The 126,058-nt window shown below is 41.5% G+C and overlaps 9 protein-coding genes across 15 annotated transcripts in view; 1 reads left to right on the forward strand and 8 right to left on the reverse strand.

The window, feature by feature from the left end:
* Nucleotides 1-8,751, reverse strand: part of klhl4 (kelch-like family member 4) — a 25,385-nt gene extending 16,634 nt beyond the window's left edge. The window contains exon 1 of the mRNA XM_012840669.3: nt 7,983-8,751. Within this exon, the coding sequence (XP_012696123.2) occupies nt 7,983-8,407 (425 nt within the window). The 5' untranslated portion in view covers nt 8,408-8,751. The remainder of the gene's footprint in view (nt 1-7,982) is intronic.
* A 7,381-nt stretch (nt 8,752-16,132) lies between these two features.
* On the reverse strand, nt 16,133-47,071 carry ahnak (AHNAK nucleoprotein). The gene is given in 7 exon segments (XM_031586941.1): nt 16,133-24,599; nt 24,602-33,272; nt 33,615-33,814; nt 33,994-34,151; nt 34,544-34,607; nt 37,879-37,934; nt 46,787-47,071. Coding segments are annotated over 4 exon segments (16,371 nt in total). The 5' UTR covers nt 34,151; nt 34,544-34,607; nt 37,879-37,934; nt 46,787-47,071; the 3' UTR covers nt 16,133-17,256.
* Nucleotides 47,072-59,104: 12,033 nt separating this feature from the next.
* eef1g (eukaryotic translation elongation factor 1 gamma) lies at nt 59,105-65,812 on the reverse strand. Its single transcript, XM_012841273.3, has 10 exons — nt 65,713-65,812; nt 64,637-64,795; nt 64,482-64,545; nt 64,220-64,362; nt 63,881-64,024; nt 63,660-63,789; nt 62,602-62,809; nt 62,309-62,481; nt 61,990-62,114; nt 59,105-59,426 (listed from the first exon to the last, which is right to left on the reverse strand). The coding sequence occupies exons 1-10, from the start codon at nt 65,722-65,724 to the stop codon at nt 59,268-59,270; spliced, it is 1,317 nt and encodes a 438-aa protein (XP_012696727.2). The 5' UTR covers nt 65,725-65,812; the 3' UTR covers nt 59,105-59,267.
* A 335-nt stretch (nt 65,813-66,147) lies between these two features.
* On the reverse strand, nt 66,148-71,434 carry polr2g (RNA polymerase II subunit G). The gene is made up of 8 exons (XM_012840428.3): nt 71,269-71,434; nt 69,895-70,004; nt 69,628-69,787; nt 69,445-69,495; nt 69,172-69,237; nt 67,221-67,292; nt 67,038-67,071; nt 66,148-66,595 (listed from the first exon to the last, which is right to left on the reverse strand). Exons 1-8 carry the CDS (start codon nt 71,278-71,280, stop codon nt 66,585-66,587), a joined length of 516 nt encoding a protein of 171 aa, XP_012695882.1. The 5' UTR covers nt 71,281-71,434; the 3' UTR covers nt 66,148-66,584.
* Nucleotides 71,435-71,601: 167 nt separating this feature from the next.
* Nucleotides 71,602-78,869, reverse strand: pld7 (phospholipase D family, member 7). Of its 2 annotated transcripts, none has more exons than XM_012841833.3 (11): nt 78,774-78,869; nt 77,196-78,176; nt 76,678-76,850; nt 76,336-76,519; nt 75,933-76,047; nt 75,668-75,795; nt 74,734-74,937; nt 73,651-73,790; nt 72,772-72,937; nt 72,568-72,667; nt 71,602-72,374 (listed from the first exon to the last, which is right to left on the reverse strand). In XM_012841833.3, the coding sequence occupies exons 1-11, from the start codon at nt 78,852-78,854 to the stop codon at nt 72,172-72,174; spliced, it is 2,475 nt and encodes an 824-aa protein (XP_012697287.2). In that variant the 5' UTR covers nt 78,855-78,869; the 3' UTR covers nt 71,602-72,171. The 2 variants fall into 2 exon arrangements, with proteins under 2 accessions (XP_012697287.2, XP_031442880.1); XM_031587020.2 differs by lacking the exon at nt 78,774-78,869 and adding an exon at nt 78,530-78,740.
* Nucleotides 78,870-81,252: 2,383 nt separating this feature from the next.
* On the forward strand, nt 81,253-85,585 carry gpr137 (G protein-coupled receptor 137). 2 transcript variants are annotated; one of them, XM_012840976.3, is made up of 8 exons: nt 81,253-81,406; nt 82,015-82,886; nt 82,989-83,038; nt 83,154-83,385; nt 83,641-83,790; nt 84,198-84,326; nt 84,418-84,533; nt 84,905-85,585. In XM_012840976.3, the coding sequence occupies exons 2-8, from the start codon at nt 82,512-82,514 to the stop codon at nt 85,002-85,004; spliced, it is 1,152 nt and encodes a 383-aa protein (XP_012696430.1). In that variant the 5' UTR covers nt 81,253-81,406; nt 82,015-82,511; the 3' UTR covers nt 85,005-85,585. The 2 variants fall into 2 exon arrangements, with proteins under 2 accessions (XP_012696430.1, XP_031442736.1); XM_031586876.2 differs by having other exon boundaries at nt 81,254-81,751.
* Nucleotides 85,586-85,942: 357 nt separating this feature from the next.
* On the reverse strand, nt 85,943-93,060 carry syvn1 (synovial apoptosis inhibitor 1, synoviolin). Of its 3 annotated transcripts, XM_031586873.2 has the most exons (17): nt 92,933-93,051; nt 92,750-92,844; nt 91,832-91,976; nt 91,412-91,504; nt 91,122-91,274; nt 90,971-91,019; nt 90,560-90,663; nt 90,305-90,431; nt 89,601-89,700; nt 89,323-89,388; nt 89,088-89,204; nt 88,748-88,905; nt 88,210-88,359; nt 87,880-88,014; nt 87,432-87,615; nt 87,163-87,329; nt 85,943-86,602 (listed from the first exon to the last, which is right to left on the reverse strand). In XM_031586873.2, the coding sequence occupies exons 3-17, from the start codon at nt 91,961-91,963 to the stop codon at nt 86,436-86,438; spliced, it is 1,902 nt and encodes a 633-aa protein (XP_031442733.1). In that variant the 5' UTR covers nt 91,964-91,976; nt 92,750-92,844; nt 92,933-93,051; the 3' UTR covers nt 85,943-86,435. The 3 variants fall into 3 exon arrangements, with proteins under 3 accessions (XP_031442733.1, XP_031442734.1, XP_031442732.1); XM_031586874.2 differs by having other exon boundaries at nt 85,943-86,563; nt 92,750-93,060; XM_031586872.2 differs by having other exon boundaries at nt 91,832-91,981; nt 92,750-93,055.
* A 1,056-nt stretch (nt 93,061-94,116) lies between these two features.
* smad5 (SMAD family member 5) lies at nt 94,117-104,422 on the reverse strand. 3 transcript variants are annotated; one of them, XM_012840958.3, is made up of 7 exons: nt 104,244-104,422; nt 99,603-100,586; nt 98,777-99,037; nt 96,836-96,946; nt 95,497-95,721; nt 95,021-95,277; nt 94,117-94,877 (listed from the first exon to the last, which is right to left on the reverse strand). In XM_012840958.3, the coding sequence occupies exons 2-7, from the start codon at nt 100,003-100,005 to the stop codon at nt 94,734-94,736; spliced, it is 1,401 nt and encodes a 466-aa protein (XP_012696412.1). In that variant the 5' UTR covers nt 100,006-100,586; nt 104,244-104,422; the 3' UTR covers nt 94,117-94,733. The 3 variants fall into 3 exon arrangements, with proteins under 3 accessions (XP_012696412.1, XP_012696419.1, XP_031442735.1); XM_012840965.3 differs by having other exon boundaries at nt 95,497-95,718; nt 104,244-104,421; XM_031586875.2 differs by lacking the exon at nt 104,244-104,422 and adding an exon at nt 103,851-104,071.
* Nucleotides 104,423-108,811: 4,389 nt separating this feature from the next.
* On the reverse strand, nt 108,812-120,229 carry tgfbi (transforming growth factor, beta-induced). Its single transcript, XM_012841844.3, has 17 exons — nt 120,049-120,229; nt 119,642-119,740; nt 115,492-115,556; nt 115,176-115,333; nt 114,686-114,850; nt 114,455-114,601; nt 114,066-114,207; nt 113,452-113,664; nt 113,209-113,346; nt 112,972-113,114; nt 112,350-112,486; nt 111,737-111,867; nt 111,328-111,452; nt 110,830-110,932; nt 110,655-110,719; nt 110,390-110,414; nt 108,812-109,484 (listed from the first exon to the last, which is right to left on the reverse strand). Exons 1-17 carry the CDS (start codon nt 120,162-120,164, stop codon nt 109,423-109,425), a joined length of 2,034 nt encoding a protein of 677 aa, XP_012697298.2. The 5' UTR covers nt 120,165-120,229; the 3' UTR covers nt 108,812-109,422.
* Nucleotides 120,230-126,058: the final 5,829 nt, after the last annotated feature.

A 126,058-nucleotide genomic window follows, 5' to 3' on the forward strand; every position in this document is an offset into this window, starting at 1 on the left:
ATTTCAGTCTATAAAAATAGGTCCAGAATGATGTCAAGGTAATTCAATGCCGCGTGGCTATCTAAGGTGTTTTAATAAGAACATAAAACACCTTTTCCCTTTCTAACCAAGGGCACAAATGATCTGCACTAAAGCCATCAGTATTAGCCGAGGGCCTTTGAGCTAGGATATATAGGAGGGGACTAGCTGGTGATGGAGAGAGCCATTGCCTTGTGTTTCTGAGAGCCCATGAAAACTGCTACTGCTACAGTAATGGGGATGAGTTATTGTTTCAACATGCCTTGCAATCTATGTATGAATCCCACTTGTCATAAGGCAACGTAAGCATAAGTTCTGCTCCACCTGATATAATGATAGATGATATAAGGCATTTCTTATCAACTGATTCATTATCCATCATTAAATATTTTAGGTTTTATGTTGAAATTAAAAGGTGGCACCGTGAGCGTTTCTTAAGATTTGTGCGTAAGAAGAGGTTTCAATGGGGCTTCAAAAACAACAGGGTGTGTTATAGGAGGAAATTAACTTTTTTTCCCAGTAATAATTTGTGGAGGAAAGTGCAGAGGCAACACATGCACTCCTTTTCCAATGGAGATTTGATATCAGGAGCTATCACCTGATACTGCACTGCTGAGCCTGAGGATTTTCTTATTCTCTGCTGAATGTGCAGATTTAGCAATTAGTTTGTGGGTTTCATATTTATTTATGGACTGTTTCTGTATAGGGTTGGAGAAGGCACATCTCAGGCTACCTTATAAAGAGGGAGAGACCATTTAGTCTCTGTCCCTGTGGTAAGAACCTCACTGTGAGAATCAGTTTCTGGCTAGTTAAAAAACTAATATGGTCCATGAACAGTGATATTCATGTTCATTAGCATCTTGCTGCATGCGTCTTTGAGCTCTGGGTAGAAACACTATCAGGTGAAGCTGGTGTCTATAAAGGCAAATGCGCTTTACTGGTTTCTTGTGCATTGTGTATTACTTGTTACTTTGTTTAAAGTTTATGTTGTAACTAATTGCACCTTCATGATTGAATATACCAGTTAAGTGGAGCAGGCTTAGAAGCACATTTGAATTTCAGTAGCAATAAATAAGGAATCTCATTAGTAATTTCTGAAAAAAAAATTCAAACTCAGTTTGGTTGTGTTCTGCTTATTGGAAACCCTGTAAACAATTAGCAACCACTGATTCACTCAGAAGGAGGTGTATTGCACACTGAATGGCTGTGATGCAATCCGCGGAGAGTGTTAGCTGATAGAATGCCTGCTTTGGGTACACTTCAGCTGTACTCTTCCACATATCTAACCACCTGCAGACCTACCAGCCCAAGCCTACATGTACCAAGACAGCAGTCTTTGTGGTCTCTCTCTCACCTCCAGTATTGTCAGCCTTTCCCCATCATATACTGCACACTGCATACCTCCCTCTCTACCTCTGCCTGTATAAGAGTAGGTTATAATCAGACCGGAACAATGGGAGTCAAGGTGTCAATGTCAACAGTTTATGAAGATGCCATGAGTCTCCTGCGAAGATGAAGCTTTTACAGCCTATTTGAGTTACTGTTCATTCCTGGGGATGCTGCTATCATAACTCTCCAAGGCAATTTAGTGAGAATTGAGATATCCTTCAAAATAACAGCTGCTGACTCAACTCTCCTGTATTCCCTTTATGAAGGGGTCAGGGACGAAATGTAAAGGACCCCTTACATCAACGTATCAAACCAAGGATAAATTGTGATTTCAAACGTTTTATTTTTTTTTCCCCTTTTTAAACATCACATACTATTATACTACTAATTTGGTTGGTTAAAGTAGTCTACAGACAGAAGAGTGTGATAATTAAGATTACTGATCACAATGAAGGTCGAATTTGTCAAGTACTGTATGTGCACTGAGAGTATGTGAGTATTTTATCTTGCAGCCTCATTCACAAAATAAGACCGAAAGGATTATGCTAATCACTAAATCTGTTGCTGATTCCATGTCACAAAGAATAGCCATTTTTGATCTTAGGTGTGACCATGCAAACAAAATGTGACTGCTAGTAATGCAAAGTCAATATAGACAGAGATAAGCAGGGAAAACCTCTTTTCATGCAAACATGCACAGGCTGAGCTGGTCTGACATTAATATTGATGTAGCATTGGGTGGTGCAAGTTCTGATCAAAGTGTTTTGATTGAGTCGCGATAGGAGAGAGCGAGATTGATGTTTGTTTGTTTGCACAGTGTGCCATATGTTGTAGTCTGGTGGACCCTGTGCCACTGTAGTGAGTAGACCTGCTGTCAGTCTGACAGTCCAGCCAAACAAATGATATCAGACATCACAGATGCTGCTCAGATTTCTGGCCCAACCGCCGGTAAGGGAGCGAGGAAAGAGAGAAATCCCCCTCTGATAGCAGCTTGACTGAGAAAAAAGGCCTGAATTTATTTTTTTAATGGCGTAAGCAGAAACGAAGGTCTACCAATGACACACGTACAGACACACAAATCACTCTCAAGAGGGTACTGCAGTTCCACTATTTAGTTGTGCATGGTTGCAGAGATAGAAGAAATGAAGTAGTCAGTCTAGGAAGAGTAATTATGACAATGAAAAGTGATATCTTCATAGCGGTTGCGGCTTGTCATATTTTCTGTGTTGAGCTATTTGTCTGGCCTCGTATGATCACAGCTGAGATGGTGACAAATTATGCATCACTGGTTTATGATGGGGAATTTAATAGGGAACCTCAGCTGTAAAAGCAAATTGGTGTGAACCTCTCTGCCAGCAACACATCTGTTCAGCAAACAAGGAAAACTCATTTAAATACATTCATCACAAATTCCACATCAAGATATGGAGAACGCATCATTACACCTTGGAAAATAATCGACATTATCCTGGGTGCTCATATTTATATGCCTTATATGTAATATCTAACACGTCTAATGACCAACACTGAAGGTGCCAATTTTGTTAGTGTTTTCTCAGTATTGAGAACATTATTGATAGACTCTTACACAGGTATAAGTTGCTATCACTTTATATAGCTATACGATGTAGGTTTACACAGCAATTCAACCAATATGAAAAAGTAAAACAAAATAAAAACATAACTGTTAATGAAGCTCTAACTTTCAACTATCACTGAACTACACACTACACTAGACTCATATCCAGGCCTGACCACTGTGTTACTGTGTTACTCACTGTCAGAATATCAACAAATATAGCAAATACAAATAAATCGGTGAGGGGTGGGACGGGGTGTTGTAAAATGGTTGTAATAGAACCGGCAGTGAGGAGAAACTACTGTAATTCACAAATATTGTAGCCTTAAACTGCAGTTTCTTACCAGTCTTAGCTGCATATGTATTCAAACTTGGTTGGTTTTATATACTCCCATACAGTGTATCCAGAAGTTAATTTAAAGATAAGGTATATTGTATGTATATACACGTATGTGCAAAGTTGTTGCTGCATGTTGCTGGTCTCAGGTCTCAGTTGAAGGCTTCACTGCTGAAATCATAATGATGATGAATGTAATTATGTGTTAATTTAATGCACACACTAGTTAAACTGGTAGCTTAATGTGCAGTGCTAACGCTGCAGTGAATCCCCACTCAAAATGAAACCACATAACGAGACAAAGAGATTCCTTGGACTTGACTTCTCTCTCAAAGACAGTGGGATCAGCCTCTCTGGAGAGCCCAGCCTGGTCTAGTTCCAGAGGGTTTCAGGAGTGAGGCTTTCATCCCTCAGCTCTGCATTGCGTGCCTTTGTTACTATTTCAAAACAAGAGATAAACAACTTCATAGGGAGGGGATGGGACCCCCAAAAACCAGAACAATAATTAAAATGGAGACCACCATTAGATGTACTGGAAAACATAACATGGGGGAAAGGGGTACCACTATGTGTGTACGATCATGATGAATGAGCTCCTGGTTCATTGATAATTTTATAGTCAGCTTGTTTTGCTTCAAGCTCTAGTCTGAGGACGGTGACGCGATCTGAACATGCTGACATCACTCGTAAGTACAACTCGATGGCTTTTCCTCCAGCCCTAATTTGAATTTGTTTTTAATGAGCCTTTAGAGTGCTCCAGGACACTGTAACCAAATAAGCATTAAGCATTATTAAGAAGCAAAGATGGAAGTGTGTTACCAAATATTTAAACTTCTAATGGCCGAACAACATCTTGGAAGCACAGTATTATATAACACGAATTCTTTCGGCTAGGCCACAATGTGGTGTTTTATCAGTATTTTCATTATGACCAGGTTAGCATTTCAATGAAGAGCAAATGTCTGAAGCCTCAAAATGTTTGTTTGGCTACAACTGATGTATAGATGAATGCGTTTCATAACAATATAATTACAAATGATGTCTAAACTTTGCCAGTTTATTCATCCAGCTAACAAGATTTTAAAAATGATTAATTTCCTGAGGACTTAGCCGCTAGCCCGTTTTATAAAGGTTACCCCTCCCCAGTCACACTCACACTTTCGGTTGCTGCACTCTCTCCCCCTTTCGCTGTCTGCGTAATTCATGGAGGGCATTATAACATTAAAATAAGGTGACACACCAAACTCGCGCAGCACTTTTCATGAGATCCCGAACCCAACATTTGCATCTGATATTGTCTGCTAGGGCACAGAAATATTCTTAACACAGCGCATGATGTTTTTGACCATTACCATGGTGATGGTGTTACTAGGCTGACTCCACATTAATTCTTTGCCTGAAATATTTTATTTATTACGTACCATGATCAAATTTGGCTGCTTTACAGGCTTTTAGACGAGCTGCTGCATTTGGGAAATCAAGCCCGCTTGAGGTGTTTAAAAAGGTGATCACAGTTCACACCTCAGGAGTGGCAAACACACCAATCTGCTACTTTTCTGGAGGCCTTCGCTTTTTAAAAGGAGCAGGGAGCACGGAGCAGGGGAAGAAATATGTGAATAGCTGAGCTCATTTTCACATGATGAAAATAGAATTAATATCAAGAAATTACTAGATTCAGTAGACTTGACATTTCTCATCACATTTCACTTCTATCCTAAATGCTTACAAATCTAGATGTATAGGATTTATGACAACCTCTGCCTCTTAAGATACATTATTATTTCAATGACTAAATATCTATATCTCAAACAGCTTTATCTTAAAATATAACTATATCTCGAAATAGCTATGTATCTTAACAAAACTGAAATCTGAAATCTGCCATGTTTTCTGTAACATTAGGCAACAATCCATGTATTAAAATCAGATTGTACAATTTTGACACATATGCATCATCATTCACTTCACCCCTCACTTCAAGTAACATTCATGTATGAGACAAATGACATGCAGAGCCAACAATACATTTCACCTGAATCCGTTTCATTTTCACATGAGGTCCATAGTAGAGGCTTTGAGAAATACATCACACTGCCTGGACACATACGCTTCCACACGTTTCCACTCAGGAGGCAACCTTTTTGATGCCATTTCTAACTGCAAGGCTGCTTTGCCCGATATCAGACGGTGTTTTTAAAAAGTCACCCACACTAACCAAAATGAATAGAAACATTGCATCACTCAATAATACATTGAATTGTACTGTTATTTAATTTGCTTTTACACATAATCCTGCATAGTTGCATAGTCTCTCTGTAATTTATTCCTTCACAATATGCTGATTTACAACGCAGACTACGGTTCCCCCCATCATGAAAGGACACACATGTGAGAATATCATCTACCTTTCAGAATTGCAGGTCGACATGATCGGTGACATCATGCCACTTCAAACAAGGATTAGAAAAATCCTACACCTTAGGTGAAGGACATATTGCAGTATTGCCAAATATAGTGCTTAGCCCATTAATACTGGCTCATCCCCATTTGCCATTATCCTGGGCCATTGCTTATGGGCGAAGCTGCAGGTCAGTATTTACATGCGGTGTATTGACCTTCCCATCCATTAAATTAGAACGAGAGCTACTCCTTGAGAGGAGGGTCAATAGATACACTGTCTTGATGGACACTGAGATTAACCTTTTCTTTCAACTTAAGTGCAGAACCCTGGTGTAATTGCAATTTAGTTAGTCTGACTTCATGTCTGACACAAATCTGTCCACCCAACTAAGATTGTACTAACGACATACAAAAAGCAGGTAAACCATGAAATGAATAGTTTTGAGACTAGGCCTTATTTTTGCAGATTGAGTAGAATACATTTGAATTTTTATCTTAAGTAGAAAAAAAATTGCAGAGGGAATATAAATTGGCCAGAATAGTCATTTATTGCCTCAATGATTCTCAGTACAACCAAGTCTTCAGTATATCACATAGGCTGCACCACATAACCTCATACGTTTATGTAGTACCTTGAGAACAGTTAAATGTGCTCCTACAAAAATAACATCATCTGCTACAATCATGCACTTCATATGACATTTCATGTGTTCATATTTCTATTGTTCACATTCAGTGTACTTGCAGACTTTCATCTGCATTACATCTGTATGTCATATCCTTAAAGTACTCAAAACTTTCAGTGTCCTAAAAACTAATGGCATCTGAGCTTAATCCAATTAAATCATGCATAGTTGCTGTGACTATTTAAAGACCAATGTGGATACACTGAACTCATCAAACTCTGTTTAGTGAGGCAGGATCTGCGTCATAATCAAAGGAATTTACTATAAACGGATATATGAAACACTATTTTCGTAATGCCTGGCTGTTAAGATGCTTTGCTTGTCAACATCCAGAAGGTGCATGGAAGTCATGAATGGATGTCTTTAGACAGGTCATACATCACGCTCGCTTGAGCAGGGATCTCAGTCTGCATTGGCCCCCCAGGCCGTCTAACCCAAAGCCTATCTGAGGTCGAATGGTGGACGACTGTCTCTTTATCTCACATGACATCGTCGTTTTAGTGGGGGTCAGCCATGGCACTTCCTTTCACAAGACGGCCAGTTCACTTCCTGCCACATTGCGAAATGAAATTACGCTGGACAGAAGTACATTTTTACAGGTTTCTCTCACAGACAAGGCACTTAATGCTCGAATATAAAACAGCCGTGGGAGGCAGGAGTTCATGCTCCCATAAATTTCTATCGATCCTGGTGAACAAATTAAAATCCCTCTTTTCACTTCTGCTCGACAGATAAATAACATTTCTAGCATGGATAATTTATGGTTTTTCCCTTCCCAATTTGATAGCGCCTGCGCCAGTACTCTCTGATGTAATGCTGTTCTTCCTGTAACATTTATAACTCAGTGGATGAATGCGTTAAGATGCACGGGGGGGAGAGAAGGAACCCTGCTGCAGGTTATGAAAATGCAGTCTAATAACTGACAGGAATCACAGCCAGAAATATCGCAACTTCATATTTGAGTTGTCTGAAAAAGAACAGCACAGGGTTGTGACTACTAGAGCTTGCAGTTGTGTCGTCTGCCTAATGAATAATACATGTTCAGGATATGTTAGAGCTCTGTGTTTTTGCCCTGTGCACTATTTCATTGAACGATCCCCAGGTGTGCAATAGTGGAGGCTGCTCCTTTGGTGCTGATTTGAAACCAATAGCCCCGGTAGAGATTCAGTAACTTGCTTTAATAGAGCTCAGTGGGACCAAATATTACATACACAAGACATAAATGACACGCCCCTTCATTAGTGAGTTCATTTTGACAGGCATAAGCTCATTTGTGTCCAGAGTCACCATAACACTGTTCACTGTTCACTGTTCACAGTCACTCTTCCTCCATGCTGGTCCAAACTTGATATACGGCACCATCGTTTAAAAATCTCTTGCGAGAGTATGCATCAGTTTTAAAGAATATTGCCGTTGGAGTAAATTGTTTTAACTGTACGCCGTAAGGACACTCTGAAGAACCTACATTTCTATTTTCATTTCTATGATTACTAGTTTGATTTCCGAAAAGTATTGCTGTATAGGTGCACGGGCACATCAACTTCTGCCTGTTTTGTTGAACAAGAGCTTTTACCTTTCTTTGGCTGCCTCCTCCAGAGGGTCCTCTGGGCTGCTCTTCACCGTCTCCTGGCTGCTGTTGGCATCCTCCTTCCCGCTGTTGGTGGGCGAGCTGGATTTGGGGAGCTCCTCTTCGCTCTGTAGCTGCTGTATTATATTGTGTTGGTTCCATGATTGATGGCTGGGTCTCACGTAGACAGGCGTGGGTCCGGGGGTCGGTGCCAGGATGCTGTGCACCGGACTGTTGGTCTTTCGGAGCCCTCCTCTGTCCCGGGAGTGACTCTTCAGCCTGCCCTGCACAGGTGTCCCCCGGTGGTCGAAGCCGTCCGGCTGGAGAAAGCCTCCATTCCCCGCTGAACTTTGTGAGGAGTGACTGAACCAGCGCCAGCGGAGCCTCAGGATCTGCTTCACGTCAAACTCCTTCTTCCCCGACACAGACATCCTGTTCCTCAACCAGTGTGGAGGCAATAACACATGGAAATCCCAAAGACAGAGAGGCAGAGGCGCCTGTGCCTGAATGTCAGTGTGCGTTCTTGCTCCTCCTCTTGTCTTGGCCGGTTCGTCTCTGTGCAGTCGGTAAAAGGAGAAAGAGTGTGCTGCTTTTGTCTGTGCCAGAGCTTTTTTTTTGTCTCCCTCCCTCCAACTCTCACAGCCAGTCCTGGTGCTCAGTTAATGCACACGCATGATACACTCTCCCCCCTTTCTCCCTCCCTCCTTCCCTTCTCCTCTGTCTCTCTCTTCCTGCGCACCGCACACACACACACACACACATGTACACACACACACGCAGACATCCACACACCCCTCCAAAAAAAAAAAAAAAAAAACGGAAAGGAGAAACCACATGCAAGCCCAACCCAGATTCCACCGCCTCGCGATGTTGAGCCGCTCTTACCAGAGGAGGTGGAGTGCCATGCTGACAGGATGAGGAGGTCAAACCATAAACAAGGAAAACATGTAGCAGAGGAAGGAAGGCAGCCAACAATGCCAGCTAGCTATCTCCTGCTAGCAGCCTCCTCTCTGCACTGCTGTTCACTGTCTTTTCCCCCTCTCTCTCTTTCTCTCTCTTGCTCTCCCCCCCCTCTCTCTCTCTCTCTCTCTCTCTCTCTCTCTCTCTTATGTGCACACACACACACACACACACACACATGTGCACCCACACACTTACACACACTCATGCGCACAGAGGTATCATCCCACATGCTCAGCACAGTCCCCACATCTGACAGGATCCCGGGGGAACCAGGCTCGATCTCTCACTGCAGGAAACCATGCAGAAAAATGATTCTCCTACCATCATCCTCAAGCCTTAGTGACAGCTAACCAATAATACACCTACAAGGAAGACTGATTTTTTTTTCGGCAATGTTTGGGGACCCTAATATTGTTTAGGGATTTCACTGTCATTTAGATGCCATGGCAGTAATGGCTTTATTACGGATAATGAAGGCAGTGAATGTGTGACACTGAAAAAGAAGAAAAGATGTTCCTAGACTGATTTCCCCAAAGATGTCAAATTATACACGTCCACTGGGCTAGAGAAGAGGGCAAGCCATTGCACTGGTATAAACAAAAACACCCAGCGAAAACTTACTGCACTTACTTCCCCCCTTCTCATATACCAGTATTAAATCAGTAGTACACACCCTCTCAATAAACACTGACAAGAGCTTTAAAGCATAAATGACTTCCAGTTTCATTGTTGGTTCTCACCTATAGTCTTGTGTTCAAAAAGGAGTCAAAACTAATAATTATAATAATATTAACGACACGTTTTAGACATAACACAATTTATTTAAAGAATTCTCAACCTTCTCCAGAGAAAGTATTATCAGCCACCACCCATGCTGGAATGGTTATGCTCTGTTGGGAGATACAATGGCATTAATCTGCCCTGCTGAGAGGATGCGATTACAATACTGACTTGTGGCAAAAGTGCCTTAAATGTGCCACAGAGTATCTCATTCGATTCATGGGCTCCTGCTGAATACAGGGGAGTCCTATACAACTGATAGAGTCAATGATTTATTCATATGTTGTGCCTTCAGCTTACGGCTCCATTGTCAGGCCTCACAAATATAATGCAGCTATTCTATAAAATCATCCTGTTTTCTATGTAGCAACACAATGGGGATATTGGATTGGTTATATTGCTCGGCTTGAATAGCCTTGGCTGAGCCTCTTGCACATTAAGATATTTGGTGTGGTTCCCTTGACATACATAAAGCACAGTAACACTCACTAATCAGTCCATTTTTAATGTGAAATTTCAACTGTCAAGCAGCTACGTTTTTATTTATATTATTTAAAAGTCATACGTTCTGCAGTTTACTGCTATTATCAGAGAATAGCACAAAAAACTGCAGAGGTGTTTTCTTGAGAAATTACATTTTATCTGCATTTTATTTCAATTTCATATAAGAATATTACCTGAGATACAGCCGCATTGTTTTCATACTGTAGATATTGACGTTGGTGAGGAATCGGTGTGATTTTTGACAACTCTGTAGCATGATGCATTATTTAAGAAAATCTATGCGAAGAGCAGCGGGGAGTACAGGGCACATGTGTGGGATGGAGAGATCCTTTGTTTTCAGCTGCATGGTAATGAACTTGTGCCTGTGAGAATGATGCTGCCTGGCAGGCTGGCAACTGTGCCTCAATCACTGCTTTATATCCTCCCATTCAAAACTGGCTAAGATTCATTATTTGAGACAAATTTGTTTGCATGCTTGCCTGCCTGTACGAGTGCATGTATGTATGCTTTAGCCTCTGCGTCCTCAATAGCCACTGTGGTCACACATCAACAAAGAACACTGTATGGTTAATGTTATAAAAAAAGGGTTAAATGCACCAAAGAAAAAAACATGATACGCCTTGAGACAACTAAACACAGAAATTGTTTATCAGGGAGACGTGACAGAATCAAAGCAGCAGGCTGATTGCGTAAGAAAGCCAGTCTGATCTTTTGGTGTGCCAAACATAACAGGAGAAGTCGTCCCACAGTCGTACCACAAATCCATCACATACAAATATAAAGGTACATTAGTCAGTGATCGAGCTATCCCCACAAAACCCTTTTAGTCTGGAATATGAACAGCTCTGGTAGGGGCAAAGGTCAAAATTGAGATCATGAACAATTCATGAAGAACCTTCACATTGGTGTGAACGTGTCATTCAATAACTAGTCTGATTATGTTCATGTTCGTAGTACCGCAGCTATCCTCAATTTGGTAAATTACTTTTATTGTATTTAAAACTATTGTATGAACAATTCATGAAAAACCTTCACATTGGTGAGAACGTGTCATTCAATAACTAGTCTGATTATGTTCATGTTCGTAGTACCGCAGCTAACCTCAATTTGGTAAATTACTTTTATTGTATTTAAAACTATTGTTTACATTACGGGGAATTTCTCCTGTCCCGATCTGGCACAGAATCCTACCCCCCCACCCCCCCCAGAACAGATATCAGTCTGCGTTTGATTTATTATAAATGTAAAAACATCCATCAGTGTCAAACCCGGTGTAACAGTGCAGAGTTGCTGTCTCTCTTTTGAGTCAATTATTCTGTGGAAATGCAAATACACTGTCACATTAGAAATATTAATTAAATCCTCACTGTCTCCCATGACAGTGAAAAATTGAAGACACGAATGCAAGGGAACTATCTGGAGAATGTGTCTTCACATTTGAATAGGGTGTGCTTCGCTATATTAATCAAGATTTTACATATAAGAATATTATTGTATTGCCCATCAATTCCTGGTGATATAATTGGGTAAACAAAGATGATTATTCATGACAACGCCATAAAAAAGGCACGACATTTTATAGTTATAGTTAACTCATGTGGACAAGCTTTTCATGGTAACTCACTATGACCATTTCCCTCCATGTCATTCATGGCCACCAAATAGCCAACTGAGGACCGTCTGTGGCAGAGGTCTATTGCTGATAGCCTACATGCATTTGAAAGATGTATTTGAGACACGATATATCATGTTGTAATTTATGCACTGCTGGTCTAAAGTTTGGAATCACCCAGAATGTTTACATATACCTTTATATCTCACAAATATTGGAAAATATAGTCAAGACATTGCTAAAGTTAGAAATAGTAAATTAAAAATTTGATTGATAATGAGCTTTCATCAAAGAATCTTCCACTTTTACAAACTTTGCAGCACTACAGCTTGACTGCTTCTTCACTAAATACAGTAGGTCTTGCATGATGTGGAGCAATGATTTGGGTCTCTGTCTTGGAGGATACAACTGTCTCCAGTCAAGTGCTGTCCATAAGGTATGGCATGGCAATAGAGTTATGGAAAAATTGTAAAATGGTTACATTCCTGCACTTCTTTTTCCTTTCTAGGTCGTTTTTCTAATTCTTATGTAAAGTAGTATTTATTGTTACACCATGTTCTTTATTGCTCTTAGCTTGACTGTTCTCTCCATTGTACGTCGCTTTGGACAAAGGCGTCTGCTAAATGACTAAATGTAAATGTAAATGTAAATGTAAAATAGAGTTATAGTTGTCTGTGTAAAAGATTCCTTTTAGTCTGTGCAAATGACACTCAATGTCAGCACAAATGCCCCCCCCAGACCACCACACTTCCTCTGCTGTACTAGAGAGATAGTGTCAAACACTGCTGCGCCATCTTGTCATTTGTTCTGTGCCAAATGAAGTTTCTACGCTGTTTCTACATCTTCCACCCTGTATCTGTTTCCTTTCGCCCATTTAGTCTTTTCCTTTGGCTCAGATATGGATATGGCTTTTTCATTGGCCAATCTCAGATATGGCTTCTCTCTGAAACTCTGCCTTGAAGGCCAGCATTCCAGAGCCTCTTCACTGCTGGTGTTTTATGGGTACTGTTTAATAATCTGACAGCTGAGGACCTGTAAGGCAACATTTCTCAAACTAGAGATTCTGATGCTCTTATCCACTAGTACAGTTGTGCACCGGGGCCTTCCGCATCTTCTTGTATTCTGGTTAAAGCTGGTGTGCACTGTTCTGTGATGCGTGGTGCACACCTTTGTAGGATACCTTCAGTTTCTTGTCAGTTTCTTGCATGGAATAGCCTTAATCAGAACAATAACAGACTGATGCATTTCTGAGTTCTGATGGTGCAGATCTGATGCTCCAGATTCTCAAGTAGCCCAAAGACGACTAGTTTTGTTGCTTCTCTAAACAGCACAACAGTCTTTAGCCACACAAACCTAATTGCAAGAGAGTTTTCTAATGATTTATTATCCTTCCTTTTAAACATAATAATTTTGGATTAGCTAACATAATGTGCCATTGAAACACAGGAGTGATGGTCGCTTAAAATGGGCCTTTTTAGGCCTATGTCGATAGCCCATTCAACACCCACAATTTTCAGCTGTAAACGTCATTAACATTAACAATGTCGACATTTCTGATCAATTTTTGGCGATTTAAATAAAGAAGTGTGATTTTCTTTCAAAACATGGAAATTGCTCAGTGTTTCCAAGTTTAGCTATCTGTATCAGATGTTTTCAGAAGTCAACAACCAAACAAAAACATAAACGAAACAAAAATGAGTCCAACCTCCACACACTCAACAACCTCCATGTGCCACCATGTGAAACATGATTGGTTGCAGGCACTGACATTTTGGGGGCCAAGTGTTCAATCTAAAAGAGGGCATCCCACTCCCCGACAGTTATCTATAAAAACAACATTTCCGACAGTGACTCGTTTTTGCCGTTATTTAACATGCTATGACTGGGAGAAATTGTTGAATATTCAAAATCATTGAAATCAGATTGTTGCTTGTTAATTGAAATGAAATGAAATGATTGTCTTTTATTGTCGGTGATTTATAGTGTTCTATACGTATTGCATTGATTGATTGCCAGAAAAGGGTGTGACCATGTAACATGTGCATTTTTGAAAATGAATGTATTCAGTAACTTTTGCTTACAGGAGTCGAGCGCACCATCTGCTTAAACCCCTATGAGAAAAGACATGTCAATGCCCACGTTTGCTAAACACATTACAATCCAACACAACCAAGCCGTGACGATCTCTTTACTTTGTTGTGTATTTTGGTGATTATTTGACTTGGTCTGAACCCTCGACATCATTGACATAAACATGTCACATGTGTGCCATATCCTGACATGACAACGACAGAAAATTGTTGTTTTCTTAGCCCTCATAATAGTATAATAGGAATAATAGTCTGATAGACACTAATAAGTGGTCGTATCATCAAACCTTGTAGATCTCATGACAATGATTACCTGTTATATTACTGTAGTTAATGTGCCATGAAATCTCATGACAGAATGGCATGTAAGGATGTGGTTGTGTTGACATGGCAGAGGGCTTAAGTCATGTTCCTTTAGTGCATGTCTGTTGAGTCTGTGCTCTCCGCCAGCTATTCAAATGTTTAGCTAATTAAGTTTGTTCTTTGTTCAAGTTCATACAACATTAATAAGCCATTGGTCTGGAAGTCATAGCCATTATTTTCAACTGATCAATTAAAACATACACATGGAAAAACTGTAGACTGAATTACATGGTATATTGGTACATACAAACACATTAGAAAATAATATGTCAAAACGATCGAATGCTTTAACTGGTTGATAAATTGTAATTAAAACCAATGCATAAGTGATTTACACTAAGTTTACACCAATGCATAAGTGATTTACACTAAGTTTACATATTTGAGCCATGCTTTCACCATGCACAACAAAATATGTATTAAGCTTACCTTTAAAATGCACTTGTAAACTATTCCCAAGCTCTGGCAAACCAAGTTTATTCCTTCTAACTGTGTATTTTAGGTCCAGCTTAATAGACAATTATGTGTAAAGACAACCAAACAAACAGTCAGTACTAGAGAGAAATGAACAGTGGCACTTCACTCTGGTTGGACCTCACATCTCTCTTCTACTGACAAATATTTGCATACAAAAGAAAAAAATACATTTTCCTTTTGGAAAGGAAATTCCTGACAAGTTCCTTCCTTGGCTCTAAGCTGAACAATCATTTTGAAACGAGCAGGAAGTGGGATCATATCCTGTGTTCCTGGTGTTCCTCTTTCTGAGCAGTTTAATAGAAAGCCTGCAAAAGCTTAGCTTCCCTGTCATTATTTGATTACTGAGCAAACATTTCATTTTATATGTTACATATATAATTATATATAGGCCAACATAATGTATAGTATTTACATATATATAACTGACACTACTGTTGAAAATGGTTGATAAGTTTTTTTTTTTTTTCAATTAAAATGTTCAAGTGTACTTAACTAACTAATACAAGTATTGGGCATAGTATGTGAAACTTTGTGTGTCCACATCATAATAATGTATTTTAAGTAACTTTGCTGTGTGGTCAGTCCAGTCGCCACACAGGGGAGCTCCAGCGTTGTCATTCTACTTCCTGTGATTGAGCTACAGTATGTGCATTTAGAAAGCTAAGCCACTATTGTTAGAAAAAAGGATCCATTGTCCTAATGAATTTTAGTTCAATTATTTGCAGTAATCCCTGGCATGAAGATTAGTGTCAATGAAGTCAAAAGATGAAATAAGTTAAGAACTGTGGTTGTTTGGGATGTGATTATACAATCTTTAGGGCATGATGTCACTATAGATTATTTGAAACATTCCAAACAAATCCAGCATGTTTATGCTGAGATAGCGAGTTAATAAATGAGGCCGTTTAAAAAAAAAAATGTGAAAGTAAAATGTTATCTAGACTTTCATACTTCTCTTTTTTTCCAAAATGTTCTCCATACAGATGAACTACATGCCCGAACACATGATATTATATTAAGACTATGGAGAAGTGTTATTTATGTCATTGTGTTCTTGTTTTACACGTCTGATTCTTGAGTACATTTCAGTGTGGTGTTTAATGGAAATGCCGCTTGTCATGTCATGTCTAGCTATATTAATGATAGGTCTGAACAATTCCTAGTACTCAAATGTCTTGTTTGGACTTTACGTATATGTTGTACAATATTCTTAATGAATTATACATTTAATTAGTATAAGTTCAATTCAGTTAATTATTATAGCCAATGATAATGATGGCCAATGACAGATAGATGACATACAGTACAGTACAGTGTGGGTAGAGTGCAAATTAAAACAGTAAAGACATTAATGACAGTAATCCCCGTAGGTACTTGAACAGTTTATTTGGTTTGTTTTTTAACAGGAAAAAAACATAGAAAAATACAATTTAGGATCTGCAGCTGAGAATCAACAACATTTTATTAGTGATTAAAGTGAAACAGTCACCCTTAGTTTTTCCACCAAACATTACCATGTGTGAGAGAGAGAGTGAGAGAGAGAGAGAGAATCATCTCAACTTAAGGCCATGTGTGATGGGAAACGGATAAACTATTGTGTTCACTTTCAAAAGCAGTAGCTTTGTTTATAGAAAAACACCATTTTACTCATTTAGGATATCTTGAACAAATTTGACTAAATATAAATAATTTGGATAATGTCAATATGTAACCCATGTGAAACTGTAATGGGAATATTATACCTTCGGTTTTGTAGATTGTAATTCCAATTTAGTCAGTCTCTAATCCATGTTTAAGATTAGGATGAAACAGCAACAGTTTATTTACAGTTTGTACAAAGGTTAGACATTTGTTAAAATCTCATTTTTTTCTTGCAAATAGATTGCCTTTCAAATCATTTTAGTGAGTAACTGTGAAAACAGGACTGATTATATTTGACGCTGCAAAACAAAACAATTGTGTATTTTCAAATATAAAGATCGCTATTGCTCTAAGTGTATATGCAAACAGACATTCTTATCATTAATACAGTGATTGCAATATGTTGTGAGATACTCCCAGTATTTGTGTGTCTTAAAACATTACAGGTAAAAAAAATTAATCTAAGCAAAATTCATCAAAACAAAATGCAAATATGCTTCTTTGGATTATCAAAGGCACTGATTGATTTGTGTGAGATGGTGTAGTCTCAATAAAATTTAACTATGTACAAAAGAAAAAAATAATTACAATACAGTTTTTCTTATTTACAGTGTAATAGCAAAAATATGGTATGTACCCCAAAAGGATACTAAATTGTTGGTCTGGGATAAAGAGAGCGCATGAATAGAACTCACATACATTGATTATTAATAATGTGACTGTGCAGTGAGGAGTCAAAGTGAATGGCGTGATTATGCTGTCTATTTCATTTCAAATGCTTGAAGATTAGTTATGCGTGGAAAAGTAAGCATATGTGTAGTACATCAGGGCTTTGTTGTATCACCACTTCTTATTTCTTAGGTGACACAGCAAGCTCCAATCTTGGAAAATGAAACCCACTCTTTGAGCCACTATCACTACTGGATGAGGAAGACATTCTTGACTTTTTAGCTGAAAGTGCCACATCACTACCTCCTTCTAACTTTCCTTCCCCCTGCTCTCCTAGTGACACCTCATACGAACCCTTGGATTTAGATCCAAAACCACCAAAGGTGCCAAATTTCAACTTTCCCTTTTTCCCTTTGACCTTAGCCCCACCAATATCCAGAGATATATCGCCACTGCCTGCCTCTAGGTGACCTGAAGCAGAGGAGGGAGAGGCAAGCTCCCCTTCATCACTAAAAGAGGAGGAGCGATGTCGTGATTTTTTTAATAGATCAAGAGATGCAGATTTGCTCTTGGGTGAAACACCTACTGCCACTTTGCCACTTTGTAACTCTCCAGAACTCAAGCTAAGGTCTTTGGACACTTTGACACCCCCTCCCCTTTTTGAAAGTTCAACATCTGGACTGTTTAATGTAAGGTCAGCAGCACTTCCACCCTTAGTCTTTGACTTTCCAAAGAATCTTGGCATCTTGACCTTTACTTTCCCACCTGATTTCAGTTCTGAGCCATGTAGATCAGCCCCTAAATGACCACTCCCATGTGGAGCTGCCATTTCAACCTGTCCTGCACCTTCACTAGTCCCAACATCCACTCCCCATTCAGGCCCTTCCAATCTGGGTAATGCAACACCAAACTTTGGAACTTTTATCTTTGGAAATGCAACATGACCCTCTGGATACTCCATCTCACCAGATACACCACTGTCTGGTCCCACTATGCCCATACCTGCTCCACCTTTTACATCATATTTGATGCCCTTACCCTCTCCAAACCCTCCCTTCATTTCTGAACCCTTTAGACTAATATCTGAGGCAGACATTTCTGGTGCTTTAACATTAAAACCAGACACTTGGAATCCTTTTCCTTTCAAAGATGCTTCAGGGCTATCAATGCTGATATCTAGTCCATGTTTTCCTTTCATTTCAGGGGTATTCAAGCTGACATTCATATCTGATGTTTCTAGACTGGAGCTACTGACATCAATATCACCTTTTTTGAGCTTTGGCCCTGAAATGTGAAATCTGGGCATTTTAATTTTTGATTTCTTTTTTACATCAGGACTGTCCATATTGAGCCCAGGTTGTTCCATATGCACTTCTGTTTTGAGGCTTCCTGATGGTAAATCAATGTCAGAAGATTTCAAGGCTCCAGAGGCATCCCCTTTCACCTTGGGAGACTTAATGTCAAGTTCAACATCTGGAAAATGCAGTTTTCCAAACAATGGCTTCTTTACTTTAGGTCCTTTGATGTGCAGGTCAGGTGATTCAGTTTCTAATTCAATATCATGTGTTTTGAGACTGAAGTCAGTATCACTACTCTTCCCCTTTCCTTTCACTTTAGGTAATTTGAATTTTCCCTTCTTTCCTTTCAGACCAATGTCTACATCGGGAGCGGCAGCACTGGCATCAACATCAGGAAGATCTAATTTGGGGCTTTTTCCACCCATATGGAATTTGGGTTTCTTGATTTTTGGCACTTTGATATTTGCCTCAGGTCCCTCTACATTCACCTCAGGGCCTGCAATGTCAATATTAGGATCAGGAAGGTAAGTCTTTGTTGAAATGTCAACTTCTGGCCCTTGTACTTTTGGCGATTTTATCCCAAAAGTGGGGCCCTTGTATCTTGGAAACTTAACCTCTGGCTTTTCAAACTCTGGACCTTCTATGTGTCCTTTTCCTTTTGGCCCTTTAAGGTTAATGTCAACATCAGGCATTGAGATTTTTGGTGCAGAAATGGATGGCATTTTAAATGTGGGGCCTTTAAATCTACCCTCAGAGCCTTCAATGTCAAGATGGGGACCTGTTATATCAACATCAGCAGCTTTAATGTCTACTGCAGCTGTGGGAAGGTTAACATCTATATCAGATCCATCTACTTTAGGGCCCTTGAATCCAAATGAAGGCATTTTCATCTTTGGCATCTTAAATCCTCCCTCAGATCCCTCAATGTCAAAATCTGGGCCTTCAATGTCAACCTTTGGAGCTTTGAAGTCACCTTTGACATTTGGCACAGATACATCCACATCTCCCTTCACTTTGGGTCCTTTCAGATTGAAGTCAACATCAGGCATTGAGACCTTAGGGCCAGAAATGGATGGCATTTTGAATTTTGGCCCCTTGATCTTTCCGTCTGGACCCTCAACTTCAAAATCTGGACTTTCAATGTCAACTTTCGGTCCTTTGAGATCAATATCAGCTTTTGGCATTTTCACATCAATGTCAGGTCCTTCCATTTTGGGACCCTTGAATCCAAATGAAGGCATTTTCATCTTTGGCATCTTAAATCCTCCTTCAGGTCCCTCAATGTCAACATCTGGGCCCTCAATGTTGACTTTTGGTGTCTTGAGATCACCCTCAAACTTTGGAACAGAGATGTCCATATCACCCTTTAGTTTCGGTCCTCTTAAGTTGAAGTCAACATCAGGCATTGAGAGAGATGGACCTGATATTGTTGGCATTTTGAATTTAGGCCCCTTGATCTTTCCTTCTGGGCCTTCAATATCAATCTCTGGTGCTTTTATATCAATGTCTGCTTTAGGGAGAGTTACATCAACATCAGGTCCCTCCACTTTGGGCCCCTTGAACCCAAATGACGGCATTTTCATCTTTGGCATCTTAAATCCTCCTTCAGGTCCCTCAATATCAAGATCTGGGCCTTCAATGTCAATCCTTGGAGCTTTGATTTCACCCTCCATTTTTGGTAGTGACATATCCACATCTCCCTTCATTTTAGGTCCTTTCAGGTTGAAGTCTACATTTGGCATGGATATCTTTGGCCCAGAAATGGATGGCATTTTGAATTTAGGCCCCTTGATCTTTCCGTCTGGACCCTCAATGTCAAGATCTGGACATTCAACATCAACTTTCGGTCCTTTAAGATCAAAATCAGCTTTTGGCATTTTCACATCAATGTCAGGTCCTTCCATTTTGGGACCCTTGAACCCAAATGAAGGCATTTTCATCTTTGGCATCTTAAATCCTCCTTCAGGTCCCTCAATGTCAACATCTGGGCCCTCAATGTTGACTTTTGGTGTCTTGAGATCACCCTCAAACTTTGGAGCAGAGATGTCCATATCACCCTTTAGTTTCGGTCCTCTTAAGTTGAAGTCAACATCAGGCATTGAGAGAGATGGACCTGATATTGTTGGCATTTTGAATTTTGGTCCCTTGATCTTTCCTTCTGGGCCCTCAATATCAATCTCTGGTGCTTTTATATCAATGTCCGCTTTAGGGAGAGTTACATCAACATCAGGTCCCTCCACCTTGGGCCCCTTGAACCCAAATGACGGCATTTTCATCTTTGGCATCTTAAATCCTCCTTCAGGTCCCTCAATATCAAGATCTGGGCCTTCAATGTCAATCCTTGGAGCTTTGATTTCACCCTCCATTTTTGGTAGTGACATATCCACATCTCCCTTCATTTTAGGTCCTTTCAGGTTGAAGTCTACATTTGGCATGGATATCTTTGGCCCAGAAATGGATGGCATTTTGAATTTAGGCCCCTTGATCTTTCCGTCTGGACCCTCAATGTCAAGATCTGGACATTCAACATCAACTTTCGGTCCTTTAAGATCAAAATCAGCTTTTGGCATTTTCACATCAATGTCAGGTCCTTCCATTTTGGGACCCTTGAACCCAAATGAAGGCATTTTCATCTTTGGCATCTTAAATCCTCCTTCAGGTCCCTCAATATCAAGATCTGGGCCTTCAATGTCGACTTTTGGTGTCTTGATATCACCCTCAACCTTTGGAACAGAGATGTCCATATCACCCTTTAGTTTCGGTCCTCTTAAGTTGAAGTCAACATCAGGCATTGAGAGAGATGGACCTGATATTGTTGGCATTTTGAATTTAGGCCCCTTGATCTTTCCTTCTGGGCCTTCAATATCAATCTCTGGTGCTTTTATATCAATGTCCGCTTTTGGGAGAGTTACATCAACATCAGGTCCCTCCACTTTGGGCCCCTTGAATCCAAATGAAGGCATTTTGAACTTTGGCATCTTAAATCCTCCTTCAGGTCCCTCAATATCAAGATCTGGGCCTTCAATGTCAATCTTTGGAGCTTTCATGTTACCTTCAAGTTTTGGAACTGAAACATCCAAATCACCCTTTAATTTCGGTCCTTTCAGGTTGAAGTCAACATCAGGCATTGAGATCTTTGGACCTGATATCGTTGGCATTTTGAATTTAGGGCCCTTGATCTTTCCCTCTGGACCCTCAATATCAAGGTCTGGACTTTCAAAGTCAACTTCTGGTGCTTTCAGATCAATATCAGCTTTTGGCATTTTCACATCAATGTCAGGTCCCTCCACTTTGGGCCCCTTGAACCCAAATGACGGCATTTTCATCTTTGGCATCTTAAATCCTCCTTCAGGTCCCTCAATATCAAGATCTGGGCCTTCAATGTCAACCTTTGGAGCTTTGATTTCACCCTCCATTTTTGGTAGTGACATATCCACATCTCCCTTCATTTTAGGTCCTTTCAGGTTGAAGTCTACATTTGGCATGGATATCTTTGGCCCAGAAATGGATGGCATTTTGAATTTAGGCCCCTTGATCTTTCCGTCTGGACCCTCAATGTCAAGATCTGGACATTCAACATCAACTTTCGGTCCTTTAAGATCAAAATCAGCTTTTGGCATTTTCACATCAATGTCAGGTCCTTCCATTTTGGGACCCTTGAACCCAAATGAAGGCATTTTCATCTTTGGCATCTTAAATCCTCCTTCAGGTCCCTCAATATCAACATCTGGGCCCTCAATGTTGACTTTTGGTGTCTTGAGATCACCCTCAAACTTTGGAGCAGAGATGTCCATATCACCCTTTAGTTTCGGTCCTCTTAAGTTGAAGTCAACATCAGGCATTGAGAGAGATGGACCTGATATTGTTGGCATTTTGAATTTTGGTCCCTTGATCTTTCCTTCTGGGCCTTCAATATCAATCTCTGGTGCTTTTATATCAATGTCCGCTTTAGGGAGAGTTACATCAACATCAGGTCCCTCCACTTTGGGCCCCTTGAACCCAAATGACGGCATTTTGAACTTTGGCATCTTAAATCCTCCTTCAGGTCCCTCAATATCAACATCTGGGCCTTCAAGGTCAAGCCTTGGAGTTTTCATGTCACCTTCAAGTTTTGGAACTGAAACATCCAAATCACCCTTTAATTTCGGTCCTTTCAGGTTGAAGTCAACATCAGGCATTGAGATCTTTGGACCTGATATCGTTGGCATTTTGAATTTATGCCCCTTGATCTTTCCGTCTGGACCCTCAATTTCAAGATCTGGACTGTCAAAGTCAACTTCTGGTGCTTTAAAATCAATATCAGCTTTCGGCATTTTCACATCAATGTCAGGTCCTTCCATTTTGGGACCCTTGAACCCAAATGAAGGCATTTTCATCTTTGGCATCTTAAATCCTCCTTCAGGTCCCTCAATATCAATATCTGGGCCTTCAATGTCAATCTTTGGAGCTTTCATGTTACCTTCAAGTTTTGGAACTGAAACATCCAAATCACCCTTTAATTTCGGTCCTTTCAGGTTGAAGTCAACATCAGGCATTGAGATCTTTGGACCTGATATCGTTGGCATTTTGAATTTAGGGCCCTTGATCTTTCCCTCTGGACCCTCAATATCAAGGTCTGGACTTTCAAAGTCAACTTCTGGTGCTTTCAGATCAAAATCAGCTTTTGGCATTTTCACATCAATGTCAGGTCCTTCCATTTTGGGACCCTTGAATCCAAATGAAGGCATTTTCATCTTTGGCATCTTAAATCCTCCTTCAGGTCCCTCAATGTCAACATCTGGGCCCTCAATGTTGACTTTTGGTGTCTTGAGATCACCCTCAAACTTTGGAGCAGAGATGTCCATATCACCCTTTAGTTTCGGTCCTCTTAAGTTGAAGTCAACATCAGGCATTGAGAGAGATGGACCTGATATTGTTGGCATTTTGAATTTATGCCCCTTGATCTTTCCTTCTGGGCCCTCAATATCAATCTCTGGTGCTTTTATATCAATGTCCGCTTTAGGGAGAGTTACATCAACATCAGGTCCCTCCACTTTGGGCCCCTTGAATCCAAATGACGGCATTTTGATCTTTGGCATCTTAAATCCTCCTTCAGGCCCTTCAATATCAAGATCTGGGCCTTCAATGTCAACCTTTGGAGCTTTGATTTCACCTTGGACTTTTGGTAGTGACATATCCACATCTCCCTTCATTTTTGGTCCTTTTAAGTTGAAGTCTACAGATCCAACATCGATATCTGCTTTGGGAAAATTGATACTGGCATCTGGGCCCTCAACCTTAGGTGACTTGAAACCAAATTTGGGCATTTTAAACCTCGGCATCCTAAATCCTCCCTCTGGACTTCTAGCTTCCACATCAGGTGTACCAACGTCCAATTTTGCTCCCTTCATGTCGCCTTCAACTGTGAAATCTGAATGACCTTTGATTTTAGGACTCTTTATATTCAGGTCAACATCTGGTAATGACATCTTTGGACCAGACAAGGATGGCATTTTAAACTTTGATCCTTTTACTTTCACACCTGGTGCCGTGACATCAACTTCTGGTGCATGGAGACTGCCCTTTGGACCTTTGATATCAATCTCAGCCTTTGGAGTCTTGAAATCAATATCAGGACCTTCGATCTTTGGCCCTTTAAATCCAAACTTAGGCATTTTGAATTTCCCCTTTTTCACTCCGCTCTCAGGTCCACTGATTTCAACATCTGGTGCTTCAATGTCAAGTTTTGGTCCTTTGATGTCAGCTTCAAACTTTGGAGTTGATACATCAACATCACCCTTTATCTTGGGACTTTTAAGGTTAAAGTCAACATCAGGAAAAGAGATCTTGGGACCAGACATTGATGGCATTTTCATTTTGGGCATTTTAAATCCACCATCAGGACCGGCAATGTCAACTTCGGGGCCTTCAATATCAATCTTTGGTGCTTTGATATCACCTTCAACTTTTGGTAATGATACATCCATATCTCCCTTGAGTTTAGGTCCTTTCAGATTGAAGTCGACATCCGGCATTGAGATCTTTGGCCCAGAAATGGATGGCATTTTGAATTTAGGGCCCTTGATCTTTCCGTCTGGACCATCAATGTCAAGATCTGGACATTCAACATCAACTTTCGGTCCTTTAAGATCAAAATCAGCTTTTGGCATTTTCACATCAATGTCAGGTCCTTCCAATTTGGGACCCTTGAATCCAAATGAAGGCATTTTCATCTTTGGCATTTTAAATCCTCCTCAGGTCCCTCAATATCAAGATCTGGGCCTTCAAGGTCAAGCTTTGGAGCTTTGATGTCACCCTCCATTTTTGGTAGTGACATATCCACATCTCCCTTCATCTTAGGTCCTTTCAGGTTGAAGTCAACATCAGGCATTGATATCTTTGGCCCAGAAATGGATGGCATTTTGAATTTAGGGCCCTTGATCTTTCCGTCTGGACCCTCAATGTCAAGATCTGGACATTCAACATCAACTTTCGGTCCTTTGAGATCAAAATCAGCTTTTGGCATTTTCACATCAATGTCAGGTCCTTCCATTTTGGGACCCTTGAATCCAAATGAAGGCATTTTCATCTTTGGCATCTTAAATCCTCCTTCAGGTCCCTCAATATCAAGATCTGGGCCTTCAAGGTCAAGCTTTGGAGCTTTGATGTCACCCTCCATTTTTGGTAGTGACATATCCACATCTCCCTTCATTTTAGGTCCTTTCAGGTTGAAGTCAACATCAGGCATTGAGATCTTAGGGCCAGAAATGGATGGCATTTTGAATTTAGAGCCCTTGATCTTTCCCTCTGGACCCTCAATGTCAAGATCTGGACATTCAATGTCAACTTTTGGTGCTTTAAGATCAAAATCAGCTTTTGGCATTTTCACATCAATGTCAGGTCCTTCCATTTTGGGACCCTTGAATCCAAATGAAGGCATTTTCATCTTTGGCATTTTAAATCCTCCTTCAGGTCCCTCAAAATCAACCTCTGGGCCTTCAATGTCAACCTTTGGTGCTTTGATATCACCTTCGAATTTTGGTAGTGACATATCCACACCTCCCTTCATTTTAGGTCCTTTCAGGTTGAAGTCAACATCAGGCATTGATATCTTTGGCCCAGAAATGGATGGCATTTTGAATTTAGGGCCCTTGATCTTTCCGTCCGGACCCTCAATGTCAAGATCTGGACATTCAACATCAACTTTCGGTCCTTTAAGATCCAAATCAGCTTTTGGCATTTTCACATCAATGTCAGGTCCTTCCATTTTGGGACCCTTGAATCCAAATGAAGGCATTTTCATCTTTGGCATTTTAAATCCTCCACCAGGTCCCTCAATTTCAACATCTGGGCCTTCAATGTCGACTTTTGGTGTCTTGATATCACCCTCAACCTTTGGAACAGAGATATCCATATCACCCTTTAGTTTCGGTCCTTTTAAGTTGAAGTCAACATCAGGCATTGAGAGAGATGGACCTGATATTGTTGGCATTTTGAATTTTGGTCCCTTGATCTTTCCTTCTGGGCCCTCAATATCAATCTCTGGTGCTTTTATATCAATGTCCGCTTTAGGGAGAGTTACATCAACATCAGGTCCCTCCACCTTGGGCCCCTTGAATCCAAATGACGGCATTTTGAACTTTGGCATCTTAAATCCACCTTCTGGGCCTTCAATATCGACCTCCGGGCCTTCAATGTCTATCTTCGGTGCTTTGATATCACCTTCAACTTTTGGTAGTGACATATCCACATCTCCCTTCATTTTAGGTCCTTTCAGGTTGAAGTCAACATCAGGCATTGATATCTTTGGTCCAGAAATGGATGGCATTTTGAATTTAGGGCCCTTGATCTTTCCCTCTGGACCCTCGATTTCAAGATCTGGACATTCAACATCAACTTTCGGTCCTTTGAGATCAATATCAGCTTTTGGCATTTTCACATCAATGTCAGGTCCTTCCATTTTGGGACCCTTGAATCCAAATGAAGGCATTTTCATCTTTGGCATCTTAAATCCTCCACCAGGCCCCTCAATTTCAACATCTGGGCCTTCAATGTCGACTTTTGGTGTCTTGATATCACCCTCAAACTTTGGAACAGAGACATCCACATCACCCTTTAGTTTTGGTCCTTTTAAGTTGAAGTCAACATCAGGCATTGAGACAGATGGACCTGATATTGTTGGCATTTTGAATTTATGCCCCTTGATCTTTCCCTCTGGGCCCTCAATATCAATCTCTGGTGCTTTTATATCAATGTCAGCTTTAGGGAGAGTTACATCAACATCAGGTCCCTCCACTTTCGGCCCCTTGAATCCAAATGAAGGCATTTTGAACTTTGGCATCTTAAATCCACCTTCTGGGCCTTCAATATCGACCTCCGGCCCTTCAATGTCTATCTTCGGTGCTTTGATATCACCTTCAACTTTTGGTAGTGACATATCCACATCTCCCTTCATTTTAGGTCCTTTCAGGTTGAAGTCAACATCAGGCATTGATATCTTTGGCCCAGAAATGGATGGCATTTTGAATTTAGAGCCCTTGATCTTTCCTTCTGGACCCTCAATTTCAAGATCTGGACATTCAACATCAACCTTCGGTCCTTTAAGATCAAAGTCAGCTTTCGGCATTTTCACATCAACTTCAGGGCCCTCCAGTTTGGGTCCCTTGAATCCAAATGAAGGCATTTTCATCTTTGGCATCTTGAATCCACCTTCTGGGCCTTCAATATCAATATCTGGGCCTTCAATGTCTACCTTCGGTGCTTTGATATCACCTTCGACTTTTGGTAGTGACACATCCACATCTCCCTTCATTTTAGGTCCTTTCAGGTTGAAGTCAACATCAGGCATTGATATCTTTGGCCCAGAAATGGATGGCATTTTGAATTTAGAGCCCTTGATCTTTCCTTCTGGACCCTCAATTTCAAGAGCTGGACATTCAACATCAACCTTCGGTCCTTTAAGATCAAAGTCAGCTTTCGGCATTTTCACATCAACTTCAGGGCCCTCCAGTTTGGGTCCCTTGAATCCAAATGAAGGCATTTTCATCTTTGGCATCTTGAATCCACCTTCTGGGCCTTCAATATCAATATCTGGGCCTTCAATGTCTACCTTCGGTGCTTTGATATCACCTTCAACTTTTGGTAGTGACACATCCACATCTCCCTTCATTTTAGGTCCTTTCAGGTTGAAGTCAACATCAGGCATTGATATCTTTGGCCCAGAAATGGATGGCATTTTGAATTTAGAGCCCTTGATCTTTCCTTCTGGACCCTCGATTTCAAGATTTGGACATTCAACATCAACTTTCGGTCCTTTAAGATCAAAATCAGCTTTTGGCATTTTCACGTCAACTTCAGGGCCCTCCAGTTTGGGTCCCTTGAATCCAAATGAAGGCATTTTGATTTTAGGCATCTTGAATCCACCTTCTGGGCCTTCAATATCAACTTCTGGGCCTTCAATGTCTACCTTTGGTGCTTTGATATCACATTCGACTTTTGGTAGTGACACATCCACATCTCCCTTCATTTTAGGTCCTTTCAGGTTGAAGTCAACATCAGGCATTGAGATCTTAGGGCCAGAAATGGATGGCATTTTGAATTTAGAGCCCTTGATCTTTCCCTCTGGACACTCAATGTCAAGATCTGGACATTCAACGTCAACTTTCGGTGCTTTAAGATCAAAATCAGCTTTTGGCATTTTTACATCAATGTCAGGTCCTTCCATTTTGGGACCCTTGAACCCAAATGAAGGCATTTTGATTTTAGGCATCTTGAATCCACCATCTGGACCTTCAAAATCAACCTCTGGGCCTTCAATATCTACCTTCGGTGCTTTGATATCACCTTCGACTTTTGGTAGTGACATATCCACACCTCCCTTCATTTTAGGTCCTTTCAGGTTGAAGTCAACATCAGGCATTGATATCTTTGGCCCAGACATGGATGGCATTTTAAATTTAGGGCCCTTGATCTTTCCTTCTGGACCCTCGATTTCAAGATCTGGACATTCAACATCAACTTTCGGTGCTTTAAGATCAAAATCAGCTTTTGGCATTTTCACGTCAACATCAGGGCCCTCCAGTTTGGGACTCTTGAATCCAAATGAAGGCATTTTGATTTTAGGCATCTTGAATCCACCATCTGGGCCTTCAATATCAACCTCTGGGCCTTCAATGTCTACCTTTGGTGCTTTGATATCACCTTCGACTTTTGGTAGTGACACATCCACACCTCCCTTCATTTTAGGTCCTTTCAGGTTGAAGTCAACATCAGGCATTGAGATCTTAGGGCCAGAAATGGATGGCATTTTGAATTTAGAGCCCTTGATCTTTCCCTCTGGACCCTCAATGTCAAGATCTGGACATTCAACATCTACCTTCGGTCCTTTAAGATCAAAGTCAGCTTTTGGCATTTTCACATCAACTTCAGGGCCCTCCAGTTTGGGTCCCTTGAATCCAAATGAAGGCATTTTCATCTTTGGCATCTTGAATCCACCTTCTGGACCTTCAATATCAAACTCTGGGCCTTCAATGTCTACCTTCGGTGCTTTGATATCACCTTCGACTTTTGGTAGTGACACATCCACATCTCCCTTCATTTTAGGTCCTTTCAGGTTGAAGTCAACATCAGGCATTGATATCTTTGGCCCAGAAATTGATGGCATTTTGAATTTAGAGCCCTTGATCTTTCCCTCTGGACACTCAATGTCAAGATCTGGACATTCAACGTCAACTTTCGGTGCTTTAAGATCAAAATCAGCTTTTGGCATTTTTACATCAATGTCAGGTCCTTCCATTTTGGGACCCTTGAACCCAAATGAAGGCATTTTCATCTTTGGCATCTTGAATCCACCTTCAGGTCCCTCAATATCAAACTCTGGGCCTTCAATGTCTACCTTCGGTGCTTTGATATCACCTTCGACTTTTGGTAGTGACACATCCACATCTCCCTTCATTTTAGGTCCTTTCAGGTTGAAGTCAACATCAGGCATTGATATCTTTGGCCCAGAAATGGATGGCATTTTGAATTTAGAGCCCTTGATCTTTCCTTCTGGACCCTCGATTTCAAGATCTGGACATTCAACATCAACCTTCGGTCCTTTAAGATCAAAGTCAGCTTTCGGCATTTTCACATCAACTTCAGGGCCCTCCAGTTTGGGTCCCTTGAATCCAAATGAAGGCATTTTCATCTTTGGCATCTTGAATCCACCTTCTGGGCCTTCAATATCAAACTCTGGGCCTTCAATGTCTACCTTCGGTGCTTTGATATCACCTTCGACTTTTGGTAGTGACACATCCACATCTCCCTTCATTTTAGGGCCTTTCAGGTTGAAGTCAACATCAGGCATTGAGATCTTAGGGCCAGAAATGGATGGCATTTTGAATTTAGAGCCCTTGATCTTTCCCTCTGGACACTCAATGTCAAGATCTGGACATTCAACGTCAACTTTCGGTGCTTTAAGATCAAAATCAGCTTTTGGCATTTTTACATCAATGTCAGGTCCTTCCATTTTGGGACCCTTGAACCCAAATGAAGGCATTTTGATTTTAGGCATCTTGAATCCACCATCTGGGCCTTCAAAATCAACCTCTGGGCCTTCAATGTCTACCTTCGGTGCTTTGATATCACCTTCGACTTTTGGTAGTGACATATCCACACCTCCCTTCATTTTAGGTCCTTTCAGGTTGAAGTCAACATCAGGCATTGAGATCTTTGGGCCAGACATGGATGGCATTTTAAATTTAGGGCCCTTGATCTTTCCTTCTGGACCCTCGATTTCAAGATCTGGACATTCAACATCTATTCCTGGTGCTTTCACATCAATGTCAGCTTTCGGAAGTACCAAATCGACTTCAGGACCCTCCACTTTGGGACCTTTCATTCCAAATGAAGGCATTTTGATCTTTGGCATCTTAAATCCTCCTTCAGGTCCCTCAATATCAAGATCTGGGCCTTGAATGTCAATCTTTGGAGCTTTGATATCACCTTCAACTTTTGGAACTGAAACATCCATATCACCCTTCACTTTCGGTCCTTTTAAGTTGAGGTCAACATCAGGCATTGATATCTTTGGCCCAGAAATGGATGGCATTTTGAATTTAGGGCCCTTGATCTTTCCCTCTGGACCCTCAATTTCAAGATCTGGACATTCAACATCAACTTTCGGTGCTTTAAGGTCAAAATCAGCTCTTGGCATTTTCACGTCAACTTCAGGGCCCTCCAGTTTGGGTCCCTTGAATCCAAACGAAGGCATTTTCATCTTTGGCATCTTGAATCCACCTTCTGAGCCTTCAATATCAAACTCTGGGCCTTCAATGTCTACCTTCGGTGCTTTGATATCACCTTCGACTTTTGGTAGTGACACATCCACATCTCCCTTCATTTTAGGTCCTTTCAGGTTGAAGTCAACATCAGGCATTGAGATCTTTGGTCCAGAAATGGATGGCATTTTGAATTTAGACCCTTTGATCTTTCCTTCTGGACCCTCCACCTCAAGATCTGGGGTTTTAATGTCAATTTCCGGTGCCTTCACATCAATGTCTGCTTTCATCAGTTTAACATCCACTTCAGGGCCCTCCAGTTTGTGCCCCTTCAATCCAAATGAAGGCATTTTCATTTTTGGCATCTTGAATCCACCTTCTGAGCCTTCAAAATCAACCGCTGGGCCTTTGATATCACCTTCAACTTTTGGTAGTGACACGTCCACATCTCCCTTTACTTTTGGTCCTTTCATGTTTAAGTCAATATCAGGCATTGAGATCTTTGGTCCGGAAATTGATGGCATTTTGAATTTAGACCCTTTTATCTTTCCTCCTGGACCCTCAATATTAAGATCTGGACTTTTTATGTCAATGGCCGGCCCCTTAACATCAATGCCAGCTTTTGGTATGTTAACATTTACCCCAGGTTCCTCCACATGAGGTCCCTTGATGCCAAATGAAGGCATCTTGATTTTGGGCATCTTGAATCCACCCTCAGGCCCTTCAATGTTAACTTCAGGGCCCTCAATGTCGACCTTTGGGGTTTTGATATCACCTTCAACTTTTGGTAGTGACACATCCACATCTCCCTTCAATTTAGGTCCTTTCAGATTAAAGTCGACGTCAGGCATAGAGATTTTAGGGCCAGAAACAGAAGGCATTTTAAATGCAGGCCCTTTGATTCTTCCCTCTGGACCTCTGACTTCAACATCTGGGGTTGTAATGTCAATTTTTGGTGCTTTCACATCAATGTTAGCTTCTGGGCCCTCCACATTCGTGCCCTTGATACCAAATGAAGGTATTTTGACTTTGGGCATTTTGAATCCATATTCAGGGCCTTCGACATTTACCTCAGGTCTTTCCATCTCTATCTGTGGGGATGCCATGTCCCCTTTGAGTTTTGGAAGTGAAACATCAACATCTCCTTTGAGTTTGGGTCCCTTGAGGTTGATATTTACATCTGGAACTCCAGTCTTTGGTCCAGAAACTGTGGGCATGTTAAATTTGGGCCCTTTGATCTTTCCAGCAGGACCCTTAATATCTACTTCACCCTCTATCTTAGGGACTGATATATCAACATCTCCCTTCACTTTAGGCCCTGTTAAGTTTACATTAACATCAGGTCGGCCACCAGTAACATCAGGCTTTTGAATGTGTACTCCCTCTTTTCCATCCTCTAGGTTTGAGCTTTTGAGACCAAATGATGGCATTTTAAATTTTGGTAACTTAAATCCCATTTCTGACCCATCAATGTCAACACCAGAACCTTCAACATTAAGCTTCGGCCCTTTTATGTCTCCCGTAACATTTGGAACTGATGTGTCTAAATCACCTGTGACTTTTGGTCCTTTCAAATGTACATCAAACCTAGGCATAGAGACATCCTTTGGTTTCATGTCAAATGAGGGCATCTTAACTGAATCCTCTGAACTCTGCATCGTAACTGCTGGACCAGTAATGTCTGTGCTAGGCACTGTGATTCCACTTTTAATGCCTGAAATAGACACATTGGAATTACCCTTCACCTTTGGCCCTGTGAAACTGATGTCAGTAGCATGAGCCTGTAAGCTGGGACCTGAAACTTCTGATGTTTTGATTGTGCCATCTTTTCCTGCTGCTACAGAGATATCAGCACTTGTACCAGAGATCCTGGCACCAGGAGCATTCACGTTGATATTAATCCCTTGGCCTGCTCCCCTCAGCTGCTGGTCACTGATATTAATCCCTTGGCCTGCTCCCCTCAACTGCTGGTCGCTGATTGTAACATCAGGACCATTACTTCCTTTGCCATTGTCTACTTTCTCCAAACCAACACCTATTCTACCTGAGAAACCTTGACTGCTTCTACCAGGTCCACTGATACTAAACTTATCAGTAACTGTAACATTACTGCTAGGAAACTGAATGCTGCTATGTTGATGTTGCATCCCCCCAAATTCAGTCTGCACCTTGTCCCCTGAAAGTCCAGTGGCGGGCATTTTAAATCTGAGCTCTTTTTCACTCTGCTCGATATCTCTCGTAACAGTTCCTGTTTTCACATGTCCCAAACTCCAGTGTTTTTCAGAAGAACCACTGACATGTGGACCTGTGATAGATACATCACCTACATCAAAGACAGCCTCCTCTGTACCCCCTCTGTTTATCATGCTGCCGTGAGACAGTTTAAGTTGTGGAGAACCCTCTCCTGACTGTTCATGCCGTGGGACCTGAGTCTTGAATTCTGGACTACCTATTTCATACGGTTGCAGTCCAGGGCCCTCTGGCATGTCCAACGTGTAGGTCGTAATTCGTCGGGTGATGGTGGTAATTGTGCTTCCATCACTGCTTGTGCTGCTGTGACGTTCTGTACGCACGTCAACACCCTCAGCAAGGTCCTCTGATTTCAGTCTGGGTTTTATCTTCTTGCTGTAGATTCGTTTGTAATCCTCATCATCTCCACTCTGGTATTTAAAAAAAATTATAATAATATGTAAATGCAGAGCAGTAAATAGTATTTACAATCATATAACATATTAAATTGAAACATGCATATGTTTTGGAATATCACTGTTCACCAAATGTAGTCTTTACAATTTTAAGCACAAAGTGGACAACAGTCGCTGACACATTTAGTTTAGGTCAGGCAGCAGATCCTACTACATGCATTGCTTGTACTGTCATGAATTTTGGATTGGCCCATATCAAAATGATCAACCATCAAAATTATATTAATATATGCTGTTGCTAGTGCATAAATGGGGTTTAGCTTCAGAACTAATTTGTCCAAACTGTGGTATCCTTACAAGGATAATGTCAGGACTCGATCCTCCAAATCTTGTCTTGCCTTCCCATGACAGTGTGCCCATGGGAGAGCGGCAGGGGGACTTGTCTTTGTTCTGTAGTTTGAGCCCAACTTTATGTCGATTTAGTGTCTTCAGTAAGTCTTCTGTTTCTTCTGAGCTCATATTGTCGAAGTAGATGGTTGCTCCCACAATCTGGTCACCTAAACAGAAAGGCAAATATAAATATAAAGAGGAAAAACAACAATTATATGGTCACATGCAGCAATCAAACAAATTTTACTTGAGATCATACATGACTTTTCTCTCCTTTGTACGTCGCTTTGGATAAAAGTGTCTGCTAAATGACTCAAATGGAAATGGAAATGGAAATGACTCGTACCTTTGTGAACTCGCCCTGTGTGTGCAGCAGGGGACTCATCCTTCACCTCTTTCACAAAGATCTCTCCCTCACCCGATTTTTCAATTGTCAACCCACTTTTATTAGCACCCATCCACTGTGGGAAGAGCACCTCCCTGGTGTCCTCCTCTTCAGCCATCCTGCCCGAGAATGGAAACAGTTTAGAAACAAATCTAAATAATGAAAACCTACAATACAATCAACTCTTCCTTTTCATTGAGGTCTCATTTCTACATGTCATACAAGAAGACAAGATATGCTCAAAAGTCACATTACAAATGGGTTTTGTAAAACTGGTTTTGAGCATTTACTTGTGAGCATTTCTTGAGAAAAATATTCTGGCCCCTTAGTGACATCTGGTGGTGATTGTGCAGGAATGAATTGAAGCGTGGTGGTTCCTCTTTATTTTATGTACTTCACATAAACATGCTTTAAGGGCTTAATGTTATTATAAAATATGAAAATAGTAATATTTCCATAATATGACAATAACAATATACACAACCGAGAAAGGATTAAGATATAACTATACCCTCTTTGTCTTCTGTTCTTCTGTAGTCCCCAGGTGTAAAGTGTGACAGCCTTGTGTCTCTTCCCTGAAGCAGAAATGAAATTGTAAATACCATAAAAATCATTTAACTTCAGAGAAAATGTCATTACCCTTTTCACTTGTATGAAATATTCTCACTTGTATGATATGTGTTATCGTAATTCTGCATATACCCGCCCCCCTTATATATCAATCCCCATCAATTTGTTCTGGAGTGAACATTTATATTCCAATTACAGAACACTGATGAAAATTATTTAGAGTTGTTTAAATGAACATGTAGCATGCTATCTTTGCTTCATGTTGCAGGAGAGGAAACACATTGTATATATTACAGGACTAGCTGTAAATGCATTTCCATTTCTTGCCAAATGTACCAAAAATGCATCTGTTGCCAATGTTACAGATAATCTGAGAGTGCTAAAATAATATTTCAAACAATACGTGCCTAAACTTGCAATCGCAGGTAATGTTAACCCTGGCAGAGATGTCAAAGCCTTGAATATTATTTTAAATATTTGGCACGGTGTGGGACTGTTACCCAGACTTTATAACAAATAAACAACAGTTATTTCAATTTACAACCACACCTAAAAAAAAAACATCTTGCCATTGTACAAGCCTGAATCCATCCACATGCAATATAAGCAATGCTATTAGTGACGCTATAATGATTAAATTGAATTAAAACCATAGGGTTTCAAAAGCAAGTTTTTTATAATTGTCAGATTACATGTTTGAAAAGTAAATAAAACTAAACTCATCTGTATTTAAGGAAAGACTGTCTGGGTTAAACTAACTCAACAGGATATGACTCACAAATGTGAAATGTCTATTTGTTTTCTTTACAAGCCAACAACATGGGGTGATTCACATGGAGTGATTCAGACGTTCAAGCATTCTCCCAATTGCACTGCTGGCATTATACCGCTATGAACTATGAACGCTTGGGTGGTAAACTTCAAATTCCCTCAAATTCACTCTTTTAACCAATCAGATGCTCAGAAAAAGCTCATCTGACATCCAGTCTGCACATGTGCTGCATTCATTTACTTTTTAAACTAGAAAAACTCTGGCCAAAGTTTATGACAAATTAATTAAAGTATAATAAATACATGATTTAAATCTTCCAGGGACCAAATGCTATTCTTTACCATTGAAATGGATTCTCTTCTATACCCTGTTTTTGTCGGAGTTTGTAACACAGGAAGTATGCCCAGTTGCAGTTTTCCAGGGCCCTGATCTGACGGAGCGTTGATCACAGCCAAACACCACGAAAGAAGACACACTATTTACAACGAGATCAAACAGCGCCCACTGATTGTCATACAAGTTTGAAAATTCCAATCAGGTCCAGTCATCCTGTCCTTCTATGAGTTCTCCCCCACCCTCCAAGCACAAACACAAGGACAGAACGTGTCCTTCTATCAGTTCTGCCCCACCTCCAAGCACAAACACAAGCACAGAACGCGTCCTCTCCGTCTGCCTCCTAAGCCACATACCAGAGACTTCATCAATATCTCTCATGTATTCATTCAGTATTTCTAGTCTGGCCCCAACACTCAGATTTCCCATCGCATTTGGGGAGTCACATTGGCTCAACATTTTTGCCATTTTGTCCTCCCTTTCTGGAGCTCCATCAGCTGTGAATGAGTCCCAGGTAGGCTCAAGCTGTGCACTCACACTCTGAAACAAGTCTCATTATTATTTTTGGCAGGAAGAGATATTTACTGAAGCACTGCGAGGGGAAAAAGCAACAGTTATGTGTTCTCAAGGAAAGGGGCACGTTGTTCCCCCGTCTCCACGGCATGTTCTACAGCCTGAATGTGGAGCCACACCCTTTCCTCCTATCTCCAACCCCCCACTCCTAGACTCCTAGAACACAACCTCAAGCACAGCATGCATACTTTCCTACTCCCTTCTCCCTCTGCCTTCTTAGCCACCCATCCACCGCTCTCAAACTTTATGATCTTGAGAACTATTTGGGCAGTCCGCATTCTCACAGCTTTGACAAATTCTTGGCAGCAAGTGCAGGGAGGAGCCCCTGAGAGCCAGTGGGAGGGTGGAAGAGGAAAAAAAGCGTGGAGAGAGAAGGGGAAGAGCTGCAGAGCTGATAACGGTGCCCTCATGACCAAAGGCCGTCCCACACATCTGTCAGAGGACAGGAGGGGGAAGCCAGCGGGGGCGGGGGGGTATGGGGCGCAGTTGAGGGGGTAGGGAGAAAAGAAAACACAACGTCATGGCCCTGGTCTTCAGGGAAAGCACCGAACCAACTACAAGTCTCAAACTACAAGTCTAATCATGCACTTGTGTGTTTTCTGTGTAGTAATCATCTACTTCATATATGATGATGAGGATGTTGATGATGATGAAGATGATTTATTTAACTATTTGTTTTTCAACTCTGTGTGTTAACAGGGTTGCTCCATGGGTAGTATTTATTTTCAGGATCTGACGCCTCCCTAAAATCATATGATCAACATTAGTACGGGCGTAGACACCCAATAATACCTTTTATGGTCACATGTTCATAAAATAAGCTGATTCTTAACACGGTGAGAGCAAATGTTGGCACAATGTGCTCTTTCATCAGGCAGGGAAGACATGTAAAATAACGTCTGAATATGGCAATAGACCAAAAATGGAAATATATACAGTATATCATTTTTCCTGATTGAAAACATGGCATAGGAACCTTAATATGCGTCACACCATGAATGTGTGTCACCACCAGCAAACTGCAGGGATTCCCTCTGGATCTAAATCAAACACCAGTTCTGTTTTCTTGTTTTCTTGTTTAAGGCCTTAAAAGAATTTTCATTTGCTACAGCTATTGTTTAATGTTCGTGTAATAGTGGCGTTGGCTTCTTCTAAGCATCTGCCGCAGCTGTTTTTGGTCTGCTCCGAGACACAGCCAGAACAGCCTGCTCATAGCGGAGGGAAGAAGGGGTTCCTGAACAGGTGGTCAAGCAACAGCAAATGTGCACGGGACAGACATGTTGGTCAAGGAGTCAAATTACTCAAAGCAGGCCATTCAGAGCTCACAAGCTAAGTGACCTTCGGGAGTCAAACATAGACCTTAATAACAATCATTCCAAAAGTGCTCTAGAATTTGGCCCAAGAGGACCTCTGGCTCAACCAGATCCCTGGTGAATGGCCACTGGCAGTTGTATGTTGACATACTGATATAATATTACCATTTATCAAATGCCGCTTAGAGAATTTCATGATTATGGTCGTATGGATTCGTTTTCAACATATCCACATAACTTTAATGAAACTAATCTATCAAATGAAGTTTTCAAGGATAAACATACCTTATGATTACTCAAGCACCAGCAAAGGCTCACAGTGTTCTCTCTTCCTTTATCCTCTGAAATTGAAGAAGGACATGATTAGAAGGACATAATGTTTTCACTCGACAACACATGATTAGAAGGACATAATGTTTTCACTCGATAACAGATGATTAGAAGGACATAATGTTTCCACTCGATAAAGCAGCAGTTTAAGACACAACCCAAAAGCGACATATAATAGTGTATAAAACAGTTGTAACTGTAGCTTAGCAGACTAACGGGGAGAAACAGGGAGTTTTGGATGCATTCACAAAACACTGTTTTATAACCGCTGTATCTGCTATAGTAATAACTCCTCTACTTTCAAAGCACAGCCACACCCTTACAGGTCTCTACTTTCATCAGTTTGCCCTCAAGGTCTATAATAACGACAAAGAAAGGGAGGATTCTTTTGCGCTGTGACAAGCCTTAAGTGTGCTGTTGAGAACGTATATTTTAACATTCTTTCACAAGAGTCTATAACAACAGACCTCAAAACTAAATCAAATGTGTTCTTTAATCAATCGTTTTGTAACTTAAAAGGTGTGTGTGTTTCTATGTGTGTGTGTATCTGTGTGTGTTTGTATGTGTTTGTGTGTGTGTGTGTGTGTGTATGTGTGTGTTTGTATGTGTTTGTGTATGTGCGCGCGTGTGTCGCTAGTGGGAAGATAACATATTTTAATGATTAAAAGGTGTGAGGCCACACCACAAAGATTAGAGTTCCAATCATGGTGACACACCCACAAAATACAATAAATGTATCCTTAATGCCACTTAAGCCAGGCTATATTCCCATGAAAAGCCAATCATCTCTGCTCTGCAGAAATAGTCTGAAAGGCTGACCATGAGGGATAACCTGTGGGATCATCTACACCCTTTTGTGAACCTCAATTACTTCTACAAAACCAGAATTTCCCATTAGAATATAGCCAAATGTCTATTCAAAACAGGCAGCTTGTGTGTAGTCATGTCCCTGCCGGGCCAGAGACACGGCAGTTAAAATGAGAGGCTCTATTTGTTCGTTGCATGACTTCCACACATATCATTTAGATACAAAAGTAAATATGTTTGATAGGTAATATGTATAAGTTAATATGTTTGATAGGTAATATGTATAAGTTAATATGTTTGATAGGTAATATGTGTATGTGAATATGTTTGATAGGTAATATGTATAAGTTAATATGTTTGATAGGTAATATGTGTATGTGAATATGTTTGATAGGTAATATGTATAAGTTCATATGTTTGATAGGTAATATGTGTATGTAAATATGTAAAGTATTGGTTTTGGTGTTGATCGTAAACATACTATGAAAACGTGGTTGAGCAACCATCTGTGGTATTAGGAAGGAAATTTAAGCCAAGTGTGAAACGCAAACATGTGAGACATGTGCCTGCAGATTCCATGGCCTCCATTCCGCACGAGCCAGTCTATAGCAGGAACAAAGTTAGGCCCGTCCTCATAGACAAGATACTAAACCGGGGTCAATTAAGTTTCCCCTCAGGCTAAACAAAACACTCATGTGCAAATACCTCTATGACATATTTATGCTGTATCTTGCAGGAAAACAACACAGTGTTGTTTATCATCCATTTATGAAGATTGAACTTTTAAAACATTAAGTACTTTGATAAGGAATCAATGAACAGAACAAGAATGGCTGTTTGCTCAGTCATGCAAGCCAATATTTCATGAGGCGTAGCTTCTAAAGGAGTATCAATAAAGGCTCAACAACGTAGCAACTCTGGAATAACTCCAAAAAATGTCAGAATATCTGCAATGGACTAGCCAGTAGAGTGAATATATTCACTATTATATCATATGTGTATCACTGAGTTTTCATTAGGGTGTTTCTTTCTCCTTCCGGTCAGTTTCTTCAACAGTCTTTACACATTCTCACAGATATCTGTTAACAATGATGGGCCTGTTTAATGCTGTTGCTTAGCAGTAAACGTATCCACGGGATGTGGGAGTTCCACACACTTGCCCAAGGGACTACAAAGCAATGTGGGCTGACAAGCAATGATGCAATCGCATTAACAAATACAGGCTCGAAGGATTACCACGATCAAAGCCTCAGTTCAATATCTTTTCAGACCTGTTCTTTGGTACCGCCCTCAGACTCTGATTTGCTAAATACGATACCTTTTCTTACAACTTTGTTATATTTTGAGGTAGGCTGAATGTCAGAGACACAGAGACATGACAAATGAACGTGCTATGAGACATTGCAAAAGATCATCTGTCAACATGGGAATTTGTGAAAACAAACGTTCCCTGTCTTGACATGAGACCAATGAGAAACACCTCTAGCATAAACCCAGGCAAGAATGTGCCGGTGAAAAACTTCTATCTGGTGACTGTCATGATCTGTCCTTTCTAGACATTACACAATAAAGAGTCATGCTTATGAGTTACACCTTTCTGTTGCGAAAGAACTGAGGAATATCTTTCAGTTAGAACTATAAAGGTTGTCGTCTACATGGAAAGACTCAAATGTTCCACTAAGCTCAGACGCCAGCTGCCAGCTGTTTAGAAATCAAATAGCTCTAAAATGATTACTTACCTATGAGGTAGAATGTTTTGTATCACAGCTGCATTATGAGATACTACATAAAAACATAAAAACATTGTAAAACGATTGTTTGTTTTTTGTTTTGAAACACCTGAACACTCCCCCGTTCTTCTTTGTCATGATGCTGGTGGTGGTCTGTCACCCCGAGCTGTTACTGAAATAGACGGGGCGATAAAGGCCAAGCTGGCCGTGGTTGTCACTGTGTTTGCACAGAGCAACAGAGCTTCAAGCAGCTGTGTACACCGAAAGATACAACTTCCATTATTCACCATTGTATTCGCATCAGACGGCCAAAGCTGACGATACAAAAGAAATGATGGGAAATTTGTGCAAATAAACATTTCTGTATTTACTACATATTACTTAATTTCTTAATGACTTTAGGATTGGTTGGAACATAAGTAATACTTTGAAAACAAACGTTCAGAACCTTAAATCTTTGTCATAACAAACAGCATTTCAAAAGACACAACAAAAACATTTTAGAACATCTCCCTGCTACTTGAAAACCTAAATTAAAATCGTATGCCGGCGTAAAATAAATGTTCAAATTGAATACTTTTGACACCTTTTCTGCAACTTTCCTCAACGGGACACACCCTTTCGTAGAGCAAGAGAACTGCAATGGGACGCACCATCTCAGAACTAGCATAGAGAGCAGGAGGCCCCACCCTGGCTTCCAGGCAGACACATTCCTTGATAGAGCCGTCAGGCCAGCTGGAAGTGAGCCCAGCCTCTCCCACAGTCTCTAACTCCACAGATATGTCCTCTGCTCCACTCTGAGTCTCACACTCCACTGCTCACGCTCACTACCAAAGCAGGGAGCTCGAAAAAGAATATCATGAAAACTATGTGTTTGTGCAAACGACAAAAATAAAAGATCTAACGCGGCGCAGAGTCCACTGATTGATTCTACAAGAGCCCGAAGAGCCTTGATCAAAGAATCTGACTGTATGCCTGACCTACGTAGAGATACAAAGTTGTTGACTGCCTTTAATTAGTAACGCGATCAGTGAGGGGATCCAAAGGGATGTGGAACAGGCATGAGGTTCCTCACTCGGGGCGTGAAAGGATTCTGAAATGAATTGTATTGGAGCCGTGCCACTTGTCAATCTAGACCTCTTTGGGTTCACTGCTGCCACACCCCTGTTCGAGGCAATAAGAAACAGTGAGAAAAGGAGAAACGGTTGCTTACATGTCTTACTGCTTTATAACTACAAAGCACTCGAGGGCAGAGGATTAGGACACGATATTAACAACACAGAACAACACGGAAATGTCATACTGTAATTAATGACCTACTGAAATATGGCTTCATTATAATCCTCTAACACTAAAGCTAGTTGTTATAATATGTCTTTCTTTACGCTATTTGTTAGAACTTATCAAGACAAAATCATCTATTCATGATCCACTGACAACGGCGTTCTGTCTAAAATCCCCCTGAGAAACAGATGTGCATACTTCTGGTTTAGGAGGCAAATTGAATTGTGAATTGCTCCGACCAAACTCATGCCTAAACTGCACAAACACTCTGAGGTGGCTAAACGCAATGAAAATCAAACTCAGACAACAGAAGACACCAGACTAAAAGGGGCTTGCAGAAGCAGCATGACAGAGGAGAAAGTCAGTCAATATAACATGCTGCCAGACCTGAAACTGCACAGCCTAAAAACCAGAGGTATGGTTAAAGGAAAGGATTTCGCTGTAGGGCTATAATTATCGAGCAAAGGAAAGGGAGGGAGCGTCAGTTTGTGTCTGGTACGGAGAGGATATGTAGACTGCCCGTGAGCATATAGACATAAAGCAAACTCTTCCTCCGAGATAGACTGATCCTTGCAGGACAGCCGACTGACTGATAGCAGCATACACATGTAAGTGATTCTCACACACTTCAGGCACACTCCAGTAGACTCCGTTACAGCCCAATAACTTGGCAACCTGAAGTGACAGCAGTGAGGTCTATAATCTGTTTACAATTACTGACTAACGGGCCATAATTAAATGGCTGTTTTTAAAATGTCTGTCATAAAAGGTTCTTTCTGCTACCCTGGTTCAAGTCCATGGCATCAACTCACCCTAGCAATTCTAGGTGATAACAAGTACATGTTAAATAAGAAATTTAGTAACTCAATGGGTCATTACATAAAGATGCAGAGATGAAGTTGAAGGTACATTTTTACCCAGAGTAATATGAGTGTAACCCTCCAAATTATGGCAAATAAAAAAAACAGCCAAGTGATTGTGATCACAAGGCTGCATTCCTTGTTTCAAATTCTTTATTCAATTCTTGCTAGCAATTCAAGAGAATGGGTGAGGCTGTGCGGAGCATCAAAATAGCATAACGCTTAAGGGATCTTCAGAACAACAACGTTCTGTGGCGACAAAGTAGCAGAGTGAGGTGGCATGGGGGCGATTTGCATGAATTACAAACACACCACGGCATCTGTGTGAAGCTGGCCCAACGGAGCTTACAATGAATGTTCAACTCAAGTGTGACTTATCGTTCGGGTCAAAGCAACCCCACTTTAATCCATGTCTGTGCTTTCCACAATCAAGTCATTTTCGTTTATCTTAAAGGACAAGATGATCTGTTCTACAATTCAAAAATAATTGTAATCCCGTTTCCAATTTGTTTTTATGTTTGCCTAATCACCTCTGTGAGAGATCGTGCAGTTAACTACATCATTTCCAAAGAGGATAGACCAAACTCATGGTCATTTAACTACGTCATTTCCAAAGAGAAAAGACCAGACTCATGGTCATGGTCATGCCTGTTCACAGTACTGTTGGCACACTGTATACTCTACAGTGGCTGTCAATTAGAAGTATCTGTTGAGCAGAATTATTCCAAACGAGAGGAGTTCAGCGCCACACTGTGACAGAAATTCTCATTGGAAACTCCAAGAACAAATCAGGCACACAGATGGGAAACACGCCTGCTGATATTTGATCCTGCCCATTCTTTTTCAGTCCTATCTGCTGAATTATTTGATATGATTGGCAACTCTCTAAGATGATCTATTCTTTTTTTTTTTGCAGAGATATAACTGCCTTGGTTGTTGCCTTCAACACGGTTCTACACTATTTAACACCCCAGGTCAGAATGTTCCGAGAGCTCTGTGCCTTGTGTACCACTCACACCTTAGGAAGAAGTGAGTCGCTTCCATTTTGAGCTCTGGGTGTAAACAACGTTAAATCTGTCTTTGCGTCTGACTGAACAGCATCATAAGACTCTATCTCACATGCACCAAGATGGACCAACCCTGTCACACGCCTCACGTCACGCCCCATGCCCCATGGTCTAAATCCCTGGGGCGCTATCAACAAAGTTGTCATGACAAAAACTAGTTGTCCTCACATTCACCTGGCACAGGGAACCTAACCAAACTGATCCAGTCTGATCCACAATAAAAAAAGGTTTAAACAAAACTCTATGTAAATCTATGTGGGTTAAATCACTTTTAACCCTATTTTAATGCATTTCGGTGGACTCCCGAACGGATTTTGCATATTCTGTGGTGGAGAGGCAATATTCGCGGTGGAGAGCGGAAAATTGGGTAAGATGGATGTTCTGTTGGGGTATGAGTCACTGGGATGCTGGCAGAGGCGTAACCAATTGCTCATACTGATTCTGTCCCCTGCACTCAGTCTTTCTCAACCACTGGGCACATTAATACCGTCTCCTAGGCATAGACAAACTGGAACAACTCCAGATAGTGCAACAAAAATGGTGGTTGTGAAATGTGGGTGGATCAAATCAACGCCAAAACGGTGCAGTTTTGGTGACTCAAGGCAAATCTATCCCCACTTTTCCAGCTGCTTCCTGTGGTCATGTCTCAAAGTGATCATAGGTTATGTACAGAGGATATCTCCACAAGTCTTTTGAGAGCACATTTTATTTATGATGAATACATAAATATGCCATGTCACACAGCACATCACCACAGGGCAGATTACAGCAGCGGCGCTTAAGACAATTACAACATTACCACAAACATTCAGAAACAAACAAAAGAAGATTAAAAACCCAAACGTGGCACTCAGTTGCTAGAAAGCATTCCCTCATATTTTTCCATGACTTAGTTTGGAAAGCGACCTCTGAAAAAGCCTGCAAGGAAATGACAGAGGAAGTGTGCGAGAGATTGTTCTCTTTCCGTTTCACACTGCCATAGCACACACTCAATGAGTGCTCCATTCCTAGCGCTCGTATCGAGGGCAGTCAAGAAAAGGCAAGGTTCCTGTCCAGGGCCCTAACAGTCATCCCTGGAAAAGGTGCCCTATACCCTATTAGGACTTGACGGAAAATTACTGTTCTAACATTAAATGCATAAAATCAAACAGTCCGCCTCTGTGAGCCTGGCAGTGGGTTCTGTTAAACCGATAACATAATTAAACAAGCCAGGGACACACTGATAATTATTATAATATTCCCAGGGTATGCTGTCTAGATTTAAAAACAAAAAGCAGAAAAAACTTAGAGAGACACTCTTAATCTTTGATATTTTATAAGACCTTTATGTATGTATCACAAACAGATGTCCATGGCACAGCCAATGCCAGCAAACGGATTTTGACACTGACAGTGAGTGCCACGAGGGCAAAACTGCAACCCTGCAAACATGTCGGGCTTTACTTGATGAGAGTGGCTGACTAGTCGACTGCTTTGCCTGCAACTCCACAGAAGAAAGTCCAGGGTGTGGCAGCAGCAGGGGGATGGGCTTCCAAATTTGTAGTTTCCTTGCAACCATCCCATGGATGGACTCTTTCTCTCTCTCTCTCTCTCTCTCTCTCCCTCTCTCCATGCAACCATCCCATGGATGGATTTCTCTCTCTCTCTCTCTCCCTCTCTCCATGCAACAGTTATCCATAAACATACAAATGAGAGAAACTGCTCAAATGTCTAACTTTAAACCTCTCAGTCAATCTGCATTGTACGTGAAACTGGCTGCTACATTTCTATCACAACTTAGAGAAATAAAACTTCATGCTGAAGTCACTCATAGAAAGGAGGTCTGATGTATATAAAACACTTCATTCTTCTAACTCCGCAAAACGTCTTCCTCTCCTCTAGCGCTTCAAACCTGGTTTCAATTAGTTAGTCTTTCCAAACCACTACATTCCATTACCCACTACCCCCACCCTTCCACCCCCCCACCTCCGTTCTCCACACCCTGGCTGGGATCCCAGGTTAAGAAAATCGAAGCAAATTTGAGTGAATCCCTAAACTCCTCCCCTTAGAAAAAGTTTTAACTTTTAGCTCAGTGAGTACTTGTAACCCTTCATGTAAATTAATCTGTCAAAAATACCAGTGAGATCTGACAAATGTACTCAAAATATCAGGACTTTTTCACGTATTCTACACAAAGAGACTGTGCATAACTGCTGACGTCCAAAATGTTGGTTTCTAATTCTACATATGGTAGGGCAGGGTGATATTCCCCAATTTGAGGGCGGGGGAAGAAACGCAAAGCGCTGAAAAAAAAATCCACACCCTAAAAGCTCCATGCGTAACCAACAGAAAAGCTTTGTAGCCTAAAGCAAATCAATCTAAATATCAGTTTTAAACTCTCGTATGCTGAGCTATTGCAACTGAGGTGGAACATTTTTGGAAAAACATTTATTTCAATTTACAACGTCGACTGAGTAGACTACGCACTTAGTGAGTCAGTCAAGGCGAGTAAATATCCACGTCGCAAAGCTGAACTTGTATGCACTGTCTGCTGGAATGTGCCTGTGCGCGACTTTTCTTTTGACCTATGTTTTGTTTATAAGCTTTTGTTCGCCAATGTGTAGTAAAAGGGTTTCATTGTCTCTTTAGGATTTTCTTCTCTAAACATTTGGTTTTGATATGAGTATGGACGTTTACTTGGCATTTATGACCAAAAACATAGTTACCGTTACCTCGCTTCGCAAGTACTCTACTTAGTTTATATCACAACAAAAACGCCCATGTCTCTTATCAACACATTAAACAATTTACGACACTGAGGAGCCATCATAACCACTAGTTCTATTTGTTGGGAGTTTGTCTTTGAGTGACGATACACACCCACTTTTCCACATGTTCAGCCATACAACTTCATGCGCCACCTTGAAAAAAGGATGCTTTTATTGTGTTTACGCATCCCTACAGATCCCTACAGTCAAGAAATTAATACTAATTCTTAGACTATTAGACGTTGTCCCACAAGTGACAATGCGTTTGTAAAGTTCAATTCAATCCAAATGGATGGTCAAAATAGAAGCGCATGTCAAGAAGCGTTAGAAATGTGCTACAATGAATACATTTTAAAACTTCAGCTTACCTTGAAACAGTTTCTGCAGCCAGACCTTTTAACACCATTGCCTGAGCATCACTGACACTTCACACGTCTTCACCACAGCCCGAAAAGTTAGTTCTTGTTTGAATGTCGTTGTCTAAAAGTTTGTTGTCTTTAGTTCTCTCTCTCTCTCTTTGTACAAGGCACAGACGCCTCTTTATACTTTTGTGTTTTGTAACTCTCTCCCTCTCACGTTTGAACTGCTGTTCTTCAGGGCTATGTGGCTGTTACTCCGGGCTATGGAGAATGGTTGGGTGTAGGGCAGGGCAGGGCTCTTCAGTCAGGTGGGAGGGATCAGCGGTGTAAGGAGTGGTCGTGTGTCATCTGTGCTCAGCCCACACAGAGCTAGTCCCCTACTGCTTGTATTTGCTCCGTTACCATGGCAAAAATATAGTATATTTAAGATAAGTTACCTGTCTATAGATTTTCATATTTTATTTACTAAATGAAGTATGCTATATACAGCTATTATTAAGCTGTAACTCTTGATAATCACTGTGTGACAACAATACCTTTAACAGCTATACAACAGTTCTAAGGATTTCTGACGATTCCTTTCAGTAGTACAGACTCCAGTGTCAAGATTCAAACAGATGTTGCACGTTACAGGCAGCATGCATTTGCAGCTGTTGATGACCATGAATGCTTGTCTTGTACTTCAAACATTAATGAGGCTGCTGGGCACAGCTTCTGTAACATGAAACACGGATGCAGCCAGTTCAGCTTGTATCTGCATCTGTAAAAACCAACCATGTTACAGTAAACATAATGCTGCACTATTGGACATAACTAGAAAAAAGTTTTCAAAATCTCTAAAATGTATTCTGTTCCAAATGACCTCGGAACAGCTTTCACAGAACTGTAAAATGTTTCTAGTTGCATACAGGGCTTGCCCCTCCCACACTAATTGTGAAAGAGTTCCTTGCCACTCTTTCTGAATTTCTCCCAGGCCGATGGCCTACCTGTTCTTGGTTGAGTCACTTTCTTATTACACTCTTGGGACCAGGCCTCTGAAGCACACAATGTACCTTAACAAGCTCTAACGTGTTTTAAAATGATTCTAAAACACCATCATCTCTTTTTTAGAATATGGAATGTTATGCTTTGTCCTCAATTGCTGATAAAAAAGAGATGATGGAAGCATCGTTATGCATATAGAAGCTTTGATAGTATTGAGGAGGATGTATATTCAAGTGTGTGTGTGTGTGTGTGTGAGTGTGTGTGTGTGTGTGTGTGTGTGTGTGTGTGTGTGTGTGTGTGTGTGTGTGTGTGTGTGTGTGTGTGTGTGTGTGTGTGTGTGTGTGTGTGTGTGTGTGTGTGTGTGTGTGTAAAAGAGAATGATGTGGTGTGGGAGGGTGTGCGTAGGTGTATGCGCACCTAATCTGCCCTTGAAGAATCTCACAAATCCATGGTACACCCAAATTCAATGAAGCGCACAGTAATCAGAAAACAGTAGATGGATTCAGCAAACACAGAGGGAGTCATAACATTCTGCATGTTTGTAGAGAAGAACAGGGAGTGGCAAACTGCTAAGAGTAAAGAGAGATCTGATTCTAGTTAAAGACAAAAACATGGAGAATAGCAGATGGCCAAGTTCCTTCTTAGACGTTCAACAAACTAAAACAGGCATTGCTTCATAAACCGAAAAAAATAAAACAATGAGAAAAAGATTACTCTCAGGGAACTGCTGAGTGCATAGCTGAATTCTCTTCTGCCAAGCAGTCAGTGGGAGTTTGTATTTCCCCCCACACCAATAAAACCTCTTCTGTGTAAAAACAAGACTGAAAATGTCAAAGAACAAAAGAAAAAAGATCTTTATTTTTTTCCCAAACGCAGAGGACTTCTGGAGGCTCACTGGGAAAACGACCACTGGACCTCCACTGAAAACACACGAATCCAACATGCATTGGAGCATTTTTGAGAGATTAGACTCTTCAAACTGCATTTTTTTCCTGAACTGTCATAAGCACATACAATCTGTAGAAAAGGCTGTCATCAAGTTTAGCAAAGTTGTGAAATGTACCACATGGCATGTCTTAATAATTCAATACTAGGATATGTGGGAACGGGTGTGTTTCCTGATGTACTTGACATAGGTGTGTCTGTCTGTGTGAACCAGTGCAAATAACATGGGTGCGTATGGTGTCTCACCGTGACTCATAACCTCTGACTACAATGCACGCACAGCAACTCGTGTCGAGGAATGAGAGAGAGAGGGAATAGGGGGAAAAAAACGAGGAGAGGCCAAAGGCTTGACTGGCTGGGGTGTGTCCTGTGCCTCAGCCACCACGGATAAGGGGAGCCGCTTTATTTGTTCTTAAAACAAAGCTCTCGGATGGAGCGAAGAAACCGGGACTGAAACGTCACCGAAATGAAGAAATATCATGGTTGCTGGGTCTTTTTAGTTTGTTTTGTTTATAAAAAAAAAGCAGGGGGCTGACATTTTTTCATGCGAGAACACATACTTACAGACCACAGATTCTTTCCATTTAAAAGAACTGAGACTGAAAATGAGTAGTGTTTTTTTTTTTTCACTGTACTCAGATGACAGACACCAGTCGATTCCCCTCAGATTCAACAATAAAGTCTGTGTTCTTCTATGGGAGGGGCCTGCTCCTGAGGCTGCTATCAGAGATGGCTAGATAAATCATAGGGTAGTGTCTGTTCTTGCCACACCCTGCCTCTCTCCTGTGCAATTCCGTGCACACAACCCAAACACTGGTGTCAGCATAAGCAGTCAAATAGGGCCAGGTTACTGGGATGTTTTCCACAAAGATCGAGATGTTGTGAAGTAGGGAGAATTCCTTTGATTCTTTTCTGAGACGCTGGACATATAAAAACTGAGATCTGAGCTCTTCTCAAGGCCGTGTGGCTCATTAACTCGGCATTCCGAGTGAAACAGAAGAAATGCAGTCATACTTTTTTCTGTTTGCAATTAATACAAAGTCTGTCCAAACAATCTTTCATTTCTCCGAGGACATCTCAAGTCTAGTAGTTCTGCAAACCTTCCACTTCCCCAACCAATGACACATTCCAAATCGGCCCTGATAGGGACAATTGACATTTAACTAGTTACCATCTACCATCTAAAGCAAGTAATTTGGCCCAGCAAATGACATATAACAAAATCCCATATTAGCTGGTAAAAGTTAAGCAATTTCTTGGTGGTCCAGAGTAAATGTAAGTAAGGTTGAGCAGCTTGAATTAGAAGAGCAACAAGATCAGGAATCATATCTGTTACCTGCTATGAGATAAGAACTACATGTTCATAGAAGACATAAGTCGCATTGAATGATGGCATTCAGATTCATTCTTCTACGGCTCTGTCTTACCTGCCAGAACAAGCAGTCGTCTGAGCTGAGGTCACCACCACTGCACCGACATTCTTGGATGGTTTACGTTGACTACACAGATACTCACTGGTATGTGCTTATGATGACTTGTACACGTATACATTCAGTGGTATGTGCTCATGTTTGCCTTCTTGACTGTACAGTTATACAAACAGACATCCATATGTTCATAAATACATATAGCATCTGGCATACTGTATTCAGACTCAACACAATCTTACTGGATTACAACTGGTGCCTTAATCATTTTTTCCAGTTGTTATTTTTACATATTTTTGCAAAATAATTACAAAAGGGCCTATAATTGTTCATTTTACATTACAATTTACATCTTTCAGAGAAAGTCAAAACACTGAAATCAGCTCTCTGCATAGGTATTCAAGTAGGTACATAATTCAGTGATTTCAGTAGTTTTACTGCAGAAAACCACAGAGTTACGTGCCGTGTATTACTGTAGTACTTTAAACCCTTTAGTAAGTAGCCTCTGTCAGTGAGCAAAAACACTGGTTTAGCATCAATGATCAGAGATTTTAAGATAAAATACATCTACTTGTGAAGTCCCTCAGCCTGACATCTGACCATTCCAAACTGCCAACCCAGACTGATGGGAACTGCAACGGCAATGTGAGATTATGTGTATCACTGAACCAGTTTCTTGACACTCCAGAAAAGTGCTCTGTTTAACAGGATAGCATAAAGAGGGCTGATGGGTAAAAACAAAACAAAAAATCCAAAGGGATCTCAACTTGCCTTAAAGGTAGAGTCTGAGATTAACATACATTTTTTTCTCACGGTCCTCTAGCTGTCCATTCGGTGTGTGCTCAAAGAACACTCAGTTTGTGCACAGTCCTGGCTCTGTAAATGGGAAACAAACATAGAGACTCGGACCGAGCCATAATCAATTCCAGCTAATCAATACCTCTATCTCCAGTGGAAGCATTATGCTAAGTTGTGGCTCTTAGCATTGGCATCATAGGCAACTTCCTGGGGCGCCAACAGTCATGGGGTAATAGGCACATGCCCTGCCCAACTGTTCTAAACAGATGATCCAATTCAACATGGTCCCCAGGCTATCATCAAGTGCCTTCAGAAGTATCCTGAGATGCCCCAAAGTCTTCACACAATCGCCATTTTAATTCTAAGAATGCATAGTGTGATCTCACAGAAAAGTTTAGAAAAGAGGGCATTAGCAGACCCGTAAAAAAACAGCACAAATCTTTGAAAACAAAACATAATTGTCTTATGTACAACTTATATATATGTAAAATAGTCAATCTCAGGTAACTTAATTTTGAAGTGAAATGTCAAAAGAAGAGAAATAGTAAAGCTTTATCTGGCATCTGGTAACATCTGTGATTTTGAAATATTTTTTCTTCTTCTCAAGTAGGGTAATCCGTCTTGGTATGCGACTAAGATAACGAAAGGTTATCCACAAATGAATCACTACCTTTCTCTACAAGTATCTTTGGTATGTACTTTCTACCTGGACATGCGCAAGCATTAGCTGAGGGGTACATACACATATGGCTCCTGCTGCCCCTACAGAACCATAGCTTGGGAGAACAATAGGGTATTTGAGTCGACTTACAAATTATAGTTTACATTATCCAGGTACATCACAGTATGCACCATTCAAAGTAAAATAACCTTTGTCCATGTGGAAGAAATTTACAGAAATGTTTCCCCTTCATAGTTTTTAGTTTTTTTGTCCTTAATCCATTTTGAAATGACTAAGATGTTCAAACATCTCAGAGTAATGCCATACATCTCAGTATAATGACACAATTATGCTGACCTTGGCCCTTGTTGCCATGGTTACAGCTCATATCAGCATGGTTGTTGTGGGGATCCCCACACACACACACACTCTTGTGATTCAGAGGCTATCCTCTTTCTGTAAAGACACCAGAAAAAAAAGAAAGAAAGAAAAAAGGGAATAAGAGGCAGATTGGATTGTGGTTTCCCCCTGCAGCCTGTGAGTCACGAACACGAGGGCGGGACTGAAAAGGACTATTCCGGGATGGCTGCCATAGCAACATAATAAGCAAGGGGGCAGGTTATTGCAAGAATGTTTCCATAGCAATGCCATGTGTGTGTATATAAATACGGGCTGCCAAAAGTCTACTCCAGGAGTAGTGACGAGTAGTAGTTGTTGTTTATGCGTCGTAGCCTTGGCTTAGACAGCAGGGTAACTTAGCAAGCGCTGTTTACTGAAAGGGAACTCCCAAGTACCCTCTAGGCAAACCTTAACTACTCTTCTGCTTTAATGAAATTTGTCTCCCTCGGCTAACTTTCTCGTCTCCAATTGGCAAGAGACAATCCATGGTTTTCTCCCGAGGTAACTGAGTTAGAGAAGCGCTTTCTTGCCACGGCAATATAAAGCATATAATGCCCCAGTTAAACTCTTTCCCACCCTCAGTATGCTTGTAATAGTGGTTCTAGTTATCTAAAGCTTTCATTTGAAAAGATAAACATGCAGACATGGATTGCTTGGTTGGAGCTCAGTTTATGTAAATGATCCTGTGATTTCAGTGCGCTGCAACAGAGGATATTTGTTCAGCAGCTTTGATGTTTTCGCACAGACAGCTACCTTCCTGTGAGCAATACATTCCTGTCATAGTTTTAAAGTGTTTCAACAGTCCAGCCCTTTATTGGCCGGATTCAAACCTCATGCTCTGCAAAAGTTGATACTTAGCTGGCAATACATCATCAGAGGTAGTGTAAAACTTTGGCTTGAAACACTCTCATGTGTGACATGCAGTTATACGTTTTTTATTTAATTTCACATTAGTGTCCTAAACAGTGGTTTTACATAAAAATTAAAATAACTAATTTCGACATCACAGAAACATGTCTTCATACACAGTGGGTTCCTTTTGTGCATTTTGTGTGTACTTCTATTCTCCTAACACATGTAGGTTTGTGCGATAAATAGTGATTAAGACATATACGCTAAGTCTGCTTGCAGTAGACTGAATCGACTAAATAGGTTGTTACTGTGGACATAATCTGGCCATGCGACAGCATATTACACAAAATCTGAAATTCTATGACTGTTGTCCTGTAGTGGTTTGATAATGAGTCTCTGGAATTTGTGTTATTTTGGTGGACAGTGTTTTGTCTGTCTTCACTGAAGACAACAGGATTCTCTCTGTGATGTTGCAGGCATATAAACACTTGCACTGTTTGCGTACATGACGGACTGACAGACGGAGAGAAAGATAGAGAGACAGAGAGACAGTGAGAGAGAGAGAGAGATAGATAGATAGATAGATAGATAGATAGATAGATAGTGTGCCAGTAACCACACTGGATATGATATTTGAACAAGTAGGCAGAGCATGAAGGAGTTATAGCGCAGCATGCCATGCAGGAAATAACAAACTATGTTTGAACAAACAAACAAACTAGACCATTCATGCAAGTGATACGGCCCTTTAAAAATGATACAACTTGGCAGGAGTATCATGTCTCCTTTGATGCTATCTTTACCTAAGGGAATTCAGCAGATATCTGGTACTAAATATATGGTCTTCCAGCCCAAACGATATCAAATCCTTCTCTAATTCTGCCTTGCCATAAACGTCATGCTCCTGCTCTCAAACCATACCCCATGATGCGCTCTAGGCCAATATTCATCTTGTTTATGTAGTGGTGCTTCATATTTGTTTTTCACGTAAGTTTGATCAGATTAAGAATTTCAATTGAGATGAATGCAACACTTCAGATGGTTGACATCCCAGAGCATTGTAGTAGTACTTCTGAAGAGACCATCAGTTCCAGCACTCCACCTCCCCCTGGGTAACATGAGACTGCACAACTATGTATGGGGCCTCATGTCCAAAAGAGCAGGGGCTTTCTGTTTTCCCTCTTCCTCCTGCTCCCTTTTTCTCTCTCGCCATCTTACCGAAAGTCTCTGTTCCTCACTTATACGCAAAGCCCTCGGACACATCCTTGTTTTCCACGGCAACAAAAGGAAGTGACATATTTCATTTTTGGCTTCTTTTGCCTTCAGGCGGTTTAGACGAGCATTGAAGTCATCTGTGACGGACAGCACCATCCACATTCTCCCCTTCGGCACCCTGACCTCCAACCACCTCACTGGAATGCAAAAATGCCTCCCTGCATTACAACATGCGGAGAATGCAGGCGTCCAAAAGGTGGCTGGCACAGCTCAATAGCACAGCTCAGTAGCACAGCTCAGTAGCACAGCTCAATAGCACCATAGGACCATAACAAAACACACTGATTTACTAACTACAAAGGAAAGTCTTGCACTCAAACACCAGAAATATGAAAACTCACTGAATAGCAACTTCATAGCAGTACAATTCATGTATGAAAATGTGAAACATCAAGGACACAGTTTCCTTAAGGGAGCAAATATTTTCCTCAACCAAAAGTTTTTATTTTTTTCCTGCCAGTAGAGTCCAGAGGAAAATCCCAGTATCAGCACAACGTAGCACAAAACCCACTGCCCACAATGATACACTGTGTCCCTCTTAACTTATTGCAGTTTTGTAGAATCAATAACACCGTCATAAACATACTCTGGCATGAGCGAACTACAATCTAACACTAAAATAACGAACACAAGGAGTGTTGCCAATCAAATCATTAAAAGGTCTTTCTGTAAAGGGTAAAGGGTATTTCTTTAAACAACAGACAGAACTGGACTGATTGTGTAGTAATACTTAAAAAACCACCTAGAGTATATTGGTGTTCTATCACACCACTCTCTGGCCCAGCAGCAGCACCCTCACGCTTTCCAGATGTGAGGAGCTGATGCATAGCACATGCATACCATGCCCTGAGCTTACACATGGGACAAGACTGAACGTCTCCCAGAAATACAGAGCCTTTTCTGTCTGCGTTGCTTTGTCCTTCACAGCAATGGCATACCAAGCCCCTGTAAAACATCGCTCAGAGACATGGAGAGGGAGCGGGAGCGCGAGGAAGAGACCAGGGCGGGGAGAACAGTCAGAGGCCAAGAAAGCTCTGAAGAGAAGAGAAGGTTGGCAGGACTGGAACTGAATGTTGCTGTTGGCATTACACAGTGTATTGTTCTTGTAGCTGGTTTGAGTTTTTTACGTGTTTAACCCTAGCATCTCTGACACAACTGCAGAGGAAGCGTGATTTGGCTACTACTTGAGATTGGGTGGGTTCTTTGGCGTCCGTGCCAGAGCCCATACTACTCGCTTCCCTGTCAGTTTCCTCTTTCCAACATGGTTTTTTTCCACCCACCCTATCCCAAGATGCTCTCTTAACAACAGTTGGCAAACTAACATATTTCAGTAACTTGAAGTTCCTGCAAATTATACTTTTTATAGTTCAGCAAGCTGTACGTACTTCCAGATAAGGAACTTAAAATGTGCCTACCAGAGTTATAAAACCTAATAAATAAGCAATACCTAACCTTTCTATTTTTGCTCTGAACAAATTCCTTTCATTCCAATGTGGAACAGTTTTGGTGCCTCTGAATTTACTATAAGTAAAATAAGTGTACTTTGAAGAGATTAAAAACATCTCAAAATAACTTGCACATAACTTTGCTTATCCTCATTCTGAGGTATTTCCTCCAACCACAACTTGGGCCATTTTAAGTGGCCCTGCCAATGGTCCCTCTCTCAAGGCAGCAACAAAATGGTTGACTGATATGCTTTCTGCAGAGCTCTGCGTAGGCTAAACGGCTTTGCAGTCACAGTGCTAACCAACTTCCAACTTGTTATTCACTCACACCATGGAAAAGCAGATAGTCAGGGCCGGAGTCAAAGCACCCACCTTTGCAAGAATGTTTGATGGCTGACAGAGCAACAGGCCCCTCCCTTCACTTAGGGTTACATAATAGAATTACTCAAGGGGAACTTTCTTTTTTTTTTTAAACAAAGGCCAGAAAGTTGTTTAATTGTCAGTAACGGCAAGAAAATATGTGAAACTCATGTTTATATCAATGAGCAATTGTTTGCACAAAGAAAGCATCCTTTTCTAATAAGTCACATGCCATGCAAGGACATATGATGACTTTGTGGTGATTGACTCGTCTGTTAGGATGATGGGTTTGACAAGGAATGTTTGTATTTTGCTAACAAATAATGTAATATAACGTAATAAAGGTTTAAGTTCAAACTATTCATAAACTAAGCGTTCTAAAGCCACGCTATCAGTTTAATTACCTCCATTCATACCTTCTTATCAGTATATCACTTTAATTCATACTTGCTTATTAGTTTACGACCTCAATTCATACCGTATCCTCCACCCACCATTCCTAACAAGCCTGAGTTTGGTTATCTGGAGGAAACGATCAGGGAATGTTTTCTGAGGATTCTCCAGCTTCTCTTGAAACTTTCTAGAGATTGGTACCACATTTGATCCTTGACTCTCCGTAGTAATGATCTTTAAAATATTTCCAGGAAAAGGTGTACAGTATATTCAAGAGTTATCACTCCACATTACTGTCGTGCATTTGATAGTTCTCTCATGGCATCATGACTGAAACAAGAACTCCTGACCATGTTTTTGGCAAATGCTGCAAAGGTTGAAAATAAGTCAGTGAGGATGAAACTGAAAAAAAAGTAGTGTCTGAAGATATATGCAAATATCTAAGACTATACTCCTTGCCAGCCCTGAATTGATGTGTTCTCTTTAAGTTATTCAAGGTCACAGAGGGTCATGCCAAACTGGAGCACATCCATCTACATGTATGTGTGTGCTTGAGGATAAGCAGCTAACTAAATTTAATTGAATAGGTGTCCTTTGATAACCTCCCATACTTAACATTTATGTCTGGAGTGAACACAAACTGCAGATTTAACGCTGATCTACATTTTTAATAAGCTTAAAAAAAAAAAAAAGTACGAGAAAGTTATTTTCAAGCTCTACAACTCTGCTTGGGCAAACCAGGAGGTTGTTGGTGGAGTTTAGCAGACGCACTCTTCCAGATGGTGTTGACAAATGACAGAAGCACTGAAGACAAAGTGGACCCTCAGGACAGAAGTCTCACAAAGCACTTATCTAGGGACAGGAATTTAGAGCAGTAGAGTGGAGATAAGGGGGCGTGCCCAGTCACCTTTCCACTCACCAAAGACCAGTGTAGTGCTTGCAATAGTAGAATCTCTTGAATGACATGGATACATTGACAAATACATGGATCAAACCAAAAATGTGGTGACTAGCCAAACCCTCCATATTGGGGCATGCCGATACTAAAAGGTAAGACAAGACCAGAAAATGAGTAGGTTTAACATGAATTGTGGTAGATGACTTGCCTGGGAATCGGTGCATAGTTTCATGAGAAGCAAACCAGTCTCTTGCTTTGCAAAGAACTGGGTCTCCATTTTACCCTCAAGCTCAAGACTCCACCCTTTTCATTTTAGGGTCAACACACCACCTAGTGGAGGATATGGAGCACTGCATAAGACACTTCAGCATTAAAAAGGTCGTTTCTTTACAGCTAGCTTAATCAAATTCAAGCGAAATAATAAATATATATCTTGCTTTGAAAAGCACACTTATTCACTACTACTCATACAAAATCTAACATGCATGAGGATTTTATCACTACAACTTTAAGAAACTTACTTCAGGGATGGTCTTCACAACTGTTACTTTCTTCTCTCCACTAAAGTGGTACACAGTCATCACATCGTCATATATTAAACCACCAGGATTGTTGCATCTGGCACTGATGTGAACTCAGAAGTTGAGATTTAACAACCACTCAAAAACAGATCAACAAGGAATACGAGCCCAAGGCCATTTTCAGAACAATAGGAGGTGAGGGAAGTACCAACTCATGTAGTCAAAAGATCAACACTTCCTTCGGTTAACCCAAGACTTTTTTTTTTTTTTTCCAGGCAAGTAGAGCAATTTTAGTTGGTCCCAGTTCATATCAACATTCAATTGGGTAATGCCAACAGGTTCAAGAGTTGGAACAGGGCTGCTTTAGGAGTGAATGGCACCAAAGAGAACATTGCTCTAGACCAGTGGTTCTCAAATGTTTTGTCCAGGGACCCCATAAAATCCATTTGCCAAGTCTCGTGACCCCCCACACATTTTGACAGGATATTATAGGTCTAAATTCAGTTTCATCTTGAATGATGAGACTGCTTGCTGAGACAATATTAGTTTTCATTATCCACCCTGATGTAGAAAACACCATTTCTGATAGACTATACAGCATGTCAAAGCCTAATATGTTGATGCACAGGGCAGCAAGATCATTTCGCGACCCCGAAAAACGTTTGGCGACCCCACTTGGGGTCCCGACCCCTAGTTTGAGAACCACTGCTCTAGACCACACTCATGGCCCCAACAGTATCTTCATAATGTAAAAATGACAACACGCCAGTTAACCCCCTCCCTTTCTCTTTCGATGCCACCGACAAGGACCTCAAATCCCCCAAATGTCAGACATCGTAGAGTAGATCGACAGACCATGTGGCGTTGCACACTACCCAATGGCATATCTGACAAAGTATCATTGCTATATGCGCGCAACATGAAATCAAACTGCATCTGGAACTAAGCAAGAGCCTCTTGCACAAGCGCTCTAATCGAACAAACTCAGGCAAGCTGTGTGCCGAGCGGAAAACATGGTGTCATTCTAGAACCTCTCCCAACAACCCCATATGGAGAACACTCATCACTAATTAACACTGCAAGCATACATCCACAGAAAACAAAAATGATTATGTAAAGTTGAGGGAGGGAAGAGGCTTTATTCCAATTTGCTACATTTTCAAATAGACCACCATCTCTATTGTAAGCAGCAGTGTTGCAGGCCACAGGGAATTACTGAAATTGCACAAGTAATCACTGAACATGACATTTTAACCTAACACAGGAAAAGGCACCAAACAAACGATAGAAAATAAATGAAAAAAAAAAAAAATGTCCCCCATACCTGAACACTTTATGGTCAGCAACAAAAAAACAAATCCAAATGGGATTAGGAAAAACATTTTATTTTTTTATTTTTTCTCCACCTTAACTCAAAATTCCACACAGAGCATACAACACACTCCCAATTTCCATTAGCTTGAAGTTCCTTAGCTGTTCAATGTGGTTGCATGACCATGCATGTTGCCTGATGGTGCACGTAGAGGGAGTCTTCACTTGAAGATTTTGCCCTGGCTGATGGGCATTCCAACATGCTTGAAATCACCCTCCCATGCAAAGTACTCCTTGACCATGGTTTTGCATTCCTCGCTGTCCACCTCCAGCTTGCGCCAAGCATAGGACTCGTAATCAATCTGCCAATCGTCAGACAACTGTTGAAGAAAGAAAAGAAAGGAATGATTACTCATGTCAAATGACAATACGTAGCTAAGACGACCAACCACCAACACAAAGCAAAGAACGCATTTTTATATAAAAACCTACTACACCTTGAGCACATACTACTAAGTCACCTGTATCTTACCTGAATATGAGCAAGCATGCTTCTCCTTGTGATTGAGACACACCTATTTGCTTTGTTCAAGTATGCCACTGTGCTCGAACAGCCATTCATTCATCAGCCTGTTTACCATTGAGTCTCACAGGACTCTGGATGGTGTTCAATGGCGGCTCCATGTTGGTGATTGGCAAATAAACATGAAACAGGGTCTGCAGAGGCCAGGTGAACTACTGCCCTTAAGTAACTTAAGGTCCACAACACTTTCACCGAACCAGAACGCTGCCCCTCAACACATGGGTCATCCACCTCCCGTTCACAGGTCTACCGCCCACTTGAAGCTAGCGCAGATGTGACCCGATTTGTATTTTCCCTTCCAAGACCCAAGATGCAAGACCCGCTCGGTCCAAACCCTCTGTAGGCCATAGAAGCCAGGCGCTAGGAGCAGTAAATTATGAGGTTCGTCTGCAGGAACTTGATTTGATCAAGCCTATGACTAGTGCAGCATCATCGAATGGCAGGCACTCCGCAGTGCATGACATAGTGGATACTAGTTAGGCTACACTATTTTCTAGGCTATTTTTCTTCTAGATATGATGGAAGGGTTGCAACCATCAGTTACAGTTTAGCCTATGTACCCTAATGTCTACCTTTGACAAACAGACTAGGGATTTTTAGTTCAGTTTAGAGTTTGGTAGGCTTTTGTACAAATCATTTCAACCTAGTCTCCTTCTCATGGGCTCCAGTCTACAAACACAAACACCACCCCATGACAACTAGTCAGCCAGTGCTTAGTCACCAATTTGGAATTATTCAACATTGCGGGGATATGAGATCACTACATCAAATTTATGGTTTTTTCCAATTGTCTGATCTCACAAAGAGATACAAATGGTTGTTTATCCCAAGTTTTTACTCTGCTGGGAGAGAGAAGAAAAAGGAAGGAAAGAAGAGAAGAAAAAACCTCAAACTAAATGTTCTGCACTGCAAATGATAGTTGACAGGAGACCAACATCTGCCTTCTGAAGTCGTAAACAACCCATCTGGCATTGAGTCTGAATACAGATCCAGCGAAGAGAATATATCAATCCACACAGCGGAAGGTTTGTGTCTCGCCAATCTGCTGCATGACCTCATAAAACACACCTCCACTGTACATCTCAACTGCGCTCAAGACAAACACCAACTGCTTCCACATCACACTTCAAACTAGGTACAACAGTGGCAAGGATCAAGATTTTGTCAATGAAAAGCTTTTACTAAGTGCACCTAATCGTAACATTTTACTATAAACATGGAAAACAAATGCAGATCTGTGTAGGCATATTGAGAGGGAGGGAAAACAACAACTTGTTCAATTTTGCTTGTTGAACAGCAGCCATTTGATTTACCCTCGTATGCTACAACTAAAAAGCAAACTGAATCAACTCTCCAGTTCAACAATAGCCCCTTATTCAGCCTCTTGTCTGCCAAAGGCCACCGGAGCTGAAGGCCAACAAATACTGGGCTTGTGTGTACAAATCACGTCTCAAGGAACAGCCTTGGCTTTTCGGCCTTTTTTTAAACCACTGGCCAAGTGAGTGATCAATGTGATCCACAAATGCATATTTGCCATGTGGGCTGCACAGGAACTGAACAGGTACACAACAGTGACTAATTCCTAGAAGTACTGGAGAGCGACAGCAGCTCACCTCTTGTATGGCAAAAATGCACCGGCTTCATGTCTTTTCAAAGAGCATCGAGTGCTTGGCCAAAACAGATCTTCCTCCAACCAAACCCAAAGCTACGCTAAGCTACGCGTCTCCTAACTTGCCCCTGGAAATCTCATGTGTATCATAGTAGGCCAGAACTAAATCTCAGAATTCTTTTTTCCTATTTTCCTAGCAACCACTGGTAATTGTGAAACGTCACATGGAAATGCAATCATAATGCTTATTCTCCATACTCAGGATAAACTAGTGTCAGATTAGATGATCAACACAAAGATCAAACAGAACTCAAAGCGGTATAAAACATTTACATTAAGAATGAATTACAGAACACCACTGACTAGTCACTCACCAGTGACTCGCACAACACTGAAAGGTGCTATATGCAAGTATTACATTTAAGATTTGAAAATGAACTAGAAATATGGTGAGCCTGGATATACTCCAATCCTAAGTCAAGTGTAGACCGTTTCGACATGAATAGCATTCATTTGATACAAGTTGTGCTTCTCACCACGTCATTGTATATACCTAAATAGTTTTCAGTCCAGACATCTAAGCTACATCAGCGCAATGGTGCAATTTACATAACTTATCAAATTTGAAATCATGCAGTTTTGACCCTCTGATGCTGAACACACAATTAATAGCATGTGATGTGGAGGACTGTATACAGGTAAAACCAACCATGACGGTATGATAATGGAGCAAACTGAACAGGATACTTACAGGGAATGCCAAGTCCTGGCCTCTGAAGACCCAGATCCCAGAGATGGTGCTGTTGTTATTTGTGCCGAAGAGGATCATACTCGCAAAGGCGGTTTTGCGGAGCCTGTCGAGGCGCTGGAACATTCCTGAAAGGAGAAGCCCCAAAGTTCACTCTGATGCCTCCAGGTCACACAATGGCAATCAGCAAGAAAACTAAACAGTACTTCTATGCTACCTGACAATATGCACTGCATTTGGTATGAACCCGCTACATTGAGTCGCACTTAATGCAGTCTTATATATTCCCTTCATTTAGCTCATGATCCGAGGAAAAAATTACCTGAGATGAGATTGCAGCTCATGAATGTCTGGGTCAGCTCTTTAGGGAAGCGATACTCCCCATACCAGATAGAATAGCCCTCGCGGTCGAAGTGCTCCCAGAAATGGGGTAGTGCCACAGTCAGGGTGTCCTCGTTGGAGTACTTCCTCTTGAACTCATCCATGACAAAGGGGCTACATAGACGAAAGACCAGAGCATTTATTCAACATGGCATCAACATAATTGATCGGCGACATATTTGTGAGTCCCCTCCAGCTCAGTTGGGAAATCCCTAGCCATTCATCAATACGTACCTCTTGGGAAGATGTGCGTAGGGGTCCTTGGTTTTGGGCTCGGCGGCAAGAGCCACTTCACACTCATCCATCTCCTCCGCGGCAGGGGCGGCAGCTTTCTTCTCTTCCTTCTTCTTGTCCTCCTTCTTTTCCTTCTTGCCTTCCTTGCCCCCCTTCTTCTCCTTTGGGGGCGTGTCCTTTTTGGGCTGCACATCTGTGAACTTCTTGGCTGAGAAAGCAGTAGCATATAGTAGCAACAATAAATAAGGATTTCAATACAACATCAGGCATGCATGAACCCAACATAAATACACCAAGCAGGCCATTACTAGTCCTAAAGCCATACAAATGTGTTCCCATGATGCATCGCCTGTTGCACTCCCCACTCCGTTGACCATAGAGACTGTGCTTACTAGGATTGAGAGAGCATATGCACAGTCATGGATAGCAGCACCTCCAACAAAGGTCTAAGAATAGCAAGAATGCTAGTCCTACAAAGCACAACGTGTCTTTACAAACACAAATCATGGTGATGTAATGTGCAAACCCTGGCCACTGAAAAGAAAGCAACAACCTTAACTTCACAAACCAAACAAAACGGCATTATATAAAGCATGCCTCCTCACAAGCACTCCCTCTAGTGACGACTGAACTCAGTCTTGGGCATCATCTAATGCTCAGCACAGGCCACCTATGCTGCTGACCTGACACTCTTCACTCTTCACAAATAGCTTTCCTAAAACAGTATAGCCCAGTAATATGGAGGCACTCAAGCCTAAAGGCCAGGCCATACCAATATCTTTAACACACAGGTTGAACTTCTCAAAATGAAAGCACGCGCACATCACAAGGTGTTAAAATACGGCTGCACAGAGCGACAGTGCCATTCTGCTTTTCACTTTGAGACTAACCCACCTTACTAATTAAAAGACCAGCGTCTTCAAAAAACCTTAGCAGCTCTCCCGGAGTACACATGCACTAGACATACGCATGTCAGTGTCAACAAATAATACCTATAACTACCTACATAATGTTAAGTTCTGAGAGGCTGGACTGTTCGATAGAGACATTCCACTTACCATCAAACTGGGCCATCTTCTCACAGAGCTTCACTTCGCCAAGAACAGTCTTGAACTGTGGCTGGTTAATACAGGTGACAAACCAACGGTTCACATTGGGGTAGGCCTGACGGAAAGCAGGTTCCAGAACCTAAAAAAACAACAAAGGGACATTTTATTGAACCCATTTAGTTTGAGATCCTAACCGCAGCAGATATGCAACTACACTGGCAAATCCTCACCTGTTTGTAGGCCCAGAGCAGAGAGCAGGCTACTGTGATGTCAGCCAGGCTTACTCTCTCGCCAACCAGGAAGGTACGGGTGTTTAAGTGCTGGTTCAGGTAGGCAAGGGCTCGCTTCATCTCCTCTTTTGCCTGCTCTGTGGCCTAAAAAGAAAAATACAATTATAAGCAAGCCATCTTAAACCCACTGGAGCTATACACAACTGGGAGAAACCAACACCTGCTCTACATTCACTTAAAGACTAAAACTCACATACTGTGTTCAATGGGCAATGAAACAGAAGACATGGAGGTTTGTGTGAATAAACAGTTTAGGGCATACACAGCAAGGATTCTGACCTGTTTGTTGAACTGCATGATGCCAAGGGTGGGGAAGACCCATGCGCTGGCTGATGGGACGATGTCAGCGTCAGCAAAGCTCACCCACTGCAGCACCTGGGCGCTGGCCTGCGGGCTGGTGCCACGAAGAGCATCACTGCACACTGAAGGGGGGAGGGGGAAATAAAAATTAAAAAAAAATAAATCAAATTTTAGCATAAATGTAGCTTAAGGTTAGCCAGGTCATCAGAACCCAACCTTCTCTGACAATGTGAGAACTTACAATAGTATGCAATGGCATTGCTCTCTGTCAGACAGAACCCATCATCCCCCTGGTAAGCTGGAACCTGGAGGGAGTCATAAAGGGAATCATGTTAGCATTCAGTCTAGATTGGCCACAGCTACCCAAGACATCCATTAGAAAGTTTGACCACTGACCTTGCCCGTGGGAAAGTTGCTGAGAAAAGCAGGGGTGCGGTTTGTCTGCCCAAAGCTGAAGGCAGGGGGGGTGCTGGCTACCTTCAGCTTAGCACCGCTGTACTGGGCTGCAATCTGAGCCTTGAAGGCCCGCCAGTTCTCTGGGTATGTGTACAGAGTCTGCAAAGGGATGGGAAAATACATGTTGTAAGAGACAGTTTGCTTAAGGAAAAATAACTTGACTGTTGGCTGAAATATTTAACAGGTTACTCTGACATTTAAAAATGGTCATCTCTTGCGACAATGATGCAGCAAGTTCTACCTTGAGGTTAGGTCCTCATTCATTGCGTTAACAAATACTCAACTTTGACTAGTCAAACGATAAAAAAGGTAAAATGCCTACTGCAGTCACCCAATACGTTGTCAACTCTTGAAAATCAGAAGTTATCTAATGACTACTTTTAAATGTCCAGCTCCGTCCGGTCCACGTAATGACAGCTACTTTCCGGTAACGTTTAATAACATTTAGGTTATGTGAACAAAGTTCAAATAAAAGTTGGTGAACAACCGAGAAGAACCTAACGTTATCTAGCCATAAGTAGGCTCAACTTTATTGGCATATATATCCATTTTCCGTCTCCGTTCGGGTTGTCAATTCACGAGTGGTTCTCAGAAGTAACCAGCTGGCGTTTGCCTATATGGGAAACAGCTAATTCATTAGCTTCTGATAGCGTAATGTCTTTGCTACGCGGAAAAAGTGGTTCGAAGTACCACAAACCCCAATTCATATTCATGGTTTGACGACAAGCAAGCACATGAACTTGACAGAAGGCATTTATACATAGAGCCAAGTCGCCGAAATGTAAAACGTGGCATAACAGCATACCCAGATGTGATAGCCTTCATATTATAGCTAAAGACTGCTAACTAATCAGACCCAGGTTGCAAAAATGGACACTTTTACGTTTTCTACTAAACCTAGCGACATCGGTTTGAAGCTGTATTTTAACACAGGAGAGTCGATGGATACGATGTCCACTAGATTGTCTCTAAAGAGTTGAACAATCATTGAAAGAGTCCCCTTCCATCTTACTTACCCCCGCCGCCATCTTCAGGATGAGAGAAAGGAGGATCTGAGGCGCGCATGCCTGACGTATAGACGGAGACTCGTCGCAGAAATAAAACGTGTCACAGTGCGCTTGACGAATGTGTTCACAATTACATTTGATTAAGTTTGTAACAAAAGTGCTCTATGTACGTTGAATTCGTGTTGAATGCAAATCCAAACATTTTGAAGGGCGGTCTCTCAGTTCGACAAATGGTAGTCTTTCAATGGAAATATCTGGGGAGGTTACACTGTGCAACCTACATTTTATACGGTTTATACCTATACGATTATACGGTCACTCAGCATTTTCACAATGTCTTTTAATATTAAAGTTTGTTTAAATTCATAGTCCGAGTCCCTAATTTATTTTAGCCAACAATGACTCCCTGTATTCACACAATAAAGCAGAAACTGAGTGAAGTAATTATTACAAGGAATATTTATTCAAAATATGATACAGTCATCACCTTGCTCATATTGATGTGAAACATACATTTTCATATTGAAAGGACACTGGCACACTATCAAATATCAGTAAAGAAACACACAGTATTTCGTGTCTTCATGCTGGACCTCAGCACAGAGCAGGTTGCAGGATTTTTTAAAACAGAGGCAAAAAAGAGCTATGATGCTAGCCAATCCCATACGTTTTCTTAGTTCATAAAACGTCAAAAGCATCCCGCCATCCCTGCTTACAGACCAGCACAAGAACTTTAACTTGTGTGAGGTATTGTTATCAATATATAAAAAATAAAAATAAAACATAAAAACAAACTTAAGTTATATCAGGACCAAAAACACTATTGCGTACTCCAAGCTGTGCGATGTCATTGAGATACTGTCCAGCTTCAGGAAGAATAATCAGCTCAGTCCTACAAAGACAAAACAATTAAATCAACATAATGATTTAGATGTATACTTCATCTATAACTATATATTATAAACACATCTTTCATAGCAACTATTGAAATGCAGTTTTGTCACACCAGAGATCTGGTTTAGGAGATGACAGAGTGTGGGAGTCAGTGCAAATTCAGACCACGTCTGGAATTCTCTTCACATTTTAGGTGGCTATCAGAATGCTGTGTACATTTTACATTTATCTACTCCGTACATATTTCTAAATTTGTGTTGTCCTTGTTACTTGCATAGTAACGTAAGTCTCCAAATCCTGTGACACTGATCTCATTGTATTGTTTATATTTATCACATATTAGTCTGAATATATGAATACAATAAGTCCGAATATATAGGAAAATATGAAATCGAGGTACCAGTCTAAGTGTGCAACACATTTATGTGACAGCAGCTTACCTAGATAATCATCCATAAGAGATCCTATGGCAAACTGGAAAAGACACAAAACAATGCAAATAAGAACACCACCCAATATCACAAATGGTGTTGATAAAAAAATATTTCTGCATGAAGCAAAATAAATAAATGTACATTATTCATATGGACAAAACAACATGAAAAGCTTAATTTGGTCCTTACAATGTCATTCTTGTCCACTCGAGTTCCTACAATCTTCAACCGGATTTCATCATCCTGCTGGATAACCACATCCTTGAAAGAAAGTGAAGAAGTTTAGTGATGGCTTTTTTTTTTTTTTAGTTATATGAATATGTACAACTGAACAACTGGCTGGAGACAGGCACTGCATGTTGAACCTGGGATCCATAAAGACCCTCCTTCACAGTACAACATGCTCTGTGCTAAACTCAACAACATGACAACCACAGAACCTGAGCAGCAGGATACAACAACAAAGCTGCCTTAGCAAGCATTTCACTAGGGTGTTTAGATAGATAGATAGATACTTTATTAATCCCGAGGGAAATTTAGGTCATCCAGTAGCTTATACACATATACACCTCACCGACATACATAAATCACATATACATACACATAGGGAGAACATATTCACACAGAGGGTTTCCAGATACAGGAGTGCAGTGTCGTACAGAGTGCAATGATTTTGACAGTGTCACACAAGCATCAACAATTCATCAGTGTTTTGTTGAATTAGGCCCACAACACCTCTTGGGTTTTTGCCATCCCAGAACCAACCCCCTCCATACTCATGATGGGTTAGAACACATGCCATTCCCAGAGACAAAAACCAGAAGCATCTCAAGATACACCTCAACAAGATTTCACGCAACTCAGTTTTAGTTCACAACCTCAAATAGTCTGCAAGCACCTCAGCCACAACCACTGGCTCGCTTTTTTAAGCAGCCAGCAGCCTTGCTACCACACTGAAGAAGACCTTTCCTTCCACATTATGAAGACTGATAGGTAGGAACTGGCCTATGTTCACAGCGTTAAAACACCACCTGCCTGACACCACATCCTCATCCACCTGGGTGGCCAATCGTCCATTGGTGAACCCATTTCTCCAATTGGAGGAATGTCTGCCGGTAACACAAGTTCCACATGCCTCTGATTGTCCGTATGTAGCTGTTGAGGACACTCCTCTAGGTCCTTTCTGTCAACTCTCAAACTTCCCGTTTTCTCTTGAGTGAATAAAGACTTCACAAATGTAAATTAATCCTTGTAGAATGCAATCCTAGCTTATTATTACCTCTTCCTTCTTGATCTGAGGAGTGCTGCCCTCCTTAATGTAACCAGTCTACTCTTTACCTCTGCCTGCAGTACACCAATATCTTCTCTCTGTTCATCATCTGCTCATCACTGCTTCTTCAGCTGCCTCCTATCTCAAATAAGCCTTCCTATTTCTGCCGTCTTCACTTGGCCTGAGCATGCTTTTCCTTCAAAGCTTCCTGACAAACTCCATATCTTTCCATGCCATATGTAAAGATGACCTCACCCATATGCATCCTTCCTCACCCATATGATTCAATTTAACCCTTCCAAAATTCCTTTTAAATCAACATTAATGCGCTTCCATAGCGTGACTTCAGAGGCCTCTGACCATCTAACCTTTGGTTTCTGCACACTACATGTGTCCTTCTTAGTCTGCTTGGTTTGTCTTTGCTGTTCACCAGCTGCATGATGCCCACCAGCTGCATGATGCCCACCAGCTGCACGATGCCCACCATTCTGTGCAAGTGTGCTGGGCCCTCCTTCCGCAATAGCAGGGGCACACTGATATCCTGTGGTCTTTGGTGCTCAACCCACCACTGGACTTCAACTGACTGACTTGAACTATTTCTTAACAAGTAGTGCTCAATGAAGGTCCTTTGTATTCCTTCAGCCAGACATTTCTTCCTTCCCTGGTGGATCCTCAAGCTTTTCAGTGAAGTTTCCTTCCTCCATTCCTTTCCCCTTATTTCCCTGAACTGACCGTACCCGTGTTCATCCCCTTCGTCATAGTCAAAGCCATGCCAGTCATATTCCACCCTTGCTTTCACTGATTTTAGGGGTATTCTTTTGGTTCGTTCCTCACATAAAAACAAATAACGTGATATAAAGGATAACTTACTTCTTCAGCTGACTTGTAGCTGGGTGGATTGGAGGATGGGTCAAATTCCATCTCTGATGGAATGGACTGGTAAAACATAGAAACATACATTTACTGACAAATGTTTATAGTGGCTTTTATTCTACTTCATTTTCAAAAGGTTCGTGATAGGATAATGCGTGTGTGCACATTTGACAGTATTCTTTCACAATATTCACTCACTATACTGCTTTAGTTATAAAAGATGATTTTTTTTTTATAAAGATATTTCCAGGAAACGTAGACAACACTTACATGCCGAGAGATAAAACAGGACATTGGCCCAATTTCTGTGAATAGCCCGACCTGACATAAAAAAAAAAGAACAAGGCTTCACTAATACTGGTGAATGACAGTGGCACATAATTATATATCAAAGTGTTGAAGAATGTTTTGTAACACATCAATGAATTATCCTTTAACAAGAATTGTACATACTTTGTTAACCTGAGTGACAACAGCATCCACCACCTCTCCCTTGAAGGGACGGAAGACAATGGCTTTGTACTTAACTGGATACAGTACAAAGCCCCTGCCAGGCTGAATGACACCTGCACCAATATTGTCAATTGTGGTCACAGCAATGACAAATCCATACCTTTGGGAAAAAGCACAAAATCAACACATGAGATCTGACAATTAACAGCATTTGCCTCAACAAAACTGATGTGGTCAGTTGACATGGTAGTGTCTTCTCATACTCACTTTCCTGTACATGTCCCCTCCACCTCAGTGAAAAGCTTCTGTTTCACCGTATTCAAAAGATTAGGGCCAAAGTAGCGAGGGTGCAACAGAATTTCATGCTCTAAAGAGATCTGTGAAAAGATATATGACCTTTGGTAAATATAACAAAGTATAGTGTAATATTAGCAAGTGAAACTGTAAAACATCCACTCCTGAAATCAACACCAGTTTCAAGATGTGAACCTATCCTTAAGAACAGTTGCCTATAGGCTGAAACCATCATATGCTTAAATCATTCTTGTGGGCATATCGGCACATAGTCATGTATGGAGTTCTACAGGGGGCGTGTGAAACAACAACCAAAAAGGATGAAGAAGGGTGCAATGAGGACAACACTTATGACTAGAAATGAACATCACTTCAGTTGTTCATTACTAAAACATCAAGCTTTGGCATGTATGGACAGGACTGTGCTGTGCTCTTAATACCTGGTGTTGGCAAAGTTAGATGTAAGGTTGCACAATTTCCCCAAAGTCCCCACTCAATAACTTCTTAAAGATGCAGTCCGCGATTCTGACTAAAGGTTGTTGATATTTGAGCTCAACAGTTAATCTACGTGTAGCACTTCTGCACCGTACTATATATGCACACCTGACATACATCACACTTCATAAACAATTGTTTTTAAGTACTAAAGTCATATTGCGATAGCCCCACCTTATTAATGATAATACCGCTCTATTATTGTATATGACTGTACACTGACGTTTAATATTCACATCCATGGAAATCAAAGGATGGGTTTCACAACATATCATTACTGATTTTATTCATTTAAAGGACAAGATGCTGGCCCTGCCAAAACAGGTTGAAAAGTTTCGTACAGTAATCAGCAGAACATAGTTCAGGGACGACTAGGTTTACTTCTAAGGAGGAAACCACATAATTAATAAACGAACGAGAATTATAAAGTCCTTCCCATGGCTCATTACATTTACAATCCTTAGTGGCAGCTAGCTAAGTTACGTGGTTAGTAACAAAGCTATGATAGCTAGATACTTAGGATATGTTAATTAGCTAACCTAGCATACAACAGTTCCACAGCTACACTTGCCATGCTAACTTGGAGCTAAAGTGCATCTTTTCAGGGGACCTCACATTGCGTATTTACAAATAACAGCATATTTAAGTAGTACAATACCGTAGCTGTTAGTACATTTAAATCACAATGTGCATATACATTTGTATCATTGAGCGCACAATTTAAAGAAACGTCACGTGGCTAGCTAAACAGATAACTCAACGCTAACTTGTATAGCTCCAAGTAAAAATGCTTCATGCTAACGCCATCAAACTGTAGCTGGGTGTTATAATTATGAAGGATCTATCACTTACGTGGTAAAACATGATGCTCAGCTCACAATTTGGAAATTTAAATCAGCTAGCCACACAGGGCCGAATAATATGGGTTGTGCTGTTACTGTGACAAATTAATTCAAGAACGGACGGTGTACATAAATATTCAAGCTAAACTCCGCCCATGAAAACCCACATAAACCGAGTATGACGGAACAATGGAACGGAACCGAGACGCGCGCTCCACTCCCACTGTATTTTCAAAACAAAAGTCTTCACCATACAGATTTTGGTCAGCAGACAGAAATCTTTGTTTTTACTTAAGTTTGATGATGTGTTCTTGCAGTATACAAAGGCAACGTAAAGTTTAAGTTAAAAATAAAGCAAACATTTACTGAAAACCATTTCAATCACAAATTTAAGTTTCAATCACAGGCCAGTTCAAGTACTTTGTCCATTTTTGGATGGGGACGTGACATGTGTTCATATTTACTCCACAGTATTATTTTGACAAGTTTACATAAACAAAATATCATGTCAAAATATGTATCTACACAAAGGGCGATTGACAACATTATATACAAATTCTGGCATTTACCAGAGCCAATCATAAATTGTTTGCATGTGCTCAAAGAATTAGATATTTTATTATCTTTCTAAAAGAAAAGAAATTATTCTGAGTGGTAAACAAATGCAAAAAAGGACAAGAACACACACACACAAAAAAAACATGCATCATAAGAAAGCAAAACAAGCAAATACATACAATCCAGGTAGAACAAACTAGCATCTTCAGGTCAGCGGCAGAAATGCTTGGGTATGTATCTCTGGGTATTGAACTGGTTAAATTAAAGGCTTGCATGATACAATCAATATTAAAGGAAGTGAATTTACCCAAAACATTTTGTAAACTTATGAATGGACAACTTCCATCATTCCTTTCTATGCCTTATGTCTTCCACACTGTTCAACATGTTCAGGTGAAAGATTGCCAGCAAAGGTGGACTTCCAGTCTCTCTCAAAAATCCCCTGCAGCTCACTTTGTACGGTCTTCTGTTCCTGACTGGCCTCAGAGCCGGTCTGATTAACCACCAGGCCAACACCTGCTGTCTGGGTAAAATAGCCCTCTGACCAATTAGAAGTTCCTGTGGAGGCAAAGAATTTTATACTTACTGAAACATTATAACTCGTCTTCTGTCTTTTCATTAACAACATCCTCGTGGATGATGGACTAAGATTATACATTGAATTTTCATTCAGCTACAATGCAGTGTGGCAACCATGTCAAATGGACCAAGACACAATCATTTCTTTTCCATTTTATCTTTTACTTCATACCTATGTAGACAACACGATCTGTCACCATGTATTTAGCGTGGTTGACTCGAGCAAAGGGGATCTCCTGTTGTGCGGTTGTAGATGGCACTTGAAAAACTCTCTGTTGACACAAACAATCAGACAATCATAAAATATCAACAGATGCTAAATACGGTAGTGGTATTACAGAACCAAAATGGCACAAAGACACAACATGACACTTACCACCGCGATTCTACACTGCAGAGGAGGTTGACGTAGGACACTCAGAGACTCCAGGAAGATGAACATGGATCGGGGAGAGTGGTTCCAACAACTAACCAAAATATTCACCTCCACTCCTCTAGCGCACGCTGCTTCTCGTATGGCTGTGTCTATTGGAGGCCAGAACCTGAATATTTACAGTAGGGCATATCAAATATAAATAATCACTTCTATATTGAAATAAAACAAAACAAACTAAATGCAGCATTGAATTAAACAAAAGATCCAGAGGAAGTATAATAAACACTAAACGAGATTGATAGATATTGTCAGAGATTTGGGTGAAAGTTTCTAGGTTACAAACATAACAGCAACAGGAATAGGCACAAGCAAAAACTTGGCTAAACAGGAACAATAAGCAGGTCCTTGTCCTGACTGATTGGTTGTGTTCCTGGCCTGATTACAGAGTGTTACACATTGAAATGGCTGACATTGCCTTTAACTAGCCTAGCAGGGCCAGAAGTGATTCTGGCAAGTCACATGTCTGGGGACAGCCCGTTGAAACGCTCCATTTCTTCGAACTATAGACCATCAATCAATTTTTTTTTTTTTTAATCGAATTTACAAATGCACCTTTAAAGGCGCATTCCACGATTCTGGCAAGTCTGTTGATATTTGAAGCACCTTTTAAAATAAAAAACATACAGATGACAACCAGGTCAACTTTCTACCCCACTTTCACAAATGCACTAAAGATGCCGATCGGTCCCACCCTCTAACAGAAAAAACTCCCCCAGTGGCTGCCCCCAAATAAATACTGAGATACACGTGAATTGCAATATACAGTATGTCTAGCACTATGAGACTATGGTTTCACACTCATAAAACACTGAATATTACCTCACTGGATCGGAGTACTGTGATAGTGGAAGATAGTCCATTACAGATATGTAGACAAATTTCCTGGCATCAGCAATCACAGAAAGAATGGTTGTGAGATCATCAGAGCGACCTTGAGCTGACAATGGAGCAGGGGCACTCTGGGGAAAAAAGCAACCAGGAAATAAGTTATACAAAAAAAAATGGCTTTTAGGGCTGAGCACAAGATTATGGGTTCTTATCGATAACATAATAACAGCTGTGAAGATCTGATAGGGCACTTTGCTCACACATATCACAAAATCAAAGGTATGATACAATTTCACAATAACACACACCATCTCATGTTCTACAACTTATACAATTTTGCCATTCAACTTACGTACAAACATACATACAATGTTAAGGAGGAGAGGAAGTAACCCAAAATTGTTAGTTTCAATCATACTCCTTCTGAGAGTGTATGATCAATGGAAAGACAATGGTGGGGTACATGGATAGATATGAATGTTGATAGAAAGATAGAAAGTGTCATTTTATTAGGGTTGGGCATCAAATACACATTTATGAAAGATTCAGATCCATTTTGCCAGAACCAACAGTGTCAACACACGTTCGCATTATCCCACTATCGAATCCTAAATGTATTCTTTTTTAAATGTATTTTTCATTCCTGTGGAGTTAGTGCATTGACACAATGATTTGCTGTGTGAGTATGAATCAGGGCAGACTACTCAGAATGGCAGGAAGAGAGGCTTTACTTATCAAATGTAGAAAAATCTGCTTGCATTCTCAACTGGTAGGCTTTACCAAGAGGAAAAAGATTACTGATGCAAACTGATGCTGATGCAAAGCAGAATCAATACGCTGCATTGCATGGTGAATGGTCCATGAAATGTCAGCATTGGTTTAATCAAGGAATCAACAAGAACACTTGAAGATTTACAAAACCAATTTGAGGGGTTGTTTAGGGACTTTGTATGAAATATCAGTAGCTGGCAAAACAGTATTCATGACAAACCAAAAATATGGTCAAGCATTCTAAATGAAATCTGCAGCCCACATAGACATAATGATATGAAAACGCGACACAAAGTAACTCACAGACAGATATATACGTGCAGGGACACCGTTGACATTAACAACAAGGGGATGATTGGCACTGAACAAGGCAGAGAACCGTCCAGGCCAGTGTGGTGGAAGAGAACCCTTTTTCCGATCACCTATATCCCAGTAGATCCCGAATATCCGTGCCGCATCCTGTGCCAAACAGCTGCAGTTCTCCACCAACACTCCCACTTCCTTCACCTGAACACAACACAAAGGCACGGCCATAACTCAGGCCATGAGTAATCAGGGAAACACTGAAACAATACACACAGGACACACCAACACGGGTTAGTGCTCACCATGACATTGAAAAATATGACATAATATTACATATATATTACTCATATATATTACAATATTACTCATCATGTGCGTTAACAGCATTAGATATGCCAAATGTAGGACACATTTATACTAAAGAGTTTATCATGTAGCATTATAGATGTTTACCATGTAGCATTATAGATGTTTACCATGTAGCATTATAGATGTTTATCATGTATCATTATAGATGTTTAGCTGTAGCATTATAGATGTTTATCATGTATCATTATAGATGTTTACCATGTAGCATTATAGATGTTTAGCATGTAGCATTATAGATGTTTATCATGTATCATTATAGATGTTTACCATGTAGCATTATAGATGTTTAGCATGTAGCATTATAGATGTTTAGCTGTAGCATTATAGATGTTTAGCTGTAGCATTATAGATGTTTAGCTGTAGCATTATAGATGTTTAGCTGTAGCATTATAGATGTTTAGCTGTAGCATTATAGATGTTTAGCATGTATCATTATAGATGTTTAGCATGTATCATTATAGATGTTTAGCATGTAGCATTATAGATGTTTATCATGTAGCATTATAGATGTTTAGCTGAGTGCAGGGATGTTATGTAAGGTAGGCATCCATGCTGCAAATACCTGGGTGAGAGCCCGCCAGTCCATATTTGCACTTCCAATGTAGAGATGCTTCTTGTCCACTACCCACAGCTTAGTGTGGATGATGCCTCCCGTCACAGACTGGAGGTCAACAGGTCGCACTTCTGCACCTATAAGGTTAAGAACAATCACAGTGGCCCAATTTAATCCCTTGAAAATCTCAGTTGCATCATTGCTTCATTCCTTATGTGAAGTTGAGGGGGGTGAAGGGGGCTGAAAGCAGGGCTTATACACTGGTTATTCCCACCTGCAGAGGATAGCTCCTCCGTGTCCATCGGATATGACTGTGGACTGTTCACAGCCAAGCGGAGTTTCACTCCTTTCGGCTCCAGTTGCATCAGCTTTGCGAACACCTGTCTCCCCTACAACATGACAGACACATCAGGAGACAGGCGCAGGATCAAAAAGTCTTTGAAGTTTTCCTTCTCATACTGTGCTAAAGGCCAAGCATGCCATACGAACGAGTGCTTTCATTTACGATCAGAGAAAAGGTTCTGTTAGTCAGAAGTTCTTGCTTTAGTAACAGGCCGCTCATGGTACCTCTAATACCAAACACATGAAATAGATCACTCAGAAATTGTAGCATGATTAGACCAGTTTGAGGTGACTTAAAGGTATCTTCATTAAAAGGTTTCTTCACCAACTCTTACCTCATTAGCACTGGGCTCTGTAAGACCCATGCCATTATCTCTAAGGGTGAGGTAGAAAGCTGCAATATCGACAGATTTGTTTGCCTTGTCCAGTACATCCTTCCATGTTTGTGAGATGCTTGGTAAAAGTGGTGATCCAGGTGGATATATTAACCCTTCAGGAATACTCTCAACCAAGCTGAAGCTAAGGCATTAGGGAACACAGCATAGTTTTATTGTGATTAGTAAATAAGAATTACTCACCACACATAATTAAAGATCAAAGTAGAGAAAACTGTATTTTTTTCAACACAGGAGACACTGAAAAGGATATTTAGTCAAACAGTGTGGAAGCGTTCTTACCGGCAATCTGTAGAGCAGTACTCTTGAGGCATCCAGAACCCCTCTAGCCAGTGTAATTCCAGTTGAGCCAGTAAGTGCGACGTAGATTTAGGAATGCCGTAGAGCCAAATATGCTGACCAAGGCCACCCAAGAGCAGGAGAGTGGTTGGGAGCAGACAGAGGAGAGCAAAGCTCTACAGGAACAAGGGATGACAATTCACAGCCGTTAAACTTGTCCATGAAAACAGTCACTGTGATTAATTACTTAATACATAATACTTTTGTGGAGACCGAAAACTTGAGGTACCCACAGTGCTATGCAATAACGGTTTTAAGCCTGGTTTCATCTATACATATGTCTATAATATACATATTGCGGTGCATTAAGTCTGCCTTATGTTTATTGGTCTATTATGATAATCTGAGCTCAAACTTGAGAGTGTTGGAGACAACAGTCCAGCATATTTGACTGTTTTACAGGGTAAAAATCACTCGTGAGCATCAAAGATCACACAGTCATGTACACAGTGTGTATTTACCTTTGCTGATGACGAGGAACTTTGAGTGCTTTGATATGAAGATAGATTTGATTCATCCACTTCTTCCCTGTCCTCATGTGGAGACTGCAACAGTTTCTTTGAAACTGCTTTAGAATCTTTTGACATTTTTGTATTTGTATCTAACCCACTTTTGGCATCTTCTTGTGAAGAATGTTCCACCAGTGGTTCTTCAGTCTTCACTAACTCTGAGGAAACAAACTTCAGTTTCTCCCCCTCCGTGGTACATTTCTCTTCCATATTCAAGTTCTCGTGATCTACCTTCCCTTGTATGGGACATTCAGTCTGGTTCAGAGACAACTGTTCTTCAGGGCATTCTTCCTCACCAAAGGATTCATTTTCCTCTTTCAAAGTAAAGTGATTCTCTTCATCAGAGATGCTGTACGTCCCTTGTGTTTCATTTTGATCTTCAAAATCTACATCTGACAACTCCAGCGTATCTTCAGATGTGGCATCTTGATCTGAGCATGGAGGTTTAGAGGTGGACTGTGGAACAGAATCAGGTTGGTCTGTAGACCCTGGATCAGACCTGAGTGAGGGTCGTTGGAGCTGCTCTGAAACTCCTTGTTCAGGAGAGTCTTCACTGCTAGTAGAAAGTCCAGGGACATGTGGAGAGCTGGTTACAGGGTCAGCATGATCACCAAAAGCATAAGCATCAGAGATCATTTCTGGGAGGCGGACAGAGGGAAGAGGGAGAGCCGTTTCTCTGCCACTAAGGGATTTGGTTTTAGACATATCTCCTCCATGACTTACTTTGTCTTTAGACTGGTTGGGCAAACTTGACGCCTCCTGTCGTATTTGACTTGAACTAAGAGATTCTAGACTATGACCAGGCTTTTTACGAGCTACTGAGCTGTGAAAAGTTGGAATCCGAGAAGCATGCTGTTTGACTGCTTTGCGTGCCTCTTCATCCTCCTCAGAGGTAGCTTGCATGCTTTCAGGCTTCGTTGTTTTCTCTGATTCCTGTAAGTGAGGTGAAAAGTGGATATGGTCAACCACGGTAAACCAAACTTCACGAATTCACATTGACAGTTGTATTGTAGTTAGGCCCTTCAAACAATAGGCATCCTAGTTCGCTCTGCTAGCTGGCTAAAGCCCCTTGATTGATACACAAAACAATGCATAGCAAAACACGTAATCGCATCCGTGAGAATATGAGGTTAAAAAGAATAACCTTTGTGGCCACCGGGTATATCAAAAGTCGCGGAATATAGTTGGCCGACAAGCTACTAAGTTACGACGTTAATGACAAAACTTGTATCTACAGCAAGCTAGCTGGCGAGTTAATTTGGTCATGAAAAGTCAAGCAAACTTACCATCTTTAATATTTCAAGGTACGATTGCCTTTCAGTTGCTGACGTTAGTTTTAAGTAACTAAAAACTTATACAACAATTTAGGAAATAAAGAAACACTCGCGCCAAAACATAACATTAGCTAGCTAAATGTGACTGACTAACGTTAACATCATCACTGCTACGTGGCCATGAAAATACTGTAACGTTACAGGAAAAAGTGAGGCGGAAAAGCTCGCCTACTTCACCCAAATTTAAAATACCCACCTCTGGCAAAGCCCACAAGGTTCTGATTCGAGCCGATCGTCTCAAGGATATTTCTGGGCCAAAATAACTTTTCCGCCCCATACTTAATAATTGAAGGTTAACGCTGGCTTCATGAAAATTAAAATTAAAATATTAACAGAAATCTAATACCAGCGATACTTAGTTGTAAAGTGTAAAATCAGCAATCAAAATTAGCCATCATGTTTTTTTTTCCAAATGGTAGCAAAATTGAAACGCATTAACGCAGGTGAGGGTGTAATGTCATCTTTGAATGTGAACATTGTCAACGCAAATAGTGGTTTAAATTGAAATAGCCGCGGTTTCCCCTTGACGTTGTCGTCAGGAGTCATCAATGCTCACTGCCCCATCTAGTGGATTATAGGTAAAATAACATTTTTGGTTAATGAAATGAATGAATATTACAAAGTTATAGGCGTGCTGTCACATTAAGGAATAAAATAGAAGGCAAGCCTACACATACATTTTTTTTTTTTTTTTTGCCAAAGTTGGTTTAAAACTGTCTGTCATCTGTAAAGACTAAATGCTCACCTTGTATGGATCTGAGCAAATCATGTTGTTCCTTGTGCATTAAAGTTATAATTCCCTGAAATGGCTTCCCCATGTTTCCTAGAAAATTGGGGTTAGGACTTTTTTTTCTGTGCCCTAGCCCACTAGAATAGCAAGAAAGACCAATACATACAAATAATAATAATACATCAATAATTCTTAGAGGTAAGGGTATATTTGTTGCACTGTACCCTTCATTTTAAACAAACACGATAACCTGGCGAAAAGTATCCTACTTTCCCATTTATTTTTATTTTTATGTGGTCAAATATTTAAGTTTGTTTTGTTTGTATGTTAAATTCAGTAAATTATATCTGAATTGACTGTAAATTGTCACTACAACTACAGTACATGTCAGCTGGGCATCATTACACATTCCAGTTCATATACACTATATATTTGTGTCTATTGAGCATGCAACCATAAGACAGTTTAACACTGTCACCTGTATTAAGGGCCCTATTTTAGCTTAAAGAATGTGCTCAGACTGAATTAATATTTAGCGTTGTTTTAGGGTGTACAGATTCAGTATTCCATATCAGCTCAAAGCATCTGTCCAACAAATATAGACGTGAATAGACACCCATCTTATGTTGTTAAAAACTGCCTGTTACCCATCTCTGCAAGATTGGCACATACATGTACCCTAATGCAATATGGCAGATTAATGACACGGGTAGATATGTTCACCTGGCCCAATAGGACCCCCAGCACTCTCTGGCTTGGGCTCTGACTCTCAAGGACCACGAGTGGCCCCTGACTCTTCTTGGACTTCCTGTTTCTGAAAATCTGGTATGTTCTGGTTTCTATCCAGGTGGATATTCAGCCACTTACTCCAAAGCATGGTTGCCAGCACTCAAGCATTTAGAGAGAGGTTATCCAAGACCACCCTGACCAGATCCTTTATGCCAGATGGAGAACTGAAGGGCACACGCTGAAATATGGGTCTAGCCCTTTTGGGTAGATTATACTGTATTGGACTGCTCACAATATATCAGTGATAATAGCTGAACATTATTACAAAAGTGGTATGCAGATCAACATTTAAATTATGTGCTATGCTTTGTTTTGTACATTTTAGAATCTGTACGGATTTTACGTGATATAAAGTGTCACTCAGCTATGCAGTTGCCACCTCTTGTGCAGCTATGCAAAAGAACAAGTTTGGGCAACTTCTTTGAGCGTGTCCTGTTGCTTTATTTAATGCCACATCTGTGGCACACTGAATAGTTGTGAAGTGCTCCATACACTACAAGAACAAATACAATTGAATGCGGGAACAAGCCGATACAGACCATCAACAACCAGTCTGGTATTAATCGGAGCTATCCACATAGCCAAGTAAAAAATAAATGTAATCTCAATGTTCATATACTGCTGAAATCAGTGAAAGAAGTTGTAGGGCGTGGTATGTTGAAATGCATCTAAGCTGATGCTTTTCTTGATGTCTCATTCTTCATTTGAACATCGCACAGCTGCAGTATTCAGTGAAGTATGGATCCATCTTACCCCTTTCCCACCAGAAGCATGGTGTAGGAGACGGATGTGCACCAAGCGTGTGTCTATAACAAATTCATCATGTTATAATTTTGTGTGTTTTAGCCTTTCAACAGGACAAAGTCAGTTAAGCCATGAAATTAATGCTTTTATTTTATATATAGCGCCATATATGAATCTAACATGCAACATACGCATGTCCAGTAATGGAAATGACACAACGGAAAACAGAAGAAAAGTTCATATAAATAGCCTACTGTAAATCAAAGATTTGGGTAAAGTGCATCAAATAACAGCTCCACAGTGTGCTTATCATTCACTGTTTTGAGCTATAGACTACAGCACATTGGTGGCAGAAATATACGGGGAATTTAGTCAGTCACACCTTAACCAGACTCACGTTTCAGACTTCAATTGTTTTCAAACAGCAATACACGTGAGTGACTTCCTACACCGCTGGTGGCAGTAGTCAGCTTATAGTGGAATCCTTCTGCCTTTAAAAAGATATGAAAGAGAACTTTGGATAATACACAATGGAAATCCTTAGAATTATAAGCACACGCAGGGAGGTAAGAGTATAGTTCTGACTGCCGTTTTTAACTGTAGTAATAAAGGGTTAGATGGGCAGGTGAATTAGGCTTCCTTCCTACTTTTAGTTTCTAAATGACAAAAGCTAGCTGGCTAATGTTACGTGCTAACCAGTAACATAGGCGATGTAATAACGTTGATTTCTTAGAATAGTTAACGTTATGTTCTCACTGACTAATTTTAACCAAGTTTGACAGACAAAACGAGGCAACGTTATTCTAGTGCTTTGCTTAGGGGAAGACATTGTAGCCGTCACAAAACAACAACGACGCAACGTAGTTAGCTTGCTAGCCTAACTACTTTAGGAGGTGAAGATATTGAAACAGGTTTGTGATGACACCTCGGTGTAATACTGTCAGTCCCGTAATTATCTCAGTATACTGATACATTTAGCTATCGATTGTGCACTGTGAGCTTCTAGAGTATTTTTATTAATCCAACTGTACATTACTTACATAATCACAGAACAGGAAGTAACTACCCAGTTATCCTAGTTCGCGTACGAGGTACAATATGTAACCAGCTACTGCATGGTCATAATGGATAATGTGAGACTTTCCCTTTTCTTTCTTTCTTTCTTTCTTTGAAGGACATGGATTTCTTCAGATTTCTTGAGTTTGTCCCTGGATTATGAGCAGTTTCGCGGACAAGGGAATGACAGAATAATAGCTGATTTGAGTGGGCATTTTTGTGTCGAACTATGGGAAATTATAGACCTATATCACTGTTTTTACATTATTTGTTTACACATTAAGTTTTGAAGGAAAACATTTTATTAGGATGCAAGAAAATCAATAATTGTACGGTTTTCACCAGTGGTGTTCAGTCACTATTTTCCTAAGACAAAAACTGACTTACTTTGTCTACACTCAGTGTGCAGTGGCTTTGTGGAGCTAGATTATTTTCACATTTGGTGCTAGAATTGAAGAGGGTCCTCCAATATTTATCAAGGACACTTAATTCAGTAAAGCTGTGATCTATTTCTTGGAATAGGCTTGTAAACACTGTGCAAGGGGTGGTAAACGGTATCAACTTAACTTCTACCTCAGACTCTTATCCATCAAAATAAACCAACAACCGAGCAAAATGGATAACCAGCTTTCAACTACTGTTTCCCCTAACTCTTCGTTCAACCCTTTTCCTATTGAACCTGCTGTGGCCCCATCTGTGCAGTTGGGGTTTACCACCCTATACACTTGCCTATATGGCAGTCTCTTCATAATAGTGTATATCCAGCTGTGGCTCCTTTTGCGATACGGCCATAAGCGCTGGAGTTACCAGAGCATTTTCCTGTTTTTATGCCTTTTCTGGGCAGCCCTGCGCACCACGCTTTTTTCCTTTTACTTTTGCAATGCTGTGGCAGCCAACCACCTGCCCGCCCCAGTCTACTGGCTCCTGTACTGCTGCCCAGTGTGCTTGCAGTTTTTCACCCTGAGTCTCATCAACCTGTACTTCACTCAGGTAAGTCTGATCTGTAATCATTGTTAGACAAAAGTGGCCTTGTTTCTTATTGAGGTCAGTATTTTTGGAGTGAAATTAACACAAGTTCGCTGTATTGCTCAGGTTGTGCTGAAAGTGAGGGGGAAGTACAGCTATGAACCAAGCAAAGGACAGTAAGTTCCCTCGCTTCCAAAGTGGAGTGAAAAAAACAAGAGCAATTCCTTTGGAATGAACTAGTAAAGTGTAGAGTCCTTGTCGAATTGAAACATGCCCTGTTTGCCCATGCAGGTATGTGTCCCGCTGCGCCTATGCCGCCATGAGTGCAGTCTTCCTCTGTGTGAATGTGGTGTGTGCCGCCCTCGGAGAGCCGGGGGAAAGTAGCGACAAAACCTGGAGGCTGGTGCTTGTGCGGGTTCTGGTCAATGACCTGCTCTTCATCGTGGAGGCGATCTGCCTGGCCACCTCTCTGCTTCTCCTGACACGCTTTTCTCCGTCCACCAGCCTCTACCTGCACAGTAAGGTAATGCAAGACTTCAGCCAAGCTAATCATTGCTCAGAATGACCTCAATGCAAATGAAGGCTGTTAACAAGTGTTATTTTTAGAAACTGGGCTGAACTCTGTGTTCTCTTTCATGACCGCCGATGTTTTCTCTTATTTGTTGTTGTTATGGTTTTGTTTGTCATTTATGGGGTATTTTATATTGTTATGGATCTGGACATAGCTTTATATTGTTGGTGTTTTCTGAATGTGTTTTGTTGCTTTTTACTTCCCCAGGGTACATCAGTATGCCAGACTGCAGTGCAGGGAGCAGGGGTGATTCTGCTGTTCCTCAGCAGGGCGTGTTACAATCTGGCAGTGCTCATGCTGTCCAAAGATCATAAGGTGGAAGCCTTTGATTTTGATTGGTACAACGTCTCAGACCAGGTACATGCTCACACAGCTAGAGAGTGCTGAAATAACCCACTGCTCACACAGCTAGAGAGTGCTGAAATAACCCACTGCTCACACAGCTACAGAGTGCTGAAATAACCCACTGCTCACACAGCTACAGAGTGCTGAAATAACCCACTGCTCACACAGCTAGAGAGTGCTGAAATAACCCACTGCTCACACAGCTACAGAGTGCTGACATAACCCACTGCTCACACAGCTACAGAGTGCTGAAATAACTGAAGCTTTTTTTAGCCTAGATGTATGTAGGCAAACACTCATTGTTTGCATGTAGTGTGTTTTTTTCTCAGCTGTGTGATATTGCAGTCTTGAGTGCATGTTTGGTCCTTTGTTTTGTTCTTTGTGATCATGTCTGTTTTTATTGTCTGAATATATTTAAGGCTGACCTACACAGCGAGCTTGGAGATAGGGGGTACCTCGTGTTCGGGGCAATTCTCTTCATCTGGGAGCTGCTCCCGACCAGTTTGCTCATTCTTATATTCAGAGTCCGCCAGCCTCCACAAGAAGTGGTAAGTATACTTGGAGCTTCTCACCGCCTTATATTTTTAATGTTTCCCTCTGGTATCAGATCTCAGTTTTGACAAAAGGGTGGTTTTGCAGAATTATACTCCAGCAGTCAACAGTCAAGGCCCGCGTTCCTACTTCTTCGATGACCCTCAGAGGATGGACGACGACGAAGGTGTCCCGTGGGGCTTCAACACACACCACCATAGCAGGTAGTCACCACTGTCCCCCTGCTGGAAGAAATGAATCTTGTGTATGAAGCGTTATTAGCCTACTTGTCCTCAACAGCCATTTGTCATTGTTTTGAATATTTAAGCACATTTATGCAAATAGTACCACTGAGGCAATAATCCAACCAAATCATAACTTGTCTTGCAAATGTTCCATAAAGAGGATGATGGTTTTGGTACATAGTAAACTAAATGCCAGTGAGAAAATAAGATTGTAAATCCTAAATTAGAGGTAAACATACTTACAGTACTGTCCTGTAGATAATGATTTTACAGTGTTGGACTTTGGTCATCTTTGTACACAGGCCTATGAAACTAAATTGCATAATTTTCTCTTCTGATCTCCTGTTTAGCTGGTTTGGCTCCTCCAGTGAGACGGCGCCCCTTCTCTTTGCCAGTGCTAATGACCAGACCAGCCAGCATCACTCTCTCTACTCCACTCCACAGAACTGACCGACTTGGGGCAATACTTGGGCATTTCCAAGACCTCGGTCAGGCGGAGTATTTGCACTCTTCAGGCACTTCGCAGACTACTTGCACCTTCACATTCCAACCAGACCACTATCCTGTCAAAGACTATCAGGGACACCTGTGATTTCTCTTGATGAGTTGAAGTCATCTGGCGTTCCAAAGGCTCAATGGTCTATATAAAAGCTGTAGTGAACAATAGTAGACAGTTTTACCCTTTCTCTCAAGTTTCAGCCAGTCTTAGTTCTTGTGGATAAAAGGGTACTAGAGTCATTCCTCAGTCATGATTTTTCAATGTATAACTAAAGTGGTATGCATTTTTAATACTTCAACCTGTTAAGATTGTTCTCTAAATTATTTTCCTATGACCCAGACCCCTTAGAAGATATATTTTATTAGATATCCTTTGATTTTGGAGAGGGGCGGGGGGAGGAGTTCAGAAAAAGGGAACAAGGATTGATCGCAGGGCTTGAGATTGCTGTGTATTAATGTATTAATGTGTTGCTCATTTTAAAAGGGAATTTGAATGGAAGATGGTATTAATTTATAAAATTCCATTAAACCAATGTCTTGTATTTATTTGTCCAGTTCTTAATACTATGTGTAGTGTATAGTACAAGTATGTGTGGAGGATTCACTGGTTTTATCATTGAACTTCCTTTAACACACCATAATATGTACATATACAGAAGGCACAGATTTTTGATTACCAATACAGAAAATCAGTTTTTTTTTTTTTTCAATTATTGAGGTCAAGCAATGTTTAATTTGAATTATTTACTCTTCAGTATGTACAGATGCTCTTTCTAATACTCTTTATACAGTATGTACAATTTAAATTAGTCCCCACAAGTTATGTCTCTTTCATTCTCGCCATACAGAAAATGTAACTCCCCTAGAGTGGGCAGGGAATACACTGAAGATATAAACAAAAACCCTAAGGCCAAATTTAAGGACACAATGGCTGCAGTTAAAACCAACTCCTCCCAATGTGCTGTAACATATACTAAACAAGAGAACGATATTCAAAATTTTGGAAAAAACATACAGCATACGAAAAAAAAAACCCTACCCAAGCTTGATCATTTCAACAGTAAAAGCAAAATGGTGGCCAACGTTGGCCGCCTGGTAATGGGTCACCCTCAGTTGGCCCTGAGAGTCCTCAGTTCATGTTTCATTCACACACGAGACACAACTTTCCGGAGGCAGAAGGGAGTGCCAGACATATATGCAACGCTGCGTCCCCCACGTGCGCAATGCTGAAGAATGGTAAGGGCGGGTCTGATGATGATATGACAACCTGGCCACGTAACTTATCCCCAAACACACAGCATGTGAAGAGGGAGAAATAACGAGATAAATTCAGGTAACTGAAGTCTTTGTTTGAAGTGATCGTCCAGCATGGTTGGGTGTGCATCAGTGGTCAAGAGGTGGAGTGGTCTCCAGCTTGCGTAGGCGTCTCCGCCGGAGCTCTGCAGCGTTGGGCTCCCCATCGGCATCCTCCGCCTCTCCTTCCATCAGCTTCTCTTCCTCTGTGGTGGAGTCTGGTTGAGAGAAACCCGTTGCCCCCAAAACCGGTTCAGCTGTTTGAATGGCAAGAGAGGAGGGATTTGTTTGTTTTAAAAGATTTCAAAAATGTGTCATTATTCTTTCTAAGTGAGTTACGTGTGGGGCACCCTTGAATTACCCATCTGATAATTGTCCATTGACTTTAATGTAGCATGATTAAACAGGTGATGCAGGAATCTACAATGCTACGAGTCAGTAAGTAAGCTGACTTACATAAACTATACATTTTTAAAAGGTCTACGTAAGTCGGTTTGGAGAATAGCATCTGCTAAATACCAGACATTTTTAAACACCCCAAAGGGGTGTCCTTGTTAGCCTATCTAGTGAAGACATTACTGGTAATACAGAGACCTTGTTACAGAAAAGCGTTAAAGTTCAACCTGTAAAAGCTTTTGGAAACTTAAGTGTTTTGTGTCAACTCTAAACCAAAGGTCTTTTCATACGGGGTACTTTGTAGGATACACCATGTGATTTAATTAGTAAACTTATTTTTGTTGTTTTCCCTCAAGCTGACTGTCGTTCAGAATGAGGCACTCCTGACTATGATCACATAATTTGCTAATCTATTACTCACGGCTTTGAGCAGGGGTCTCCTGGCTGGAGGCCTCCTCGGTGCTGTTGGTGTTCGGGGAGGTAGACGGCCCAGGGGCCTCTCCAACAGGGGCCTCTCCAACAGGGGCCTCTGCAGCAGGGGCCTCTGCAGCAGGGGCCTCTCCAGCGCTGGCTTCAGTCCGAGGGGGGCTGAGCGAGCAAACAACAAAACACAAGCCATCCACATGTAGCCTTCATAAAATGTGTCATATGACCTTTGACCTCTGAGTGGTGGGAAAGCCCCAAGCCTACCTGAGAGTGGCCACGGTGGTGAGGTACTGGTGGATGTTGAGCATTGCGGCGTCCAGGAGCGTGTGGATGTTGTGGAGGCACTGCAGTCGGGCCTCCAGGCCCCGTCGGCCCTCCTGCTCCAGCTCCCGCAGCTCCGTGTCAGACATGCTGGACAGGGAGGCCGGCGGCGGAGGCATCGAGGACACTAGCAGGGGGAGTTCATGCATTACAACTCAATAATGGGATTGGGAAATATGACAGCCAAAACATCTCTACTAAGCCAGGATTGGCTCCTTTATTCTGCGGGTGGTGGCGGTGGCCACATACGAATAGTGGCAAGCACAACTTTTAAACTCAAATCAATCCTTCCCAAATCAAAGGAGTGAATGTAAATATATATATACACACACACATTGGTGTCTGGCACTCAGAGTATTTGCCACAGACGTGCATTTCTCCAAAAACTCACTGAAGGGAGGCGGTGGTGGCATTGGCAGCCATGGTGCGGAGGGGAACGGAGGAGGGGGGAAGTTGAAGGGGAAACCCGCCATGGCACCTCCAGGGACGGGAGCCTCTGCATTGGGTTGGGCTGATGTGCCGCTCCCTGAAGAGAACACCAGAACATTCAAAATGGAGACAAATTCATTGACATTCATATGGTTCACTGAGCTTTTTAAACAAAGTCAAGGAACTATGTTTGTATTGCACCATTATAGTAAGTTGAAATGACACGTAAATTGTCTACTCTTGTAAACCAGCTGCACAGAATGATGCCTGAATGCAAACCGGATCTTCTCACCTTGAGCCTGAGCCTGAGTGGAACCAGAGCCGGTCTGGGGGGCATCCGCAGCAGCTTGGGCGCCAGGCGCAGCGGCAGGAGGGGCAGCCCCAGGAAACGGCCCCCAGAAGGGGAAGAGCCCGGGGGGGAAGTGAGGCATCATCCCAGGGGCTACCGTAACAGAAAGAGATGAGCAGATGAGCAGGGCATGAGATTACATAAACCCACATAACCCCTAACAAGGCATAGAACCGTGTGTGACGACGTGTTTAAAGTCTGCTTTGGTCCTCATCAGCCAGTAAATCTACTCACAGCCAATGTGACTTGAGTAATAAGTAAATCTCAAGCCCACTCTGAGCAGTGAGTGTGTACTCATATCTGGGCTGGTCAACCCCACTCTGAGCAGTGAGTATGTACTCATATCTGGGCTGGTGAACCCCACTCTGAGCAGTGAGTATGTACTCATATCTGGGCTGGTGAACCCCACTCTGAGCAGTGAGTGTGTACTCATATTTGGGCTGAGCAGTGAGTGTGTACTCATATCTGGGCTGGTGCTCACCGTTGCCGGGCACAGGGACCTGTGCGTTGGCGGGTGGCGCTGGGGCTGGAGCCTGAGCAGGGGGCGGGGCTGGCATCTGATTGGGCTGAGAGGCTCTCAAGACGTCCATGCGACACGTAGGACAGGTCTGCTGTCTCTGGAACCAGGAGCGCAGGCAGCTGCACAGGCCCAGGAGAACACACACATTAGCTCCAACTCGCTACTATCAGTAGGGAACCACTTTAATGAGCACACGGGTCAAAGGGCACATGGAGTCTAATTAGATGAAGACATCCTACCCGGTACATCAGTTTAAGACACAGAACATTTTCCAGAAGCAAAATGGCTTTCTCTGGGTCACCTGGAGTGGAAGATGTGGTTGCAGGGCAGTTTTTTGGCTCCGGTCACCATCTCCTCTCGACAGATGATGCAAACATTGTCGGAGGCCTGGAGGTCTTCAGGTGTGGCATCAGGATAGCTGGTGAAGTGTCATAAATAAAACCACATATCAATACAGCCCTTATGAATCTCCATACAACATCAAAATGTGTCAAAGCTGACGTTAAGCTCAAACACTAGTTCCTCCTGGTACTCACAGTGTGTTCATATTGCGGATGGCTCGCCGGGACATAATAGCATCAGTCACAGCTTTCTTGAATTGCCTGACAGAGAAAAGGTTAACTGTTTAATTCAAAACTCATATCCCATGCATGCTAATATGAGAACCATCAGAAATACCACCAACATAAACCATGTCTTCGGGAAAGGGTAATCAGTAGTAGAACATGATTTGGATACGGGAATTGGCCCAATGAACAACTAATGACACAGAACAAAGATATCAGTTACGGACAAAGCCAAACAGGTTTCCTACCTCATAGCAAGATACATGGGGCGGATGGCGAACAGAGGGAAGGTATGCACTTTGATCATGATGGTCATGAAGGCCATATACAGCAGCACCTTAATGAAACCTAAGGGGGTAAAGTGTGTATGAATAATTGTTGAGTTTTCTAAAAAAAAAAAAAAGGAGAGCACTTGAGCACTTTGGCTGGCTGTGAGATAGGGCTGAGCGATTAATTGCATTTGCGATTTAATCGCGATATGATAGAACGCGATTTTCTAACCGCAACGTTCGCGATTAAAAACGTGGTCTAAAAAAAAATAATAATAATAATTTTTTTTTTTTTTTTTTTTTTAAGATGGTACATTTTGCACAGTGTTTAAAAAGTGCATGCCTTGTGTTTATTCTTACAATGACTTTGTTTAAATTACTTAAATGCACAGTAGCAAAGCCACCGATTTGTTGTTCTTGATTCTGTAATGAGCAGTTAAATAAGAATGTAAAATGTGGGAAATAATATTTTACACTAAATGTATCTAATATTGTGTTGGTCATATTTAAATCATACATTACGATTTGTTGGGATTTTTTTTTTAAATCGCATATTAAAATCGCAATCGCAATATTTGGAGAAAAAATCGCAATTAGATTATTTTCCCAAATCGTTCAGCCCTACTGTGAGAGCACTTGAGCACTTTGGCTGGCTGTGAGAGTGAAGAGAAACAGTCTCCTACCTGTGAAGAGTTCAGTGTATAACATATACACCGCCTTGTTATCCCATGGATTCTCACTCTGGAGGTCAATCGTATGAAGCATATACTTGATAAAGGTCGTGAGAACCATAGTCATCAGAATTGCATACTGTACAGAGAAAAACAGTAGATTATCAGAACAATATGATGATAATATTTGTATTAATCATAACATTAATTTGCACACATGAGAATTCTTCCATTTAGTCTATGTATATTTACATTCTATATACATACCTCAAATCCAAACACCAGTTGAACCGAGGCCCCCCTTGTGATAATGCTATGACAAGCATGGTTTACAAAAAGGAAGTCCAATATTGCCAGCAACACCATGAGAGCTGCACCACGAGAGCACACACACAGGACAAAAAAAGATACAATTAAGTACGAAGAAAACAATAAGTGAGATAAACAGTGAGTTTGACTGAACATGTAGTCATTAACAGCTCTTGTTCAAACAACAGGTGCACTGAATATTTGCATGGGGTTGCACAGGGAGATGCTGACTAGATGAGAAGTTTCACTTTAAAGAGGAAGTTTGATGGCTACAGTCATGACTGTGCCTAAATGATACTCACCAGTTTCACAATGGAGAGATAGAAAATGATTCTTAAAAAAAAAAATACTTTTTAACTAAATACTCACACAGCACCCTAAAGTGGAAGATCCAAGAGATGTTTGGACTCCTCTCCATCTGGAATACGAGTTTAAATACAGCAGGTTACTCACATTTTCTAATTAAAATGGAGGGTAGAAATGTCCTATTAACTTTTCCTATTAATTTGCAGTCACTCACAAAGTCAACCCTGTCCTCTGCCAACCAATGAAAGCACTTGAGGAACAGCAACAATGTGAAGAGGGCCACAAAACGAGGGGAGAAATCATCCCGGAAAACAGTGAAGGCTAGGCACGTCTCAGTCACAGCGTACCACGAGCGCTCGATCAGGTGCTGAAGGTGGAAGAAGAAAAGAGGCAAGTGAAGTGAACATGCTACAGTTCAGAATGACCAAAAAAGTGGTGATGGTGGTGGTGATAGGTAAAAAATGAAATGGAAAGACCAATTCCACATAAGAGCACATCATTTACCTCCATTTCGGCAGCCCGCAGCTGTCCAAAGAAGACTTTACGCATAAATTTCCCCAACAGAAACACCAATACAAAAGCTTGGATATACAAAACCTGGTAGACATAGAACATGAAAAGGTCAAACAAAATGTTAAAACTGTGCGTCCTCTTAGCAATAACTGACAAGAGTATTCTGCATATCTTTGCTTATGAGTGATTCTGTCAATAGTGACATGACAAACTCAGCATAGACATCACAATCAAAGCTTTTATCTAGCTGAAGAATGCAACCATGACCTTTTTTTGCCAAGCATTATCAGCACTTAAAGGAAAGTCCTGAACATTGCTGCTCAAAGTCTGTTTTTTAATGGGTTACATACTATACCTTGAAACTCACAGCTTTTTCGTATTTAAAAAAAGGAAAACTTAAGAGTTACTCACAGCCATGCTGGGGCTGCTCTTAGTGAGGTACACCACTGTGGGGTAGAATTGGTTTTTAAGAAGATAGGCATGGGCAACCACCGCTCCCGTCAACACCAGACTGGTGGCTGTAACCAGGGTTGCTCGCACCATCTTGTGCCAGGTGCTGCACTGGGGAGGAAGTTTTGAATGGAACAAGTGGTTCTGAGTTTTCATTTGACCATTAACAAAATGCATAAATTAGACAACAATAACATAAAGGAATAACATGACAAAGTATAGTTGGTGTGCTTTAGTAAGATTTTTTATATACTTTAAGTAATTTCAAATGTTGCGTTAAGAACAGAAAGTAGGCCTGTGTTTAGTCCTGCAGCTGTCACCTTTCCAGGTCGGAAACAGCTGCTACTATGTAGTTTAACATAGAATAGTTTTAAGAGGACAATTGTTTATATTTACGATGTTCAAAGATAACTGTGACTTACTCTCTGGCACTTTTTTAACGACGTTTAAGTTACAAGGCGTTTGGCAATTTGTCGACCCTGATTCCTAGCTAAGGTTAGCAAACTGACACTACAAAGACAATAGCATCGCGTTGCCCATACAAGGAGAGAGCAGATATGTCCTATGCTATATTAAATTTACATTAGTCAATTATATCAATACTCACATAATAATGTAATAAGACAACATTAGTCATCTAACTGTAGATGTGACGGCTAAAGGAACTATGCTAACGTTAATCTAAGATGTATTCCATCGGCTTCACCTGAAACAAATGACGGAGTAAACAAATACATATCAATGTCCTCTTGTATGGCCACCGTTTTCTTTCAACTAATTCTGCAGGAATGCTCAGTGTTTTAAAAAGAAGGAATGTGATTAGCCAAAGCTAACCTAGCTGGGTAGCTAGTTAGCCATTGCTTTTGGAAACGGACTTACCGACTCCGCTAATGCAGAATCTCCCAGAAACAAAACCTCTTCTTCACACAGTAAGAGTGCGATAGGACGAAACAGCCAGAGGCTGTTTTGAGTTCCTTTGAAAAAAAAAATGATAAAGTGCAGTTTAAGCGATCTCCAAATCCAATGCAACTTTCTATTGTGATTTATTTAAACCATATCCACCTTTCGGCTACGTGTTTATCTTTCGCTTGTTCTACAGAGGTGCCACCTCATTTCCGGGATAATCCAAGCAGACAATCATAAGGGGTGACGTTTAGTGTCAAACTGTCCTCTGACCAACGTATTCGTTCTTACAAGACCCTTGCCTAAACTATTGTTAACCGTAAATACATGGCTATACGAATAGTTTAGTACTTGTATATCCTGAAAATACATATAACATCACCAGAACTACTCCAACTAACACAGGACCACCCTTTCAGAATGCATCCTTCCTTGGTGCCACCCAGGAACGTCAAATGTATCCCTGATCGATAACCTCACGGAAGTGTCTATTAATCTTACCGTTATCAATCAGGTGAAATACACTGAATCAATCTGCGTATTGTTCCTTTAATACGTCTAATTTTCGCATGATATAAAATCACCATGCCTAGATATCGGACACCACCACATATAACAACAGGTCTAGGGATTGTATATCCTTAAATTAAGACGAAATCATAATAAACACAAAATAATAGCCCAAACTATAAAAGCCTAACTTTGGGGGGCGGTGTTGCCCAACCACAGACCTCACAATTTTTACTGTAGACCATCCCTGCCTTTGTGCACTTACGCGGACCAATAGCATTTAAAATCCGGATATTCATCCAATCACATTTTAGCACGGTGAACTCCAGTGTCCAGAGACAATCCACGACTGCAGCATTGCTCAAAATCCAATGAGCTCAAACCAACTGGTTTGAAGTGCACATATTAACACGGTAGGCATGTCCCACATCATACTTTCACTGCTTATAATCATTAATACATTGTACCTACATATTTTAAAGCTAACCGGTTAACGGTGTTTAAAACGCACACGTCAGTGTTAAATCGTGGACACTCCAACATTTAAACAAAATGTACCATCTTTGTCTAAAATCTTAATTAACCCTCGATCATTCCGATGGACGACGGGGATCCCAACTTGGCTTCAATTTCGGATGAAAATGTGAGGTCGTCTTCATAAGAGCCAAGAGGGTAAAATCAGTGACTGTTAAAAAAAAAGTCACTGGTTGAATCAGAATGAAGGCACTAATGGTAAACAGGATAATATTCTAAGCTTGTTGATATTGAAGACATTTGTTAAAGGAAGTAGTTCAAAATAACAGATGAACCAAAAACAGAACTTATCCACATCATTCAATTGATCGGATAGAGACTTTATTTAAAAGCAGTAACTTTGAGTCTTTGTCTCATTGCATCAGGGACTATACAAAGGAAACATCTGTAGTGAATTCTGAGTCTAATGGTAAACACATAATGGCAGCTATGCCTTATTGTAAATATGTGGAATTAGACAGCATACCACCTAAACATTGTTCACAGAATTAGAAAGCTGAAGGTTTGTCTGACTGTTTTAAGGTGTAGTAGGGATACATCAAAGTAATTCATGAAAGTATTTTCCATCTACTTGGTAACCTACTCATCGTGAAGAGAAGAAAAAAATAAAATTCACACATACAACCATCATTTGAAAACATTATGAAAAAACAAACATTTCAAGAAGGCAAACTGAGCAGTAGTATGTCCATTTTAGTGCCACTGCTTTGAATTCTCCTCTGCCAGATGTGCTTGTAGTCTTAGTTCATTCTCATAATTGCGACTGCTTCAAGGGCGAGCCCATGCTGTAGGTAGTGTAAACAGTTCAGCCTTTAAGACCTCCTCTTCTCAAAAGTAAAAATGTTGAATTTAAAAAAAGTAAAAAACAAAACAAAAAAAAAACGGAAAGATCCTCCCAGCCAATGTAAGGCCATTATTAGGAAACAGACGAGATGGGGTTCAGAGGAGAGCCCATTTGCGTCAGTACTTTATCCAGCCACTGGAGGGGGCCGTGGAGATGCACTTCTATCCAGCAGGGGGTGCTGGTCACATCCTGTCGATGGTACTCTGCACCCCAGCCCTGAAAACATGGAAAAGAGAATGGCTTAAGCAAATCACAGCCACTGAAATGTCACATTTTTAATGCACCCATCAGGATTACAAGCTTTATTAAAAAGACAACATCCTGGGTCACAGACAATTAGCAGAGGGCTTCTGGCATACCTTCACAAAGCTCATCCGGATAGTGCACATCTTGGTGAGCTCGTAGACAGCCTCGAAGCCGTGGTTGACAGACTGGGCCAGCAGCTGGGCAAACTCCTGGTTGTTAAAGATCTTGAGGCTGCAGCCGCTGGGGATCTTGCAGACGGTGGTGGGGTGGAAGCCGTGGTGGTAGTTGCAGTTTCGACTCTGGACAAAGATGCTGGTGTCACTTAGGCACTCGGCATAGACCTCTCCCCCAACATAATACAGATGCACGCCTGCACCAAAAGGGCAAACAGAGGGCAAGTGAAATTATTATCAGGTTAAACAAGCTCACCCAAATGCTGTCACACATTGTGAAGATGTTAGTGTAGAGACAAGTCATGTTTGGCAAGAACAACACTATGACTCGCTGTGTGCACTCCCTTTCAACCCCTACTGACACCAGAAGCATGACGGAGGCGTTTGACAGAAATGCACTGGACCCCAGCGCGTACCTTTGCCAATGTGCCGGCGGGTGTTCTCGATGGTTGAGTTGCGGTTGACGTTGGAGAGCAGGCCCAGGCAGAAACGGTTCTTGTTGTTGGAGGGGTCGGTGAAGCCGTCCACAAGCACGCTGGTGGAGGAGGCGTGGTAAGCCTCTCCCACGCGGTTGTTCAGCTCATAGTACACGATGGAGCACCAGTGGATTGGCTCCTCATACTCCACCGGCTGCACGTCTACTGCGAAGGAGAGACAAAACCAGCCGGAGGGATTATAAAAGTAGCCCAGATCATGAAAATGTGGGCAATTTGACTTTAAATGCTCTTGTAAGGGCAAATGTTACACCCAGGATGCTGCGCTCGTCTAGTGAGCGTCGTTTAGCACTGTGCAAGTTTGGCAATCCAGACTATTCTCATTTGTAGTTCCACGTTGGTGGAACAAACTGCCTAGCACTACCAGAGCAGGGGCGTCCCTCTCTACCTTTAAGAAGCTCTTAAAGACCCAACTCTTCAGAGAGCACCTCCCTTCCTAACTTGCACTTCGACTAGTACTTAACTTGCACTTAGAGCAGTTACATTCCTGCACTTCTCTTTTTCTATTTCTTATGTAAAGTAGTATTTATTGTTACATTAGGTCTCTATTGCTCGTAGCTCGACTGTTCTCTCCCTTGTACGTCGCTTTGGACAAAAGCGTCTGCTAAATTACTTAATGTAAATGTAAATACTGTTCCCTTCTGGTTACAAAAATTCAACGTAGTAATATTGCAACTTGTGATTGCAGACCATGTTACCTTGTCCAAGAAATACTATTGCTATTACTGTGGTATTAGCATGTCTGTTTTTACGAGTAACAAATGGCCACCAGGAGATTTACAATCACAAACCGGACAGAAGTGCATCCTCTGATGGCCATTCAGTCCAGAATTGTGGGAGATTTATGATTTCTGAAGCACATTGCTCAGCTGTCTCCAATTAAAGAAAATGATCCTCTTAAATAGTGTAGCAATCTAATTTCACGTGGGGCAAGAGGCATTTGTGCTGTCACTCGAGCACACTTCCCTTGTCCAATGCATTACAGATGTTTGAATAGCTTTGGCTGCCTATGTTCCAAACAGCACAGCCCTAAACATGGCTGGCCCCCTCCCCACACCAAAAAAAGAAAAACACTGGCAAAAAAAATGGCCCACTTTACCCGTCTCCATTGCTTTAATGACAAAATCACTTTGGTGCACAAGTATGTTAACTGCCAACATAACCCAAGCAATGAAAAAAAGAAATTTCTCTGTAGTAAGCAGTTCAAGTTTACAATGCTGGCTGAGGGGACAAGTCACAGGGTTGATGCAAGGAAGCTTACCTCCTCGGGGCATATTTGCGGGTACCATGTTTGTCCCTGTCTCCATGGACTGAGAGCCATCCTGTCCCATCTGCTCATCGGGGGGCATGTAGGCAGGGGGTGGTGTGTCAGCTGTAGAGAGGGGAGAGCCATAAATAACAGCAGTTCAAGACAGAGACAGAGGAAGGAGAACATCAGAGAGAGAGAGAGAGAGAGAGAGAGAGAGAGAGAGACAGAGTGCAGCTGCTCAAAGCAAATGGTTAAAGATCTATTCCCCTGAGTGAGGGTTTCCGATGGATCTTTACCGGAAGCTGCACCCCGCAGCTTATGGAAACCTTTTAGTGTCCGCTTACACTAATCTGTGACACCAAACACCCATCTCGGGATGCTCCTTCAGAAGTTCCAAAATAGCCCATCCCACTACTGATAGATCCACAATGAAGAAAAATAGGACACTCATGTTTTCCATTTAGATTTTTCCCTCGCTGCAGAGCCAACGATGGACAACTTAAGAAAGAGCATTTATGCCGTCCGCAAGTGGGAGATTTGTAGGTAATGGTATTACAGAGCAGGTAATATCATTACAAGAAGAGAAATGGCCTTCTGTGGGCTCTGCAATGATGCAATTTGTTAATAATTGCCACCACTGTAATCACATCTAATGCAAGGGAATCCTTTTTCCATTTTGAGGCTCACTGGGGTAAAACGCCATAGGCTTCAATTAGAGGAACCTCCCCTATTATCCAAAACAAATGGCAAACCCCATGTCCAAACCCCTGATCCTTAAAGGCAAGATAACTAGTGAGAGGAGAGAAGCCATGGTATGCTCTGCACAGGTAAGCCTGTATTCTCTTTCCCATTCTGCTGATTCATGACCACCTCAGATGAATAGGGGTGGAGCTGTGGGAGGAGGGGGGGGGGGGGGGGGGGCACTGTGATGGTGGTTGCCTCATGTGGTTGCAGAAGCAGAATTGATACAATGATCAAACGCTGCTCTAGTCTCTCCCCAGAGCGCTATCAAACATTAGCTTCCCTTATGCCTGACTGCACTCCGGGCCAGCGGGTGCGTGCATCAGCAAATCTGCGAGATACAGAATGGGCCGAACGGCCCGGTGCCCAGCACTGGGCACACATCAGTGGGATATTCCGCTCACGGGACACACTCCGGGCTTTGCTGTGCTGCTTAGCTGGCATTTCAATTGTCCCTGCAAAAGGGGGGCTGATTTGCACTGTCCCATCATCATAACTTATCACGGTATTATGGCCAACCCCCCCCCACCCACCCACCCCAAACACACACAGACACACCCACCCCAGATCCTGATTAGCTGTAACATTTTAGTTTCGGATTAGTTCCACAATCTCCTGCTATGGGATCTCCATGCAACCCCTCCACATAAGCCACATAAAAGGCATCCCAGACAACTAACCTTTAAAGTAACAGAATAAATTGAAAGGCATAAAAGAGTCATTCATGTTGTTTTGCACTTTTCCAACACAACAGTCATTATAGCCTCAACCAACATTTACCAGGTCACGACTTGGACAACACAGAATAAAGTTGACTGTGTGTGTGTGTGTGTGTGTGTGTGTGTGTGTGTGTGTGTGTGTGTGTGTGTGTAACTAGACATGTAGTGAATATGTGCACACCTGTGAGAGATTTTGGTTTCATATGATTGTGCCGTTTTACCAACAAAACTAGCCGAACTCTCCAAACACTAAACAACATCTTCCATCAGTATATAACATACATAAAATCACCATTATCTGGCTGTGTAAAGTAGCAACATGTATGTATATATTCCACACAAAAACGACTTTGTCCTAATTGTACAAGTACTATATTGTGTGCAAACCGCTATAGTCATGTAAGATGGCACTCCAATTAGAGAACACGGAAATACTAACGTTGCCATCTGATGCCACGCGTGTGACTACAGTGAGAGGTCTAGCCTTTAGTACCTGGCAGCTGGAAGGGGCTGGAGGGCCCTGAGCTGGCGGGAGAGTTGGGGTAGGTGCCACTGCTGGTGGGCGAGGGCGGGTAGGGCGAGTTGGGCGAGATGGGCAGGGAGCTGCCACTGCTGTGCTGCTGCTGGAAGGACTCTGGGAAGGTGGCGTTGAGTGGCATGTGTGGCTCATGGTGGCTCAGGTTGCGGAACTGGACCAGCAAACTGTGCTGCGGGTTGAACTCGCTGTGTCGGGGTACCAGCACAGGGGGAAGCACTGGAGAGAGGAAAAATAAAAGGGGGGGGGGGGGGGGGGGGGGGGGGTGTTAATAAATAGAGTTAGTACAACACAGATGATGTTAACGCTACTACAGGCCAGGCTCAGAGGTAGCAGAATGTCATCATATGCTGACTAACAGAAAAGAGTTTCTGGTGTGCTGGCATCAGTAGGGATCAGCACTGCTGTGTATTGTGCGGCATGTGATATTTGCCCTTGAGTTAGTCATCAAGGGCCTCTCAATCACACAGCAGTCAGGAGACAGAGAGGAAAGGTTACACAATGGCGAGAAACTGGAACTCAATACAGCCATCCGTTTCCAACTCTATGACAGGTTATCTATACTGAGCTCAATGACTGTCTAGAATAACATGCTTCTCTTTCTACTCAGGAAAATGACACTCTCAAGCGTTTCCACGGCCCTGGCAAACAATATGCCTTTGACATATTTACTAGAAGATGAGTCAGCGTTTCCTGACTCATCCTCCCTCGTCTGACTCATGAAGACACCTGCACTGATTTCCTGTCTCTACATGCGCACCACGCCAGCTGACCATGACCTTACCTGGGCTCTCCACGCGTTTGTAGTGGTACGGGTTGATGCAGACCTCCTTCTGTTTGGAGCCAAAAGGGTACTCGCACACCTCCAGGGGCTTGAGCTCGTGGTGCGACTGCAGGTCCGGCCAGCGCCACACGCGGCAGTAGATGACGTGGGGCAGGCCCTTGCGATGCGACACTTGGAGCCGGCCGTCCAGCGAGCGCGGGATCGTCACGCACTTGCTGGGCTGGCCGGGGCAGCTGAGCGCCTTCTCCAGGTCCTCCATGGCGCCCTTCTTCTTCTTGAGCTTCTTCACCAGGGCGTCCACCGCCTTCTCGGCCCACTTCTCCTCCTCGTCGCCCTGCTTCCAGCCCAGGAGCCGCTTGACGGCGGGGCTGGTGAAGGAGAACAGGCTGGACATGGTGGTCATAGCGCTCTGCGGAAGGTCTCAGGCAGGGGAGATGAGACGATCCACGCGACGGAACAAAACAAAAAAACAAAAAAAAACTGTGGGGGGGGGGGGGGGGAGCACTTCGGGAGTCCTTGAGAAGCTGAGGTCAACTGAATGGGATGTGTGGTGATGAAACAGTAAAGCAGAGGAGAGAGAGAGAGAGAGAGAGAGACAGACAGACACAGACAGCAACTTGGAGGGTATGAGACAGTTTGTGTGTGTGTGTGTGTGTGTGTGTGTTATGAGGGGGTGGGGAAGTGGAGAGGGCCTTAGCCTTGCACGACCAAGGACAGGAAATGGAGGCAGGACGCAGCTGCCGGCACTCAGGAAAGCCTGCAGTGAAGGGGAGGAGGAGAGGGGTGGAGCCAGGTCACAGCAGACACATTGGGAAATGGTGCAAAGGGGCAGTTTGGGAGTCGGAGGGGAAAGGACAGACAGCTCTGTGGTCCAAAAGAGGCTCTTCCAAAAGTGACAGGCGATCTTGCATACATGGGTTGGCTAATAGTCCATGCCAAAAGCAGAGCAGCAGCCAGCGCCCAGGCACATCTGAAGAGGAGCACCTGTGAAGAGAGGAAGAGACCTTAGCTCATCATGAGAGAACAAACACAAAATATGACTGAGGACCATTGGTTTGAGCTAATGGGTTGCATATTGCCTTCATTCAATTGCTTTCATTAAGAGAACAAATGGCTTAACAGAATATTACAGACTCTGAGTTACATATTCTCATCGTTGGATAACAGCTGTTTGTGTGGCAAACAACTCCCAGATTGATTTTCATGGCCACTGTTCCAGTTACTCTGCCTCAAGATGCCTCTGTAGACAGATGTAGCGTATCCTCTCCAAACGCTCTGGTCCACATCTGGGCAGCGCTGTGGCCAATGGAAAGCACCGTGTTTGCTATGTGTGGTGTCCTTCAACAGTGGGTCATTGTGCGACATCATCTGTGAGCAGTGGACCCACGCAGCCCCACCCTGGAGTGCACACACACACACACACACACACACACACACACACACAGGGTGGAGCAGCCAGCCAGCACAGCTAGTGAAAGCACTGCGAGTGCTACCAAGACAAAAAGGATGTCAGGCCACTGGGAGTTACTTCCTCCAGTCCCATCTCCCTCTACCTCACTTGCTTTGCTTCCTAAGCCCGCCTGCTCCACCCCACCCACAGGCTGCCAATAATCCACCTCCCACCCCATGTTCTGCAGAACAGCATCTACAGCTTGTGAAAAAAAAGTTCATTTGTAGTGGTAAAATACTATCTCGCTTAGAATTTAAAAAGTAACAAGGGAGTTGCAAAGCATATTTTGTTCTTTTCTGTTTGAGAATGTGTCACTAGCAGCTGACAACCCCAGGGCATCAGTTGCAGTCCTCCAAAAAGAACCGTTTGGATTCAGCTCAAGCACGGCTGGCGGGGTAGGAGGGGTTGCCCCACGCTTCATCTCGGTGCACTGGGATAATGAATGTAGGTCACCCCTTCCTGCCCCAGCCTCTCACCCTGTGAAGACAGAGCGCCCGTTATCACCCCTTCCTGCCCCAGCCTCTCACCCTGTGAAGACAGAGCGCCCGTTATCCAGACCGAGCATGGCCACTGGCACTCAGACCACCGTGGCAGAAGCAGGAGCAAGCATTGAGGGTGCACCAAGATCTGCTCACTGACACTGAACTGGTACAAGCAACACTGTTGCTAGTTCCATCACAATGTTTGCTATTTGGGCAAAATAAGACATGCACAGTGATGCACACCACAGCCAAACATTTGGATCAAAACAATGTGCTCATCATTCAGTCAAGAATGAATATGCAAAGAGCAAGTCCCGAAGAATCCACCTCTGAGAAGAATCAGCATCCATGCAGCCACACTGTGCCTTTAGAAGTGGCTAAGGGAATCAAAAGCACTCACAGTCAAGGGGAGGGAGTGTCTTGTTGCTGTGTGTGCCATGGTTTGCACTCAGGGTTCTCATAGCAGTCATACAAGGACACTCCTCCACCGTCACTTCTATTGATTTCCCACACTGCTTCAGAGAGGGGGCGTTATCTTGCCTCCCACATGCTGAAAATCCTGTTTCATCTTATGCACTCATGCTTCAAACATTTGGACCACGGTAAGTGTGGATGGGCAATATTACAGAATATCTCATTCCCAATACACACCTTAACCCTCAATTAATCGAGCAAAGTGTGTGTTTGTGTGTGGGGGGAGGGGGCGGACAAGTTAATTCAGGCATGGGCTTGCTTTTGTGCCCCCTGATAAATCCAGGAGCCAAACCCTGGGAGACGGGGTTCAGACTGTCTAATTGCTCCCTGTATAATTACTCGTGACACTATATACACCCACTCTGTCCCTGGTGTCTGACATCATCCACACAAATTGGAGGGGCTCCATTGTTTAAGACTGGTAACAACACCACCACACTCTCACACTCTTCAGGCCGAATTTGGAGGGAAATGGGTACAGCCTTCTCCTGTGCTCTCCAAAAATATAGAAATGGTCTGTTTTGATGACAGGATTTCATAATAACGAGTTTAACGTTCACCCAAAAGACATTGTTATGACAGGTGACGCCACGATTGAAAAAGAAAAATGCTTTCAAGTATTACCCAGTCTTATATACCAATTATATCCTCAAGGTCCTCAACTCAACAATAGCTTACATGATCTGCAACTACTAGACACCTTGTATGCAGTAATTACAAAATGAGCAGAAGTAAGTACCAGGATTCAACATTGAGGGGTGGAAGGTGTTGTGTGATATCGTTGCATTTAACAAGTTAACACCGTGCTGCATACCTAGCTGGCTAATGATTCGAAAGTAATATAGATACCTTCGCACCAGTCTGGTTTCCGTGTTTACAAGGACACCTCACTGAAACCTGAACTAAACACTAAGTGGCCGAAATAAGGGTCACATGTGTTCCAAGACAACCACAGACAATAGGTAAACCTGTCAAATAGGACATCATGTATGAACTAACCGAATTCTTTCCATTTTTTACTTTCATACGCAGCACGCACATCCAATTAACGTGACATACACTAGCCAAGGTAACGGTCAACATGAGGGAGCACTTACTGTTTAGGTTATTGTAAACTGATGTTAAACACAGCCTCAAATATTTGCCATGAATTGAAAACGTTCCAGTAACGTTAGCAAATGAATCACAATGTACAATTGCTATTTTGACGTTAAGGTTACGTTCTCTACAGTTAGCCAAGAGCTCGATATTACAAGGGTGGGATTGAAGGACAGATGGTAAACTGACAATAAATACACTTTCAGTCATCGATAGTTAACGTAACATTATCTATCCAATGAAAATTGAAATCTGCCGAGGTGATATTGTATCGTTTGATCTTCACGTTACAGCTTTGAAATACACTCAGCTAACGTTATAAGTTGCCATGATGACAAAAGTTACGTGCAGTCAGACAACATGGCAGAAGTTTACAAACTTAATCAGTATCTGCTTATTCTAATACAGGGGTTACCTTTTTTAACCCGACTTATCATTGGCAAGTTACTTTTGTTCTCAACATTGGAGTAAACTTTAACTTCACCCAGCGTGAGTTAGAACAAGTTAACTAGCATTAATGATGGCTAGCTAGCTGAAATGTTGAGCCACAAATAAAGAGTGCATTCTACAAAGGACACAATGTTGGCCTGAAAATACATCCAAATCAACCAAAAGTCGTTCAATTCGTTGCTTACTGAACCATATTCTAATGTAAGGATGAAAATAAGTTTGCACAGACTTTTATGTTGAAGAAAAAAGACGCTAGCCAATAGGCTAACACACCATCACAATGCAATAACTTACTCTAATCAGCAACGTTAGCTAAGGTAACGTTAGCTTGCTAGACGATAGACCACACGAACGCAACATTTCTGTTTGGAGTTATAAGTTCGTTGGTGTGTATGAATTTACTTCCAAGTCACGTTCCTCCTTCCTGGAAGCTGGTCAGCAAAACTGACCGTTAACTGAGGGTTAGCTAACGTTACATTCATTTCAAGTAGCTAGTTAGGTAGCCACTTCATTTCTCCTTTCCCCCACCCCCACTAGAATAGAAAAAAAAAACAGAAAACTTTTTTTCCAATCAGTTCAACACCCCACCCCCTGTGGAAAACACCCTACTCAACTGATTAAAATAAAGTTGTTATATCCCAACGAAACAGGTTAATATCCTGGATCTCATATATTTACATCGCATACCTTTGAGAAAATGAAGACGCTTCCTTATTCCTTTCCTCTTGCGAACACACTCCGACATGAACCTGATTTTTTTTTCCTTTTTTCAGCCTGTCTTTACCCGACTCCCTCGTCTCCCATGTCCTGGCGTCAAAAAGACTGGAGGCGGAGTACAACTCCCTATATTCATCCGCCAAGTTAACAACTTACTGCGTCCCTGCCTCCGCTGAAGTGTGTCTATCAAATTATGCCGTTATCGCATGTCGTCTGTTTTGATCATATACGAGCGGTAACGTTCAGTTAGTCCTCCTAGAAAATTTGAAACCTACCTGAATCTTATCTTAAAACAAGAAGTAGGCTACTGCAGAATTGTAAGATTACTGGACTAATGACTAATGCTTTCCCACAATTTTTCCAGTTTAAGTCTTTATTCACTTTGCAAACGTAACAAAGATTAGTTGTGCTTCTTAACCCTCTGAATGATGCAGGCTATTTTCACTTTTGCCTCTTTGATCGAATTAATCACTTTGAGCGTATGAAGCGTCCACCTTATTTGACCAATTAACAGATTGCAACTATGATATTGGTATCAGTCTGCTTATGGCTAATGCTTTGGAAATATTTTTTTAAAGCAAAGCCAACATCTGTCTCTTCCAGTCTGAATATCTGTTGATGGATTGTTCGCGTCTACATTTGTTTAATGCATGTTAAATACATGTGTAATGATTTGCTACTACGTTATCTGTAGGTTAGGAAAAGCTATTGTATAGGGCTTTGTTGTCTGTGTCAAGCTTTCACTAACTGATACGTCTTACGATAACATACGTCCATAGTTGTACCCATAAAACACATGCGGTCATTGACCTGAAATACTGAGCCAAGTTCATAGACGTGAGGGGGGGAAGTCAAGTATAGCAATAGTCTGCTTTGGGCCTAAAACAGTGCATATTAGTAACCTGCGGAAGGACACATTCAAAAACTACTGTTCTTTCAGTTTCTTACAGCAGTGCTACGGCATGGTGACGTCACTAAACGTGGCTCCTCTCTGTCTGGCGTTTAAAACTCTTCAGGAGTGGCTGACCAATAGAAAGTCGGTAAAGCCGATGTTGCTAGCTCTATACCGGCATGAATAAAAATGTCTCCTCTTACCAGTGCCACTCAAATCACATGCTCGTCGTCTTGAATTAGTTTAGGCCAGGCAAACCTGACGTGGTCCATCTTTTAGGAAGTCACCGAATTCAAGATCTCTCTGACTCGGTAACAATATACTCAGACACACACGACCACTGACCATCTCCTTTCTTAGTAATAAGCTAGCCTTTAACTTTTTCAAAATTACGTGTCTGACATGAACATTTTCAAACTTTTATCATTGGAGTGTGCACAATCCACCACTTTTACCTGCAACTGGTGGCTGTGGAGAGTGACTAATAGTGTACAAAGTAATTACGCCTATTCATATGAAGCCAATGAACTAATGCATCATGTTTAACTTATGCAATGAACGTCTGTGGCCGCCAGTTGGCAGCCTTCACCAAGTAGTCTCATTGAGATGAGACTGATGGCCAAAGACAGTCCCTCCAGGATTTCGCCTTTTTTGTGATTTTATGTGATCAAAATGACAGATTTTGTGGCGGTGATTTTTGTTTCTCTTTTAACCCAATTTAAACTCCACATAGCTTACTAGAAAACAAATTCATTACATAAAAATCACAGACATCAGACAGATAGTTAAATGTGTATTTTTTTGTTTTTGTGTGTTTTTATGTATTTCCTGCAATGGAGACATAAGAACACTCATTTTAGACGAGTCATCTGAATTTCAAATAATTTCACACTATGAAAGAACTTTCACACTATTCTTATATGGTAATTTCATCCATACTAGAATGTTATTGAAACTGAGTTGAAATAAAATGTCATGCCTTAGTTTGAACCTTTGTTCTTGTCAATATCCAGTAATCATGAGTAATCCTGTACTACTTCTATGTTCTCAAATTACCCTTCAATAGGCCAATGTGTATGAATTTAGGAACAGGCTTTTATTTTGAAAATGCCTTCTTCGTGCACGTCAGAGGCTGAATAAGCATTTGGGCGCAATGTTAGAACATTTGCAATTTCACAACTGAATACAAGACAGAATGTGTAACTAGTTAATTTAACTTTGAATAAGATAACAGTTGCATATCCAGCCATGTCGTGAACGTCAAGTGAATGTTTAAGCTAACTAACTCCCATCACACACCTGACACCAAACAACTGGAATATAGGCTAAGCAGTGGCAGTGGTTGAGACAGACTATGCATAACCTTATCCCATCATCAGGTGGTCAGGAGAAGCGGATATAAATAGCAAATTAACAGTTTAAATAGTTGATTTTGCATTGAATTTGCCAATCGCGGAATTGCTAAAAAAAAAAGGGACTGCACTGGACGTAGAGTAAATTGTGTCCAAAATGCATCAGTAGATCTGCAAGTGCAAGGTTCTGATGTTTAACTTAAGAAAAGGGAAAGGATATGACATCACACTATGGTTTACAACTTTTCTGTTTAGACTGAGAGAAATATTCATCCAATGCCAAAGAGCCTTTCAGGGTCCAGACATGCACTTTTCGAAAGGATATGTGTCATTACCTGGTTTGAATCTTGGAAAATTGTGACGCACCTTTTTAACTCACCCAACAGGAGGGCCTAGGCCTATCCACTGCTCTCATTGAGAGCTTGAGATGCATGGATGGTATAATGGTATCTTTTTACTTACGCTGTCATTCTTTTCCTGCAGTGTTTCATTCAGCCAATTTCTCGCAAAAACGTTCATAGGCTACTATTTATCGTGTACCAGTAAACATGATTGGTGTTATTTCACCACATAAGATGATTGTTTATGATTGATCAATTGTTTGTTGCAAACATGAAAACACGCACGCTTCTGCTCATGACCATGGCAAACAGATGTGCCACAAGTCATTCCTGCTATAAGAAGTCTTCTGTTTGGCCTCAAAACATCTGCTTCTGTCCTTTTCCAGAAAAGGGATGTGCTCCCTCAATTTTTCTTACATAACGTGTCAAACCTAGCATAACCTGAGGCTGTTCCTCAAGTTCCCCAGTCAATGAAAAAACAGACCAGCCCAGTCCGTCAGCCAGCCTGACTGTGAAATAAATTAGATTAAGACAGAGGAAACCCCCTCTCACACGGAGACCTCCGTTCCATCAAGTTTTAATTGCACAGAAAACCACACGGGACATGTGTGTTAACACTTAAAACTTTCCAGAATATTTTTTAGCAATGACTTCAGTGATAAAAAAAAGTTTAATATATCAGCCTTGAATTGTGTGTTTGTACTCATGATTCATGTCCTTTTGTGGCGGTTGCTGCTGTGACAGGTCATGCAGTGGCCTTTTTGAAAGACTACTGGAAAAGTAGGGGGATGTGACAGACGCACAGGGCAGCAGCATATAATAGTGTGGTGTTAATATCGCCACATATGTTCAGTATTAGTGGTTCCTTCACTTACTTAGTCAGAGATTTTGAAAGGGTCTTGCACAGGTAGAGTATGCAGTGGTGATTAATGCAGAAACAATGAGAGCACTGACTAGTAAATGTTTTTCCCGGCACATGATTTTCATGAGATTGGAATGGGTCATCATCCCATATCCACTAAAGGACTGCAAAAGATTCTGAACAGTTTCTTTTTTTTATACCGTTAGAAGTCTGATCATCTTGTATTTTAAAATGCAATCAACAGAAATGTCATCTCAATCCCCAGTGGCATCCCACAGTGTAATCCCTAAATTCTGACTTCATCGCAAAAGGTTACCTTCCAGAATGGAACAAAGGACTTCAACTCAACTCTGCCTTCTACTCTACCTAAAGGGCCGTGAGTTTACAGTGAGTGCATTTTCTTCATTCACTCCATTAAGTGGAATTCCAAGCCGTGGTACTGAGGTTTTCCATGCCCCCATTGAAAGCTGTGACCTTTGGTGTATGCATACTTTATCTGGCAATATTTAGACTTGTTAAACTGTCTTTGGCAGGGGCTCAGTAGCCCCCTCAGTCACCGCTGGAAGGACTGGCTGTTGCCCCCCCCCCCCCCCCACCCCCCACCCAGCCTGGCTGCGTCTGGCATTAAGTGTGTCACAGCAGTGGAATGTTTGATTCACTCTTCCGGAACACTCCTCCACCTTGCCAACTGGGAATGGCTGACTATGTACATATATTTCCCTGTTCTGCTATGTTGACTGGCAAAGCACCCCACAGACGTACCCTGGTCCTTCGGATATGTCCTTCCTATGAAAGAGGTTCCCACCATCAACTGCTTAGAGGAGTAATGCTCAATTGAAAAGACTCTCTTGAGTGCCTCACAGTATATCTAGAGGATTAAAATGATGGGGTGTTGTGGAAAAGAAGGAAGACAAGCATAACTAAGTAAGTGAGGGTGTTCACACTTCACACAAGTTCCAGCAATAATCTTTCTGTACAAAGGGCACACAAAGTTCAGAAGAAGAAAGAGAACCCTACAAAACACTAATAGATACTAAACCTTGGCAAACTATCAATTAAGAAGCTTGGAAAAACGACACAGTAACTCTGGATAAAAAATGAAATGTTTTATTCAAAAATGTGCAGACATTGTTGCTTGATTTACTGCCACAGTAATGTACAAATGCTTTGTGTGTGATTTATGACTTTAAACTGATGAAAACACAGAAGATAAAAAATGTTCAAGGAGACATGATATCAACCTGCATTGGTATGTGCCCAAATAGCATTTTTGTTCCAGCTTAAACCATGCAAACATGCTACAGGTATATTAAAACAAAACACAGTATACAATTCTCAAAATCTGTTCTGGATAAACATTCTTAAACTGAAAAACAGAAGTCACTTGAATGGATATTCAAAACTACTTTATAAAGCTACACAAAATCATATCAAATTGCTGTCTTTGGTTTATTATATAGTTCTTACAAGAAATTGCTTAAATCCAAATCTTGGCCTTTGTTATTTCAGTTCAAGAAAATCATTTCTGACTGCTAAAATAGTTATTTTTGATTCTATCGACAGATTTACTGTTTGCAATTTTCACAAGAATAAACATCTTACCATCTGAAAGACCAAAATGAGAATATATTCCATTAACCAAACACTACAACTTCAAATATTGGAGGGTGAAGTTAATATTTATCTCCTTGCTCAACAGGATTTACTGAACACGAGTCATCGTTTTACTGGACCGACTTTTCATGACCTTCTGGAAGAGATCATCTGAAACGCAAAGAATATGTATCATTTAAATGCACAACATTAGGAAACACTTTGTTTTAGCAGTGATAGCAGGGCAAAAGTGACCAAATCACCCAGGTGGATTGGTTTTGTGCCAAGCTTGGTGGTATTGCAATTTAGTTGGGAGTACATTCCCTGGTGTGGGCAGGTTAGCAGTGTTCTGCCAACAAAGTGAAAACCACTTTCACAATCTGACAAATGAACATGGTATTTCCTGGCTTTCATTGGAAAACCACATGGTACACACATCAGATTTACCAAAAGTATCTACGGTGGTCAAGTTTGTCCTTATAGTACTGATACATGCCAGCAAAGCAAACTTCTGTATTCCATTAATTTCTATTCAGAGGCAAGCGATTGTGACATAGATGTGCGAATTGCACGAAGCGAGCGGAACATTTTTGGAAAAGTTTAATCCTATGCAAATGAGGAGTGAATTTCGCCAGCAGCGGCCAATAGGATTGTTTGGTGTCGTCTCAGACAGTTTGAAAATTACAGGACTATGGCGTTGTTTGGTCATTTAATTTGCCAGAAATGAAAAAGCTTGGAGGGCCTTGTAAGGGGTTGTTGTTGTTCCTGGTACGTTAGATATTTAGTCCTGTGCTTACTTTAACAGAAGGACAGTTCTGATATATATATATATATACAAGTGACTGGATAGCTTGCTAACTACCTCACTAGTTTAGTCTGTTACACTATATCCACATGCCACGACACGCCCACTGAAAGCCGTATCATTTAAATTAACCTTATTGACAACATTTTTGGTTGAGGATTCAGTGATGTTCAGTGAACTGTGTTTCAGTTTAAAATACCACAGCTGTATTGACTACACCAATACCAGTTTGGACAGAATATTGTTAATGGTGAAGCTTATGTAAAATTACCATTTCTCACAACTTGCGTGCCAGACTGCAAAGAAAACAAACAGAGGACAATTACATATCAAACAGTGAAATAGTCCTACATCCCAAACAATAGTGTGAGTTTAATCACACACTTTGGCTGTTCATTTAAAATGTGAATGTGATCTAATGCTGGAATGTAATTTCTCAACGTAATGGAAATGAATACCCTATGCAGAGTTAAATGGATCTGATCAGTCATCAGTCAAGGTGATCAGTCAATGACGAATGTCATCTAATCACTTACTCTCACTGCAGATGTACGAGTCATCACCACAGAGCCAGCGGCCTGGTCGCTCTGAACCTTGGGAGCTGGAACACAGAGAGACAATAACTAGTGTAACACTGAACTGGGGTTCTGTGACGCAACCATTAAATGATGGTCAAGTTTAAATTGGAGGAAAAAAAAAGGTAATGCTTACGGAGTGGCTTAATGATGGCGTTTAGGGCGTGAACGACCCCGTTGGTGGCCATCAGGTCAGCCTCAACAACTGGCACTCGGTTAACATACATGGTTTGGTTTCGCTAAAAGAGAGGAAGAAATAGCGTGAGGCTCATAACTGGATCCCTTTGAAGACGTCAGATACACACATTAGCCTTGAGTTATGACACTCCCTCAGTAGCTGCATTTTCACTCTGGAGTTGATCTCCATAGGGGGCGACAGTGGTACAGGAGGTAGAGAAGTCGTCTAGTAATCAGAAGGTTGCTAGTTCAATTCCCTGTCGAAGCGCCCTTGAGCAAGACACTGAACCCCTAATTGCTCATGATGTGCAGTGTGCCATCAGTATAAAAAATGTAAAAAGAATTTGTATACCTTGTAAATCACTTTGGATAAAAGTGTCTGCTAAATGACTAAATGACTAAATGTAAATGTCCATAGGTTAGTGGTGGCATGGCATGGGAAAGAATGAGCACGCACCACACCCAGCTCCAGCCTCTCCCCCAGCATGGGCTGCACTCGGGTGTGAGAGGTTACCCCTCCGCTGACCAGGAGCTCCTCACCCATATGGTACTTCAGAGTGCTAACAAGCTGCTGGGTGTTACCTATAAAACACATGTGAATGTGAAATATATGAGCAGAGCAGATGGACTACTATACCAAAACATTCCAACCATTTAAGATGTAAAACTCATTAAGAAGTAGTTCAGGTGTAGAAATAGAGGTAGACTATAGAAGTCTTTTCTCTGTGCAAAATAATGTTCACAAAAATAATGGACAGTTATTTAAATTCAGTATTTGAAGTTCTTCTCTCTCTTTATGCCAAATCTTTTTTTTTTTTTAGAATCAAGTCAGTCCATATGTGTTAAGAATAACAGTAAAACATTACTCATAAGTCTGTTGAGGTCAGCAGAGGGCATGGCCCTGAAGGCGTCGTTGGTGGGCGCAAACACGGTGTAGGCACCCTGCTTATTCAGCAGCTCAGTCATGCCAGCCTTCTGAATGGCGTCGACCAGAGTGCTAAAAGAAAGGAGGCTAGCCTTTAGAGAGCATGCTAAAAAAAGACACAACACTGTTATAGACAGGGAAACACTACAAAAAAACTGAGAAAATGTTGGGACCTGGAACTGCCTTAGAACATGTTAATTCATGAGCACTATGGAAAAGTGTTAAGCACACTGACAGTAAGTCTTTGAATGTGGGTGGGAATGTGCAGCTGCGTATTCCCTTTCAGCTTTGTGCTCTGTTAAACCCATTACACCCTTTTTTCTTAGGATATTTCCCTGCAGGGTATTTTCAGAGCTTTGGGGCTTCAAAAGAAAATTGGAAAGCGCACAGAAGAATTCTAAGTCAGGCAGCACCTGCAAGGTATCAACTTGTGAGCATAAGATTATATCTTCACCTTTTTTCTACCTAAATGTCAACAAACTACATGGCCTCAAGGCCACCACTAAGTCTTCAATTGGAGGAAAGGTATTACGAAGGGGAAAACGCCTTCTCACCTAAAACGATTATCTGCCTTCAGAACATCCATAACTGTTCCCATGGGTGGAACCAAGACCTTGTCAACTGTTAACATGGTGGCGAAGCGTCCAGTCTTATCATGTGCAGCAATGCAAGCGTTTTCAATGCACAGATTCTGTGAAACAGGGAAAAAAGATTGTGCGTCAAATCAGTCCTTAGAGCAATGTTTGTTTTATGTGAAGACTCATGATTCTCCATATGGCCAAGGTCTGTGGAAAGAGTTAAGTCGGTGCTGAGGAGGATGTGTCCGGTGGTCTGTGAATTCCATTGCAAAGCAGAAATGGGAGAGCAGTACACATTTCATGCACCACACAGAACATGGCTGAGAAAGGAAGACATGACACCAGCGGTATGAAATATACAGTATGTATAGATTAAGGAATATTCTTTGTATTTTTACGACAAGCACTGAACACTTATTGGGGGTATTTGTTCAACCTATAAACTAAGAAAAGGAAAACCTTAAATATATGATGTATGAAAGGGCTTTACTGTGTGTAAATAAACAATGAAATAACATAATATAGTCATTTGTTCAATATTACATGTTAAGATTATGTCCTGTTAAATGACTCTTCCTTCATAAGCAGGCATACTTACATTTCTGTACACAAACACTCTCAGTTTAAGTCCTCCAAGGGTCTCGAGCTCCTGTCCGTGATAAAGGCCTGCGGAAGACACTGTCTCTTTGATGATGTGGTTCCTCATCAACTTCTTCATCTCACCAGTCATGGTTAAGCTGCCTGTGACCAAATGTAATGTGGTTGTTAGAAAAAAAATCCTAAGGATGAAGAGCAAAAAGGCCTCTTTGAGCAGCGGAACATTTTACAAGCAAACCTTTGAAGGCATCGTTCTGAGGGGCAAGCATGGTAACAGCCTCGGAGCCAGTGAGATGAGCGGAAAGCCCCGCATCAACAAACATCTTGGTTGCTGTGGTGACCGTGGATCCCTCGGCCAGCTCCAGGAGTGTCTTAGCTTCAAGACATACCACATATTTAGTCAGCAGGGAAAACCATAAATTTATGAGGCAATTGCGCAGGTATTTATGACCCACACACTTACAGACTCTAGTAATCCTACCTGAATCGGGAATAAGGAGCTCATTGATGTAGTGCACCACTCCATTGGTGCCCAGTTTGTCCTTTGACTGAATGATGGCTTTCCCATTGAGAGTCATCTCATCCCCCTCGCAGCCCACCTCCAGGGTTGTGCCCTGAAGGGTTTCCAAGGGGGTTCCTGACACGATGGACTCGGAGCAGTGCATGTTCTTCAGGATGTGGTAGTTCAGCATGTCTAGAGAGCGACATGCCAAGTCAGAACAGCAAAGGGGAACACAGTCTCAAGGACAGAAAATGATACCCCCTTTAACATTTCTGAATGAAATGACCTCCAAACAAAGCCAACATTGTCACAGTTTTTCTAGTGCTAAAAGTGACATGTTTTGGCCTGGTAACGTGATAGCCACTATTCTCTTATTACCAAACATTATGTGTTCTATAAATGCTCTATTTTGATGGGGGAAGTTGTGAATAATGAATGACAACACAGACTTTATAATTATACTTCAGTCAGTTGGCCCCCATCTTACATACATAAATGATCCATTATCGCACACAAACCTCTTGTTTTAGTTTAGTTGTAAGAAAAACCCTTGCTTATGATGTTATGATATTATGCTTAGGATAAATGAGCACCTTTCAGGGCCACTGGGTCTCCAAGGATCCTGGTCAAAGTATCTGCAGGAATCTTCTCAAAGGCCTCATTTGTTGGGGCAAAGATTGTGTAATGGCCTTCATTTTCCAGCATGGTTGTCAGACCAGCAGCAGCAACGGCAGTCTTCAATGAAAGATATATTTATTAGAACATTTAAACCCACTTGCTTTGAGTTTATGTTGGTACACGCTGTTACACCAAAACAAGTCCCCTTCTAGAATCTGATATGGAGGGTTAAATAACTGCAAAGAACTGGCAGACTATTTAAAGTAAATACCCACACGTGGGCTTTTTCACATGGACATGTCATTGTGTTATGTACTTAAAAGGCATGAGAAAAAGTGTGAAATAGGAAGAGTTGAGGCTTTACACGCAAAGTCTCCAGATCATCATCGGTGTCAATTAAAGAGCTGACATCATTGGTGATAGCAGTGATGACTCTGTCCACAACGTGGACGATTCCATTGGTCGCGTGCTGGTCGGTCTTCACAAGGCGGGCGCAATTCACTGTAACAATCTTTTAAAAGAGACACCGTATTACAGCATGATACGTAGTTGCGCTTTGGCAAGATGTCTCTCAATGCAACTGTCCTATACTCACCCCATTGGGATAGTGGTGGATGTGAACATCAAAGTCTTGATACATGGAGGGGAAGGCAGCGCCGTGCTTCAGGTCCTCGGAGGTCAGACGTTTGTTGACCATGTGGTAGTGAAGTGCATTAAGGAGCTCGATGTTGACATTGCTCACCAAGGCATCTAGAATTTCCTGCAAACCACAAGAGATCAGAGTCTCATTCTATCACGATGACCACATCAACAGGGTTGCAGACCACTGATGACCTCATCGTGGAGAGGTTGTTTTGTTTTCCTGAATCTTTCTTACATTCCAAAATAGTTATGGGTATGAGTAAGCAATCATTATATGTTTGTCATCAGATCAATTAACCCCTAGAAGGAGAGGCTAACTTGCTGAAAGTTTTATTGAGTGGTAGATTCTGAACTTTCCAGCCAGATATAGACTGTGAAAGAGTTCCAGCTATAGACTGTGAAAGGGTTCTAGCTATAGACTGTGAAAGGGTTCCAGAACTCACAGTTGGCAAGGCAGCCCAGGCCTCGTTGCTTGGGGCAAAGAAGGTGAAACTGCCAGGCCCCTCGATCTCCCCCCTCAGCTGGGCCCTGTCGGAGTACATTTGAGTGGTGGTGGCTCCAACCGCACCCAAGGTATTGTAGATGTTCACCAGGGGCAAGGCTGCAAAACACAAACAGCACAATGAGCCTTCCCATGTTTAAAACACACTGTCCTGGGAGCTAGCAAACACCTCAGAAGGTAAATGAGAACCGAACCACATGTGTGGCTTGCACATGGATGCTGTGGCATTTCAAAATGGAGAATATCATCTTCTTTACCTGCAGGACAGCCCTTCTCTCCTGTTGCTTTTTCATAACCAGGACAGCACTCATAGCTGATCACCCTGGAGACACACGCATGACACAAAATAACAATTATACATGAAGTTGAAGATATGTTACTTGTATGGCTGGGCTACCATAACATGTCCTGTTGCATCACAGTTATATGCAGATTTCAAAGTTAATAAGTACATAATAGTCTAATAGTCTGGTCCTCTGCTCCAATATGCATTAGCATTTAAGAGCGAGATGCCAACCCCATGCCTTCTGCTCCAAGAGCAGCAATCACATCTATACAGTCCTTTTTCTCCATTTTTGTTCCCTTTTATTTCCATAATAAATCTGCTCTGGGCTTGAAATGGTCTGGGAAGGTCATAAAAACTCATTTCCTTTGAGAGACCAGAAATCCAGAGACACAGAATTGGCCAGAGGAAACTCCTGAGAGGGGACGAGGGGACCAATACTGAAAGATTGCATATTGCCAGCACAAACAAATTGTAAATTCTTCAAACCCATCCTTCTAGGGTGCACAGAATACAAACGTGAGATGCCTCAAAAATGGAAAAAAGACACATATACCCTCATTTCAAACAAAGCTACCTATTTTAGTGGTTATCACATAGTTGTACAGCACACAGGGTGGTTTAACACAAGGACTATGGCTCCGGGATACAATGAGATCATTTATTCATTTTAGAAACTAAACATTGCAACAACAGTGGGTCTGTTGTCTACAAGTGCTTGCTTGTTGATAGAAAGAGAAAGACAGTTAAACATCGCCCTAAACATTATTCAAGTTTTCCCCCTACTATTTACAAAAAGTATGAAATGAAACTCATATCATTCATTACAGTGGCTATATTTATTTTCTTCAAGACTGTCAATCATCTCTAACAAAAACACAGACTTGGATTTAAGTAATCAGCTGCTAGGAACATAAAAAAGAGTGTGGCTAAAGATGTAAGTCAAGACAAAGAGGACAATTCTGACATTCAGAGAGGGGGTAGCCTTGTAAAACAGAAAGGACTGGAAACCAGACTGAACTGATTATCAAAACAGATGGTAACTCAACTCCTGTTTGTTCTTTGCCAGCATAAACATAGATGGTAGCCATGGATTTCTGACAAAATAAACAGATAGGCTGCACAATTCAAACTCTGTGTACATTGAACTTCCACATGGTGTGTTGTCCGGCTGTCCCTCACAAATGGTGCAAAAGTTGCAAGTGGGTTTGAAAGATGCTTGAGAATGTGGAAACCTAGAAGAGCAGATTTCACTGTCACCAAGACTCTTGAGTACATCTAAAACTTTACGACATGGAAAGTGAATTTAAATGTGATCCCACATCCAGCAAAGGACTGAATAGGAATTTATTACAACTGATTTCAGTTGTCAGCTCCTGTTTAGAGGGAATTTCACAGACCATGTAAGCTCGACTGTCAAAAAAATCTTGTCAAAAAAAGTCTGGCAAGGGGTAATGATTCCCTGATGAAATAGCCAAAAGGGAGCGGGTGGGGGAGTGTAGGTAGGTTATTGGTCAAGAGGAGGGATATTACTCTCCCCTCAAGTGACCTGGAAATAGCTTGCCTCACTGCAATGCCCATTAGGGGCTGTTCGCACAAAGACAGGGATTGTTCACGCAGAATGCACCCCCCAGCCCTAAACTTCAACCCCCCCCCCCCTCTGAGGTTGTCTGTAAATCAACACAAATTCAACCTGATAATGATTAGTCTTGTGTTTACCAACCAGGCAATGTCCGTTCAAATTCATTCTGGCTTTGCACATCAACGTGGGAATTTCTGTAAAGAAAGAACAAACTAAACAAAAACAAAATATTTGGATGATTTGTGTGTGTTTAGGGATAACAGATTCTCCACGGATCTCACTAAAGCGTCATTTCCTAAGATGTCCAGCACCTTCAGCTATGCCGGCTTCCTCTTTTCCTTTCCAATGAAAGAGACACTGTTGTGAAACGCCGTGGAAAAAGCACAAGACCTCCTCTGTTTCATAACTCACACTTAGTTTATGCTGATACTTCATATATTCAGGATGTGGTACAGTTTTTCCTAAAAAATGTGAAATACTAACAAAATCCCCTGTTACCCATCTATGTAACACCACAGAGGCCCATGCCATGGCCAAGCCACATATCCAAGAGCGACTCTCTGTACCTCAGGGTGTTAAAGCATATGTCCAACAGCCAGTGCACAGAATGAGATTGGTGAGAGATTTGCAGCATGTCTGCCTCCAAGTGGAAAAGCTGAGTGATCCAGAGGAGATAGTTGGCACACAGCAAGTATCCTACTCCTCCATGGTAAAGCAAGTATCCTACTCATCCATGGTAAAGCAAGTATCCTACTCCTCCATGGTAAAGCAAGTATACTACTCCTCCATGGTAAAGCAAGTATACTACTCCTCCATGGTAAAGCAAGTATACTACTCCTCCATGGTAAAGCAAGTATCCTACTCATCCATGGTAAAGTCCTGTGTCCTTTGTTAGCAAGGATTGATTCATTCATGTTTTGCAAGGGCTCCTAAAATCACAATGAAACAGTTTGACTGTTTTTTATATTTTTAAAAAGTCATTGTGCAAAGCCAGTGAAATCAAGAACTGAGGAAGGACTTGGAAGCTTAGGCCTATCAAATTAATTTTATGCCTTCAATAATACACCTGCCTTTTTTCCATTTGCCAATAACAAATATCCTGTTAACAAAATGTTAAGTCAGAAAATGCTGACTTGGAAAAGCTTCCAACTTGAGAGACTAACAGACAAAAAAAACACTCAGGTGTTTATGAGGCTGTTTATGGGCAGCTTCACAGAGTGTGAAAAAAGACAAAAAGTGCAGAAGACAAAACTGAAGCTTAGAACTATTTCCATCATCAACAATGGATGGTATAGACACTTTTGGTCATAACCATGGCAACTAAAGCTATCCTTTCAGAAGGAGTTTATAATATAGATGATAGTTTTTAAACGTATAATCTTATTGGATCATTTCACAGTTGTGATCTTACTGGATCTGAAACCCTGCAGCTAAATATCAGTAGCATTCAAGAAACGCTACCTACACCCTGCACACAGAGCAGACAGATACAAACAGTTATTTCCTTGTAACATCCTAAGAATAACATTACTTCACCAGGCCAATGAAAGATTTTTTTTTTTCATAAATGGACAGAATCTAGAGTTACAACTTATATCATTATATCATTAAAACCAATCAGCTGGCAAGGGGGATTAGGACAGGCGGCTGTCTGCTATAAGAAACCAGACCCAAAACACCGGTGCATCATGGGTAGCCTCCAAACCCAAAGTGCCACAGCACATTAACAGACAGCAGGTCATTTCTCAACACCTGAGTGGGATGACTGCATTGCACAAAAATGAAACACTGTGAATCAGGAGTTATCCAAATCTGATTTTAGAGCTCAAATACTATATGTATATTTATTTAAATTTTCGAATGGGCAAGGGTTAAGGGGAATTACTTTTCTCCTTGGTGGTCTAAAGAAAAACTTGACTTCAGTGACATTAATTAACGGTTCTAATAACTTCCATGTTCAACATGACTGAAGGCAACTTCACTGTTGACTCAGAGAGCAATTATGGTTTGCTACCAAGCTGTTTGGGCAACAGTACGAGGAAAGAATTTAACTTTTTCAATCTCTTAAAACAGTGGTCCCTATTTTTCATGCTTGTGTAAGTTCCCAACGTCTTGCATGCTGGCATTTTGGCCCGACAAAACACTATCATTAACCGCCCAGCTACATCACAGGCTATCCTCCAGCATCAATTTAAAGCAGCAAGGGAGCTTAGGGATAAAATATTTTCCAGAGTCATCTTAGATGTCCTGACTGGGGATATTTTCAGGATTAAATCCCATACTTAAGTGGAAACTCCGTTATTGCGATTTATTTAGGTACAAAACGCATATCTAAATGAACCAGAGCAGTAAGAAAAGTTAACTTAAGGGGGGAAGTTCAGTGCCCTTATGAGTTTGTACCCTTCTAAGAGTGCACTCTCTAAGCAGAATCGTACACCGTGACTTTTTTTGCAGACAGTTTGCCATTAAATGCATTGCAGTGTTAAAGAATTAAAAACCAAACACAAATACGTTTTTCTTTAGGCATATTTTTACCACTCACGTTGGCTTTCCACAGATTTTGCGATGATACCACTGTTTGCAGTTGGTGAAATACTTCTTATCCGTTCCCTGAATCTTCTGCATTGCACAGACGTTCGGGCTAAAAGGGGAAAAGTATGATAAGTTTAAAATATCGCAACAAACTCACCCACATAGGCTTAACACAGCGATCTTAGTTTGTCTAGGCAACTTTGTCTTTCATCAATACCTAGAAAGTTAATCGACTGTTGGGAGTTAACAGTCAATAAAATCACTCTTCCAAAAGCTGTATCAATGTGGATCAAACTATAGCCCGTGTAACCATCTGTTAATGTCATTAATGTATTTAACTGTTTAATTAACCTAAACAACATTTCAACGTTCAATTTTTTTTTTTAGCAGTCATTGATTAACGTTGATTAAACTTACCCATGTGGTCGTCCTCGTATTCTACTGTGCTGCAGAACTGATTGATATGGCGATTTTGCAACACATATCGAAACAACTAAAGTTAGTGCTAAAGCCAACAACGTTAAGTGCTTCATTTTGATCCTTTAACCAGTTTCGCTCCTCTCCACGCTGCAAACAAGTATGTTTTAGGTGTCCTCTGGAATAAATACTAAGCAGACTCCTTCCCATCAGGGAGGGGCTTGGGGCGGTATTATGAATAGGTAATATGAAACACTCATCATGAGAGGAAAATTATGATTTTTCTTCCCACTGCTTGACAATAACTCGTCTGGTTTAAAGATGACTTAAGCCCCTCGTGCATTTTTATTCGTGTTAATGTTCTTACATAGTTCTCATAGTTCACACTCTTCATTTGCAACTCTGGATACCTTTCTAAAACACAACTTTTTGAAAATATATGTCCTGAAGTTCAGAGGCACCCAGCTGAACGTTGCAGGATCTCCTCTTTCACGGCAGTATCTCTTCGTTTTAGAAGCGTTTTGGCAGGGACCGGAGGTTAGGAGCAAAATGGGTCTTGAATAGTTCCAAATTTGGGTGAAATGGTTACAAACAGTTGTGAAAACATTCTTTATCCTTGAGGTCAAGAAACTTTGCTGATAGCCTCTCAACGGTTTAAGAGTATTGATAAACCCATTAAAACACCTTCGCTGAACCATAAACACCGTTGTTGAGCCATAAACTTCACGCTTCTTAACCTAAAAGATGTAAACATGAAGAGTGCAATTTTGAGTGTCACTGACACTGTCAATTAAATCACTGACACTGTCAAGTTGAGAGGTTGGGAATGTAACCTTTCTGTTGAGTCCCGATCTTTGTAATTAAAAAATTGTTCTGTGAACAGGTTCACATGAAAGGTTGACCCTCATGTTCATGGTCAAATGACAGCAAACTGGTAAGGCAGTACACTTTTACAACCTCAATTTCTGGACAGCCAATTATGGTCCTTCTGTTTTGGACTGAAGTCTATGCTTATATTATATAACAGTAATTACATCATAATATGCACTCCTGTACTTGGTCATCATAAACAAAGTCCACTGGTAGTGTCCTTGTAGTCTCAGGCCAAAGGGGTATATTATCAGTCATGCTGTAGCACACAAAGAAATGCTCCTATTTGAGAATGCGAAACAGCGATATCCTTCATTGGTGCTAATATCAGTGCAATTGCTTTTCACCCCCATGAAAGCTGGCTTTCATCTCTGTACATCCCTGGCTAGTACTTAGAATACAAACAAATGTTATTTTCCCTGTGCCTGTAGTGTGAACACTGATATAAAAAAAAACCTCACTGAACACTGTACAGTCTGAGTTTATTCAGCTCTCCAGAGCTTTCAATGCTCTCATCAGTGTAATGGGATGAAGTCATGAGGCACTAGATCACATCCAGAATCCGCCTCTAAGTCCCATCTGCCTACATCTGTGAACATGCACATTTGGATTGATTTAGTCATCTCATTGCTTGCTTTATTACAGTGCAACAAATGAGCTACTCTGTTCCCTGTTGAACCCCAAACCAATCTTGTCTGCCAAAGTGCAAGTCATCTACTTGGGATCGCCAACTTCGTTTTAGTCAATGCTTTTTCTTTGTCATAATATCCGGAACACCCACACAATTATTCACAGCCCAAATTGGAGTGGTTTTATCAAGCTGTGTTCTGTAAAAACCACAGACATACACTTCAGACGAGTTGCTGTGGAGCACCTCTACAAAAGGCAGAGGATCGGGTTCACTTTTTGAGATCTGAATGACTTAAACAGATCTGTAATGGCAACTTCTGCCCCTCCTCTCCAAAAAATCTGCTCAGCCGCAACCACATGAGGAGTCTCTTGCGCTACCGTATGCAAATACAGGCCTTTTCCTCCTAATCAAGTCACTATGAAATCATTTTCTATGACTGTGGTTAAGTAAATGGTCTCTCTTTGAAGTGATGGAACATGAATAGACAGCATCTGCTGGTTGTTTTTAAAGTTGGCCACGGGATGGGAAAAAAAAATCTTTTTGCGGATTATATTTAATCCAGGGGTTCATGCATTGGTAGAGGAGAGTGATGGAGCTTTTTGAAGCTGGCGGCAGTAAATGATGACTGCACAGTACATGCCTCAGGTGGGACTACGGACCAGCGGTGTGACTTCAGCTCCTTTCGGCCTGCGCTGCATTAGGAGATCCCTGGGAAAATATATTTAATGATTAAACTGTCATGTTTGGATCAGTCTCAAGTATCACTTTTATTGGACGGCAAAAAGTGCTGCCTTCAGCCCCTGATGGATGACAGTGAAGGAAATGAAGCGGAGTCATTCCTCAGTGTTTCACCGAGACATGGCTTCAATGTGGACGCCACACAGTATACTATTAAAGGTTTCAGAACGTAGAAGGGGGAGTTGCATAACCTTTATGTAACCCACAAATCCACTACTGTAAAAGAATACCCCTATGTCCAGAAATCTCGTACTGTGACATCGGAGCTGATAATTAAATTAATGTTGATTCTGTGCAACCCTAAGTATTTGCGTGCACAAGAGGCCGTGCCAAAAGCAACCAAAACAGGGCCTCTGATGGAATATGATCAACTTAAAGTATACCTTCAGTCAGAAAGGTTTTAGAAATCATTTCCACAGAGCAAACCCCTGTGTTACGTTCAGGGAGAAGCCTATAAATCCATGATACCAGTCCGTAAAAGCCCCACTTGTGCTCCCCTATGCTGCCATAATGGACCATTTGCCATGAGGTATTTCACTACTGTGTCTCCTCCATGGCAGAGAGTTTTGATGGGTTATGCGTCTCTCTCCAGCTGGGGCGATGGTGGCAGTGTGGTGTGGACCCTGGGCATGCTGCCATGGTGGCAAGAATGATTTTGTACCCCACATCAATTATGGCTCAAAACCATCAGGAATATATAGGCAAAACAGTCACCAATTTTGCCAGTGTCTCCTAAATGTTGCTCAAGAACATGTTGCTCCAGTTTTTTTTCTACCAAAGTACAACTTCCAACAGTGTCAGTTGTGTCAGGCTGCTTTCATTTGAATCTTTTCCACCAATGCCACTGGCTAGTGATTGAGAGTTTGCTGCTGTTCCTAGGTACTCCATGGCTGTATAGGATAAACAGGAGAAAAGGACCCCAAGCCTGATGAAGCAGTAATTATTGGGTAAGTCCTCTCTGGATCATGAGAGAGAAGCAGTAAAACACAGCGGGGATCAGGAAGCTGTATGTTGTGGCCGTTATGAAAATGCAGATCTGCCACGTCAACCATCATACCATACATCAAACATAGGTGCTCTCACACTCTCAATGGCATCTGGTAATCTACATGCTGTGTTCAAAAGCTTCCCGTGCGAGAGGACGCCAGACTATATAGCTCCTAGACAATAATTGCGCTGCAGCACTCCTACCGGACCAAAGGATTAACCAAGCATTTCCAATTAAAGGTATTTAAAACTTAATGGCATACCAGGTATGCACATAGGCTGTGTTTGTGAGCCTCCGTTATTTTAACAGGCTGGCAAGTTGTGGGGGGAAAAACAAACAATTACCACCCAACAGACGCAAATCTTTTGAGAGCCATTGTATCTTAAGTATGGCTTGGCCACCAGCCTCTCTTACTGGCCGCTGAGACAGTGCAGATAGTGTTACTTTTTTAACAACTTCGATCCTCCAGGGACCAATTTTCCCTCATTATCTCCCGTTCAAACCAATTGGTTAGTACATAAAGGCTTATGTATCAGTAAATGTTGTAGTGCTGTTAAGCTTCATGAAGAACCTGACATATCCATAGCTGTGTTTTTGTTTTATTGTTTGTTTGTTTGACGTAGTCTTGTTAATCCACATATAAACTAATTGTATGCTATTAAAGCACAATTATCTTTAATGCAAATGTATCTCGTTATCATAAAATGCATATACATCGGATGTGTTATTTTGCTTGACATTTAGAACTTGGAAAGGTCACCATACTCTATGAATTAACAGAAAAATGGAGAAGGGGTGATAAAAGTTCATAAAATACAGACAGTTCAAACAAATATGATCCTGTATACACTGTGACTTAGTTTATTAACTTAGTGTAAAAAGGCACAAGAACACAGAAATGTCACTCCAGTGTTCCCCAAGCAATGAAACTAGATTGACAATCTAATCTAATTCCTGAGGCTGTACGTCTTATTTGTTATTTAAAGTCAGAGATGAATTATGACATGTTACCTTGTGGAGGTCTGTTCCTTCTATTACTTTTTATGGCCTTGTCCAACAGGAGCTGCCACGGGGCCTTGTGTTTAATGTTTAACTCCACGGCAGCCAGAGAGCCACACATTCCATTGCTGAGGCTTCCAACAGGAATGATAATACTTTGACTCTGTAAAATTCTTCTCCTTAAAACCTTTTTCGTACGTCAGTTTCTTTATTTAGAATATATCCTCATAGGCAATGACACAAAACCAAAAGCTCAAGTGAAAACAGTAATTGTTGATTCATCTTTAAAATCTCAAAAATCGTGCACATTTTTCTAAATCTTTTCATGAACACTTTTCTACTATTGAATTCTATCGGCTTTACTTATACCTCAGGGTATTTTCTTTAAATATTCAATGTAAGTGACATACGAGAAGTGCTTTCTTTCTTTGGATGTCATTCTTCCAACTCATTGATGTTGATGATGATTTAGTGGCACACTGCCTTTCTTGATACTTAAGCACTAAACTGGCCTACTCTATTCCAGTTTGAGAGAAGGAGGTCCGTGCTTTACTCCGTGAGTGTGCTTTAGCATCTCCTGTCACGTGGACGCTTTTCCATATCAAACCACAAGGGTACATGAGTGGGTTACCTTACGGGGAAATAATTAAGTGTGTTTTTCCAATCTCCTCAGGGGTACCAGAGGTCTCCTTACCGTCTGGCAATGCTTCCTGCTTCAACGTTAAGACCAACCTGAGCCAGAAAACAATCGGTTACCCGGGATACAACTTTAGTTCCAGACAAAACAAAACCCAAGGGCCACTCCTTTTTATCAGCCGGACTCCTCTTACCGGTGTGAATTTGATTTGCTATTTGGAGAAGCAGAAATTTGGATTTGATCTAGAGAAGGGGACACAGGAATGGACATTTGGGTTTTTATGTCTGTGTGCTCTCAGACAAAACTGGCATCCTTGTGTATACAAGTGAGCTCGAGTGGATCGTTACATAACTTCAGTGGAATCCTTTCACTAAACAATTCAGGAGCGTCCTTCTTCTCGTATCTCTTCATCAGAGGAGTGTGATCATCCTCCGTGGCTGCTCTTTTCCATGTCCCCATAGTCGTCTCGCAATGGGCAGGCTGTGTACCCTGGGCCTACCGACTGTGTAGACAAGCAGGAGCTAATAGTCAATAGCTCAATGATGTCATCGTAAATATTTCTAATGCTAGCTCTTTGGAGATCAATAAGAAATAGTGACATGGCTACTGTTGTGTTACGACAATAATCTCTGTTTAAAAGAAGGGTCTGTGGCAAGGTGTAAATAAATGGTCAGGGAAACAGTGTCAACATTGCAAGTCATTCAGATCAGGTTACTGGGGCAGATGTCTGGAGGTCAAAAAGGTCAACAGCCAGAAAGAGGGGGAAGAGCTTTGAGTCATATTATTGTAGGCGTCTGAAATGAGCTGGGGTTCGATGCTTGGACATCACAGAATTGAAATGTATAGGTTGACTGAACAACATCTCTTAGCACAGGGACAATAGAACCTTCATTCGGAATCAGCATATGGAACTCTCTAAGGCACTTTCACTGGTCAGCTCCAATAATTCATACAGTCACATCCCACATGAGTCGATCACACTAATAGCAATGGTACAGAGACAATGAAATGAAGAACAGTATGATGATAACTGTGAACTGTGGCTCATGTGTTCTACCATATTTTGCCACTGAACTACTTTTACCTAAGTGATTATAGGTTTTACTATCTGAGATGGGAGCATAAGTCTAATTTGAAACCTGACTAT

This window comes from Clupea harengus, chromosome 20 (genome assembly GCF_900700415.2).
Source record: "Clupea harengus chromosome 20, Ch_v2.0.2, whole genome shotgun sequence".
NCBI classification, from domain to species: Eukaryota; Metazoa; Chordata; class Actinopteri; order Clupeiformes; family Clupeidae; genus Clupea; species Clupea harengus.

Excerpts from the sequence above, each read along its gene's own strand:
- smad5 (XM_012840958.3), bottom strand. The coding sequence starts at position 100,005 with ATGACCACCATGTCCAGCCTGTTCTCCTTCACCAGCCCCGCCGTCAAG. Across the intron at positions 95,278-95,496 it reads CCGCCGGCACATTGGCAAAG|GCGTGCATCTGTATTATGTT; the intron begins GTACGCGCTGGG and ends CTTTTGGTGCAG. Across the intron at positions 94,878-95,020 it reads TCCGGATGAGCTTTGTGAAG|GGCTGGGGTGCAGAGTACCA; the intron begins GTATGCCAGAAG and ends CCATGTTTTCAG.
- polr2g (XM_012840428.3), bottom strand. Across the intron at positions 69,788-69,894 it reads GAGGGGACATGTACAGGAAA|GTATGGATTTGTCATTGCTG; the intron begins GTGAGTATGAGA and ends TTTTTCCCAAAG. Across the intron at positions 67,293-69,171 it reads GCTACAAGTCAGCTGAAGAA|GATGTGGTTATCCAGCAGGA; the intron begins GTAAGTTATCCT and ends CTTTCTTTCAAG.
- tgfbi (XM_012841844.3), bottom strand. The coding sequence starts at position 120,164 with ATGAAGCACTTAACGTTGTTGGCTTTAGCACTAACTTTAGTTGTTTCG. Across the intron at positions 119,741-120,048 it reads ATACGAGGACGACCACATGG|CCCGAACGTCTGTGCAATGC; the intron begins GTAAGTTTAATC and ends TTCCCCTTTTAG. Across the intron at positions 111,868-112,349 it reads AAGGCAGATAATCGTTTTAG|CACTCTGGTCGACGCCATTC; the intron begins GTGAGAAGGCGT and ends CCTTTCTTTTAG.
- pld7 (XM_012841833.3), bottom strand. The coding sequence starts at position 78,854 with ATGGGGCGGAAAAGTTATTTTGGCCCAGAAATATCCTTGAGACGATCG. Across the intron at positions 76,851-77,195 it reads GTTCCTCGTCATCAGCAAAG|AGCTTTGCTCTCCTCTGTCT; the intron begins GTAAATACACAC and ends TTGTTCCTGTAG. Across the intron at positions 72,938-73,650 it reads CAGTACTCCGATCCAGTGAG|GTTCTGGCCTCCAATAGACA; the intron begins GTAATATTCAGT and ends GTAAATATTCAG.
- eef1g (XM_012841273.3), bottom strand. Across the intron at positions 64,363-64,481 it reads CAATGCCATTGCATACTATT|TGTGCAGTGATGCTCTTCGT; the intron begins GTAAGTTCTCAC and ends TCCCCCCTTCAG. Across the intron at positions 63,790-63,880 it reads TGCTCTGGGCCTACAAACAG|GTTCTGGAACCTGCTTTCCG; the intron begins GTGAGGATTTGC and ends TTGTTTTTTTAG.
- gpr137 (XM_012840976.3), top strand. The coding sequence starts at position 82,512 with ATGGATAACCAGCTTTCAACTACTGTTTCCCCTAACTCTTCGTTCAAC. Across the intron at positions 82,887-82,988 it reads TCAACCTGTACTTCACTCAG|GTTGTGCTGAAAGTGAGGGG; the intron begins GTAAGTCTGATC and ends TGTATTGCTCAG. Across the intron at positions 83,039-83,153 it reads TATGAACCAAGCAAAGGACA|GTATGTGTCCCGCTGCGCCT; the intron begins GTAAGTTCCCTC and ends TTGCCCATGCAG.
- syvn1 (XM_031586872.2), bottom strand. The coding sequence starts at position 91,963 with ATGGTGCGAGCAACCCTGGTTACAGCCACCAGTCTGGTGTTGACGGGA. Across the intron at positions 91,275-91,411 it reads TGCGGGCTGCCGAAATGGAG|CACCTGATCGAGCGCTCGTG; the intron begins GTAAATGATGTG and ends TTCCACCTTCAG. Across the intron at positions 91,020-91,121 it reads CAGAGGACAGGGTTGACTTT|ATGGAGAGGAGTCCAAACAT; the intron begins GTGAGTGACTGC and ends CTCGTATTCCAG.